Raw genomic sequence first — 134686 nt, 5'->3', positions numbered from 1 at the left:
AGCACACAAATCACTTAAAGAAAGGCTCAGGACAAACTGCACTTCAATCAGACAAGTGCAGATGATACATGGTCCTCAAACACTTGCCAAAGCTCCTGTGACCCAAATGTTCTCACCTGCCTGCCTATCACAAAAGACCTCGCTGCTTAAATGTGGGGTTGCTATGAACTGTTTGAAATGGTGGTTGTCTCACTGATGGAGTTTTTAATGAAAGAACTATGACACAGATGTGGACATAGTCAATGGGGCTAGTTGGTGCCTGGCAAAGTCTCTAGACCAACTGGGACATTCTTGGTAAGAAGACATCTTCACCTCATGCCCCTTTCACACCTCAAAGCCACATGTATGAAACTCAGTAGAGCAGACATAATACAGACCCGACTCTTTGTCCCACCGCCTAATTATCCCTTGTCACACTCCCCAAATAACAATTTCAGTGCATCAGCCGTCTCCAGACATGCCAGTTTACTGAGTATCTCCTGCCAGAGACCTCAGTAATAGCACCATCATTTCATCTGCTCAGCAAATAGCAACTGGTGCCTGTAGGGGCCATCTCTTTCTCCCTCTGTCCTCTTTAGGAAGAGGCATGTTGAGCATACATCAGCCTGTAAGAAACCTCCTGCGTGGTTAAGGGAACAAGGCTGGGAAACTTGGAGCTCAGTGTCTGCAGTACCGAAGTGACTAATGATTAATCCTGGAGCCCAGGGATGTGCTGCAGTAGATGAAGGAATTGCCTGACTATTCTGGAGAGAGGCCACCAAGCCCTGGCCAGGTGAAGGGCTGACATGAGCAACCCAGAGGCATTTGCCATCTCCAGTGCTTCTGAGTCAGGTACACAGAGAGGCACCCATTGGAGGCAGTCTCAGGCAGAGCCGTGAACTGTACTCAAATCTTCCTCCAAATTTATTACAATTACCATAAAACACACACACAAAACACAGAGAATGAACAGTACAGGGTTACGCTGGGTGGGAAAAAGGGGGAACCCCTCCCTGATGGCTGTGCCAGCTCAGACGGTGATGAGGTGAAACTGTTGCCGTGGGTGCCTTCTCCATCTCAGAGGTTTGGATCTTCAGGGTTACTGCCAAGGTCACCAAGTGTCTTCAAATCCCTGCAGAAATAAAGAGGGACACTCGATGGGAGTGAAACTCTGCTTTGAGTGTGAAGGGCAGGTGAGGCCCACAGGAACTGAGCAAGAACAACCTCATCAACCCCACTCCACGGGGGCAGCAGCTGATCCAAGGACACAGGAAGCTTTGTGGGGGAGACTCAGTCTCTAACTAGCTCAGAGGAGCACAGTGCATGAGGCTGGTGCCCATGCCACAACATTCTGGATTCCCAGGAGAAATAATGGAGTGTGTCATTACAGGCCCTGGCCCAGCCCATGGGAGAGTCCCACAGCACAAAGGGCAGCTCCACAAAGAGCAGCCCTCCTGCATCTCCACGGCCTTGTGAAAGGAGATACACTCCATTTCAAGAGATTTAGCGCAGTGGCTGCAGACACAGGGTTTTGCTGGGCGCCACTGTAGCTGCTCTCTACAGGGCAGCTGAATACAGTCCAGCAATGCGCACACGTATCCCGCTGCCCTGTCTAGCCCCTCAGCCTCCCATATGACATACAACACGAGAGTGTGCCATCACCCAAGAGCTTCAGGAGCGCCGGAAGCCTCCACTCCTGCCCCAGCAAGGGGGTGAAGCAGGATTAACTGGGCCCATCCCCTAGAGATGTAATGGCCAAACTGTGGCAGACCTGTCTGGGGAGGCCCGAAAAACGCAGGGAGAGCGAGAGAGCAAGGGGCTACCCGAGAGTCAGCACGTCCAGTATGTCAACAGTGATGTCCAGTGTCACCTGCTCCCAACATTCAATGGGTGACACTGGGGGGGTGTTACTAGCACCCCGCTTCACAGATGGGGAAACTAAGGCACAGAGAGTGACATGACTGGCCTCAGGTCACACAGTGAGTCAGTGGCAAGGGCAGAGCGAGGCCATGCCCCATCTCTTGCTTACAGGAGTATGTGTGTTTATAGTGGAAGATGCAAGGTCAGGGCTAGGTTAGCTATAGTGCTATAAGGATGGCCATGCTGGAAGAGGCCAGCCCTTACCCTTGACACAGGCATCACCGGAGATGCACCCCAGAGAGAGAAGTGACCCTCCCTACAACACACCACACTAGGCAACCCTATAATATGTGGGAGAATGTGTACCAGGGCAGGCCATACGGCATCAAATTCAATGGCAGGGTCATGGGTCGTCTCCATTTCATTCTGCCCTCCATACATCCCCCACCCCCTTAGTTCATCAAGCTTGCTGGCGAGAGCCTGGCCCCTCTCTGGCTGCAGTAACACAGCCTCCACCCCATCTCACCTGTCATGGAGCCCCAGTGGATTTCTGGATCTGCTCCTTTAGGATAAGGATGCTTTGCCTTTGCTCTGGGGGCAGCATGGCGATCTGGTCAGCAGTCAGCTGGAGAACCTGCATGATCAGGGCAGCCTGTGGAGAGAGAGGGGAAGATCTGCAACCCCATGTGCAAGGCAATTTCCCAGGAAGAAGGGGCAGCAAAGGGTTACAGAAAAGCCAGTAAAGGGGAAGTTACTCAGAGACCAGGCTGCTGGAGGGAGGGAAGGAGGAGACAGGATGAAGGAATGTGGGTAACAACAAAGAGCAGGGGCAGGCTAAACTCCCATCGACTGAAAGGACCTGGCTCGCTGGCCACAGGAAAAGTTTCAAACCCACCTTGCTGCTGCTGCTTATGAACATGCTCCTGGAAAGCTGCAGGAGTATTAACTCCTCAGCCTGTGCTGCCCAAACCCAGAAACTAAAGACACGGGAGACGCTTGCTGCGCCAGAAAGAGGAGAGTTGAGTTCGTTCCCACCACAACGGGGTATCCAGACTGCATCTCCTTCCTCCGAGTTGCCCTTTATTTACTCACCTTCTCATGATCTTGGGGGGTGACTTGGTTCTGTCCAGGGCTAAAGCCTCCTGGCTGGCCAGCTCCTTGTACCACCGCCCCTGGCATGCCTCCTCCTTGTATGCCTGCCCCTGCCATACCGCTTCCTTGTATGCCTGCCCCTGACATGTTAGGAACCTGTGGGCATCAAGAAAAATGGGATGAGATGGGCCCCTCTGCTCTTGTAGAAGAACTGTGGACAGTCTGGATTCAGCACAACGTACCTGCTAGAACACAAGGCAGGTGACAAGTCCTGGCACCACCTAGAGACTGATACCTATGCCAGGTTGGCAGCTGAGTGTGGTGCCATAAGGAACGAGGAAATAGGCCCCCCAAGTTCAACAAAACCTTAGTCCATGTAATGCCTGGCAATAACAGCAGAAGGCTGGAGGAAGGCCAGCCTTGTGGCTAAGACACTGGATTGGACTAAGGATGGTTGGGTTCAGTTCACAGCTCTGTCACCAACATCTTTTGTGACCAGGCAAGTCACTTAGGGCCAGACTTTTAAAGGTCTTTAGGTACCTAACTTCCACTGAAGTCCATAGGAGCTAAGCACCTAATACCCCTAAAAATCTGGCATTAGTCTCCCTGTGCCTCAGTTCCCTCTATGGAATGGGACTCCATTCCCCTCCCCCACAGTGGGGGCATGAGGAGAAATCTGCTAACGCCTGTGGGCGCTCGCTATTGCCTGAGGAGTGTAGGAGCGTTGGCCTGCTGCCCAGAGGCACTGCTCCCTGCAGAAACATCCTGCACCCATCACTGGCTCCCTCAAGCTAGCAAGAGCTGCAAGCATGGCCGGGGCAGAGCATGAAGAGGAAAAGGGAAAACATGGCTCCCCGCACTGGCAGAGGAGAGGGTAAGTCACAGGAAAAGGCCATGTTGGCTTATGGGGGGCAGAGATGGCCTGGGGAAACCCCCCACTTTTTCCAAACCTCACTTAAATGTATTCTGAGTCCCACACCAGAGGGGTCAGGAGAACAATGCAGGCTTTGCACATGTCATAGCCAGGATAAGAGCCAGCCGCCCCAGGTCCCTGCAGAAACCAGGCCACACTGGCAATACCCTGGTGTTAGTTGGCAGGGAATGCCCTGACCTAGGTTCCTTTGGGATGGGGAAGGTTATCAGGTCCTTGGGGTCCCCTGGCAGGCCTGGTTAGCCGGTTAGCATTACAAATAGGATGCAGGCTGTTAAAGAATTGACATAACCTGGAACCCTGGCACCAAGTGCATGTCGTTATCCACCACATTAAAAATAGAGCAGAAGATGCTGTGTGTACCTGTCTTGGTCCCTGAGGGCCACTTGCTCCCAAGTTAAGTGGCCCAGGCCCTTGAATTCCACCAGGCATTGGGCCCCTTGGGTTGGGGCCAGGACCTCTGGGCTCCATCCCTCTGGCATCCATGCCCCTGGGCTCCATTCCTCTGGCATCCATGCCCCTGGGCTCCATCCCTCTTGGCTCCATCCCTCTGGGCTCCATGCCCCTGGGCTCCATCCCTCTGGGCTCCATGCCCCTGGGCTCCATCCCTCTGGGCTCCATCCCTCTGGGCTCCATGCCCCTGGGCTCCATCCCTCTGGGCTCCATGCCCCTGGGATCTCTTCCACCTGCAGAGAAAAAACAAGCTGTAAGCAAACCACTGGAAGGAAATTCTATTTGGGAGACCGTTGCAGGCACGCATCCATTTTGAAAGTTAAGCCTCCTTCGGTTTAATGACTGGCAGAAAAACAAGAAGGGTCAGGGACGGTGTGTGAACAGCAGCTGCTTTTGGAAAATGACAAATTTGAACTTCTCTTTCCCTTGCCCTGTGTAAATGAACCCCCTCCCCCGCAGCGCCTCCAACCAGCCCTGTGTAACTCTCCCTGAATCTCACTTCACTGTTGAACTGTCCAACCTTCCCATATTTCTCACACCCGTGTAACTGGCTCCTCTCTTGGTAATTTCACATGTAATGTATGGCCATTCTCTCACCTCGAGCATCCATCAAAGGCCCTCTAGGTTCTCCCATCAGCGGCCTGGGTTCTCCCATTGGTCCTCCCCTCATTTCATGTGGGGGTGGGCCACGATTGTCATGGCCAGGCATATGGTGCATGGGCGGACCCTGGTGGGGTGGCCCAAGGTAACCTCTGCAGAGAGCGAGAGAGAGAGAGATAGGGAAACCAGAGCAGAAGGAGAAAAGTGAGAATGTGACTGAGACACCAGCTTGGCAGCGAGCAGGTACAGCATTTTGACCAAAGCACAAAGCCAGCCACACAGAAAGTAGGGGAGTTTGTCACACAGGGATGGATGCTGACGTTTCCAGCTTGCCTGGTCAGTCTGAGCAGCCACAAATACCATCCTCCCTTCCCGCTGCTCAGCTGTGTACATGGATCGCCAGCACACATCGCTCAAGCAGCCAGTTTGTGATAGTTCACCAGGCAGGCAGTGCCACTTAACCATCACTTCTACCACCTCCGACCTCAGCAAGAGGCCAGGCCACGAACAGGGAGTGACAGACTCAAGGCTCAGATTGGTACCTATTTGTCTTCTGCCCCACTCACCTGGGCTCCACTTCTCCAGTGACTGAGAGTAGGGTCCCTCCACGTGGGTCATTTGGGGCATCTCCCAGAAGGCCCCGGGGTGGCGGGCCGCTAGCAGGTAATGGCCCACGCTGCATAGGGGCCCTCGGGTCCGGCATGGGCACTGCCAGGGAGGCAAGCAAGGGAAATTACTGATATCAAGCACTGGTGAGAACGATCACACCAAAGGCCTCCTGTGAGACAGCACCACTCCTGCTGCCCCCGGCCGTGGGAAGCAACAGAATCCCCCACGCTGCTCCCTGTAGCTCACAGACACACATTGGCTTTGGACAGAGTCCATCACATTGCTGGAATTGATGCACAGCAAAGAGGAAGGAAATCTGCCCACAGACAACACCGCAGCTCACAGAAGCGGGTGCCCTCAGTGCTAAGTTCAGCCCCTCCTGTCCCCCGCAATGACTGCTGGGGCCTGAGAACAAAAGTTGAGAACCGAGACCACAATAACAACCAACAAGTCTGGTCACACCCAGCGTGCATCACAAGGTCAGGTGCAAGCCAAGACAGCCTAGATCCATGAGGTCAAATCTGGACACCCCACGTCTGTGAGGTCCAAAAGCCGAGCGTGAGTCTGGATGGCCTCCTCCTCCAGTCTGTTTTCTCATTTACTGGCTTACTTTCCTTCCAAAAGGAAAGACCCCTCTGTGCAGAACCTGTCTTGTCTCTCCTCCTACACCGGGGGCAGCTCTGTCTTTGACAAGTGCTCACTTCCACAATGGGCAAGCTACACAGAGCTGCCCCAGTCCCACAGCCCCAAGTGAAGAAAACCCTAGTGCTGAAGTCCAGGCTTTTTCCATGCATTCCACACTGAGCCCCCTGAGCAAAGGGAGCTGGCAGTTGTCATGGATACCTTGAACTCGCTCGATAGATGCAGGCCTGGCAGGTCCCACGGGCGAGAGCTGCAGGTTTCCTGGGTGAGCAGCAGGAAAAGAGGGAAAAGAGCAGACACATAAATAGCGTATGCACACACAGACTCACAGACAGGCCTGCCTACACCACAGACCCACCAGTGCCTGCACAGACTCCCTTCTCTCGGTGAAGTGAGCTTGTTCTTTGTGTGAGACTCCCGCAGAATTCGACTGCGTGTTTTAAAGAGGCTGTCAATCTTGCAGGCCTGGCTTTGTCAGACCTTTCCAGCAATGCTACTGGACAGAGACCATCCAATGCCAGTCGTGTGAGGAGGTTGGCCTCTTCCGCATGGCTTGAAAAGCCCACTCACATAGGCACTATTTTCTCTGGTCACTGGGGCAGGGACCTACACCATCAATTTCTGCTGCATTTACACGTTCATTTAAAATATACTGAACCTGTATCCCTTACAGTTGCAGAATAATCTTCTGTAAGTGGAAGGCAACATGAGGTTGTCAGGTGCTCCCAGTGAGACAGCTCCCCTGCTCCTGCTCAGAGCTTCCCCAAGCAGATGCAGAAATTAATAAAAGTCTAGTTCAGTTTCATCATTCACTAATATTCAAAACCCTGCAGACAGCAGGGAAACTGCTAAGAATCATATCTATTTCACGTGGCTGCTTCTTGACAAAGCTCTGAGCAGCAAAGGGGAGGCACTGGGGCTGTTCCTGAGGGAGGAGGACCCAAAAGTGAACTCACAACAAACCTCTTTCAGATTCAGCTGCTTTTAAGGTATGTAAAAATATGAGATCCCAAAAGGAATTTGCCATGTTTTGCTAGAAGGGCTGAGGGAGGATATTCGCTCCCCCCACATCCCACAATATGAAAGAACTGGGATCCCTTTGTTGTGGTAAACTGGGCCCAATGGACAACAAGATGCCCCCACTTCAACTGTCTAATTGCGTTAAGTCTCAATCCAAGACACTGGTCTGCAGCCTTTCGCCTGTGGAGCAAGCACATCACCATAGAAACATCACCATAGAAACTCTCTCTGCTTTGATCACCAAGCCACACACAGCCCTAGTCTGTGTAAAAGAAAAGCTACCGCTCCCTCTCCTGGACAAACAAAAGAAAGCACAGAAGACCCAACAGTTACAAAAAGCAGACAACAGGCTAGCTCCCCAGCCTCTGCACATGCGAAGTACCAGAAAGACAGTTACTGGAGAAGGCATCGCTCTTCCTGCTCACTATACACACTCAGACAGAGGGACAAGTGCACACGGCATCACAGACAGGCTGGGAAAACTTTTACACCTTTACTCAGCTTGGGAGGTCGGTTCTGCAGGGGGATTCCCTGCTCCATCAACAACTCTCCTGGCACACAGCCTTGAACATCTCAGTGTGCCAGCCTGGAAGTAGGGAGCCCTGTGACACACTGCATCAGACACAGATTAACTGACATCTGGTTTACCTTGTCCACGTTCCAAGGGCACTGGTCCACCTCCCGGCATCCCGACCTGAGGCTGCATTCCACCTGGGAGAGAAGGGCAGAGAACTCACAACCCCCCTCTCTGGTTATCTGTCCCCACAACCCTCACTACTCTGCTCTTAGGAAGACACCCAACTCTGCCACTAACAGAAAGATTTCCACCTGGCCTGACAGGCTGTAGAAACAGTGACACCACCCCTTCCCCCTGTTGGCTGACTCAAGAGTTACTCCCTAGGCTTCAAATCTTATGTAAAGGAACATGTTCAAGGAGCTCACCTCCAGGAGCCAAGGGGCCAGGGCCTGGGCCGGGTACTGTGGCTGGCATCTGTCCTGGGGCTGGCACTCCACCCTGCATAGGAGGCTGCATCAGAGGAGGAGCTCCATTTACATGCATGCCACCCTGTAGAGGAAAGAAATCACATTGAGAACTCCTTCTCGCCAACGGACACGAGCATCACCCCCTGCACCAGGGTTTCATACTGAGAACCCTTCTCAACAACACACCCATCTCTCACATGAGGACTTCACACCCTCAACCTCCAGCTCAGTAATGTGGGTTAAACAAATAAATTCTTACTATGGGCTGTGGCTGGGATGCTGGGGGATTCTGCTGGGTCATCTGTGCATTAGGACCCGGACCAGGCCCGGGCCCAGGCCCTGGAACTGGCTGTGGGTTGCCTGGAATCAGAGGCGGAACACTGGTCTGACGATGCAGAATTTTCTAAGGGGAGATGATGGAGGAGAAAGAAGTTGTGAGTGCACCAACTAGACACGGCCATTCCTGGAATCCACTTTTCCAGACAAGCATCCTCATCAATCCCAGCCTGAGAAACAGGATCATACATACCAAAGCGATCTCCGGATCGACGATCCTCATCACCACTTGGGCCTGGAGCAGGGCATATGCCAGCTGAGGATTCTGAAGCAGCATGTTCCGTGCCTCCTGTGGGCTGTTCTGCACACACAACTGCAGAAAAAAACACAGATCAGAGCTATCAAAGAGTCTCACTGCTGCTGCTTGGCATTAAAACCTTCCCGGCTAATTTTTGCTGTAATCCCATGAGGGCAGCGATGTTCCTGGAAATACAGAAATGGCAACATCTCAAAGGGCTACAAGGCAGGAGCATTTTGCTTCACATGCCTGGTACTTGACATAGTGCTGGTATGGTTAATGCAACAACCAATAATGCACCTGAGTGACTCAGGCTTTGTGTAATGGACTATCTGAAACACATGGACAGTTGTTAATGAAATCACACAGCTCAGGCTGCATCCTGTTGTCCATGATCATCTCCTCTTCTTCCCTGTCAACAGCATTAGCCAAACTACAGGAGTGCTAACAGGGCAGTAGGACACTAAACAGCCCACCACCTCACCCCAGGGCAGCTGTGATTTCCCCAGAGTCCCTGCCTGCCTTTCACTCTCCACAACAATAAGACCAGCTCTCTTCCTTCTCCAACCTGCTTATATTCTTCATGGTAGCACCCCAGATGCTAATTAAACCTCCGGACCATTCTACCCTGCAGCAGCAGCGGCACATAAGAGGCCTTAACAGGAGTGACAATGTCACAGAGCTGTGAGCAAGGAGTTGCCGCCGCCTGGTTTCTTGTGTAATGGGGGTGTGGTTATGCTGCACTTTAAGACCACAGTTGCAAGTTGGTGACATGGTTCCAGCCACATTGCTCCCACACACCTTCATCTGCTTCATCAGTTCAAACATCTGCTCAGGTGGAAGGCTGGCAACTGCCCTGCTGATGGATTCAGGGGCATCTTCAGGATTTATAGGGTCTCCATAGGGTGACTCTATGATGGGGGCACCTGTGCCCAAGCCTGGAAGGGACAGAGAGGGGCAGATGAAGAGGAAAGGTTAAACACGCAGGTGTCCTGGGAACCCTAAGCTGCTGGTTTCACATCACAGAAGCCACCAGCACAATTGCTGGTGCTTTCTCACGCTGACCCCTTTATTTGAAAGGCCAATGACTCAAGGCTGACAGACTCACAGCTGCAGCTTCACAACCAAGAGGGAAGGAAATGTACTTTTGAAACTTAGATTCAGGAGCACCATTCTGCAGCTGGAGAGTACATGGGGCACTGACAATAAGCCCAGGCTCCCAATATGCCCAGAATGCCTATTAAGTCTATTAGGAGTTGAGGGCCGTCCCACTGGTCAATCGAAAGGCTATTTCACACAGACCTGCAATACATGAGCTATGACCCTGGATGTCACAATAATGTAGCCATTCTTCATACACCTCTTTGTCACATATGAAGCTCCACTAGTCACAGATATAGAGGAGGAAGAGCAGGTAAGGACAAGGGTTTGTCTGGCCATGGAAATTACAAACCCTGAAAAACTCTACTTGCTAACTTACCTGGAGCACATCAGCTATCTGTGGGCTTTTCATTGTCAACCTCATCATGATACAGGTGAGGTACTAGACTTCGAGCCTTGGCTAGTAGATTTTTTTACAGGTTTGTGAGACTTGTTTATGCCAAACATTATGGTAGCATCAACCCCCTCAGCCCAAAGTTCAGACTCACTCTTCAGCTCCTCCTTGTTCTTCTCGCTGGCTGCGTTGTCCACGCGCAATGCCCTCCCACTGAACTCACGCCCATTCAGGTTCCGCATGGCGCTGAGCGCTGTCTCCTGATCTTGGTATTCACAAAAGCCATATCCCTTTGGTTTGCCTGTCTCCCTGTCATACACCAACCTGGATGGCAGAACCAAAAGAATTACAGCCATTAGGTGCCATATGGCACATGGGAGAGTATTACATGATAACACAGCATCTTTCAGATTGGTAACACCAGCCCCATGTCCTCTGTTGAGTCCGCAACAGGGCGAAGGACCACTTTGTTCAAAGCTGGGGTCTACCAAGTCTGCCTAAGACCCATCTGCTCACGGCTGGAGTGCTGATGAGTGCAGAATTGGCTATAGCTGAGATCACTTGTCTGTTGATGCCAAAAGGAGAAACAGTTGTCACCTGAAACTGACGACAGGTCCGACCTCTGAGAAAATGTCCTTTAGCTGCTCCTCTGTGGCTTCGTACGGGATGTTCCCCACTATGGGAGAGAGGAGCAAAGTATCAGTACAGACACTGAGTACGATGAAAAACCACAGGCATGAATCTCTCTCCACATGAAGACAGGAAAGAACAGAAATGAGCCCAGATAGCTGTGTGAACACACACACAACCAGGTTTCTGGCAATCTACTGCAGGACTACAGACTGCTGTGTATGTATCATTGCTCCTAATGCTCATGTTGGTGCAGCATCACATTGCCAGTGCAGAATCCATTATGACTCAGGTAATATGCCTCAACCCAGGTATGGGTCAGAAGAAAATTGCAGGAAAGTGGGCAGTTATAATAAAGTCAATGTTTCTGAGAATAATGGTTCCCTGTTACGGGCTGGATACCACTACTTATATTTCAGGATTTTGTGGACTGTTCCACCAGCTTAATGATGAGCCTCTAGTTTCCAGAATGCCAAAGCTGCCTGCCTCCCTTTCAGTTGTGCTGCCCTGACCCACCATAGAGCGTAGAGTGCTCACGAGAGTAGGATTTGGAGCAATCCAAGCTCCATGAGAGTTTAGGGTGTGCATTATCCAATGGGAGATAGAGGGCATTGGCTGGTACAGCTAAAGTCCAAACAGGAAGAGTTGCCTAAAAAGGGTTAACAATCACGATCTGAGAAGATCTGACCTCATTTGTCAAATGAGTGGGTCACACACTGGGTCAGTGGATCACACAACAGAAGAGCAATACTGGTTAAAGTTTCTTCTTTCTTCCCACTTTTACTACCATGCTGGCATCAATCAGTGCAGGACAAAGGTATGTACAATACAGGAACTACAGCAAGCTCCGAACACCTTCCCAGCCCTTCATTAGAGGAACGGCAGGTCTCATTTTATGTTTTTTCATGCGTCATGATTTTTCTGCTACTAATTTCCTAAATGTTTTAGTGAAAATATTGATGGGATATTTAGTTTCATCAGGTTAGGTGGTTCCTTAGCTCTATTTCCACTTGCCTGAGGAATATGAAGGGCCCATGCTGAGGAAGGTGAGGGGGACAATGCTTTGATTTTAACACAGCACACTAAGGCATCTCTGCATCCAGGACCCAACCCAAAGTCTACTGATGTCTTTGGCCCAGGTTCTTAATCAGTGCAGGATGGTCAGAAATTATGAGTATACTTTTCAACTCCACTCATCACATCAATGACCAAAGAATGAGAATGCAGAAGGGCTCTGAGGAGGATGATATGGCAGAGGTTCAGAGACTGCCTGCACCCCACAATGAGTAGACAAATTGGATTTTTCATAGAAAAGCAGATCACTGATCCATCAGCTCCAATATTACTAGCCAGTATCTGATGCTTCAGAGGAAGGCAACTCCTGAACCCCATTATAAAACAGGCTGATTGCACCTTACTCAGGGGGATAGAAGTAGGGAAACTACAAGTAGTTATCCTATGAACTGAAGTGTGTGATGTGATTATTTCATCTTAGCCTCTATAACAATCAACATGTCCTACAATTATTCAGTCCCCTTTAGAGCCCCTCTGCAATGACTCTAGACACTCTGCAGCAGCAATACCCAGAGGCTGACTACATGCAGCAGGAAGACAGTTTGTTCCAAGAGTACCTGCTATGATTCTGAGTGACCCGTTCTTTTATAATGGGAAAGACAAAGAAGGTACTGCAATTTTCACTAACCTGTTCTAGTCACTTCTAATTCTTCCTTGCCCCCAACTAATAATAAATAGCTAATAATCATAGCTTTTTGAAACTTTCCATATGCATAAACCACTTATATGATACCACCTAATCCACAACCTTGCCTTTATTTGGTCCATGAAAACTGGATACACTACACCCAAGAAAAACACACCACATTTGACCCAACACCCACAGGCACTCTGTACATACCCCACCATAGAAGATGCTCATGATGCATTACAGTGCAGATGACATGCATTAGAACAGAGCTGTCTTGAAAATGAAAATTCTGTCTCACAAAAATACTTAAGAGTTTTCAATTGTTTTTCATTCCAATTCAGAACAAAAACTCAAAATCTTGAAGTTTTTCACAAAACTTCCAAAACTGTTGAAATTCCAGAAATATTGATCTCTGGCTGCCTGGTATGTCCACCTGGCAGGATGCTAGATTGCCTGGCTCCCCTAGAGGATCCCACGCTCCCTGCCAGACACACAGCCTGGGAACCCAGTAGGAAGACTAGCATTTTTCACTGGAAAATTTTTTACCAGCTCTTCATAAGAGGTAGTACAGAGGGAATGATATAAGAAAAGAGCTTTCATACTGAAAGGAAAAAAAATTGCATATATATAGTACGCACCATAGACACTTTAGTATCTTTATGCACTAGCAACATTTTAATCACCACTTGCTCAGAGTGAGTAAAGCATCTTTAGCTTTTTAAGTCAGCTTTACAGTAAGGAACAAGTGAGATTCAGTGCCTGAGCTAGTAGACTTTCATCATGTTTGTTTTGCAAGGCTGCACTGTGTGCTTAATTTCACCTTTATCATCTGCCTTAGGTTTTTGTATGATGCCCAAGGCAATGATGTTTTCTATGCTGATCCCCCTCCCCACTGCGACATCCCCCAGGGAAAGCTTCGGGGCAGGAGAGCACATTGCTATGGGTATTATCTCTTTCCAGCCCCGTATTTGGTGAGTCACAGATAGCACAAGCAGGGTTTTGAGAAGTGTTTTATTGAGAACCCATCCTTGCTCCGAGATGTGTTATTTATTTCTGGGGGTCCATTTCTGACACCAGCATCTCCCATTTCCTACAGGCTCGTCCAATCCCCTTGAAGATGCAAGCTTCTGCTTGTGACATCACAATGATCACCGCGGCAACCTGCTGGGATGTCAGGGAGAAAGGGGAGGGGTCCCTGGTTGTGGCGAAGGGGCGGGGACGGGAATATCGAATTGCTCCGTGGGCCTGTCTCCAAGGAGGGAAAGCCACGGGGCTCGGCCTCTGTCCCAGAGAAGCGGCTCTGCCTGGGGTGGGAGGGCACCAGGGAAGGGGCCAGGCGGTTCCGGGCGCTGGGGGAGGGTCCCCCGGGCACAGCCTGGGGTTGGGTTGGGGTGGGCAGGCGGGGTGTCCCGGGCGCTGTCCCGCCCCCAGGGATGTAGCTGGGTGAGGGGTAGCTGGGGGCTCCTCCTCACCGAACACGGAGCGCAGCGAGCGATCCACCGCGGGGTCCCGCACCGCCAGCCCCGCCATCCTGGCCCCGTCGCCGCCGCCGCTTCCTCCAGTCCCAGTCCAAGTCCCCCGCGGCCGCCCCTTTCCGACACCCTCGTGCTCCGGCCGGAAACAAGCACCGCCACTTCCCCGTTCCGCTCCAGCCCCTCGCTCGCGGCTCGGCAGGAGCCAGCTCGGCCACCGTCACCGTGGCGGCACCAGTGGCGACCAGCCCACAGCAAAGATGGCGGCAGCGGGTACCGAATGGCAACAGCGACTCCGCTCCGGTGGGAAACACTGTCCCCGCGCGTCTCGTCCCGCGCACGCCTGGGCCTCCGAGCCTCCCTCGCGCCGGGGCAGGGACAGGCACAGGCACAGAGCCACGCAGGGAGGAAGGGGCGGGACCCGGAGTGAGGCCCGGAATGGGGGAGGGGAGATGCTTGACTGCCCCTGCAGCGCGGCGCCCGTCGCTCTCAGCCCAGGAGGTCAAGAGCTTCTTTGTGTGCGAGCGGGGCGGGGGCGCGTGGCAGTGGGGCGAGGCAGGGGGCGAGGGGCGCGTGGCAGTGGGGAGGGAGGCGAGGGTCGCGTGGCAGAGGTGGTAGGAGAGTAGACTGCGTTGGTGCGGGTGCACGGGACGTTGTGCAGCGGTGTCGAGCGGAGGATGGTGAATTCACTGTGACTTGAACTCAGCGGTGCGGCTGCTCCTGCCCTCACTGCCGCTCTCATTACCCCCGGGGCAGGCAGGACACGTGCCCGGAAGGTTGCAGCTCTCCTGGGATTCTGCAGATTGTCCCACTGTAACAGGCTGGCCACTCACTGGTCTGCGAAGCCCTTCCAGGGCCTTGAAGCATCCTCCCGTTGCCCTGCAAGCACGCTCCCGGGGGTGGCAGGGTCTGTCAAAGCCCAGCCAGCTGCCAAACGCGCTGTGGACTCCAGAACCGGAGGCGCTGTGGTCCTTGCAGGGAGTATTTCTCTCTGCCACTTCCCCGTTTCCAAAGGGAGACTTAAAAACATTCCAGCGTAGGTCATGTTAATAAAGCTGCGTCCACGGCATCGGTTGGGTTGCCGGAGTATGGTGCTCTGCCACTCAGCTTTGAGGTGCACACCTAGAGCATGCAGGGCTTTGGCTTTGGTGAGGAGGATATGGAGACGTCTCCCTACATAATGGTAAAAATCCAGCCCAGGTCAATATTAACCAAAAGTCACTGTGATCGGAGGGCTGTATGGTGGCCTGTGTTAAATGAGTTTGTTGCTCTTGATCTATCTCCTAATATATAAGTGTCCACATCACAGTCAGTCCTGTTGTTGGCATCCTTAGCAGAGAGATCAGGGATACAGGTTGTAGCAGTTTGCATCTTCAGTGACTCCTTTGGGAGAGAGGTTTTTGGGTGCTAAGAGACATTCAGGCTGCAGCTCCCTGGAATTGCCAACCATGGCAATTCACCTAGGCCAAGCCAGACAACAGGGTGAAGATGTTTTCTTCTCTTCCAGGTTCTGGCAAAATGGATGCAAAGAATTTGAATTCTGGTCCCATCTCTGCACTTGTTACTGTATCACGGTTTGCCCAGCGATTCAGGTGCAGTATAAAGACAGAGATGGAGGGAGAAAGCTGAGGGGCATTGTCATACCTGTATTGAGCGGAACACACAGTCATTAACATGGCAGAATTGAGTAAACAAAACCAGACCTGTCGATCTGGGCTCACTTGAGCTTATTACAAAGTGGGAGCAGAACTCGGAGTTCCAGATTAGTGCATCACTGCTAGTAATAATCTTCCGGGGGCCAAGCCTACATTTGTGGGCCCCCCGTGTAGGGCAGGAGAGGTCCTGGCGCCACACCCAGCTGCCCTGGGGAGGGAGGTGCAGGGGGCGCAAATGTAGACATGGCTCCATCGCCCCCCACTCCATGCACTTACTGGGCACCTGCCTCTCCCACTGCAGACCCGCAGCCTGGCACCTGCTCGGATGGGGGTGGCCTCACCCTCTGGCATGCGGAAGGGGGTTGGGCCAGCCCTTCACAATGTGTGGGGGAGGGAGGCGCTGAGGGGCGCCTCTCAGAGCCTCCTGCACCCCCCTCCACCTGTTGCAAAGGGCTGGCCCAGCAAAAAACCCCTCTGCCCCGCACTTACCTGCTGCTCCAGCAGCCCCACAGCCTGGTGCTGGCTCAGATGGAGGCGGCCTCAGCCCCTGGCCTGGGGAGGGGCCGCGCTGGCCCTTCACGATGTGCCGGTGGGGGGGCAGTTGTCTCTCAGCCTCCAGCCTGTTCTGCCTGTCACAAAGGGCCGGCGTTTTTCCCCCTCCCTCCACTTATCTGCTGCAGCAGCCTGGCACTGGCTTGGATGGGACGCTGGGTCAGCCCTTCATGATGGGTGGAGGGCGGGGAGCACTGGAGGCTGAGGGGTGGCTGCTCCCGCTCCGGGGGCACGTCGTGAAGGGCCTGCTCAGCCCGCCCAGGCTGGGGGGTAAGGCCGCCCCATCTGCGCCAGCACCCCTCAGAGCCTCCTGTGCCCTCCGCCCTCTGTGCATCATGAAGGGCCAACTTGGCGTGCCCCTCCCTCTCCCCCAACCACAGGTCGGCGCCTGGTCCCCCCTCCACCCTTCGGTACACCACTGGCTGCAGTGGAATTCTCACTTTCACAAGTGATGGACCATTTGGTGAATCTCAGCCCAGTCCCTAACTGGCATTGATCCACTTCCCAGAACCAGTACATCATTTGGAATGATTGCCAGTACTACCCAAAGGAAAGCCGGGGCTGGAATAGTAGGGGATGAGAGGTCAGAAATGAGATACAGAGCTTGCACAGCCAGCACTTGCCAGTACTATGCTTGGCTCAATCCAGCACTGTCATCTCAAAGCCTTTACAAAGGTGGGTGGGTATCATCCCCATTTTACAGAGGGGAAACTGAGGCACAGAGTGATGCAGTGACTTGCCTGAGGTCATGCATGCAGTGAGTCATTCACAGAGTTGGGAATAGATTCAGCTCTCCTGACACTAGACCATGCAGTTTGTTATTCATGGAGACGGTGGTCTCATCAGACCAGGACTGAACAAATGTGTATAGAGCATTGCTCTGCCCAGGCTTATATGAGCAGGTTTGCAGAAAACCTAGAGGGCATAATGTCAGGTGAACGAATACATCTTTGGACTTGCAGGGAGTATTTGGAGAGAGAGAAGATTTTGGATGTCTGTCATCGTGTGCAGAAACTGCTGGATGGCACCGTGATGTTGCCTGTGCTGGCAGAGAAACTCACTGAGCAGCACCTGCAGAAGCTGCGGGAGAGCCTTCCCCCTGAGATGACCTACACACTGACGTGGGTCCAGGTCAGCAAAGCACTGGCTTCCCCAATTGAATCAACGCAGGGATTTACCATACCAGGCTCTCATGCCCTATATCCTGTCTCTGTTAATGGCTGCTTCCTCTTGGGTCATTGGCATGCCAACCCCCCATAATGCACCTTACCCATTTGTACAATACATTTGTCCATACAAGATGGTGGAATTCTTTCCTGTCCTCTTCTGCCATCAGCTGAAGGGGGAATTAGACTGAAATTCCCTGGGACGATCTTAGCATTGCCAGGGTGTGGAAGCTAGGTAGAAGAGGAAGCAAGTTTCACTTTACAGTCCGATTCAGTTCCTGTGTGTTTTCTTTAGGGCCTGGTCCTGCCAGCTGCTGAGTGTGCTCCATTCCTGATGAAGTTAGTGAGAGATAAGGGTGTTTAGCAGCTTGCAGGAGGCACCTGGAACCTCAGGATCAGGTCCCTTTTTCCTGCAAGGTTGGGAACGTGCTCGGATCGTTTGAGTTTAACAATGATAGGGCTGCCTGAAGTCAGTCAGTTCTGCTCCTTCCTAGCAGGGTTTGATTGAATTCTTAAGTTTCAGTTGAGGGGCCCCCTGGTAGGGACCTCGTGGTTCACTGATGGAATTGCAGGGAGCAGTAAGATTCTGTTTGTCTACTCTCCCGTGCCAGTCTGCACAGGGCTTGCTAGGTGCTTCCCCACTGCTGGCTGGGAAAATGCCTGGCACCCAAAGGGCTAAATTCCTGCAGCATTAAACAAGCAGACAAACCTCCCTGCTTTAAAAGGAGGCAATTATGTCCTCCTTGCAGGGTCCCCAGGCCTATCATAATCTCCGGGAGCTGCCTGTGTGATGGGCAGCTTATTGCCTTTATTTGGAGAGTAGTGGCTACTCCAGTCTGAGGGACTTTATCTGGAGATGGGGGGATGTGCCCCACGGCTCCTGAAGCCCCTTCAGTCTGCTGTGGATTAGTGCAGCCAGTGTGATGGAAGAGTCATACCCAGTGACTTTCCAGTCCCAGGGGAGTTAAAGGGAAATGACCCAGCACAGCAGCTGTGGGAGGAGGTTTCCCCCTACACATATCCATCTCACAGCCCAGAGTGCAGGAATGGAGGGAGCCTGTCTCAGCATCAGTGTTTTTCTTCGTTTCTTTTCCAGAACCCTGTTCCCTCGAAGGCGGCACAAGTCCAGTCACCCACCCGGGAGCTCTGCCGCAAGCTGCAGCATTTAGTGTTGGGCTCTGGGGGCAGGTGGTCAGATGAGCTGGTGGACGATCTCCCTCGTTCCTGGCAGCGACATGGTGACCTCATCCTGCTGAGTGAGGACAAGTTCAGGGCTGCATTGTGGAAAGAGCTAGGTAAGAGGGACCTGTTGCTCTGTCTTCCAAGATGCACTGAACCAGCCTCCTCTAACCCACCTGCTTGGGGCTCTCTTCCAGGACCAGAGCTCTGGGAGACAGTTGCTTCTGCTCTAGGTGCCCGGCGCATAGCCAGACGGGGGCGAGTATCACCGGATGGGGTACGATCCCCGACAGTGACCCTGTTGCTGGGGCAGGATGGCTGGGTGGAGCATGTGGACAATGGAATCAGGTAGAAGGGGGGAATGGGGCAGGGGTGGAAGAAGCAGGAAGGGGCTGTCAAGCCAAGATGCCCCTAGGAAAGGGCTGCTGGCCAGCCCCATGTTGGCGACTCTCACTGGGCCATGGTGTTTTCCCAGGTACGCGTTCGATGTGACCAGGTGCATGTTCTCTCCTGGAAACATCACAGAGAAGCTGCGGGTGGCGTCACTGCCATGTGCCGGGGAAGTGCTGGTGGATCTCTATGCAGGTAACTGTCCCTGAAGCCATGGGAAAGGGCCTCTACTGCATGCCGCCCTCCTCTGGGATTTGGGAATAATGCTCCGCAAGTCTGTTCTGATGAGTTTGCTGGTGCTCTGAGAGCAGAGCCGGTAGGCCCTGCATTTCTACTCCCTACCCTCTGCTGTCTGGAACCTTCCCCATGTCACTGTACCCACCTCCAGTTACTTCTGAACACCTTGGACCACCCCTGGCCCCAGATAACATAGAGTATCAACAGATCGCAAGAATTCAGTTCATTCCCAATGTTCATAATTTGCTCAGCACTATCCATCGAGTGGCACCCTCCACCTCACCCCTGCTGTAGTATCTGTCCAGGAGCCGGTGCTTCTCTCTTCCCCGCAAGACTCTGCCAACAACTTCAATCCAGTAGTTCTCTGCTGTGGAGACTGAGGTCTTCACCCTGAGCCTGAGAACTTTGTTCCCACACTGGGGCTGCCTCAGGATTGTGCCATCAGCTGCGTCTGTCTCTTGTGCTCACAGGGATTGGTTATTTCACACTGCCATACCTGGTTCATGCCGGTGCTGCCTTTGTCCATGCCTGTGAGTGGAACCCCGATGCTGTGGAGGCCTTGAGAAAGAACCTGGAGATGAATGGCGTGCAAGACCGGTGTCAGATCCACCAAGGGGATAACAGGCAGGTGAGCAGGGAGCCACCCTTCCGCAGCTGGGGGGCCGCAATGGAGTCTTGGTGGAGGAGAATTCCAAGGGTGTGGCCCGTCCTGCTGAGCCCCTACAGAGGGTGGTGTGTCTCTGAACCCTAATCCCGGCTCTAGATGTCACAGGAATTCCTACCCAGGAAACTGCTCCTCTCCCCCCCACACCCCTTTCTGCTGTGGCAGAGCTTCTTCTCCCATGGTACCAGGGATGGGAGCAAAAGTCCAGAGAGCCTGTGTGGGGGAAGCAGGCTCTGTTATATTTGCATACTGAAGGAAATGGACCAGGTGCATTGAGCTCTGGTCAGACTGACCCCATGGTTCTAGAGCACAGATGAGAAGGACCTAATAGATCTCATCTCCTGGAGGGCTTGGAGTCTATGTTCCAGGGCATTGTGCCCGTGCACCCTTAAATGCCCCAAGCAATGGGGCTGCACACCCCTCCTTTGGGAGATCGTTCCACAGTCTAGTAGCTCTGTCTCCCTGTCAGGACTCCTTTCTGGCTAGCCAGCAGGCCCAGCTCAACCCATTCGTCTTAGAGACATCCCCATGTGCCATCCTCAATAATCTCACATGTCAAACACTTGTCCCGGATTATCAGACACAGGTACATCCTTAGTGGTTGTTCCAGCTGAGCTGTTTATATCTGGCTGAGCAAAGACAGGCCCCATGCTCATTATGTATTATTTGTTTTACCGTAGTGCCTAGCAGCCTAGGCAGGGACCAGCCGCAATGTGCTAACTGCTGTACAAACACAGCTGGTCCCTGAAACAAAGCACCTTCAGTCCAATTGCCTGGCCTTCCTCTGCCTGTCTGTAACATGATCACTTTTGAATGCTGCAGCCGATCAGTTCAGATTTCAGGGACTGTTCTAGGCCTCAGTGGGCAGAACCCTCTTGATTTTAATGAAAATTGGAAAACTGGAAGTGGGAAATGGGGGATACGCAGAGCCCTGCCATCTAGTTAGCAGACCCAGCAGCTTCAACCGTCTCTGTAATTATCTGTAGATCAAAGAACCATTTGATGGCAGCCAGTACCCTCAGCTCACCTCTCTGCATCCTCCCAATATAGCTTAAAATGTGTCAGAATGATTCCTCTCCCAGACCAAATGAAATGAGAATGGTGGGGACAAGGAGGGTATGGGGAGAATGGGAGACCTGGGCATGGGGGGTACACAGAGCCCCCTGGTATGAGGGAGGAGGTGGGGGTGAGTTGAAGGAAGTCCCTGAAATAGAGGGGAATGGGAAGGTGGCACCCAGGGAGTTTGTCGGGGGGAATGGAGGGATGCAAGGAGCGTATGCAGTGAGCTCGGCCTACAGAGGCAATGACACGTGGAACCCGCTAGTTAATGCTCAGGTGGGGTGGGATATGAAGAGGCACAAGAGCAGTGGTAGGGCTTCATGGTTCTGGAGAAAACCTTATATATTGCTCCCAACTCAGAGCAAGAGTGTGTGAGCAGTGCCTACTTGCACTCAGCCCCTTCCTATGGTAGATGGCAAGAGACCAAGCTTTATATGCTGTACCCCTGTGAGAAAGAGAACCTCCATGCCCTACAGTGCCTTGCTCAGTGTATTCTCCCCTCCCTGACACGGGGCCCTCTGTGCTGTATGTCTTTTCACAATGCCATCCTCCTTCTCCTCTTCACCTCCCCTTGTTGTTTCCAGCTGGAGCTGCGGGATGTGGCTAACAGGGTGAATCTGGGACTGCTCCCCAGCTCAGAGGAGGGCTGGCCTATCGCCTGCCAGCTTTTGCGGAAGGACACAGGAGGTATTCTCCACATTCACCAGAACGTGGAGTCCTTCCCAGCAAAGGCTCTTCATTTGCACAGTGGCCACTTGGAGGAGAAGCAGCTGCAGCAATGTCCAGAGCAAGCCCTCTCTAACGGGCGGGGGGACAGAACGGCCCAAAGGAACTGCAGGAACCCAAAGGATGCTGACATCATGAATTTTGGAAGGGAGGGCCAAGCAGCTGTGGCCAGGTGCGCGTGGCAGAGGTGGGCAGAGACCACGGGAGCACGGATCAGGGTTCTGCTTCAGCAGCTGCACGGGAATCCATGGAGGACAAACATTCTGCACATTGAACCAGTGAAATCCTATGCACCCCATGTGTATCACATAGTCCTGGATCTGGAGTGCCGCCCCCTCTCTTAGTGCATGGCATGTAACAGCTGGACCTGCCCATCATGGTGCTCCCTGCAGCTGGGGCGTTCCCTAATCTCTCTGGTCTTCACTCTATTTCCATTTCCTGCAACCAGGTACAACATTTGTTGTAAGTTTTATCTGCGTGGATCGTGTCTTGCTGTTTTTCCCAGAAGGATGGCCGAGTTATCCAGCACTCAGCTCCAAACTCCGTTCTCCCTGCTGATGCCAACAGGAGACCTGGGCATGTACATTTAGCAGAATGTCCGAGAGAAGATTCACCAGCTGAGCCATAGAGCATCTCAGCCCTGCACAGAGGCTGCCAGTGGTGCCTGGCTGTGGGCAACTTGTGGCTCCGTGTGCACTAGGGACTACGCTGAGACTCGTCAGACTGTCTGCCCTTGTGAGCTACATCAGGAAATACCCAGCACTTTGCTCATGATATTCATTTGCTGTGGACATGTGGAGAACTCCAACACATAGTGCAGTCCCTGTGAGAAACCTCTCTCCGCTGCTGTCTGGGTCTCTCCCTAATTACTGCACTAGGGCCCTGATCTTGCAGTGAGCCCCATACAGGCAGATCCCCACTGTGTAAACGGGGCTCAATGTGGAGCCAGTTATGGGATCGGGGCCTGTGTACTTTATCACAACAGATAAGAATTTCCCAGTCTCTTAGCATCTAAGGGGTCTTGTTCATCCTCTGTTCCAAACCTGGACCTGAAGTTGCTATGATGTTTGCTCACAAGTTGCTCACAAGCAGTTCCTCTGGTGTTACTTGGAATTTTTCCCTGTGTGACTTTGGCCTGCTAGGGAAGCCACACTGAGAGAGCTTAAACAGGGCAAAACTGCAATGAATGGGGCAGGTAGACACCTAAATACTGGTGGTTTTTTTTCCATAAGCTATTATTCAGAAGATAAAATACAGTTCCCTTAAAATTATCCAGCCCTTTGGCTAGCACCCAGACAGCTGAGTCAAATACGTTAGGGATTACTGAAAATCTTGTCTGTCATATGTAAAAATGTTCTACACATTACCAATCAGGTCAACTAATATTTCAGATCTTCTCCAAATAGACGCTTAAAGCCAATGCTGATTAACTAAACTCATATTTATTAAAAAAAGAAAGAAGAGCGAGAATATTGGTTAAAAAATCATTGTACATACGGAGGAGAACAAAATTCATAGGTCAGTTTCAAAATAGAGATAACTGAGTTGCAAAGTTCTTAATTTGCAAAGTCTCTGGAAATTATCCAAACACCTTGAGAATAATCAGTCCTTGTTTAGAGCTTCTTTGTTAGAAATCCAGTCCAGAGAAATGAATCAGAAAATAAAGACTAAATAGTCCATGTACAGAGTTTATTCAAATTTTCCCATGAGAATTAACAGGGCAATTCCAGGCTGGTCGCTGGGATCCCAATCTTGCAAACCAAACTTTCCCTGACAAAGCTTGGACAGATTTGAGCTAAAAAGGATCAGGCCCGAGACTTCTTTTACAGTCTTTTAGCAGGCTGTGACAGTCACTTGATAGCAGACATCACAGCAGGTAACCCTGGAGTGCATAATAGGTAATTACTTGTGACTTTGAAGTAACATCTCCAATTTTCTATGCACACCGGTAACTACCTACATTAGCATAAAGCGATCTACAACCATTCACAGGTATTTACTACTTAAACTTCAAAGAGAAATAAAAATAATAGTATTTATTACAGTCAAGTCCCATCTAAATGTTAATATCTTCCTTTGATTTTTGACTAACAGATTATAGTGACAGACAGGAATTATTTGGTTACATTGGTAATCACTAACAAGATTATAGGTAAATACAGACATATCTACTTCCAAACTCTTAACTGTGCAAGATTTAATCTCAAAGTCTTAGCTATTTACAATGAATGGCTCTAATTACCATTTTAATGCCTTTAAACATGTCTTCAAAGGTTGATTTTTGGGTTATTTCAGCCTGCTAGGCTCAGCCCTTCCTGGCCCAGTGTCCTGTCCTGGCCTGTCTCTTTAAAATAGTGAGAAATGAGTGAATGTAGCACTGCTGAAGAAAAGTGCCAGACTCAGATTCCTGGAGAACAAAGCCTGTCCCCACAGAACAGGTGCAGAATCAGTGTGAGATTTCCCCACCCAGCAATTTTGCCTCACTCCTGGCCCGGATGGAACATGGGAACTGCCAAATTGGATCATGCCCGTGGTGTGGCTAGTCTCCCATCTCCAAGAGTAGGCAGTGCAGCTGCTTCGAGGGAGAGTGCAAGAAACGTGCAGAAAGCTGCTAGGAAATATCCTGCCCACGATAATCATTTCTTCCTAATCTCTGTTTGTTAGAGGCTGGTTTGTGCCCTGAGCAGGAGGGCTTAAATACCTTCCAGACCTCTGCATTCTTTGTTCCCCTCATCATTCTCACTCAGAGTATTCTTGTGATGCCGACCCTTTCTTGACCTGGCTGAGGCCAGTAGTATCTTGTGGCAGAGTGTTCCACAGGTGAATTGTGGACTGGGTGAAAATGTATTTCATTTTGTCAATTTTTAATTCACCTTTCACTTTTATTTTGTGTCCTCTTGTTCTTCTGCAGTGAGAGAGGGTGAAGAAAAGTTCCTGATCTGCCTTCTAGTGATTAATGGTGGGAGGGCAGCTGCCCATTTAATCCGTGGTCTTGATTTTGAAACTGCCAAATAAGAAGCCATTTGCGTTGTTGGGCTTTTCAAAAGGGCCACCTGTTCACTGGCAACTGGACTGGAACCACCACATTGATTTCACATAACCCACTTCTCAGCAGCCATGCAATGGCAATGACTTCCAATTGCTACTGACCTGGGCTGCACTCAGGCCTGTGGCTGAGAGTGAGAGGTGAAAAGGCCTTCAGGATCTCTCTTCCAGTTGCCTTTCTCTTTTTATGTTGTGACAATTGCTCTTGTTCAGCCAGGGAGCAAAGGGCTCATTCTGCAGACCACTCAGGCACTTGCTGGGAGGAGCCTGTGTAGTGCTGCCATGGTGCCCCTCACCCCTACCCACCAGCACTCAAAATCTTACGGATTACAAGGAAGGATCCTGGGACTAAGCCTTAAAGCAGGGTCTTAAAAGTTTATTGAGCTTTGAGTGGGATAATGGACTGAGCTAAGCACAGTTGCTGTTCGTTAGTGCATTGTTTTAAATAACAAATACAGATATGATTCAGTGGTAGATTAGGGTGGCTTTTTCCTTGCTTAATTCATCTGAGTCGTGGCTGCCCAAATCAAAGATGGTCACTGTGTGTGCTGAGCCCTGGCACGGGGGAGAGTGGCGGTAAGAATCAGCTACCCTAGCTGCTCCAGATCAGCTCTGTGTTGTCCTCCAAACATAACTTGCTCTTCCTTTGCCAAGTCCTTATTCACAAAGAGGCTGCTCCCTCTACACCTCGGGATCCTGTTGGCCAGGCACGTGGCTTTGGGAAGGCAAGCTGATGGGGGAGCCCAATGGCATCACACGAGCTGTGTCATCAAATAGGAAGTGGACAATCAGGAGTGAAAAATATTACTAACCTGCCTTTGAGGTGAGTGAAACAATTGCTGCCCCTCTTTGTTACGTATAGGGTGATACATAGCAAGTGTGAAAAATCAGGACGGGGGAGAGGATAATAGGTGCCTATAAAAGAAAAAGCCCCGAATATCAGGACTGACCCTATAGAATCGGAACATCTGGTCACCCTAGTTACTAGTTGGTGCCCATGGAAAATGCATGGAATTGAGAGATCATACATTGGTCCCTGTTCTCATCTGCTCCTCTTCCGTTGCCTGCTACTTATTTGTGGCTGGCAGCATATCCAGATCACAGGTACTCGGCATAGATCTTGGCCCTTGCGCAGGAAGCAAAGCAGATGATTGGTGTATTTATCATAGAAGATTAGGATTGGAAGGGACCTCAAGAGGTCATCTAGTCCCACCCCTGCTCAAAGCAGGACCAACCCCAACAAAACCATCCCAGCCAGGGCTTTGTCAAGCTGCACCTTAAAAACCTCTAAGGATGGAGATTCCCACCACCTCCCTAAGTAACTCATTCCAGTGCTTCACCACCCTCCTAGTGAAAAAGTTTTTCCTAATATCCAACCTAGACCTCCCCCACTGCAACCTGAGGTCATTGCTCGCTGTTCTGTCATCTACTACCATTGAGAACAGCCTAGCTCCATCCTCCCTGGAACCCCCTTTCAGGTAGTTAAAGGCTGCTATCAAATCCCCCCTCATTCTTCTCTTCTGCAAACTAAACATACCTAGTTCCCTCAACCTCTCCTAAGTCATGTGCTCCCACCCATAATCATTTTCATTGCCCTCTGCTGGGCTCTGGACCTGAATTCTGGCCTCAAAGCATCCTTATAACCACAGTCTCGGGCCCCAAACAGTTCTGCTAACACATCTCAATCCTGAGATGCAGCAGTGCATATATTGGCAAACTGCTGCCAGCGCAAACTCAATTCTGGCCTACAGCACTTTGGGCTATTTCTGTCTTGTGAAAGCACCTTGTACTTCTGTTATTCCGTCTTAGGTCCTCCCAGATGTCGCTCAGGCTTGCTGTGCTGTCCCTGCAACTCCAGCCCACGTCCCATTCAGGCTGCTCTTACTGTACATCGGTGCTGGTGACCCTACAGCCCTCAGATTTGGTTGAGGGAGAAATAGTGTGTGTGGAAAGAAGTCTCCTGTAGTGCTTTTAACTCTGGCTCATTCCAGATGCAGCAGTGCCTTTATGTGTTTCCTGGGCTGCCTTTATCTGATCTCCGGATCCCTGAAGGACAATAGCCGAGACTGAGAACTGCCAATAGGAGTGGTTTTATGTTCACTCCTAGGACTCTCCTTTATAACACAGAGATATAGCAGAGTGACTCATGTGTATTCTATCAGCCACCTGCCCACAGCAGAGGATGTCACTGAAATAATCCTAGACTAGTGCCTTAGTGTAGCAGCTGGATCCATTTTAGGGACCTCCCCAGGGTAGGTAGGTGGGCAAGCAGCAGAGTGGGCCAGTCAGGGTGAGGGAAGGAATTTATGTGGGTGACGCAAGAGTGGTTTTTGAGGGTTCAGCCAAGAAGTTCTGTGTTTTCCTGCTGTTTCCCTCTGCAGAGGGAGAGCTTTGCAAACTAATCAGACCCCACCCAGATTAATACCTACTGTAGTAGGCTCCCTGTGTGTGCTCTCTGGGCGGAGCTGGCTTCCCCAGCTTTCATGCTGCTGGAGCCGTCATGCAGATAAACCACAAGCTCTACAGCAAAACACTTGGGAAACCAGGGCAAAATGCAGAGTGACCTGAGCAAAACCTCTGGGTCCGATTGTCCCTAGCTGTGGAGGAAAGAAGACTGGATCTGAATAGGGTCTGTAGCTGAGTTTCCCACCAACTCCCTCTCTCTCTAATGGGCTGAACCAGTATCCTGGATCCAAACAAACCCAACTATTGAGGATTCCAAAATCCAGAAATGAATTATGGTGATCAGGCCCTATTCCAGTACAAACAACCTCCAAATCTAGCACACAGGCCCCTTCCAGAAACCAGTCGTGGGAATCCAGGATAAAGGACTTATGGGGCATGTCTGAGTAGTTCAGAGAAAGGGGAAGGGGCCCAGTCAGCTCTGGTGCCAGAAGCAGATGTGTTCAGACAGGAGGGGATGGAGTCTGTGCTCTTTTCATTCCCACACTTCTAGGGCAGCCTCTGAAGAGCCTTCCTATGAGCATCTGAATACTGGGAAGCCACACAAACAACTGGGATTTTATTCTCCTCCTAAATAAGGAAAAGTGGTGATTGGTTTTTCTCAGACTGTCTCCTGTGGCACTATAGCCCGAACTGCTTTAACCAGCAGCATGGACTGTAATCACAGTGAGCATATACAGTAATAGTGACCACCACCTGTCAAAACTATATCAAGGAGTTGTATTATATCCTTAATATAGCTCACCTGTTCAAATCAATGCTTCTGCTTGCTTCATATCATGAGTTCAAAATGAGCCTGTGTGGCCAAGGCACTGTGACATGTCACTCAGAGAAGTTTGAAATAGAAGAACAGAGCCCATTTATCCTTGGATTGAAAAGCAACCTGCAAATGCAGATGATCAAAGAGGTGTTTAACGTGGTTACAGTATAGGAGGCAAAAGACCTTCTTAAAAGTTTAGCTGGGGTATTCAGTGGGCTGGGATACATTAAGGACATAATACAACTCCTGGATATAGACCTCAAAGTGCTGCCAAAAAAACAATGAGCAATGGGCATGGATAAAGTACAACCTGAAATTGGAGAGTAAAATTGGATATTACTGAGCAAATACAGATGCCAACTGACTGGGTTAACAGTATGGTCACTTGAATCATAAACAAGGATTTGTATAGCTTCCTGCCTTGATACTGGGCTGAAGTATAAGGGAGTCTTAATGTGAACATTGGATTAATAGGCTTTGCGTTTCATCCCTATATCCTAGGGGCAGATTCCATTAAGGTTTGTCTTCTGTTTTTCTTCCACTTGTGTTGCTTGATGTTTTGACCTTTATATATTGGCTGTGATCATTTTGTTGTTAAACTTTACTTAGTAAAAGCAGCTGCAGCAGAATTCATTAGCAAGGCGGGGCAGTGGCAGAGAGCCAGTTTCATCTCAGCACATTTCACTTGCACTTACCATGTGAAAATCACAAAAGCTGCCAGCCAAGAGCTAACCTGTACACTGATTGCTAATTCATTTGCACATGGAAATGTTATCTGGCTCACAGGGCTGCCACCTCTGAGCTGGACCAAATCCAACAGTGCTGTCCCTTCCCTCCCGTAAGTTTTAAGTCCAGAAGGGATCAGTATGGTCATCTAGTGTCTGACCTCCTTTACAAGCCATAGAATTTCATCCAGTAATTCCTCCATCTAGCTAAATAACTTGTGATGCAAGTAGAGAAGATCTTTTAGACAGAGAATCTACCATATCCCTTGGGTAAACTCTTCCAGTGGCTAATTATTCTCTGTGGTAAAAATATCTGCCTTGTTTCTAGACTGAATGTTTCTAACTTCAATTTTCAGCCATTAGATCTTGTTATGCCTTTGTCTGCTATGTTAAAGAGCTGTCTAGTATCGGCTATCTTCTTGTGTGAGTACTTGTAAGACCATGCTCGAATAGCCTCTCAACCTTCTCTTTGGTAAGCCAAATAAAATGAGCTTCTTAAGTCTCTCATTGAAAGGAGGGTTAGACTGTGCATTGTTTTTGTAGCTCTTTTCTAGACCCTTTCAAACTTTTCAACTTCCTTTTCAAAGAATGGTAATCAGAACTGAATGCAGTATCATTTCCCTGCTCCTACTTGATGTTCCCCCATTCAGAGATTGCATTAGCCCTCTTACACATCACATCAGTTGGGGAGCTTACATGCATTCAGTTATCTGCCATGATCTCTAAGTCCCTTTTTCACACCCCTACATTTACCAAGGGGGTGCAGAGCAGAATTCAGGTGTGTGATGTCCCAGGACTAGAATTGCAGCAGGTGCTGATTTGTGTGCATGCATGCTCACACTGGAATATCTGGGCTGCTGCTTGTTAGAATTAAGATGTGCCAGCGGAGCTGGGTGTAGGCCCAGGACTGCAACTGCAGTGAGGCTGTGAGAGCAGGATTCAAGTGCATTGTTAGCTTGCATGATCACCCCTCTTATGCTCTGTACTGTAACTGGCTGTAGTGAGTACTAGCAGCCCCTACCTTCATGAGCACTGAAAAGTTGACTATGATTTCTTTTAAAGAGAGTAAAACACGTCAGGGAGGACAGGGCAAAGCTTTAGGGCCTGGCAGTGATGTTAAGTGTGATGTGTAGGTGGCACAGAGAGAAGCATGGCCAGTGGGATGTGTACCCACAGTGAAGGAGATTGGTTAGTGCAGCCATTGTGCTACAGATAAATGAGCAGGCACCTATCTCCAAGGTGTCACCTGTTAGGCTGCAGTGGTTGGGCCCATGTAGATTTAATGGTCTGAATGCTAGACATGTCTCCTGGATTAAACCTCTGCTTGCATCAGCCACTTATTTGGTCTTGTTTATGTTGCACACTGGCTGTGCACTAACCTGAACTGCCTTTACTGAATAAACAACATGTCCTTTCCTAAAAGGGAAATTCCTAAAATTTTTAGATAGGACGTTCCTAAATAGGAACTAGAAGAGTGTAGTAAATGTACTGAGTCAGCATACTACCTTTTCACCTCCCAGGGTTAGAATTCACTATGTAGATAACCAATGCATTGAGTTGGATGGTCTCAGACTAGGATGGCAGAAGCATTTGCTCACTTCACAACATGGAAAAATGTCTCTCTGCTAGCAATATTGGCTTGTGTGTATTATATTACTTAAGAACATAAGAATGGCCATACTGGGTCAGACCAATAGTCCATCTAGCCCAGTATCCTGTCTTCCGACAGTGGCCAATGCCAGGTACTTCAGAGGGAATGAACAGAACAGGTAATCAAGTGATCCATCCAGTCGGCCATTCCCAGCCCCTGGAAAACAGCAATCCTTGCCTATCCTGGTTAATAGCCATTGATAGACCTATCCTCCATGAATGTATCTAGTTCTTTTTGAACCCCATTATAGTCTTGACCGTCACAACATCCTCTGGCAAGGAGTTCCACAGGTTGACTGTGCGTTGTGTGAAGAAATATTTCCTTTTGTGTGTTTTAAACCTGATGCCTATTAATTTCATTTGGTGACCCCTAGTTTTGTGTTATGAGACAGAGTAAATAACACTTCCTTATTTACTTTCTCCACACCAGTCATGATTTTATAAATCTCTATCATATCCCTTCTTAGTCATCTCTTTTCTAAGATGAAAAGTCCCAGTCTTATTAATTTCCTCTCATATGGAAGTTGTTCCATACTCCTAATCATTTTAGTTGTCCTTTTCTGTATCTTTTCCAATTCCAATATATCTTTTTTTGAGATTGGGCAACCAGATCTGCACACAGTATTCAAGATATGGGCGTACCATGGATTTATATAGTGGCATTATGATATTTTTGTCTTATTGTCCATCCCTTTCCTAATGATTTCCAACATTCTGTTAGCTTTTTTGACTGCCGCTGCACATTGAGTGGATATTTTCAGAGAACTATCCACAATGATGCTAAGATCTCTTTCTTGAGTGGTAACAGCTATTTTAAACATCATAATTTTATATGTATAGTTGGGATTATATTTTCCAAAGTGCATTACTTTCCATTTATCAACATTGAATTTCATCTGCCATTTTGTTGCCCAATCACCCAGTTTTGTGAGACCCCTTTGTAACGCTATGCAGTCTGCTTTGGACTTAACTATTTTCAGTAATTTTGTATCATCTGCAAATTTTGCCACCTCACTGTTTACCCCTTTTTCCAAATCTTTATGAATATGTTGAACAGCACTGGTCCCCGTTCCGACCCCTGTGGGACACCACTATGTATCTCTCTCCATTGTGAAAACTGATAATTTATTCCTACCTTTTGTTTCCTCTCGTTTAACCAGCTAGTGATTCAGAAGAGGACCTTCCCTCTTTTCCCATGACTGCTTACTTTGCTTCAGAGGGACCTTGTCAAAGGCTTTCTAAAAGTCTAAGTATACTATATTACCCAACTGTGGCTCGAGGTGGGAGCACACTGCAGGTCAGGATTAAAATGGATTGAGGGAGCTGTGGGTGGGCCCCTGTACTGGATTAGTAGTGAGATTGGAGATCAGCGATGAGGTGCATTGGCAATGCTGTGTGTGTCAGAACTGAGATGCCTTGCTGGCCTGATTCATGTCTGGCTCCTCCAGACCAAGTCCTGCCTGTCAAGCTCCTTCAACATGACAAAGTTCTACAGCTCATCAAATCCAACCTCATGCAAGGCAGCTGCATCACAGCAGGGTGGATGTTCGGGGCAAAAGGTGTGAGAGGGAAGTTCTGCTTTGTCACCTTAGCAAAGGTTTACTGAGTGGCCATATTAAGGCCTGCTCCTGAGGAGTGCTGGGCACCCCCAAATCCTATCAGTTGCAGGTGCTCTGCATCTCTCAGGATCGGGCCCTCTGCACAGTCCTTTTAATTACTGCTCGACTGAGGGCACATCCCACTCATCAGGGGCTCAAGACTCAAGTCTATCCCAGTGTGACTGATTTAGTTTCGGGTGATGCAGTGTGCTAATGGGGCAGCTATTCATCTCTGGTGACTGGAGTTCAGCTCTGGCTCAGGGCAGACAATGAAGAAAAATTAGTTGCATGGTTCTTTTCCTGTGCTTAGAAATGTATCCCTATTGCAGAAATCGCCACACACAATGCTGGGAAATACCAGACCAGGCTCAGTGTAGTCCAGTGACCTGTCACCAACAGGGGCCAGGAGCAACTGCTTCAGAGCATGGTGCAAAATGGACAGTTCTGGAATAGCAGCCTCACCAATTTCTCACCAATAAACAATGTTAATTGTTGACTTATGTCTCCAGGAATAAGAGTTTATATCCCTTAATTTATTTAATCCTTTCATCTAACTGGATACTCTCCTTTTCCACATCCTTGTCTAGTCTTTTTTAAACCCTGCTAAGCCTCTGGTCTCTACTTTCTTGTTGCAGTGAGTTCCACAGATTATTATGCATCACATGAAAACGTATTTCGTTTTGTCAGCTTTAAATTTGCTGCTTTTCAATTTCATTGACTGTCCCCGTGTTCTTGTGCAGTGAGTTGGGTAATGGGGCACCTGAATCTCTTCTGTCCAGGGAAGGGAACGCCCTGCCAAGCTGATGTCTGAGACGCCGGTGATGCCATGGCTGGAACTCTCGGGATGCTGCAGGTCATGGCTCAGATGCACTGGCAGAGCTGAGGGTGGCGAGTACTGGCAAGTACTGGCTCTTGATGGGGGGTCCTGGCCAGGGCTGGGGGGCTGCATGGCGGGGCGGTGGGGGAGCTGGGAAGGGGGCAGGCTTCCCGCGGGTCTCCGGAGCCTTCCCTTGGGGAATCCCGTCCCCGGAGCCAAGACGGGCCCGTGCACTCCCCGACGGCCGGCTCCTCCCCGCCTGGGCACAGTCCCTTTAAGGGCGGGGAGCAGGTGAGGCGGGCGCGGCCCCTTTAAGGAGCCGGCCCCGCCCCCGCGGGGTAAGTTTCAGGTCAGCCTGTGCAGCCGTCGGGGCCGGCTGGGACCGGGACGCGCCGCAGGTACCGCTCCGGGCTCCGCCCCGGCACCCCCCCCTGCTTCCCGGCCCCTCGCGGCTGCTCGGAGCGGCCGGTGCTGGCGGCGGATCCGGGCGGTGTCAGCAGCCAGGTCCGGGCGCCGGGGCCGCGGGAGGGGCCGGTCTTGGTCCTGGCTAGCCCCGGCCATGGGGGCCGCGGGACCCGGGCCGGGCCGCCCCTGCTGCTCAGCGGCCGAGGGAAAGAGGCTCCCGCTTTGGCCGTGGCCTGAGACGTCCCTGGCCCTGCCCGGGCCGGGCTTCCCAAGGCTGGCTGGGCGGGCGCCGGGCAGCGCCGAGCTGTGCCTTGGCTGGGGCGTTGGGCGGCTCCCGGCCGGCCAGCGGCGCCGGGTGGATGTTTGTCTGTCGGGGATCGGAGCCTGGCTCCTTACGGACGCGTTTGCTCCTGTCCCGCAGCGGCCCGGGCGGACAGGCGCAGATGCCGGAGAAGCAGGCGCTGGGACGGGCTGCTCTGCTGCCGTGCGCGGTGCGGACAGCGCAAACCCCGGCGTGGGGTGGTGGCTGGGCGGGTTAGCCCGGGGCTGTGCCGCATAGCAGTGCATGGCTGGGGTTTGGTGGCAGGGTCAGGCTGACTCTGTAGTACTTGGCTGCCTCAGCTGGTCAGGAGCCTGCTCCCACTCGCTATTAAACCTTCAGTCTCCAGCTCTCAGGGCAGTTGTTCTTGGGGGAAGGATTGCCGGCTGCAGCCTGTGTTGGGTGGGAGAGAGAGTTTGTTTCCAGATGTGCTGCTCAAAAGCCCTCCCTTACTTTGTACAACAGTTCGTCTTCCTGCCACAGGAAAGGACTCTGACTCTAATAGCTCACTTCCCTGCTTCATCTGCGGGGTGGGAGGATGCGTTCACTTGTGTCCATGAGGCGCACATCCTGTTGTGACGGAAGGGGGCTACTTAGAGGCTGTATTTCTCTTATACACTTGGACATTGCTTGGGATTCATGAGGAATAATAGCTGTCACTGTGTTTGTGTTACATCTTTCTCTAGTTGTTAGATCCTGCTAACCTTCATCTGTGAGTCACATTCCTAATTAAAACCTTTATCCATTTGCAAATACTTTCTCTCCCATGTGCAGAGGTGCTCCTGTGTGTGTGTGTGTAGAACAGTGGAGAAAGACGAACTTCAGACTATGTGAGATGGTGCAGTGTGGACTCATTTACAGGCACAGACGTGGGAGTGGTTGGTGTAACTTGTGTGACCAGGGGTGTAAATTAGAGAACTGGGTGGTAACTTCAGTTCACACCCTTCAGTCACTTTCCATGCTAACTCCTTTCTTCTGGCCTTTGGCATGGCAGCTTGAACTTGAGGGCCAGTCCAAAAATGGTGTGGAAGTATGGCTGGGGGGAGACGGTGGACGGAGGGAGACTGACTGTTCAGCTTAGAAAAGAGATGGGGTGGGGAGGGGAAGTGAGAGGTCTATAAAATCATGAATGAAGTGGAGAGAGTGAATAAGGAAGTGTCATTTACTCCTTCACATAATCCATGAACCAGGCATCACCCAATGAAATTAATAGGCAGCAGGTTTAAAACAAACAAAAGGAAGTACTGTGGAAGTCGATCTGTGGAACTTGTTGCCAGGGGATGTTGTGAAGGCCAAAAGTATAATTGGGCTAAAAAAAGAATTAGATGAGTTCATGGAGGATAGGGTCCACCGATGGTTATTAGCCAAGATGTTTAGGGACCCAACCACATGCTCTGGGTGGCCCTAAACTTCTGACTGCTAGAAGCTGGGACTGGATGACAAGAGATGGATCACTCGATTTTGCTCTGTTCTGTTAATTCCCTCTGAAGCATCTGGCACCATGGCCGGTGGTTTGACCCAGTATGGCCGTTCTTATGTTCTTCGGGATATAGGTTTCATGTTGGGAACTGAGAGTTTTGAGTCCAGCTAGTGTAACGTGTATGCAGAGAGTGGGTTAGAAGAAGGTGTAATCTAAAGAGGGGTGCGCTCACTCTGTATTAACCAGAGTTGGCCCAGAGCGTAGGCACTTCTTAAATACAGGTAGGTGATAGCTGGGCGAGGGAGGGTTCTGTTGGCAGCTTTCCTGTGCAGTTCCACATACAGGGAAGCCTGACAGTCCCTGACCTTTGGGTACAAGAGGGCATTGCACAGGAAAGGGAGAAGTGGTGCTGACTTCTTTGCATGTTGCTTCTGGATTAATATGTCTTGCATCTGCAAACAGCCTCCACTGTCCTGGATCCTTCCCCTGATCTTCGTGTAGAGCCTCCATTTTCAAGTGATGTCCCTTCCCTGTTCTAACCCCTGGTCCCCGTTGTGAGGTCCTCACAGTGAGTGCCAGAGATTGTACATGAATGGTTGCATTCAGGTGGGATCTACAGGAACAAAAGCACCTTATGGAGTCACTGCACTAAAGAGAGAGTTCCTCCTCAGAAGGAAAGACATTTATCCTTTTGGATGCATGGCTGGGATGTTAAACATTAGTCTGAGAAAAGGCCAGTCCAGTCCATCTCAATTTCACCTGGGAAGTACTGAGTCCAAAATGAATCCTCCTGAATACAGAACTAAAAGGGAAGATGCTGGTCCCTCTGCAAACCTGTGTTACTATGCCTAAGTATTCATTTAATTGGCAGCTTAGAAAAGCCAGTTCAAAACAAACAGAATCTCAGCAACTTCCATTCTGTTGATTTTCTTCTTCAGACCTAAAACTCTTAAGTAGCCATCAAAACAGATCCCGTCTGTGAGGAAAAGTGCTACAGTGGAGTTGAAAGGGGAGAGAATAAATGAGGACATCACTGAAGCCTGCTGACTGTGGGATAGTTGAGGATGTTTTCTCTTCCAGATGTTCACCCAACTCATAGTGAGCCCTTCTTTCCCAAAATGTTATACTACAGTAAATATGGAAATGGCCAGCACAGCTGTGAATCTAGAGAGGTAGTAGAATGTATCTGTTCAGCTCTCAAATCTGAATCCTGCTTCTTAGCTGAAACGGACTCAGTGGAATGTGTCAGGAGGGTGGCGCTCCAGTAATGGGGGATGCTAGGAATGGAAAGCTGTTGCTACTGTGGTGCTAACAGCCTAGGAATATGTTCTGGGTAGGAACATTGAGAGTCCTGTAGCACTTTAAAGACTAAAAAATTTAATTTCTGCAGGCATAAGCTTTCGTGGGCTGTAACCCACTTGGTCAGATGTAAGGAATAGAAATCGTGTGTGTGTGTGTGTGTGTGTGTGTGTGTGTGTGTGTGTGTGTGTGTGTGTGTGTGTGTGTGTGTGTGTGTGTGTGTGTGTGTGTGTGTGTGTGTGTGTGTGTGTGTGTGTGTGTGTGTGTGTGTGTGTGTGTGTGTGTGTGTGTGTGTGTACACATATCCAAGGGTAAGTAACAACAATGGGGACAGTAGATAAAGCAAAGTCTATTCATTTAGAGTAGATGAGGCCTATTCACAACCGTTGATTAGGAGGTGAGAATGTGTGAACAGTGACAATTATTTCTTGTGATGAGATAACCATTCCAAGTCCTGATTCAGACCCAGTTTGATTGTGTCAAGTTTGCAGATGATATCTAGTTCAGCAGTTTCTCGCTGAAGTCTGTTTCTGAAGTTTTTTTTGTAGAAGTATGGCAACTTTCAAGTCAGTGACAGAGTGTCCTGGGAGATTGAAGTGTTCTCTGACTGGTTTATGGATGTTATTATTTTTTATGTCTGATTTTTGTCCATTTATTCTTTTGTGTAGTGACAGTCCGGTTTGGCCAATGTACATGGCAGAGGGACATTGCTGGCACATGATGGCATATATAACATTAGTAGATGTGCAGGTGAATGAGCCCCTTATGGTGTGGCTGATGTGATGGTGATGGTGTCACTAGAGTTGATGTGTGGGCAGAGTTGGCAACGGGATTTGTTGCAGGGGTAGGTACCTGGGTTGGTCGTCTTGTAGGGTGTATGGTTGCTGGTGAGTATTTCCTTCAGGTTGGGGGGCTGTCTGTAAGCAAGGATAGGTCTGCCTCCCACAGCTTGAGCGAGTGAGGGATCATCTGCTAGGATAGGTTGTAGATCTTTAATGATGTGTTGGAGAGATTTTAACTGGGGACTGTAGGGTAGGGCTTGCTAATGGTGACTGAGTAGGAAATGAATTGGGGTACATAAGCTTATTAACCTGGTGCTGGCAGAGAGACTGCCATTACCTTGCTTGCTTCTGGATGGTTTATCTAAGTGCCAATCACTGTGGTATTCAGGCAAATCTTGTAACAAACTTACTGCAAGTCTTGAAGTAAGAAATGCAACTCAAGGTCTTCTTCCCTGATATGGGGCTGAGGGACTGTTTCTGAATAAAGTGCTGGTAGTGACTTCAATTCGCCCACTGATATTCTCCATGGCTTCTGTTCTTACTGCTACTCTCTTTTCCATTCCTTTGGAACCCACTTTCTAAAACAAGGCCATTTAAAGAACATAGTTTAAAATTCATGTTACATTTCACCTCACTTAAAAACTGCTTGCTTACAAAAATCAGACCTAAAAATACTAAAGTGTCACAGCACACTATTAGTGAAAAATGGCTTACTTTCTCATCATTAGCATATAATTATAAAATAAATCAATTGGAATAAAATATTGTACTTACATTTCAGGGTATAGTATATAGAGCAGTATAAACAGGTCATTGTATGAAATTTTAGTTTGTACTGACTTTGCTTGTGCTTTTTCTGTAGCATGTTGTAAAACTAGGCAAATATCTAGCTGAGTTGATGTATCCCCCTGAAGTCCTCTGAGTATCCCCCAGGGATATATATACACCCCTGGTTGAGAACCACTGATTTAGAAGGCAGGAAGCTCAACTGGGGGCAGCATCAGGGGAGTGTGAACTTCCTGTTGGCTCCAAGTCAAAATGCAGCACTGGAGAAAGCAGGGGCTCAAACCAGGAAATGATCTTGGAAGGATCTGGGTGAAGAATGCAGTGGAAGTGTTGCTCTTGATAGCAATGTATGTTTGCTGTCACCACCGGTGCAGGCAACAAGTGCTTCAGACCCTCCCCCTGCCCCCAGCAGCCCATTCCTGAGATGGGGGAGGGACACTTCTGAAGGCTCTTGCTGGGTGATTTCAAGCCCTGTGTCTGACCCAGATGTGCTGAGCTGGGACAGGAAGTGACCTAGATACGGGTCAAGCTTTATAGAAATACTACAAGCAACTGCTGGGAGCACCCTGCAGAGACTGCAGTTTACAGATGGGCCTGATCTTTTTGCTCTCCTTTCTCCTCTGGCCCTATGAGAGAGGGCTCTGAGGGGAGTCTAGTAGGCCAGATCCTACACTCCGTGCTTCCAGGGTCCCTGCAGTGGCCTCACTTCCATGGGGGATGGGGAAGTCTGCAGCTCATAAGGCCAATGCTGTACTTGGACGCTTGGATTGTGTCAGCAGAGGAGGGGCAACACTGTAATTCCCACTCCAGCCTGTTCTTTTCTCCGCCACTCCTTGCCCGGCTGGGTCTGTCTGCAAGTGCTGGATGTAGGCAGGAAACTCCAAGCGTGTTGGCCACTGGATGTTCCATGGAGGCTCATTAAGGCACATGCAGGGAGCTGACCCTTTGGGGTCAGGAGAATCTTTTTGGTAAAGAGCATAGAGTTTTAAATAACTTCTCTTTACTGGACCGAGTGGCTGATTGGGAGCCAGAGACTGACATGCAGTAAAGGAGGCTGTGTATATTTTGTTTTATCTTCTTGATAGCCAGTGTAGGAAATCAAAAGCATTGTTTGTGGCTGGTTGGGAAGTCTGATTTCAGTGTCACCCACCAATTGGGAGAATCTGCTCTGCTTTTACAGCCTGCCCTGCCCTTGGCATTTTCAGGTGGTTACTCTCTAAACAGCACGTGCAATGAGTGCTGGGAGGGTGGGAGAAGCAGCCTACGCCTAGGAAGGAGGCAGGGATGAAGGTAATCCTGTTTCAGTGACTAATGCATTTAGCAGCCAGCCATGCTGTGAGGTTGGACCAACAAACTGCAGTGAGGCACAGAGCAGATACAGGGGCAGTTGATGGCCACCTGGAGGATCAATGAGTTATTGCTTTATACAAATGCACAGTGGGTTAGCTTAAAGAACCCAGGTGCGTAGCGCTTGACTGTATTAATGTGCTAACTTGCCTCTAGCTCTGAGGAATCCAGCTGCATTTGGGAAGAGGCAGGCGGTTCCCAGGATAAGCCATGTCGGAGGTTGTTGACCTGTCTTTCCTGTCGGAGGCAGAGAGGGATATGATCCTGCAAGTCCTGCAGCGAGATGAAGAGCTCCGTAAGGCTGAAGAGAGAAGGATCAGGTGAGAGCCTAGGTGGGAGGGAGCTTATCTTCCTTCAGAGTCTTCCACTCCAGTCTGTACTTCCTGGATGGTCTGTAGGATTTTGCCTGTCAATGGCCGGGTGGGGATGGAGATACAGCTTGTAGTTAGATGCCCTATTAGTGTTGTGCTCTGTTGTTCCTGGATTAAATGGTGGTGGCTGTCCAGGCATCTCTCTCCTGTTCTGACTTGCTCTAAGAGGCAGCGTCAACTCTGCTTTCAGGTCTCCACAGGGGTTTTAACTGCTCATGGTTTTTGCCTCTGAACAGGCGTCTGAAGAATGAACTGCTGGAGATCCGGCGCAAAGGGGCCAAGAGGGGCAGCCAGCGCTACAGTGAGCGGACGTGTGCCCGGTGCCAGCAGAGCCTGGGCCGGGTGAGCCCCAAGGCCAACACCTGCCGTGGCTGCAATCACCTGGTGTGCCGGGACTGCCGCTCGTACAGCATCAACAGCACCTGGTGCTGCAAAGTCTGCACCAAGGAAGCGTGAGTGTTTCCCTGGGGAGAGTTCAAGCTGAGTGTCTCTCTCTGCACAGCTGCCTTCCTCATCCTTCCTGTCGCCTGGCTTGCAACCTAGATGCCATCCCGCTGCTCTCTTCCCCTACTCCCACGCACAGCAGAGCTCTTGAAAACTCCTCACAACTTCCTCTGACATCTCTTAAAACCTGTCCATCCTTCTCTGCTGCTGCTGGTTGTTGGATTGGTTATATCCTGCCTTGGCCGTTCTGCTCTCCGCCTAGCCTGGACTCCAACCTCCTTGTCTTCCCTCCTTGTCTGTTCCAAATATGGCTGCTAGGAGTTTTCCCCTCCAGCATCCCTCGCCCTGCTCTTTGTGCGCCAAGCTCACAGTGTGCAAGCTTTTGGTGGTGAAAAAACTGATCTCACTCCCCTCTCCTTCCTACCCTCTGCGTGTCTTTTTCCATCCGTTCCATCTCCCACTCGTGGCTCTGCAGCTTCTTTCCTACTGCTGCTCACGCTTGGGAGAGCCTCGTGCTGCCTGTGCACCAGGCATCCTGTGTCTGTTCCTTGCTGACCGTGTATGCAGGCCTTTTGGGGACTATGCATCCCAAGGGCTAGCCTGTCAGCTGTCTGGGGCTGGGATCTTGTCTTTCTGTGCATCTGCATCCTAAAATTGCCAGGCTCATCTACCTTGCTCCAACAGTGTGTCCTCCTGCAGGCTGGTAGAGTAAAGGAAGCAGAGAGCATTGACTTTACATAGGGTGAGAATGGCCTCACTGCCTCTTTCCCCTGCAGAGAGCTGAAGAAGACAACTGGCGACTGGTTCTATGACCAAAGAGTCAATCGCTTTGCAAACAGGATGGGGAGTGACATAGTGAGAATGTCCCTTCGGCGCAAACCTCCAGGTAGGAGCAGCCAAGCTCTGGGTGGGGAGGAGCCGTATCCCAGAAAACACACTGGGACACCACCTTGTTGGTGGTGGCCTTCGAGACAGGCCCTGTTTCACCCGCAGGCGCGCTCCAGGTGGATGGAGGCACTTGCTTCCTTGCTCACAGTGATGCCAGAGTTAGCACTTGGATGGGGAAAGAAGATGCCTGAGACGAGGGGTGGTCTTGGCAGGCTGCCCCTGCTTGGCTGCTCTCCTGCCCCTTGATGGCTTGCGCATTGGTTTTTTTTTTTCTTCCAGTCAACAAAAGGGAAACAATGGGGCAAACCCTCCTCCAGCAGGCACAGCCGAGCCATCCAAAAGACTCCTCCATGGCAGGGCAGAAGAGTCCCCAGCAGCAACCGAAGGGGCCCAGGTGAGTCTTAGATCCATCCAGCAGGTGTCCTCTGTCCGAGCCTCTGCAGAGAGAGCAAAGGGCGTTCTTAGCCCAAGAACCTTCATGTTTACTCTCCCTACTCTTCCCCTGCAGCTGGGAACTAGATCCCACTCTCTCTGCATTTACCTCGGATCTCTCAGGGAAGTAATGACCTGAAATCCACATGCACAGGGCAGAGCTGCAGGCTCTGAGAAGATGTCTCCTCTTAAGGGAAGATGGCTGGTAGTTGCAGAGGGCAGAGACTAGCAATGCAGCCACGACAGTCTCCAAAGCATGCGCAGAGATTGGGGAGGCAAAGCAGCGGCCCCTCCCTGCAGCGCCAGCTGTTGCTCCTGAAAAGCTGATACCAAGGGCAGTGAGATGCACTGCCTTGGTGTTTGCGCTGGCACTGCCAGCAGGGCTATGCGCCCTGCACTGCGTAGCCATCTCCAGGCAGTGCCTCTGGAAACATGCGGAGCCAGTGTGTGCAGTGCTGGAGGTGGCTCATGTCCGTAGAGAGGCAGCTGCAGCGTTTGGTCACTGGGGCGCTCTGCTTGGCTGGGGCACGGGGAGCCTGTGACTCTGCAGGTGGTCAGTGAGTTCCCAACATGCCTTCCCTGGGGTGGGCTCTCGTTGAAGGGCCATGGGAGGCAAGAACAGACAGGTTTGTCAGAGCAGAGCAAGAGTTTGCCAAAAAATTCGTTGAGAGCCCCTGGCATAGACTGATCCTTGCTGATGGATGCTAGAGCAGATGACACTATATCACTAGGCCTTGGCAAATAGATTATTGAAGAAGGAATCTTCCTCACTTAAAACTTGATGACTTGAGTCGCCCTCCCATCCCTGGGGCAGGAGACCGGTACGGTCTAGCTCCCAATTTCCCTTGCACTGATCTGGTCAGATACTACGCCTTTAGGGTGTGGTGTAAGAATGGCCAAGAGCTACGAACTGCAGAATGGATAAACCAGAGCTGTCACTCCTGCCCCAGTCCTTTAGCCAGAGGCCCCTAGGGTGATGCACCCCTTGTTAGTGAGATGCTTCAATGTTTGTCATTGGATCTTGACTAACTGGCTGTGCTTGTGTCCCATGGGCTTTGTGTGATATCTCCTGCCTCCGATTCATTTCATATGGTTGCCAATGTCCTCCTCCTGGCTGCAGTGTGAATGATACCAACCCTCAGTCCTGGGGCTCCGAGCTGAGCTGGAATCTGTTGTCCCAAAAGATGAACCATGGGAGATAGGTGTTAACGCAGCCTATCGTGCTTCCTGGTACCCACGTGGCTCATCTGGGTGATGGCATGAAAGTGTAAATTACGGTGGCTATCCAGTAAGGCTTATGGAGACCATGCATGTCTAAAATAGGCCAGGCTTTTTTAAAGCTCCCTCGGCTTGTTCATGCTTCCATTCCAGGCCCCTTTCTGATGCCATTCGATGGGCAGGATTGGCTGGTGTATAATCCAGCCTTCCAGGGGAGTTTTCCAGAGAACTTCAATAGGTCTCCAAGCCAGCCTAGCTGTCCCATGATCAGTGTGGGAGTCATTCTCAGGCAGGTCTAATTTGATCGAGAGCATCTCTTATTTACCTACAAACCCACCATGTGGCTCTGCTTATTTTAAACCCATCTCTTGCCCTCATAGATTAGATTGCTGCATTCAGGGGCTGGTATCGTCCTCTAGGCCCTGTGTGGTAAAACTCCAGGTGCTGCCTGTTGCCCCGAAGGCCCATGTTGCCATGATAGCATAGTGGCTGACACCCTCGGTCTCCTTCCCTCCCTGGCCCTCAGGAGGGGTTTGGGCCTCCTGTCCTGCAGTCTGGAGCTGCCCTTCCTGCCCTCGTGACTGCTCTGTTTTTTTTCCCTAGCATGCCTCCTGAAGCCTTGGACCCACGAGATGGGAAGAGTGATACAGAGTCCATGGAGAACCTGAGTCTGGATGGGTACAGACCCAATTCCACCAGCACAGGCGTCCGCTCCAGGTTAGAGAGACTCTGGTTCTTCTGCGCAGAAACAGTCAACAGGAGCAATCAGGTTCTTGGCTCTTCCTGCTCTGTCTTGCCGTCTTCTCCCTGCTTCTCCCTCTCCTCCTGCCTTAAGTAAATGGTTCGAAGGGCAGGTCGAGGGAGGGCCCTTTAAAGATTGGGTGTAGGACAAAAGGGCAAGCATAGGGATGCTTCTGAAGGTGAGCCAGGAACCTGTTGCCACATCCCTTGAACACTTAACTGAGACACCGATGGGGAGATGGCTCCTTAACCTGCTCCAGAGGCTGCCACCCTTCTCTTCCAACAAATACTGTTGTCTCCCAAACCTCAGTCCCGGCTGCTCCAATCTGTGTGCAGACCTGGCCGGTGCCCAGCTGCTGGTAAAGTGCTGATACACCTCAGCAGGCCTGGACATGAGGAGCAAAGCATTCTGGGCTGGGAGCGGTAGGTAACTCAGAACTGGCTGTGATGCAGAGGCCAGAGTGGCAAGTGTGTAACACAATGCTAGGGGAAAGAGGTTTTTTTACTGTTTTAATCTTACAGTGGGTAGGCAAGGTCCTCCACTTCTTCCCCTGCTCACCCCTTTAGCACCTGGCACTGTTGGACTGTCGCGCTCTGATCTCACTCAGAGGACCGTTTCGATGGTTGTTGAGAAAGGCAAGGTATTGGTTGATCGCTTGCCTATTTCTGGTTGCTAGGCAGTGCACCCTCCCCAGTAAAGCGCTCTCATGCTGGATGGAAACAGATCAAGTCTGACTTTTTTCTCTACTGTCTGCAGGAGAAACTCCCTGGATAAAGCTGTCTCCTTCCAAGAGGGGACGAGAAGGCCCGGTCCCATGGGCTCCAGCGTATCCACTCTGCCCATCCCCACCCATTCCAGAGATACTCCTCCCACCAACTCAGAAAGTGTATGTGTCCACAACCGCAGTGATCGGGTTCTCGTGTCCTATGGACTTGGGGGTCGGGCCCACAAAGTCTGGTTTCTCTTCTCTGAATAGTCTGCTTTTTTTTCGTAGGAGGCTCATTTGCAGAGCCGCAGTGTAGCATCTGCAGATGAGAATGAAACCGTGTTCAAGAAGAATCCCAGGAGAATCCTGAGGCCTGCAGGTGAGTCACCCTCCAGGGACCCGGCAGCTTTGCTCTGGGACTGAGTCTGGTTACCTTGGTTCTGTTCCCACCTCTGCTGCTGGCCTGTTGGGTGACCTTGGGCAAGTCACTTCACCTCTGCCTCAGTTCCTCTACCCGTAAAAGGGGAATCAGGGGACTTTTCCACCTCTGTAACATGCCTTGATCAATGAGCAGGTGAGCACTAGATACGCCAGGAACAGAGTGCTAATGGCTGGGATGGGAGGCATCTGGAACTCTGGTCTTACGGTCCTGTCTCCGACACAGACTACACCAAGTCAGTGATTGATCTGCGCCCAGAGGAGTTGGGACATGAAAGTGGCTTCTTGGGAGACAGAAGCAAGTCGGTCCCAGGTCTCAATACTGAAGTGGTGAGGTCCTATTGAGCTGCATTGAATAAACTTGTTTGCTTAACATAGGGATGCTTCTCCTTCACCCCACCTTTCTCTGGGGCCCTGGAGATCAAAGTGGGGGTTGCAGCACACCCAGTCTCCTTCCATTTCAGTTCAGCTCCAAGTGAAGCACAGCCCATGTTGCACATCTGTGGGTCTCTGGATTTCCAGTGACAGCCTCACGTCTTGTCCGAATGAGCTCTCTGTGCAGAGCTCTGCTCTTTCAGAGGCTGTGGGGGTGGAACTCAGTGTGGTCTCTGCTCTCCTCTGCTGTCCTGCCTACTTGGGGCATCTTCCCGCAGCGTGGGGCAAGTACACCCGAAGGGACTGGGTGTTGGGTAAGGAGCCTTAATATATGCCAATGCAGCAAAAAGCCCCCTGCAGCAGCGAGTCTCAGAGCCTGGGTTAGCTGACTCAGGCTTGCGCTTTGGGGCTAAAGATAGCAGTGTAGATATTAGGGCTTGCTCCGGAGCCTGGGTTCTGAGACCCTCCCCCTTTGCCATGGGTCAGAGCGCAGGTGCCAGACCAAGCCCAAACATCTATGTGGCTTTCTTGAGTCCTGCAGTGGGAGCCTGAATCAATTGACCCGGGCTCTGGGATTTGCTTCTGTGTAGGCATATACCCATAGTGGTTGGGGGTCCAGGGCTTGGTTTCCCTGCTGGTGCAGATGACCATATCCCTTGTTGCAGGATGAGGAGGAGGAAGACATTGATAACCTGGTGGAGATCCATCGCCGGAGGACAGCCAGAAGCAGCATGCGCAGCGGCACGTCATCGGTGAGTCCCCCCGGCTCTGCCGCCCCTCCCTCTTAGGGCTGCAGGAAGAAATGCTGGTGAGCGAGGATCCAGGTGAGGAAGCAGGGGGGCAGCATTGTCTCCTGGTTAGAGCGCAGGGCTAGCAGAGCCAGGTACAGTGCTGAGCTCTGCCTTGGACTTGCTGCTTGAGCTTCAGGAATTGCTGTGCCTCAGCTTCTTCCTCCGATAGCGCTCGCAAGAGGGTGTGAGGCTTTCGGGTCCTTGGATGAAAGGTGCTGATTACTTATGACAGCAAACTGATTGAGGAAGGGAACTCTAGTCCAGCTGTCAGGAGGGCAGACATACCCTAGTTCTCCTTTGCGCATGCTAGGAGCATAAATCTTTCCGGTGTAGGACCCTTCCAGCAGATGATGGGGAGGGGAGAGGGTTGCTGGTTGAAGTGGCCCTGGGCCGCACCTTAGGACAGCCGTGTCTTTCAGAGCACGCTGGGGAGCACGGTCAGCATTTACAGCGAGGCTGGTGACTTCGGCAATGTCTGTGTCACGGGAGAGATCGCCTTCTTGCTGAGCTACGAGCACAAGACTCAGGCCCTGCTCATCCAGGTGAAGGAGTGTCGCCAGCTGGCCTACGCCGATGAGGCCAAGAAGCGCTCCAACCCGTGAGTGCTGTGCAGGCTGCCTCTGACGCGTGGGAAACGGGCAGGGAGCTGGGTGAACGGGGGCTGCCTGGCACGGGTGCGACCTTACCGCAAGCATGGATGGGGGAGTGGGAGGGCTGGACTTGTCCCGTGCAGGGAAGCACCTCGCTGGGAGTCTAAGATGGGCAGCTACCATCCCGTGACGGGGGTGTGGCTGGTCGGAGAGCAGCAGTAGTGCTAGCTTTGGGGAGACCCTGCGGGACAGGTGACGCTGCCTGCTTGCCTCCTCCAGGTATGTGAAGACGTATCTCCTGCCTGATAAATCCCGGCAAGGCAAACGCAAGACAACCACCAAACGCAACACTGTCAACCCCCTGTACAATGAGCTCCTCAAGGTGAGCCCCTCGGGCGGCGGTTATTGGCTGTCTCCAATCACAAGCTCAGTCGGTGAGGCAGAGGCTCAGCCCAGATCATAAGAACCAGGGCAAGGGAGGCTTCTCCACCAGACTCCCCTCGCTTCACTGGTGGAGTGAAAAGAGCCCCTTCCTGCTGGCGCCTTGGCTGGGACTGCTGGGCGGGCAGTGTCCCTCTCCCTCCCATATAGACCAGAGTCAGAGCTCTGAAAATCCCCTGGCTGGCACAGCGCCTCCCGGAGGCTCCGAGCACTGGGACAGGGACCAGGATAACTGAAAACGTCTCTGTGCAGGGCTGTCTTGCTGACCTCGCTGCATTTTTGTAGCCCCGGTTGCTGTGGTGACTTGGCCATACAAAGCTAAAGTCCTGAACTGTGTGTTGGGATGCCATGACCTCCCTGCAGAGGTATTGTTCTCGTGCTCCTAGCATCCTGCAGGCGTTTCCCCGTTCAGGACACCCTTCCCATCTTTGAAAAGTTGCTTTCGGTGGCCCCTCCTGGCTGCGGCAATGTCACCAGAGGGCAGTGCAGTCACACAGCAGGGAGCCAGCTAAATCAGAGCAGTCTGGATGCAGCAGGAGGAATGCTGCCAGGCACATGCTTTGCTTACTGGTTTCCGCTGCGGAGTCGTGCTGCTGCTGATCTAAGTAAATGCTAGCATCAGCCCCTTTCCCCTGCTATAAAAGCAAGGAGCACAAGAGGGAGAGGATGGAAATTAAAGCTTTGGAATGCAGAAAGGGGAACCAGAAAGCTCCAGTGATTTTTGAGAGCCTCCTCTTTCAGTATCCCTCATCCCCAAATCAGTGAGAAATTCCACGCTGCCCGCCTGAGGGGAGACCTGTCTGCTAAGGGCTGCACTGAGCAGAGCTCAGCTTCCAGAGCTGTATGCTTAAAGGTGCTTCCCCACTCCCCCAGGAGGCCAGGGCTGCCCAATGTAGTGACTCCCTCGAATGGGGGTGTGCAGGCCCAGCTCCTCTGTGGGCCTTGGACTGGTCACACGGCAAGTGTACACATCTGAAGCTGCCTGGGCAAAGCAGCCAATGGGATGTCCAGCCCACTTGCATATGTGCATGTACCTTAGTCCTACACATTGGAGACTCACTGAAAATTTGAGCCTCAATATAAAAATCGTTCAAGCTCCTGGGGCTGCACTTCCTTTTCTGTGGGCAGCTTTTGGAGAACCTGCTCTGGCCTGGAGAACCTGCCCCCTCTGTGTGGCTAGATGCCTGGAGTGCAGCCAGGCAGCCACTGCCTAGCACCTTCCTCTCAGTGGGTGAAACCCTGAAGAGAAAAGGCGTAAGTGGCAATAGTCAAACATACCAGTTAGGATCTCAGGAGGAGATGGAAGGACTTCAGTCTGCCTCCCAATGACAAGGAGCATCTGCGCATGGTGAAAGCTTCAAGTATGGTCTTTGCCGCTCCTGGGAGCCACCAATGGCTCACCTGGCTCTGTGGTCCTGTCTCTTCACAGTACGAGATCAGCACATCCCTCCTGCTCACAAGGATCTTGCAGTTCTCAGTCTGGCACCACGATCGCTTTGGCCGAAACGCCTTCCTGGGGGAGGTGGAGATCCCGATGGATTCCTGGGACTTTGAGAACCAGCTGGAAGAGTGTCTCCCCCTGCATGGCAAGGTATGGACCCTGTAGTTCTTGAATCTGACCTACCCTAGAAATCCACCACGGCTGCTCCCAAGAAGGAAAGTGGCTCTGGAGCAGATGTGAATTTCCCCTGACCAGTGTTGTTCACGAGCTTGGCCATTCATTGCCTCTTGTTTGTGGAAGATGCTGTCTTTCCTTTAACATAACGAGACTGATCCCTCACTGATCCCTCACATCTGTGCTTGCACTGGGGGGAGATTCCCAACTCATGTAGGTGTACCTGTACTAGTCCTGCTTGAGCTAGCGCTCTAAAAAAGCAGTGTGGCTGGGGTGGCATGAATGGCAGCCCGAGGACCTGAGTATGTACATAGGGGTCTCAGCACTCTGGGTCTGTATGTAGAAATGAATCTTAGCAGACCATTTGCTCCCTTTAAGGCTGATGGATACCTGGTCATTTTATAAAGTAAGACACTTGCCACATAAACAAACCTTCAGAGATCTGGACTTGATGAACAAGTCCATCAGTAAATCAGAGTAATACAAAGCCCTTCTGACTGAGTTTGGCTTTCGGGGTCTGCTTAATGCCTTATGTGACAACAGTGGAGTCCATGAACATTTGTAAGGTGATGTGGGTTCCTGCCGCTGCAAGATGTCAACGCTCTGGCATCATCTCTCCTGCTGAGAAGCTCCAAGTCCGAAGTTTTCTCCCTTCTAGAATGTCAGTACAGTAGCTAAAGGCTTGAGTCAACTCGAGTTGAAGCTGATGAAAAACACTCCCATGGACTTTCTAAGACCCAGTCCAAATCCTACTGCAGGCCAGTGAGGGCCATGAGTAAGGCACTTGAACAGCCCTCATGGCAAACACATGTTTGCACAAGCAGTGGAGGTGGCTGAACTTCCAGCTGTGTGGGGTTCTGCATGAGTCCGATTCGTCTTGGTCTCTGGGATCTTTGGGAGAGCCCCGCCCCAAAAATGTCTGTCTGAGTGGCAGCACCTTCAGTGAGGCCTTGTCTACACACCAGCTTGCACTGATTGCTGATATAGGAAACGTATTTAGAGTTAAACCAAAATAAGTGTCTGTGTTGGGTTTGCACCTGCAGGGGTGTTTTACTTTGATTAAGATCAATCTGGTAAAAATCATATTGAGTCTACACACACCTAAACTGGTTTTTAAAAGAACAACCCTTTTAAATGAGCTTGTTCATGTATAAACGAGGCTGCAGTGGGAGTAATTTAAGCTTTACTAGGTAAGTGTGGCCCTGATATATCTGATTCCCCTTTTTTCAGGCCGGTGCTGACTCTGCTGGCTCCCAGCAGTACAGAGGGGAGCTGGTGGTTTCCATGAAGTACATCCCATCTTCCAAACACCCAGGGGGAGGTAATGGGAAAAAAGGTGAGTGTCTGAGCTGCTGCAGAAACTCAGTTCAGAAGGTAATGTGTAAAAACAGATACAGATGCTAACCCACGCTGACATCTAGGATAATCTCCGTCTCCAGACATCCAGAGCTCATCCAGGAATGGGAACTGCTCGTTGTGTTTTTAGAGGAAGCTAATCCATGACGGGACTGAGCAGCTGTCATATTTTAACACTCAGCTCTGAAATGTGACTTTGACCCGTGGTTATTTCAGCATCGCTACCGGCTGGGCTTTCCTTTTTATGCATATTCAGCCTGGATGGTGATAGGCTTCTATTACAGTAAAGCTTTGATGGAAGCTAGAGCAGGTTACCAGAACTTTTCTGAGCAGAAAGCTGCATTGGCAATCTACATCCAGTTTGCAGCTGGAGCAGCTCAGCTGGCCTTGTCTTAGGTTGTGGAGTTCCAGGACCCAGCACGAGTCTGGCCAGGCAATTCAGAGGCAGATAGAACGCTGCATGCTGCGATCTGTATCTCTGTTACAGATGAGGATGACTGGGCCAGCCTCTCTGACACTAGGGGAGCCAGCAGCTGTATTTATTTATATTACTTTGGTGCTTAGAAGCCCCAGTTGTGGACCAGGACCCCATTGTGCTAGGTGCTGTCCAAACAACAAAAATTGTCCCTGCCCCAAGGAGTTGACAATGTAAATATATAAGGCAAGGGACAAAAGATGGATGTAAACAGATGGAGTACCAGGAATCCGCATAATAGACTGGTCTTGGCACACCAGCAGCCTAAGCCTTGTCAAGTTCTCTGTAGGCATCGCGACAAAGGAAGAGTTTTAAGGTAGGTTTTGAAGGGCCATAATGAAGTAACTTTGCAGATGTTTACAGAGAGCACCTCCCAAGCGTGAGGGGCAGCATGGGAGAAGGCACTCAGACTTGTTTGCAAATTTAACAAGTGGGCGATGAAAGCTGGTAGCATGGCCAGCTGGCGTTGAGGATCGATGGCTCAATAGCAAGTGAGAGCTTGACCATAAAGAGTCTTGTAAACGAAGACAAGCAGCTCCTGTTCAATGCAATGAAGAAGGGGGAGCCAGTGGAGGGATGCAAAAAGGGGTCACATCCCATCATTGGAGAGAGTCTGTGGTTGAAAATGTGGCTGATTCAGACTTCGTCTCTTCCAGGCAAACGGGAGGAAGGAGGCGAACTCCAGGTCTGGATCAAAGAGGCCAAGAACCTGATAGCTGCCAAATCTGGAGGGACCTCGGACAGCTTTGTCAAGGGGTGAGTGTGTTGGAACCATGCCAGTTACAGGGGAAATGGAGGGCACCTACAAAACAGCCCTCTGCAACTGTAATGACCAGGATAATGCTTTGGAGCGGAGTGACCCAAGGCATGGGAATGAATGGGCCTCTCTGGTCCCACCCTCTCCCAGCCGCCTGGTGTTTGGACAGGGCTTGTGCTCTTGGACCTCCTCCTCCTATTGCAAAAGGTCCATACTCTCCTAAATGCTGATGGAGAAGGAGGGATGTCTGAAGCAGCTCACCCCTATGTCCTTCAGAAGTGCTGAGCATCCACAACTCCATTGAAATCTTCTGTTTGTCCCCAAGACAAGTGCAGCATGGTCAGCAAGTTTCCTCCCAGTGCCTGGCCATGGAGGGGTCCTCTGTAAGAGGCAGAGGGGAGTTCCAGCTTATAGGGCTGGATGGAAGTCACAAGCCAATAGAACCACGCCGAGACATCCCGTAGTGGAGGCGCTATTAATGGGGATTCTCTGTATCTAGTTAGAGGGAGAGGATGGACATTGATAAAGGGCAGGTAGGAACTAAAGGGAAACAGTCCCATTCAATTGTATCACATGAAGGCAGGCAACTAAAAAGGGACACATTTGATAAGTGCTTGTATATAAATGCTAGAAGTTGAAACGCTAAAGCTGGTGAACTTGAGTGCCTGGTATTAAAGGAGGCTATTGATACCGTAGGCATCACAGAAACTTGGTGGAATGATGGCAATCAATGGGACACTAATACCAGGGTACAAAATCTATAAGAATAACAGACTAGGTTGTGCTGGTGGGGGAGTGGTACTACATGTGGAGGAAAGCATAGTGTCATATATAGTAAAAATCTTAAATTAATCAAATTCTACCATAGAATGGCTATGGATAGAAATTCCAGGCTTGAATAATAAGAGTATATCAGTAGGAATATACTACCGACCAACTGACCAGGATGGTGATGGTGATTGTGAAATGCTCAGGGAGATTAGAGGCTATAAAAATAGATAACTCGATAATAATGGGGGATTTCAACTATCCCCGTATTGACAGGGTACGTGTACCTCTGGATGGGATGCAGCCGTGAAGTTTCAGATACCATTAATGGCTGCTTCTTGGAGCAGTTGGTTCTGGGTCCCATAAAGGGAGAAGCAATTCTCGATTTAGTCCTAAGAAGAGCATAGGATCTGGTCCAAGAGGTGAATATAGCTGTACTGCTCAGTAAAGGCCACCATAATTTAATTATATTTAACGTTCTTGTGGCAGGGTGGGAGCCTACCACAGTAGCATTCAACTTAAGGGGAACTACACAAAAATGAGGAAGCTAGTTAACTGGAAAATAAAAGGAACAATTGAGAGAGAAATACCTGCAAGCTGCATGAAAAGTGTTTAGGGGACATATCTCAGGAACTGTCCAACACCGAGGGGTCAGTAGAGGAGGTTTTGGAACAAATTAATTAAATGGTAAGTCACCAGGACTGGATGGTATTCACCCAAGAGTTCTGAAGGAACTGAAATATGCAGAGCTACTAAGTGTGGTATGTAACCTATCATTTAAATCAGCTTCTGTACCAGATGACTGCAGGATAGCTGATGTGACTTTAATTTTTAAAAACAGCTCCAGAGGTGACCCTGGTAATTACAGGCTGGTGAGCTTAACTTCAGTACCAGGCAATTTGGTTGAAACTATAGTAAAGAACAGAACTATTAGACATGTAGATGAACACAATTGGTTGGTAAAGAGTCAATCCCGCTTTGTTGAGGCATGATTTCCTTTTACAGAGCTATTAGCATTCTTTGAGGGGCCAACAAACGTGGACAAGGGCGATCCAGTGGATAGAGTGTACTTGGACTCTCAGGAAGCCTTTAGAATGTCCCTCACCAAAGGCTCATAAGCAAAGTCAGTTGTCATGGGATAAGAGGGAAGGTCCTTTCATGGATCAGTAACTGATTAAAAAACAGGAAACAAAGGGTAGGAATAAATGGTCCATTTTCAGAATGGAGAGAGGTAAATAGCAGCTCCTCCAGGAATCTGTATTGGTGCCAGTGCTGTTCAACATATTCATAAATAATCTGGAAAAAGGGGGTAAACCACGAGAGGGCAAAGTTTGCAGACAATACAAAATTACTCAAGATAGTTAAGTCCAAAGCAGACTCTGAAGAGTTACCAGCGAAATCTCGCAAAACTGGGCATGAAAATGGCAGGTGAAATTCAGTGTTGATAAATGCACATTGATAAATCCCAACTATACGCACAAAATGAAGGGGTTGAAACTAGCTGTTACCACTTAAGAAAGAGATCTTGGAGTTGTGGATAGTTCTCTGAAAAAATCTGCTTAATGTGCAGCAGCCGTCAAAAAAGCTAACAATATTAGGAACCTTTAGGAAAGGGATAGATAAGACAAAAAATCATAATGCCCCTATATAAATCCACAGTATACCCACACCTGGAGTACTGCATGCAGTTCTAGTCAGCCCACTTGTAAAAAGATATATTAGAAATGGAAAAGTTACAGGGAGAGGCAACAGAAATTATTAAGGGTATGGAACAGTTTCCATGTGAGGAGAGATTAAAAAGATTGGGACTGTTAAACTTGGAGAAGAAACAACCAAGGGGGATATGATAGAGGTGTATACAATCATGAATTGTGTGGAGAAAGTGAATAAGAAAATGTTATTTACTCCTTCCCATAATACAAGAACCAGGGGTCACCTGATGACAGTAATAGGCAGCAGGTTTAAAACAAACATAAGGAAGTATTTCTTCACACAACACACAGTCAACCTGTGGAACTCGTTACCAGGAGATGTTGTGAAGGCCATAACTATAACTGGGTTAAAAAAAAGAATTAGATAAGTTCATGGAGGACAGGTCCATCAATGGCTGTTGGCCAAGATGGTCAGGGATGCAACCCTATGTTCTGGGTGTCACAAGGTCTCTGACTGTGGGATGCTAGGACTGCATGCTAGCGGATAGATCACTTGATTATTACTCTGCTCTGGTCATTCCGTGTGAAGCGGAAGACAGGATACTGGGCTACATGGACCATTGATCTGACCCAGTATGGCCATTTTTATGTTCACACTCCAGAAATGACTCCCATTTGTTGGAGCTGAACTACTATTGGATACAAATTACTTGGCCAAGTACAAAGCTGAACCCTAGGAATTTACTGTAGTATGGGGTCCCAATCCTAATGGGACCAGTTGTTTGGGCCCTCAGCAGATACAGAGAACAGCCGATCTCTGCCTTGGTGGGCCTACAGGTAACAGGATAGGGGGTCTCAGACAATCTCCTGAGCCGTCACAGTCTTTCCTCTGCTCAAGGTGGGAGGGGGAGCACAGTAGGGGGAGTTACTAACTATATAAGAGCCTCTCCCACAGCTACCTGCTGCCACTCAGAAACAAGGCTACCAAGAGGAAGACTCCTGTGATGAAGAAGACCCTGAATCCTCACTACAACCACACCTTTGTCTACAATGACGTCTGCCCAGAGGAGCTGCAGCACATCTGTCTGGAGCTGACTGTCTGGGACCGCGAGCCATTGTCCAGCAATGACTTCCTGGGAGGAGTCAGGCTGGGAGTTGGGAATGGTGAGGTGCCCCCTGATCTCAGTCATTGTGTGTGGCTGCCCCTGCTCTCTGGTTGCGGTGGGTGGCAGAGTATAATGGATGCATTGGGTCCCCCCCGTTCTCTCCCCTTGCGTCGGCTTTGCCCTGGAGAGCCCCATTCCCCTTCCAAGGAAGCTGGCTGCCTAATAGGAAGATGAAATCCCTTGGGCACCATGCACCCTCACACTGGACACCAGGCTGTATGAGTGCTCCAGTCCTTGGCTTTACCTACCCTGCTGCCTTTCCCGGCACCCCCTCTGTGCAGCTGGAGGAGGCAGCCCTAGTACGGTACGGCTTGGGAATGGGGCTGTGCACAACAGTGATTTGCCTCTGTTGCCTCCCTTCCCCCAGGCAGGAGTAAGGACCAGGTGGTGGACTGGATGGACTCCACAGGAGAGGAGGTGAACCTGTGGCAGAAGATGTGCCAGTTCCCGGGCTCCTGGGCGGAAGGAACACTCCAGCTCCGCTCCACCATGGGCAAGCCGAGGCCCTAGCCGCACCTGTGGCGTTGGGCCCAAAACCAGTTTTAGCAAGGCAGCACCAGGTGGAGGCATACAAGCCAAAACCACAGCACCAGCAAGGGCCAGGCTGCAACTGGGATCTAAAGGAGCCAGGAGCAGGCTCTGGCTTCCTCCTGGGTACTACTAAAGCTAATTGTGTCTTCTGCCGGCTCAGCCTAGCAGCCTATTCTTGGCAGCGGCTTATTTTATTTCAAGGGTTTTGGTCTCATCATTTGGCTGGAATTGAATTCCCCAGGGTCTCCCACCTTGCAGGGGCTCAGTGCTTTTAAAACTTGTTTTTCAGAGTTTCTTCACCCCTCCCTCTCCCATGTATCTCGTGTGATGGCCCCTCCTGTACCCTACACTGTCCGTCCCCACCCTCTATCCTCCTGGGATGGGGCAGATAGTCAGACTACACAAACAAGAGGCTGCATGGGCAGAAGCAATAAATATTTGGTATGGCGAGCATGAGAATACCCGGTGCTGATGAGACGCTTGCTTGTCTGGGCAGCTGTTACAGTGCTGTGCTCTGATCAAGCCATGGTGTCTGTGTCAGAGGCAGGGCAGAAAGCAGCGAGGAGAGCTCTGTGTTGATCTCCGCTGGGGGAGGTGGCTTTGAAACACACATCTACATGCTGTCTCCTGGTGAGAGCAGGCATGCTATTGATCTGAGCTGGTAGCTGGGTATCAGTCGTGCCTGAGCTGTAAGAGTTCTCAGTTGGGGCTGTGCTCGGTCTCCCCTTATGCTGTGGATTTTTCAGAATGTGTGATGGGAATAACAGTCCTTACCATTGCTTTTGCTCCTCCTACCCGCCCATCCCTCCCCATTGTCTTGCAAGCCCCCCAGCTATCTTACACAGATTTATTCATTTAAAATACAAAATGTTGGGAGGGGTCAAAAGAGTTTCCAAGAAGAAGACAACAGCCCCTCTTGGAGGAAAGAGCAAATTCTAGGGCAGGAGTTAAAATCCACATCGAACAACTGTCTTTGTACTGTCTTTGTACTGGCAGATGTGTTGTGGCAGGGGCTCACCCCAAAGGGCCATTGTTTTAATAAAGGTTTTCTTGCTGCTGCTGGTGGTGTCAGGACTGTCGTCATTCAGAGGGGCTGGCAGGAGGTCCTTACCTCTGTCTCTGGGAGGAAGTTCATGGGGCTTGGCTATGCAGGGTAGGGAGCAGCACAGGGACCAGGAAAAAGTTGCTGTCACTAACTGTGATGAGAAGAGAGACTTGTGTGCCCCAGCCTGGCTGCCTTCCCCCACAGGCTGTTTCCTCAGCTTGTGTCCAGCTATCAGTCTTAGCACTGCTTTGTGGTGTGCATGTCCTGGAGCTGTGTTCGGCCCAGAGTCTTTTTCTGGGAAGAAGTAGACTCTGAAATGTGCAGCTGGGGCGGGGGGGGGGGCAATCTTTCCCCCTGGCTGAGGGGCACAGCAGGGGCAAGCACTGTCCACCCTTCATTGCTGCACTCTGCCCCATGTGTTGTCCTTGTATTTTCACCTTCCTACCCACCCGTGTTCCTTGGAGAAGGGGAATGGGAGGGAAGAGACGTGAGGGTTACGCACATGTCCCCTCTACTACTGGCCTTTCACCAGTAGGTGTTTGTTAGTGGAGCACTGTAACGAGACAGGAGAATGGACGGGCGAGCTACGACTGTTGGCCAGGCCCTACTATGCAGGGAAGTTGGGGGCTTTGGGCTGCTGGCTTTTTTGCTCTTAATAAACCGAGCCCTTTCTCATCTGTTTTTAAAATAGGAAAGAGAATTCCAGGGTGAGCAGGGCCTGCTGCCTGAGGAATGTTACAAGCAGGAGCAGCCTTCACCAGCATCGTCCCTAGGTGATCCAGGGGGCATGGTACCCTGCTCCCTGCGTGGCTTTCCTTCTACTCTGCGACTCCTACCTGCGGCCTGCTTGGGTCTAGACAAAGCAAAGCCTTTGGAACTGAGCGTGTCATTCAAGCACCTTCCGTTCCTGCCTTGCCATTTAGACAAGCCATTGTCCCCTGGAGCATCCTCTCAGGCGCGTGGTGGTGGTGGGCTGGAGTCAGCCTAAGCCCTCTCCCAGCTCTTGGGAACAAGCCTCACGCATCAGTGATTTATAGGCTGCTCTGGGCAGCTGCAGGGCTGCTGGCTGCTGTCAGCTCTTGCTGGAGCAGTGCAGCTCCACCTCTGTTGGCTATGCAAACATGATGCTAGCCGTGTTTGTCCCATGGTCTGAATGGAGTGGGCTAGCGCTGGAGCCAGGAGTCCGCTGGCAGGGGTCTAGTGCGGTGCTAGCACTGTGTGGCAAACCTGCAGGGGCAGGGCTGGCAGCACGGCTGAGAACCCCAGGGCTATTAGAGCATGCCTGTTTCTTACGAGAGAGGGGAATGAAATAACAAGGGGGGGGGGACCTCAGTCAGTCCCTGCTGATGTTCTGCTTGTGAGCTGCAGCAGCTCCTGCACTTCCAACCTGAGGCTCGTACACTGCTGGGCTAGGCCTCCCCCTGCTGCTCTGTTAGTCATGGTTTGGGTCTGAGCAGGAGCTGAGATTCGGGGGGGAGAGAAGGATAATGCCCCAAACTCATCCTTTCTCCTAACTGCAGTGACAGCGGCATGGCCTAGCTCCCCCTCCTCGGGAATGTGTCTGAGCTTTGACAGCGTTTCCTCCTTTGCGGCTGGCCCAAGACACTGTGGAAAGGGAATTTTCTGTCCTCGGAGGTTGTGGGGTTCTGAACGTGAAGGGGTGGGGGGCATCAGCGCCTGGGCTGCAGGGATCTGCCCCTGCCCCCAGCAGTCACTCATTCACACACATCCCGGCTCTGCGCTCGCTGCGTGACCTCCTGACTGCTCAGCAGGTAGGTGTCGATGAAGGTGAAGAGCTCCTCGGGGGTGACCGGCCGAATGTAGCGCTCGCGGTCCACGCCCTGCTTGTCAATCAGCACCATGTTAAAATTGGAGCGGGTGACGTGCAGGAATTGCCTGTGGAAGCAATGAGGAGGGGGAGAGGAGAGCTTGCTATGCCCTGTGAGACGGGCAGCGGCTGGGCACAGCTCCCTGCACTCACCTTTCCACGCCCCGTCACACCCACTCCTGCACTGGTTGCCTCTGATTCACGTCTGAATGTGGCTCACACAGGGCCCAGGCTGAGTGAGCAGCTCTGGGAAGAGGGGACGGGCCACTCTTGTGCACTACAACGCAAGCTGCCCTTTCCTTTACATGCGGGGTGCGGCCTAGTTGCTGCAGAAGTCACAAGCACCAGCCTGCCCCTTCCGGTGCTCCAATCCCTGAGAGCTGGGTTACTGACTGCAGGAGCTTGAGACCCTCTGGCTTTTCCACAGGCCTGTGCAGGGCAACTTAGGGGCCCCAGTTGATTCTGGGTGGCTCTGTGCATGGCGGCAGCATGGACACGACCCTGCTGTGCTGTGAGTAGGGCTCAGTGTCTCTGTCCCGGAGGCTACGCAGGTGGGGGGGCAGGGCTGCAGTTCACTCTCCCAGCTCCCAGGGCAGGCAGGCTGGTCGTCCACCCTGGTGCCAGGATTCAAGCTGCCAGCGCTCAGCTGGAGGGGTGCCTGTCCCGTGAAAGCAGGTGTCTAATGACGCTGTAGCAGTGCTCCACCGTAGTCCCTAGAGGGGTGTGGGGCTGGGACAGCCCTGAAAGTGCAAGCTGTCCCCTACTTGCCCTAAAGGAGTAGCTACAGGATCTCACAGGAGCAGGCTTTTTTTCTGGCGGGGAGCTGCTACTGGAGAGAGGCACGACCACCCCCCTCAGCCAGTGTATTGCACCCTCCAGTGGAGGTGGGGGTCAGTGATCCCTCTTGTGCGGCGCTATTGCAGCTGTCCCCCAGCCCCACTACCTGAGCTCCTCGATGATGCCAGCCACCAGCTGGTGTTCACGGATGCGACCCACCTCGTGGGGGGGCTGCCCCACCAGCTCGATGATGGTGACGTGCCGCAGGTCCAGCCCGCAGGTGGTTTGCTGCAGAGAGAAGAGCCAGTCACAAGCTGTTGGCTGGGAGTAGGGCCGAAGGATGTGCGGGGGGGGGGGGGGTAGGATGGATCACCTGCAGCATGGAGATTTGCATCTTGTAGTAGGGAGTGGCGGGGTCGGGAGCAGAGACAATCAGGAGCCGGCGTTTCTCGTAGAACTGGTCCAGGAGGCTAGCGGCCGAGTTCACGTCCACGTTGATCTGCATGGCTGGGGCGGGAAGGTGGATGCATGAGCACAGAGGGAAGTGGCTGGCAGGGGCTTCTCGGCCCTGATCTGTCTCTGTCTGCAGGATGCTAGATGGGCCTTCCCTGCCTCTCACCTTCCCCCAGCAAGCTGATATGTCTCTCCTGGGTTGGGGCCCTCTGTTCTCCATCAGCAGGAACCATTTCACCAGCTTCTCCAGCTGAGGGCAGAAAATATGCCAGGGGACCCGCACCCCAGTGGTACATTAACCAGGGTGCCTGAGCCTCACCTAACCAAGCACCACAGCAGCCAGGAGCCCATGACTGGCACTTCATTGGCCTGAGAGAGACAGACCAAGAAGGACCCAGTGTCTCTCCAGGCCACACGTCCATCTCAGCGCTGAATGGGTTGGGGACTTCACGGTGACCAGCATTAGTGCTCTGGGAGTGGCCAGCAGGAGCTGGTGACTAAACAGGGATTTAAACTGGGGCTGGTGTTTGTGACCATTTGAACTAATGGCTGCAAGCGGCAAGGCTTTGAGTCTCTTTCCTCTTACATCTTAGGCGTGGGAAATTCCAGTGACTTGGGTCACGGTGGAGCTCCCCCTCATTTGCTCTGTGGTGAGAGGAGCAGCAAATCTTTGTCTTTGTAAACAAGGGCAGCTGCAAGATGGAGAGGGTGCTGCAGGGGAGCCTTTCCCTAGCCCAGCCTAGGGAGGGCAGCGAGTTCAGACATTCCTGTATCATACCTTGGGCCCTCTGGGTTTTTAAAGGGTACGTATGAAGAGACGAGGGAGATTTGCTCTAGGCAGTGCAGGTGCTGGGATTCCAGTGCAGTCAGCCATGGGCCTATGCCACAAGGCTCTGAGCTGGATCCAACCCTCCCTGCAGGCAGAGGTGTTCAGATGCAGAGTGTGGCACGTTGCTCAGAGAGGGGCTAGCTGCAAAGGCAGGATCTGAAATCTGACCTCCCCAACGCTCAAAGGGGTTGGAAGGAGGAGTTTGGTTCAGGCCCATGTGTGTAACTGAGACCGGGACAGTAAGGATATCATAATCCCCAGCTCCGCCACCCGGCAATCTCCCTGAGAGCCAGAGACGGGGCTGGGTGATATTAACTCTGAGAGTGAGTTCAAGGGGAGGGATGGCTGGGCAAATCAGGCTCTGATGGAAGAGGCGTGGGGGCTGCTATAGCCATCTGCACTGTACTTCTTCCTTTCCCTTATCTAATCCAGCTGAACATCCATCCAGTCCCTGAAGGCAGCTTATGCTTCACGTGGGGCTTCTGTGTGGCTATTTTCCAAACAGGTGATGCACAGACAGCATAATAGCCTTGGGGACATCCCCTCCACCTTCCTGCCAAGTGCTGTAGACCGACCAAAGAAGAGGTCATAGCCAGCCCAGCTATGACAGCAGGCCCTGGGCAGGCTGGGCCAGGGCGCAGGGAGTTTGCTGAGATTCAGGCACTGTCCAAATGGGAGAGGCAAGCTGCCACCTTGAACGACACCTGGGGACTTGAACGGGGCACCTCCAGAGCGAAAAGCATAAGCAGCTGCAGCTTAAGCTCTAGTGCTGAGGCAATCACCGCCTCATCCCTTCCGTGGATCAGGCCCACAGCAGGGCGCAGAGACCCACGGGGACTGGCGTGGGATGCCGTCCCTATCTGCCAATGGCTCCCAAGACTTGGCACTGCCGTTCCTTGTTTCCCCTGTGATTTTTTTCACCACAGAAGGGAGGGGGCTCACCCCTCCCCCCCCCCGAATGGATGGGGATGTCCCTCCCCATGAAGTCCAGGCCAGGAGGCTGGCTGGGCAGGGATGCTGCCAGGAAAGCCCTATGCTCACCAGTGAATATCAGGGCCCTGATTGAACGAGCTCCTGGGAACTGGAGACACAGCAGAGCTGGTTCAGCACAAGGGGGAGCTGCCTGATTCATAAAGCCCTGTGCAGATATCCTGATAGAAGCAGTTCTGTCACGTCCCGTTAGAGCAGCAGTCTGCCGGCACACAACCCGGCCAGCGACAATCCCTGTAACACTTACGCACGCAAATGGGCTCGGAGCCTGACCAGTGGCGGCTGGACTGGCAGACGCGCGAGGGGGTCCCTTGGCGTTCGTAGCCCCCATCACATAAGTACTCGCACGTGGCACCGTAGTTATTGCCCTCAGAGGTGCAGCTGAGGTAGCCGTGCTGTGGCGGCTTCAGAACAGGGCAGCGCATCACTGCAAAAGGGAGAGTGGAGGTCAAGGACAAGGGATGGAGCACTGGGGGATGGGTAGCCAAGGTGCCAGGAGGCCCTAGGGTGAGTCAGGAGCCAGGGAGGCGGCACCTTGCTTCCTAGTACGGCCAGAGGTCACACGATGGCTAGGGCAAGCAGGAGAAAGTGCCAGGGGGTCTGGGCTTAGCAGGGTTCTGGTGGTGTCAGGAGCACAGGACCTGCCGGTGACACCTGCTCACATGGAGGTAACGGGTGGGGAACGAATACTTGTTCCCACACATCTTGGCCTGAACATGGGCTCCTGAGCCCACCCGGGCAGAAGAATCAGCACCTCTAGCCCAGAGGCGAGAGAGCTGGGATCCCAGGTGCAGCCAGTGACATGACCCTTACCTTGGACTCTGACGATGAATTTGCAGCTGGCTCGGTTGTAGGCCTGGTCGTAGGCGATATAGCGGATAATGTGCTCCCCCTCTGGAAACTCAGACCCAGGTTCCGGGCCCCGCAGTGTCACTCTGGACCCAAAAGACATAGAGTTGCTTCAGGATGTGGTGCATGTCTCCCCAGCCAGGGCTTTGGTTTGATACCTACGCAAAGACTTCAGGGCAACAAAGCCACCAGACCCCATTTGGGATAGGGGACGTGCAGCGCCCTACACTCACCGTTTGATAATGCCATCAGCAGAATCCTTCACGTGGGGTGGGTCCCAGTACACGGTGGCTGTCAGCTTCTCTGGCTCTGCCATCCTCTCGCGTGTCTCCGGACATCGCATCTTGGGGGGCTCAATATCTGCCCAAGCAAGGCAGAAATAAACTGCAGCGGAACCACACAGGGCCACGGCACAGGGAGGGGGAGGTTCAGAGCTAGACACTGGGAGGAGACACTAAAACCCATTGGGGCATGGAACTAGGAGAAAGCACAAGGACAGGTGTCGTACCTTCTGTGGGCCAAGAACCCACCCTAAACCAGGGGGATCACAATGCTCCTGGGGGAGGTAAGCAGGATAAACCATGGGAAATGACCTTGGCATAGCAGTCTCCAGGATTAGCTGGGGTTCGTAATCCCCAAGAGTGGGGGGATCAGGGATAAACTACAAAGGCAGTAAATTCCTCGCCGAGCAGGCACTGAGGATAAACTCCGGGCAATCATAGTGGCTAGGGCACGTGTTCAGGATGAGCCAGGCTGGCAGGAAGGACGGCAGGGTGGGAATTTACCTACACAGACTGGCTCGCTGCCGCTCCACCGCCCATCCTCCATGCACATCCGGCTGCGGTCGCCCTCCAGGTAGTACCCGGGGAGGCAGGCGTAATCACAGTGAGAGTCCAGCAGAGCCCCAGATGAACACTGGTAGGAGCCGCTCATCACTGCCGGTAATGCATGGCACCGGACCTCTGCAACAGAATGAGCAGATCCACTCAGCAGACACAGGCGTGCAGGAATCCCTCTGGGGGCAGCACATGCGTTGGGGCTGCAGCTCTGGGGCTGGGGCGGGAAAGGTTGGAATGATGCAGGACCAGCCAGCACAAGAGTGAGCTCAGTTGCTCTGGGCCAGGGGTGGCTTGGCTTGGCTTATAGGGAGCCTGTGTCTTTCATTCAGCCCTCATGCAGCTTTGGTAAGGTGGGGCAGTAAATCCCAAGGGAAAGCTGCAGGAGGGGGTGTGGGACGTGGAAACAAAGGCCTTCCCTCCAGCCACTCTGACATTAACGATGGGGGCTGTAGGATTTAGGTAGGCTGATCTTGAAGGAGCCTGTAATGGGGGGCGTCTATCCCCTCACTGGCCAAGAAAGAGTTAACTGGAGCCAGAGAGCAATTAGTGCTCCAGATGCTCCTGGTCCAGCTGAGATGCGCTTTCTGGGTGAAGAATAAAGGGCAGCAGTGGGGAGGTAGGAGACTCATGGAAAGAGCAGGACTTGGGATCCTGTCTGAAGAGGGGAGCCCAGCCAAGGGTCAGGCGAGCCAGTGGGAAGCCGCAGGAGAGGAGCCAGTTTCTGGAGTCATCCTGTGGGGAACCCCTCAAGCCCAGCTAGGAAGGGGGTTATAGGAACCTCCTGATTCTGGTATGTACCTTCTGGTCATGATCAGGCACAGACCATGACTGTGAGGGATATAAGCAGAAGGCCAAGAAGATTTCCTCCCCAGCGATCCTGCACTCAGGAAGTAATATGTGGTGTGATGACCTTCATGAAAACAGGATCCCAACCAAAGTTGGCAGAAAGGCTGCAAAGAACATTCAGGACGAGGTAACACACTAGCCTCCTGTCTAAAGTTTAGTTTAAGTTAAGTTTAGGCTCTAGAAAACAAGATTTTGTTTTCTATGCAACCCTTTTGTTTCCCCTATCCTCACTCACTATCTCTTGGCTCATGAATCGCTGATGGTAAACTTGTTGTTTGCACTGTCAATATATCTCAGTGGCGTGGTATTGCTCAAGGAGCTGATCCTGACGTGAATTGTTCAATCTGGTGCCTGCACTGTTTCCTTGGGGCAGCAGGCCTGGTATTTCTGTGAGTGTTTGGTGGAGGAAGGGCTGGACATGACAAGGCAATGCTTTGAATGGGTTCAGGGACCGGGTGCACCTATTGTTAAGCTGAAAAGCAAAGGCCTCGCCCGGAGGAGGGTGCTTGGTGGCTGACAGGATGGTGGCAACAGGGAGCCCACACCTAGTTAAACACAAGCAAGTCTCCCTCCCTCTGCAGGTGGGGGAGTTACAAGTTGACTCCAGACCTGGGTATCGTGAGAACCATCATGGATCTGAGGCGGTAGGAGCTGGGTTCAGGTTTCTGGTGGAAAGAGATGTGGACATAGAGAGTGTGGGGAGAGGCAGATGGGAGCTGGGGCTCCAAGGAGAAAGAACTCAGCAGTCCACAGCTGGGGAAGGAGCTGGGGAAAGGACCCAGAGCCAGGGCAAAGTAGAAAGTGGGTCAGGGAGGCAGCAAGGACACTGAGGAAACGGAGCTTAGCTGCTAGCTGCAGGGCCATCTGTCAGTCTCCAATGCGGAATTGCCACCCCAAGCATTCAGAAACGAGTCTGGCCTCAAGAAATCATGAGATTGGCTTAGAAATCATGAGCTTTTAAAAAATGTTGGGGTCTTTCGTCTACTGGTTCCTGGGCCTTCAGATTTGCCTGGGTAACACTCTGCTGCTTCTCTCCCTAGCCAGGGGGGCTGGGATGCTGTGTTTTTAATGAAAGCTGGAGTCTCCAATCACATGAATCCTGGAGCTGCAGCTTTAAGACAAACATCAAGTCTCACAAGACGTGTGATAAAATCATGAGAGTCAGCAACACCGTCACTGCTATTTCCTGTTAAGGACGCTCAGTCAGGGCTGCCAGGTTTGGGCTTGACCTACGCAATTAAAGTGCTTCCCCAGCCTGCCCCCTGTGTAGATGCTTCATGCCTCTCTTCTGCAGGCTCTCCCTTTGATGTCAAATGAAAGGTGATTGCAACTGAGGCAACACCAGAGCTGCGGAGATGGGGGGGGGGGGGGGCAGCAAATAAGCCAGAGGCAGGGACCAAGCAGTAGGGGAGACTAGAGCCCCATCGGCTGCAGGCAGTGAGTGGAGATCAGGCCCAATGGATGTTCTGGGCTGCACCCTGCACAAACCCCGAACAGCCCCTCCCCTTGTGTTACAGCAGGCTCCTTTTGCTTTCCTCCCCATTGCTTTCCCTCATGTAGCTCAGCACGTTGATCGCCATCAGGACTGGGGACAGCATGCTCACACGCACTGGGGCGTGCACACGCAGGACTCACGTCTGCAGTAGGCAGTGCCAGACCAGCGCCGGCTTGGCAAGCACTGCACCGACCTCCTCCCTATTAGCTGGAAGCCTCGATCACATGACAGCTCACAGCGGGTCCCCAGGCTGCTGCGGTAATTCCCTCCCCGGGGGGAGTAACAGGTCGCCTCTCCATGCTGGACGTTTAATGGATAGCACCACTGGGGAACTGAGGAGAGACAGAGAGAGGAGGGGTGGTGTCCGGAGTCCAGCTGAGCAAACAATATGCTTCATTCAAGGGTCTTGGGGCAGCATGAGGCCCAGGTGAGGGAGAGGCAGCCCAGCATCAGTCCTGGTCAGGGTGCCCAGGTGGCCGGGGAGCCCTGGGGCAGGCTCAGTGTTACCTCGATAGTCCAGGGCAGGAGCTGGGGGAGCCTCTTCCACGTACACTTCATTGTTGTACCTCTCAGCAGTGTCGTAGCCAGAACCTAGTGAGAGGAGGAGAGAATGGAGAGGTGGAGTCTCACCCTGAGTGCCATGCTTCAGCATCCCACCCCACACTCCCTCACAGTAACGAGCGCCACCGTGCGTACGGGGTGCTGGGGAGTCAGCCAAGAAACAGCTCTGACACTGGGCTCTAGGGAATTATCCCTCTCAGGAGCTCCTGGAAAGAGAGCTGCTCCCTGGGCAACATCTGCTTCCTACAGCAACACCCCTCAGTACGGGGCCTCCCTGAGAGGGAACTGTCTAGGGCCCCGGCTTCCCACTCCGCTTTCGCAGCCCTTGTCACATCCCCCTGGCAACCTGGAATGCCCCTCTCTGTCTTTCAGGCTCCTTGGTACCCAGGAACGTTCTGCTGAGGCAGATGCTAGAGTGGAAATGAGTGGGGGGAGGCCTACAGTGCTACAGCCCAGGGGAGAGGGGTAACACACGACCCTTCAGAGCTGGTAGCACTTCTCACCCATTCCACACTAGTGTGAATGACTGCCTGAGGCACAGGGCCGGGGGGTAGCGGGGCTGAGGGGTGTGCCGGGGGTGTCGGATGCTATCAGATAAGAGTGCTCACTTATGACCGCCACTGTGCATGGTAAACAGCTGCTCAAGCAGATCCCGAGTCCTGCAGGGAATGGCTGCTGGAGCAGTTTGGGGTTTGTGCTCCCCTTTCTCACTGACAGCTGATTCTCTCGCTCCATCCCAGCTCCTCCACAGGCAGAGCTTCAGCCAAGCACATCTATGCAGAAGGCTCTGCCCTCACCCCCTCAGCTGGCGAGGATGCGGTTTGTGTGGCTAGCACTGTCCAGCAGACTAAACAGCCTGCTGCGCCAGGCTCATTAATAACAGGAAATGGATGTCGGAGCTCAGCTGGACAGGGGACAGCTCAGTCCTTTCATGAGCAAGTTTCCAGGAAGTCCCGTCCGATCTCTCCACTCTCACGCCCTCTGCCACGGAGTTACGGGGTGAGTGGTGGGAACAGGATTGGGCCCCCAAACCACCACCCTGTGTGACTCAGAAAAGGAAGCCCTCCCCTCTCAAGCCAGGAGCAGGGGAAGGGCTAGTGGGGCACAGTGTAGGGAACCCCATGAGTGAAATCCCCCCTCTCGCTTTAGGAAGGGATGGAGCCTGATGGCCAAGGATGGAGACAGTAGGTCAGGCCTGAATTTGCCTCTCCACACAGGGCGACCCCTCCTGGGCAGGGATGGTGTCCATGGGTGGTGGTGTCTCAGGGAAACCCAGCCCCGAAAGGACTCTGAGTCCAAATTCCTCTCACCCAGGGGAAAGGATTGGGGGTCCTTGCTGGGGCAGGACTAGGAAGTTTGGGACTGAATTAATACAGACCCTGAATCCTTCCTTACCCAGGGAAGCAGGGCCCTTGAGAGGCCAGTTTGGGGTCTAGTGATGGAGCAGTGTGAAAGCCCAGGGCTGAATGAACGTGGAGACCGAATTTCCCTTAGTCCTGGCCAGTGGATGCTTTTGAGTCTCAATGAATGAAATGGGCTGACGGGTGGCATTGCTGAGCTGTGAGCTCACCTTTCTGCTGGATTTCCTCATTCCAGACCCCTTCTTTTCTTTCCCTCTCCATTCCACTGACTGCCTGTGAGTGTGCTCGATTTTGCTCCTATTTTTAGTGCCTCTGCCCCCCGCAGCATTTCTGTATTAGCCTTGAAACAAAATGTCTGTGCTAAGCAGGATCCCAGATGTCTCTCTACACCAGCTCGGCACGCAGGCTCCTGTGAGGAAGGAGTGGGGAAAGGAAACTTTGGCCTCCAGGACCAGAGGATACAGGTTCTAGGGGAGCGGGGTAAGTCTCACTGAGATCTGCTGACTCCACACTCAGCCCAGAGACTTGCCTTCTCTTCTGCTCTCCCTTCTCTGCTGTGGTGCTGAGGGCTGGGATGTAAAAGGAGAGGGTTTGGCCCCTGAGCACACTCCATCCACCAGCCCCTCTGAAGAGCCTCCACCACGTTGGGGGAAACTTTATGAACCATAATAATAGAACTCCTCCCACCGCTTTCTGACACCCAATTAAACTGCTCGGTTCCCCTGACCCACTAATTTCTACAGAGCCTTTCACCCCAGAGCCTTTCCCGTACTTCATGCACGCAGCACCCCTGAGATGCAGCTACACCGAATCTCCAAAGGGGAAGCGTGAGAACATCCAGGCAACCCCCCGACTTTGCTGCAAAGTGCCGCGAGATCTTTGACACCCACGCTAAGAAGACAGCACCTCAGTTTTTAAGGCTCACCCGCAGCAAAGCACATGGAACTCAATGTTTCTCTCTCCTAGGAAGGATGGGCTGACTCAGCCCTGCTGGGAACCAAATGTGTGGTTGCAAGGAGTCTAGTTATAAACCTGATACTGAGGCCACAGAGCCATCCCCTCCAGGAGAGAGTGATGCATACACAGAAACGGGCATTTTCCTCCTCCGTCTGTATTTATTCAGTGATATCACGGCTCAGTGTGAATCAGACCGAGAGCAGAGACTGAGACAAGCAGGGAGGATCTATCGGCACAAGGATCTCTTGGAAATAGGCACGGACGAGGCCGGTGGGCTGGGAACTGAGACCGGTCTAATGCATTTGGGGTCAAAGCTCTCCAGGGGGCTGCAGAGGCCTTTACAGTGTTTGGCGAGGACGGGGGTGGTGGTTTCTCCCTACAGCCCCTCCTGTGTTAACCAGGCAGTGGTTTGTAGCTGGGATGCTGTGGGGGAGAGTTGGGTTTCTACAGCAAACAAGCTGAGGGGTTGTAAGTGGGTGGGTTAGCCAAGCATAGCAAGAGGGGGTTTTGCTCTGAGTGCTGTGTGCGGCTGTTCCAGGAAAAGGTTTCAGACGGAGCTGAGGGCATGTGGAAAGGGTTAGCTCCTGCCACTGTGGTTGTGATGGAGGAAGTTTGTTTACTCCTCTCTGGATGTGTCCCTAACTCTACCAATGGGTCTGTTTCCTCCCTCTTCCCTTCCCCACCCCCAGCAGAGCGACACACCACAGTTTTCTGAGCAGTCATGTCAGACTGGCCCCAACCGCCCAGGGGATAGGTTTGTCTTTGGTTATCCAGCTCCTCCATAGTCTCCTAACCCAAACCTGCTCCTCTGACACTCACCAAACCACTGCCCTCAGGACGGGTCTGCTTTAATTATATTGTACTTGATTCCCCCTAGTGTCACCGCAACAAGGGGAGAGAGAGAGCACCTTGCTGAGGTTCCTCTGACCTCCATCACCAGACCTTTAACCTGTTCCAAACTGGATCACCTTTCCCAGGGCACTTCCCAGGAAAAGGGGTGCTGGGGTTTGACTGCAAGGCTGAACTCAATCTTTATTTCCAGTAAACTCAGATCTCCCCACCATGTTTTCTGTCCCCTCCTCCTTCACCAAACTCCCTCTAGTGTTCCCAGCTATGAACTGCACCTGCTCACCACTTTTCTACTAATTTACTCTTAGACACCACAAAGAAGAAAAGCAGCTTCTCCTGTGCCCTGAGAGAGGCCTGCTAGTCCTTGTCTATTCCTCACTCCCTTGTAGCACCGGTTGCTGTTGACCAACTCTCCTGCACTGGGTGGACACTTACCTTCGTACCATGTTGATGATACCAGCCTGGTGAGGAAAAGCAGCAAGAGTGGTGCTTCTCTTTGTGTCATTCTAGGATGTAGGGTGGGCCTGTGCTGCGGGTGCTAGAATCTTGCCTGGTCGTGCACTGTGATGTTAGCCGGCAGGCTGCAGCCCAGAGAGACACTGCAGTGTATACAGCACCTAGAGTAAAGGGACGTGGGTTTAAAATAGAACAACCCCTTGCTATAGGTGTGGTGTTGACACACATCCTTATATTGTCCTCCAATTTGCTCTTCAGTCCATGCTGGTAAGATCCAAATTTTTCCCTAGTATTGTCCACCCCAAACATTTAAAAATCATGAGTCAGATCCCCTGGAATCATGGGTGGCTTAAAAATCATGAGATTTTGAAAAATAACAAATTTTGGGTTTATTTTATTTGCCTCTTGGTTTGTTTTTGAGTCTCCAGGGGGTCAAGTTCTCAAGCTTTTCTCTGCAACCATGAGGGCTAGAAACTTCCTTTCTTTAAAAAAAAAAAAGAAAGGGGAAGTTCTCACTGGATCTCCTGAGCTTTCAGAACCCCTCCAAACCCTCCCCCCCGCCTCCCCCCCCCCAAAAATCACGAGTCTCATGATAAAAATCATGAGAGTTGGCAACACTATTTTCCATTGGATCAAAGACTGGTTAACATGGAGGCAATTTGTGTTGACATTAGAAAGGAGTAAAACTTGCTGCTAACTCTAAAGTGGGTGGTTTGAGACCAGGCCCTGTAGGGTATGGGAAGAGAAGAGGCCAGCTAAATGCACTAATTAGTAACACATCTGTCCAGAGCAAGAAAGAACAGGTTTTCTGGAGAAGGGCCTTGCTCCAGACAGCACAGGGAGAGTTTCTTTGTGACTGGCTCTCCAGGTTTGTTTGCTGTCTGGGTTAGAGCTTCACTCTCCTCTTGTGGGATTCAGTCAGTACAGAGCCTGGAAGCAGATCTACTGAGTGAGCAGTGAAGGCAGGTGTTAGGGCCCAGGCAAGGGGGCAAACATTATTTACAGACAGCTCGAGTGGAACAGACGTGGAAAAAAACCGTGTTCGCTATTTACTGTGGCTTCAGGTCACTGCAACAGAGTGAGTTCAAGGAAAACACAATAGGGAGGAGGAAATGGGGTATGGGACAGAGAGAGGGGAAGGAGGGCAGAGAATGAGATAGACTGACTGGGTACCAGGAAATCTTTACTAAGAAATGGGGGGTTGGCTGGGTGAGGAACCTCTAACACACACACAGGGAGGTAGCCAGACAGACTGAACAGTTTGACACACAGCTTTTGAAAAGAAAAACAAGATAGAAATTCCTGCTTCTTCCATGTGATGCTGATCTGTATATTTAAAGACAGCCCCCCACACCCACATTTCTATTGTTCCAAGTCCTCCCACTAACTCATATTGCTCTAGGGTTTTATACCATGCTCTTCACCATCATGCCGGAGTCCCTCTGGGGCCTTCTCTATACAGAGGAGCCTGTAGTGCCACCTCACTGGCAACAGTTCAGTGTCCCTTAAGTCTTTCCCTGCTATCTTAGCAAGAGTCTTATAACCAATGGCTGGGATCCTTCCCCTGACTCTGCTAGAGGAAGGTGCCTGGAGGCTTGTCATACAGCATGCGGGAACATCTGGCTACATCCTCAGCTCCAGGTGAGGCCTGTTAGGCAGCGTAGCTTTGTTCAAAAGCTTTCTGCATCCACACTCCCCTTTTCCCTTGCAGATGGAAGTCAAACGGCTGGTTAAAGCAGATCTTACCTGCCTCACTGCTGCTCCCTCTCCTCACCCTCTCTCTCCTCTCCGCCTGTGCAGGAAACTTGTGCTTTAACTTTTCTCAAAGTGAGTGGTTTGTTCCTGCATCCTCTGAGACTCTGCTAACGCTGCCCAGATGTCTGCATCTGCCAAATGTTTCCTTAAAGCTGTACTGTCCCTCAGAGAGGAGGAGGAGAAAAGAGAGGCTAGGGAGGAGGCCCCCAACTGTGGCTGAAGGGCTGTCACCCTCACAGGGATCTAAACAGTTAATCTACGCACTGAAGGCCAAATGTGGGCAGGACAGTGCCTCTCTCCTTGGCTGCAGGCCATAGTTAGAGCAATAGCTGCTGTAGCTGAGCCTGAGTCCAGGATGTGGAATACTGAGGGCTGCAGATTTCATGACTCAGCACAAGCAGGTTCTGCAGACCAAGGTACAGCAGAACAATATTTCATAGACTCCACAGAGGGTAAGCCACGTGGAAGCCAGTTTACCACTTTCCCTCTGGCTGCAACCTTCTAAAATCCATGCCCAAGGCCAAGGATCAGGGTGGAAGGAGCATAGGCTCCCAAAGCATGCAGTAGCTGACACTGGGTTGGGTGATCTGGCCCATTTCATGTAACAATTTGGGCTGCGGCTTCTCTTTTGTACACTAGGGACCAAATTCTTTGCTGGTGCAAATTGGTGTCAGTTTACACCCGCAGAAAAGCTGGCCCTAGGATTTTTTCCAGTGGAGCAATTTAAAGACTTAGCATCTTCAAAACACTTTCCACACACCCTTCCAAGGTAGGTGACTTTGATTGTCTTCATCCCCATCATACAGACAGAGAAACCACAGAGAGTTGCCCAAAGCCACGGAGGATGTGAGCCTCAGTGGAATTCAGAAGCTCTCAGCTATCCTGTGCTTAGATCACCGGACTGTGCTGAATGCATTCAGCACAACTGGTTCTGATATATCCAGGGTATAGGGCAGATGGTCTGATAGGACAATACAAATGTCTGCTGGCCAACACCATTAGATGATGGCTCCTGAACTATTCTCTCAGAGGCACCTTAGTTTACCAATGACCTCCTGCAAAAGAAGAGAGAGAAGAGGAGAATAAAGGGCTGCTGGCAGAGGTCCAGAAATGAATCTAGTCATCTGCAGCATAAGTAGTTTCTATACCATTATTTCATGGCCATGGCGGGCAGTAAGATGTTCTTCTCCTCTGCAAACCTTAACTGATTGCCACCTGGAGGAGTTCCAGCTGCTGACCAACTCAGAGCGCCTCCTGCTGGCTCTGGGGGTGACAGTTTCTAGCTGTGAGTACTTTGCAATCTTCACAGAGTAGGTTAATTGGTTTTGGAGGGTGACCCAATCAAAGTGGAAGTGCTACATACTTTGCATTTCAAACAATGTACCAGTCAGCTGTTCTTGTGGTGCTGCAAGTGGTATGCAATCAGACCCTGTGCCCATCCCATGTGGTGAAAGGAGACAGGAAATGCATGGGCATGTTATTGAAAGTACTCATTAATGTCCCTCTCAGAGAAAGCAAGCTGCCAGCAATATTCAGAACAACATTCATACAGTTTAGTTGTGCACTAGAAAAAACCTGTGAATACTAATGTCCTAAACAGTTATCATCCCATCTCTAACCTTCTCTTCCTGGGAAATTTCTCTGGGAAGGCTGCACCAGGCCAACTGAAATAACATTTGAAATCCCAGGATCCTTGGAGTCCATCCAATTCAGTTTAGGACTGGGCCACAGACCAGAAATGGTGCTCAGATTCCACCACAATGAGTGTGGTATAAACAAACACCTAGACAGAAAAGGGAGAATTGCTGTGGTTGATCTCAGGACAATGGTCAAAAGCCAGATCTTTTATGACATGGCTTGATTTTTTCAATGCTCTTTGATCATGGGGGTATTGCTAACATGGCTGCATGATCTGACAGTGCGGAAAGAATCCCTGCAGGGTGGTTCCACTCAGTGCTTTTCAAAGAATCCCAGAGGGGAAGTGATGGGTGACCGCTTCTCCTCTCTGAAGGCTCTCAAGTGTGGAGACCCACAGGTTACAAACCTGTCACTTCTCCTTTCCAACATCTACATGAAGCTAGTGGTTGGGACTGTGAGTTGGTGTCAGTGGGGGGCATGGATCAGCGTTCACGTCGCACTCCCCATCAGTACCTAGCCCAAGCCAGGGAAGCTAATGATCCAACCAGAGGACCAAATTTGGTGATGAATCCTGGTCATGTGCCCCTAGAGGCAGGAGGCACATTGTGCATATGCTAAGAAGAAGTTGGTGCCAGTGTCATCATATGCTGACAATTCTCACTTCTAGTCTCCTTTTCAGAATGTAGACTTGACCATTGACAGACTCATCCAATGCCTGATTGAAACTGGGATGTGCAGAAAAGCCAGCTGGCTGCAGCTTAAACCAGACAAGACACAGCTGATGCTGATCAGTAAGGGCAAGTATTTAGAGGACCCAGGAAAGCCTATAGCCACACCAATACCTGGAATGGTCTGCAGTGTGAGGGTGTTGCTAAAGCCGTCATGGCTCTGAGCCTCTCCATGAGTGCACTGGTCACCAGAACAAGAGTCTCATTTATAGCCAGCAAAGAGACTGTGCCCCTTTCTCTCAAATGCAGATCTCACCTCAGTCACCCATGCCATTGTGTGCTTTCTCAGCTGAACTATAGCAACAGACTTACACGTGAAAGCCACCTGGAAATGTCAACCAGTCCAAAGGCAGCTGCCCACCATCTGAATGCAATAGGCTGGTGTGTGTGCATTTTACCTGTGCTCTGTGTGTCACACTGGCTGCCATGTGATTAGCACAGATTAACACGGCTACCCCTCTGAAGCTCTATACAGAGAGCTTTAAATGAACTAGGTCAGGTTAATAATGACCTCTTCATCTCCAACTCACCATGAGACACTGGAATTCCCTGTCCTACCGGTGATGCTTATGGAAGCTGGAGAATGGGCATTCTCAGTCGCAGGCATTAATATTGTGACCCAGGAACCTCTTGGTGCCAACTGGCAGAGGGCAGCGGGGGTGCATAGAGTTTTACATCCCCTGGGTCGAATATCTGCATAATAATTCACTAGAGAGTAGCATGTGAAGTGTCTGCCAAATGATCATTGTAATCACTGTGAAATGGATTAAGGAAGAGTTGTGTGTCTGTATGGAAAATCATATTCTGATGGCAGGTAACCAGGGGGGCACAAGTCTTGGACACGTTCCTTTTAGGCAGGAGATAACAGACACTTATTGCTCAGTCTGATCACGTGCATACTGGGCATTGTATGTCTCACAGTGGATGCCTGTTTGCATTCGGAGTCAAATGCTGAGAGATTGTGAAATCTTCAAGAGAGGAAATTTACTGGAAGAAATAAACAGCAGGAGAGGATCCTGTTTACAAGTAAAACAACGGCTGGTTGGGATATATCTGGGTGTACAGAGGACCTAGATTCAAGCTAACAGTGTGTTTGTCTTATGGCTGGAGGGTCACGGCAAAGTTTGGCTATAAGGATATGATTACACTGCATTGAAAAACCCGCGGCTGGCCAGTGCCAGGGGACTCAGGCTCACAGGGCTCAGGCAAAGGGGCTGTTTAATGGCAGTGTAGACGTCTGGATTTGTGCTGCAACCCAGGCTCTAGGACCCTGCAAGATTCCCAGGGCTCGTGCGGGGCTACAGCATGGGGCAGAATGTCTCTACCCCATAATTAAGCAGCCCCTTAGCTTGAGCCCCCAAACCCAAGTTGAACCCACTGGGCGCAGGTCTGCATTTAGCCCGCATTCACTCAGAGTTGAGGGGCCGTCAGCCTCCTCTCCCTGCCTCTGCGGTGCGTGTGATAGCAGGCCTGGGGCCAGTTCGCTGCGGGGGTGCAAAGCAGCGACCGGGGCCCCCGGGGACTAACCCCGGCAGGCACGCGGCGGGGCTCGTGCAGCAGAGCGGCCGGGAGGGCGGCGCGCGCGGGTTTGACGGGCGGGAGCGGGACTCGGTGCCTCCAGCACTGCGGAGCAATAGCGTGGGAGAGAAGGAGGGGGGGGGGGGGGCTCGGCTCGGCGGCGCCGGGTGAGGGAGTGTGAGGGCGGGGCTGGTCTCGGGGCGGGGCGAGGCGAGGGCTCAGCCCTCGGCAGTTCTCGGCCGTTTCCGGCGTCGCTCGGGCCGTGCCGGTGGTTTCCGGATTGGCTCGGGCGGGCGGGGACTCGGGGACCGGGGGGCCGGCGCTGCTCGCTGGCGGAGGGAGGGTCCAGCGTGGGACCGTCCGGCGAGTCCTGCTGTTGGCGGAGAGCGGAGGGAGCGTGGCCCGGCCGCCATGGCGTCCCCGTCCCGCAGGCTGCAGACCAAGCCGGTGATCACCTGCCTGAAGAGCGTCCTGCTCACCTACAGCTTCGTGTTCTGGGTGAGGGGCCGGGGGACGGTGGGGGGCGGGGAGGCCCAGAGAGAAGTGGGGGCGCTGGTGCGTGATGGGGGCCCCCAGGGAGGCGGGACGGGGGCCTGGAGAGGAGTGTGGGGGGGTCCCTGGCGTGTAGTGCAGGGTGCCGGGGGGGCCCAGAGAGTAGTGGGGGGGGGCCTCTGGTAGATAATGGGAGCCCGGGGTAGTGGGGCCCAGGCGCGGGGCCCTGGGGGATAGCAGGGGTTGGGAGGCTGGGAGGCCCCTCCTGGGGTGGGTGCAGGGGCACGCCCTCGGATGGGCTTTCTGTTGCCTGTCCAGTCTATAGGGAACCCCTGGCCAGGTGCCCCTGATGGGTGCCAAGGTCCGTGCCCTCCCCGGGCAGTCTGTGCCGGTCGCTGGGCCATGTCATGTCCCTGCACGTAGCACGTCCACACGCGTGTGACAGGAGGGGCACCTGTGTGGCTGGTGCTGTGCCTGTCCTTGGTGCCTGGCCATGCCTGGTATTGGCATGCCAGCCCTGGGGGAACAGCTGTGCCATGTCCAGTGCGCCCTGTAACCTTGTCCCTTTCCTTTCACTGCATCCCCAGGCTCCTCCAGCAGGTGAGTGTGTCCCTTCCATTAGCACTGTGCCCATCTGCCCTGCCATTGACTTCTTTGTGTGTATGTGTGCGTGCGCGCGCATGTGCATGAGGGGCCAGGGATATAGCACCTGTGGGCATGTTTGTAACAGAGCAAATTGTTTCCAGGTGGGGAAAGTTAATTCCCAAAGGCAGATTCATCTGCGCTTCTGTTTATACAGTGCCTGAGGGACTGAAGTTCAGAGATAAAATGCTCTGGTTATGCAAGTGATTCCTGGACTCCCAGCTCTGCCCTTCTGATAAATGATTTCACATAAACAATTTGAATGCCCATTTTTAAGGCCTTCTGCCAGGCGATCTTTCGTGGAATCCCTCTGCCCATGCTGCCCTTCCACCCCCAGTTTATCTGTCCTTAGCCTCCCATTTCTCTACTGTGGGATCCCTGTCTTACACACTTCTAGTATCTTGTGTTGTGTCTCTTAGGCTCCCAGTGTGTGGGTATAAGTGACTATGGCTAAGTAAAGTGATGTGAAGTGGCAAGTGGAGCCAGGATGATTGACTCTCAATTCTGATTTTTCCAGATCTCTGGCATTATCCTCCTGGCAGTTGGTATCTGGGGCAAGGTGGGCCTAGAGGTGTATTTCTCCCTGTTAAATGAGAAGGCCACCAATGTCCCCTACGTACTCATTGGCACAGGCACTGTTGTCATCCTCCTGGGCACTTTTGGCTGTTTCGCCACCTGCCGTGGAAGCACATGGATGTTAAAACTGGTAAGTTGTTGTTGGCTACCAGAAGGCTCAAAAATCCAGTACCTGCTGCTACACCCCAGGACTTCACCGGCTGTCTGCGTCTGCTCCCCCTTTGTGCTGTGCTGTGTGTTTCTGCCTGGAGAAACCCTCTCTCTATCCCCTTTGTACAGTGCTAAATATTGAACCAATTGTTCTTCGACTTTCTCACATAGCAGCAAATGCCAGCACCTCAGCTCTGCCAAAGAGGTTGAGTCCAGGATGTGTCCTATGTAGATTCTCTCCCTGCAACTGCCTTTTCTGTGTACCTATGTTAGCCCTGGAATGTATTTTTCTTGCACTGACTCTCTTCTTTTCTGTCCACAGTATGCCATGTTCTTGTCCCTCATCTTCTTGATTGTGCTGGTGGCTGCTGTTGTAGGATTTGTCTTCAGACATGAGGTGAGTCCAGGTGTGACCTCTCTCTCTGGTGCTTTAACCTCTTCCTGAAATAGCTTGAGGCCAGGGCTTGGATGGAGCCCCTGCACAGGAGAGAGTTAACACTTATATTTTGTTTCCTCTTGCTTTTGGGTAATCCCCGGTTATTGCATACTGTGAGCCAAATTCTGCTTCTTTTTATTCATGTATAAATCTGGGGTAATCCCTTTGACTTCAGTGGACTACTCTGGATTTACAATATTGTTTCTGAGAACAGAATTTGGCTCAGTTTCTGATTCCAAATGTTCAATATGTACAAAGAAGCTGAATAAGAAAAAATTTTCAATTGTATAAAGATGTGAAAACTGCTATTAAAAAAAAAAATTTACATCAGAAAAGTTTAACTAGTTAAACAGGCAAGGCAAATGAGAAATTTAGGGTCATCATGGGAGACCCTGATGTAGGGTCTTTAAATTGGGAATGGGACTAAATCTTAATTGTTTTCTTTTGGTTACAACCTTTAAATACCTAGCTTTATTCCCTTTGCCACTATGTTTATATTTTTTACAAATCTCATACCATAACCAAATCAGCTGGCCTCTTGCTAACTTTTTTATACACATGTCATGTTTGGGATGGACCTTTTTTGATTAACAAGAATTTAATCATCAGCAGTGCAAATACAATTTATCAAAATATCACCTAAGATAAAATTAAAGCTAGACTTGAGCTCACTATTTATGAAATACAATTGTAACACTATCTACCAAGTTAACTAGTATTTAACATCAACAGGGATTTAGAGAAAATGTATGTGGATCACCTAGAAATAAACACAATGGGTGCAAATATTAATCACTTAGTTGGTTTCCTTAAAGTTCCTTAAATATTGTAGAAATAACCTGACTTTAATGAGGTGGGAGAGATGTTCAAAGGCATAAATGGCTCTTAGGCACCTAACTCCCTTTTGTGCCTTTGTACATCTCCCCCAAGGACTGTAACATGCAAACCAAGAACATTCCCTAGTTCACATACATGCATGTTTTTATAAAAAAAACAGTTTAATTTGTGAGTTTGAGCCTTCATCTGAAATGTGCCAGTCAGAATGTTCCTGCAAGTGTCTTTGGCCATAAATAAGGCCAACACAAACCAGGATTTTATTGTGATGTCACAGTGATTAGGTCTGCCCCTGAATGCCGGAATTAAGTTGCCATGTTTGGTGCAGTTGGGGCAATGCTCCTCTCTTCACCCCCAGTTCATCTTTATAGCCATTCTCACATCTAGATAGTAACTAATGTGGCTTTAAGACATTCCTGGTTCTTTGTTTCTGATAGATTTGTGTTTTTAAGGTGAAAAAGTTCCTGTGGTAAGGAACTCTTTGGGACCTACAGCCTTCGGAGGCTTAGGTTATGAAAATCTTTCTCTTCTCTGCAGATTAAGAACAACTTTGAGGAAAACTACAGTCTTGCTGTGAGGAACTACAATGCAACAGTGGATGCTCACAGTGAAGCGGTGGATACCATCCAGAGAAATGTGAGTGCTCATATTTGGTTCCTTCCAAAGTAACTGGTGTGGAAGCCTGTATCCTCCAGATGCATGGCCCAGGATACCCTGATGCGTGTGTCGTGCCAGCAGCTGAGGCTGGGGCCCCTGTGTATGGGCAAAGTGCGGCACAAGGAAGGCCCTGGTTTACCAGGAGGCATTAAACATTAGATGCCATCTCTGTTACTGCCACAGCTGTTCTTCAGAAGGAGGGTGTGCTGCAGCCTCTCCGACCTTGCTACACCCGTGATTGGCTCAGAATACTGGGGAGCAGTATTGTCTTAATGGTCCCAGTTCTGAAGCATATGAGGGACAGCCATTATAATGGACAGCACAGAGGGCGGCTGTGTGCACACAGGCGGCCTTGCAGGGTATATGCTACGCAGATCTTATTTGAGTGCCTAGAGTGTGCTTGTCTCTGTACAAAACTGGCAGATGCTGTCCTTGGCCTGCATATATACGTATTCCTGAGACTGTCACAAAGTATTTGCTGTTGAAGAAAAATAGCTGCTATGCATTGTTCAAAGCAGCTAATAGGTAAAGGGCAGGATGTGGGAGAAGGTGTCTACACAGGGCTGTTGAGTGGCAATGGGGAAGCATTTGGGGTGTCTGCAGTGATTGGTGTAGCATTGGGAGTGTGGTGCTTTGAGGTTCATGCACTACTCCTTACTGTTCTAAAATTTGATTTCCCTAGTTGCATTGCTGTGGAGTCCAGAGCTATTTAAACTGGGTGAACACTACCTATTTTGCACTGAAGGGAATCCCTGAGAGCTGCTGCAAGTTCCAAAACTGCACAACGGCTGAACTGAAGGACCTGAATAAAGCCAAGGCAAAGGTGTATGATAATGTAAGTGAATCTCAGAGACGTGTCCTTCTCTGTGTCTTGGAAGCAGTTATGGGGATGGTAGAGCTGTGATTATTTGATCTTCTTTCCCTGGTAGAGAATCAAGTTCTGTAGGTGGGAGCGAATTTCGTTCCGGAAAGAACATTATTGGGCTACAGGAAACTTGTATCCAGTAATGGGGGTGAAGGCCGTGTTGCGTGCTGTGACCTTCAGTGAATCACTTTGCCTTTCTGTGCCTGTACATCCCCGTCTATAAAACAAGGCTAACGTTCACCTTGGCAAAGTGCCCTGGGTGAAAGTACAGAGATTTAAATGACTTGCCCAGAGTCAAACAGCAAGTCAGGTGGCTGAATTCAGAACAGGTCCCAGGAAGTCCTGACTCATCCCCTTATGTGGATTCCTTCCTGAGCTTGTTCACCACTCTAGCTGCTGGGCAGTGTCTGTGGGTTGGAAGGATGTGTCCGGTGGCCAGGAATTGTCCATGCTATGCTCACATGCACACTCTTTTTTTCCACAGGGTTGTTTCAGTCTGGTAACAACGGTTATGGAGTCCAAAATGGGCATTGTAGCTGGCATCTCCTTTGGCATTGCATGCTTCCAGGTAAAATCTCCCTTGCTGTTCTTATATGATCCTTGTGGAGTTCTGAGTCTAGTCTTTGTGTTATTCATTATATTTAATTTCTTTTAATATTTTCTTATGTATGCAAAAGGAACAGCATATTTCAGAGAGGAGGAAATGGTCGACTGTTCTGCAGATTCCCCTGCATTTTACCTAATTGCCACATAGTCACTCATCTCCAAAACTGGGGATGAAAATTCCAGTTTCCTCCAGGAAACCTGTGTATGACTTGAGAATAGTTCACTTCAGAAACAATCAACTTCTAAGAGATCCTAAAGCAACCAAACCCTCTCCTGTTCTGACACAGTGTTAGCTGTCTGAATTACTGCTCCCGGCGCACAAACTGTCACCTCTGCTTCCAATGCCCCATTACCCTTTCAGGATGATAGTTAAACTAAATGAAAGTGCTTGTAGGTGACCTAAACCATCCTGAAATGCCTCTCACAAACTCAGTCCTATTTAATAAAATGACACTGTCTTCGGTTAGCCACGCTGAAGAACAGTGGGCATAATACTGCAGACTCCCTCTTCTCCCCCTGCTATTGCTTTCTCGCCGTCTGATTCTTCATCCCAAGGTTTTATCCTTGTGGTGAACGAACCATCGTGCCGCAAGCAGCAATGGAACTAATGTCTTCTGGTCTGACCAACCTTGTCTCAGCAGGAAGTCTTCCTGAAATTCACATAGTCTCAGATCTCTGTATCAATTCCAAATGGCAAACTCCTTAATTTCTACCAAGCTTTTGAGTACAGAGTATGAAGAAACAGCAATTTGAGTTTGATGCAAAGGAGTATGCAGACCCAGAAACCAGGGAAGAGACTGACAGAATGAGATTGTGTATTGATTGCTTGGTTTATTTTATCTTTAATTTACTGTTCATTGAAGGAAATTGCCAGAAAGCGCTCTGTAAAGTATGCAGACACCGTCCAGTCTGAGTCAAGGTTTAACATGTAATAGAAGGGCACAGTGAGAAGAATCTCGGCCAGCCTGTTTTATTCTGATAGTAGTTTGCCACTGTGCCCTGTAACAGACAGACAAAGTAAGGATTGGGAGGGGTTGGAGAACAGACCTTTATCTTGTAGCTTGTACACTTGCAAACTGTCTTCATTGCATTTTGATGTCAGAGTTCTAGTGCAGGAGCCGGTCTGTGTCTTTCAGCTGCTATCCATTTTCTTCCTCCTTCCTGAGATGTGCATATCACACGCTGCTCATCCCAAATCTATACTCCATATAAGGCAGCTGGACTCTGACTGTTGAATAAGTGAGTGAGCCCATGTGCTTTCATCAGTTCTGAGAGTGTAACCGCATTGCAGCGGTTGCAGTTATTGAGGAATGTGTCGTTGTTTGAGACTTAGTCATATAAACGTTTCATGATTTATTCTCAAGTGACCTGTGTTGTGTCACACAAATGAAAGGCTCAGTTCTGCAACTTTGCCTCCTGTGAGTAAAGTTACAAGCATGAGTGTTTTCAGGATCAAGTCCTAAATGTTTTCAGTACAGAAAACAGCTGCCTGGAGCCCACATGACCGTAATAATTGATGTGTGTCCTTTAGTTCAGATGTCAGTATTTTCATATCAGAAACACACCAACCTTGATGTCATCATTGTCCTTGCAGTGGGAGAGGCAGCTGATATTTTTTCTGGTTGTGTAATGGGCTGTGACGCTCCTGATAGCCATATAATCTCTGTGAAATTACCTTGAAACAGTAGATGGTTCATAAAGCAGATTCTAACAAGAAGTAACATTGATTCTCTCTCCCAGGGAGCTCCCTTCCCATATTGATAGCTACCAGGATCCTCTGACTCTGAGCTTTAGCCACCCTAAAGCAAAGCAGCCCATATTTTGGTTTTGCAAAACCTCATCATCCAGATTTCGCTTTTACAAAACCAAAGCAAAGAACAGAGTGTTTCTGATCTCAGTTGCATTGTATCCAAATCATTGCAGTTCGGAGGTGAGTGGAACTTAGACAATGTCCAGTTTTGGCCCCTCTATACTTAATTTATTTTTTCACATTTCAGTTGGTTGGGATCTTTCTCGCCTGCTGCCTTTCCCGGTACATCACAAACAATCAATACGAGATGGTGTAACAAGGTATGTCCGTCCTGCAGTGCTAGCTGTGTGTATTCATGTACCTGTTCACTGAATTGTGTGCCTGTCTGCAGCTCTGGGGAAGAGGGAGATCTTTTGTAGGCTTGTGCTTTCATAGGGCTGTGTGCATACAAAGGTCTGGGCAGGGTAGCATGCGCTCCCATGTGCAGGTCCATCCACTCAGGGGTGTGCAGGGGTCTGCTCAAATCTGTGTTTCTTCTATAGGCATCTAGCAGAGAGAAGAAACCACATTTTGTAGTAAGCAGTTCTTTGACTCTTAAACTTTAAAGTGAAATAGAAACTTTCATGGATCTACCTGTGTACATGGACAGAGCAAACAGGTGCTGTGGCGTCTCCTACACGTGTGTTGATGTACCTTGATTAGTTACCTGGACCTCCTTCCCATCACCCTACCTGTGCCAGTGCGATGTATTCCTCACCTGCACCACTCCCTGCTCCTACCAAACTAGTTTTGCTTCTTCGCAGCTCCTTTAGTGTGCCACTGTTCTAGCTTGCGGTGCCCTCTGTTATTCTAGCGCTGACTGTCGTCCTCTTGCCCATCACCTTTTCTCTGCTTCTGCACCTCAGTCTAACCCGCAGCTCCCCAGCTGATCCCATATTGGGCCTTTCAGAGGTAATGGTGTTGAATGATGGTGCATTTTGCAGTGAGGACCAGTATCTGCTGTGGAGTAGCATGAGACCCACAAACTTACTTGCACTGTGTGACTTAAGCTCTGTGGGAATCCAGATCTCTAGACCTGGGAGACCTGATCGTTAACCCTTCTTTGTTTTCTGAATTTTAGGAAATTTCCTCTGATTTCCCTCCTCTGAAGAGCACTTCATGACCTCCAGTTTTCACCTGGTCCCAGCCTGCTGAAATTGTTTGAACTGACTGATCCTCTTCAGAATCAGCTCACAGAATTGAGTGTAACAGCTGTTCTGTTGCAGTTGGGGAGTTGTCAAAACACTATTCTTTTGTAACACTGAATGGGGTAATTAGTGTAGCTGAGATTGTTAAAATAACTACATTCCTCCAGGCCCCCATCACTCCACCTCCTCTCTTGGGCACAGAGAGTTTGATTGCACAACGAAGTAGCATGGTATGACACTACTCTCATGTCATTCTTATACTTTCTGCTAGTTATTTAGGAAGGTGGTCTCTGATAACTGGAATTCACCGTTAGTCTTGGAGGTGCGTAGTATGCTTTGGGAACATAGCACTCATTGCTTTCTCTCTTCTGCTGTTGGCCATTTAAATCTTACTGTGCAATTCAGACTCTGTCACTGATCCATTGAAACACCTACTGTTGCAACGGACAAAGGATGGGAGTGGCTTTGATCCTATCATGCTATTCAGATACACTGCCTTGTCTCTGTAGCTCTGTGTTCAACAGTGTCTGTTTCCAGGCTCTCTCTCCCCCATTCAAGGGCTTTATATCACATTTTTTTATAATTGTTTTTTTTTTTAAAGGGCCTCGTTCCTCTCTCCTGATCAGGCTGTAGTGATTTTTGTAAGTTGTAGTTTGAGGTTCAGAGGGGTAGCTGTCTGTGCTGTTAGCTTTTTAGGTATGCCTCCATTGAGTTGGGTGTGACTTCATCATCAGTATTATGTGCTGCTTCAAGTTGTTTTTGTATTAAATAGAAATCCTCTTGTCTTGAAACACAAATATTAAATATTTTACTCTAAAATATTAAGTTGGTTGGATTTTGTCTCCAGGAAATTCCACCGTGATTTCAGTGCAGGAATCTACCGGAGGCATAGATTTCTTTGCCACTCCTAATGCATCCATCCCAGTCTGGCCCATGACATTGGTAGCCTAGCGGCACATATTCTCTCTAATGCATCACTGTGTTGGCACAGTTTCAACTAGCGAAGTTATTTGTATTCTCTTCCTAAAAACTTGTGTAACATTGTTGATGGAGAATGGCCAACTCCTGGCATGGAATGCTGCAGGCAAAGTTCTGCTGAGTAAACAGGAAAAAGTTTGGCCCGCATGTAAGCAGTTACACCTCCTGCTATCTTGGTTGCTTAGGCTATTGTTGAATTTGGCCCATTCTGTAAAATGCTTCGGGATCCTTCAGAGGAAAGGGTGCTATGTAACTGTAAGAAGGGGGATTTGCTCTTCCTGGCTTTCTTTAGACAATTCCATCGACAGGACCCAACCTTTCTGCAGTAAGAGAGCATAGTATAGTGAGCCCCTCCCTAGTCCTGAAGGCAATGATTACAGCAAGTTCCTCCTTCACCTGATCTTGGTGCACTGTTGGGTTTGTCAGACTAATCCTGTGTGTTGGATTTTGAATTCATGCTTCAGGAAGTCTGGGAGAAAGGGATGAGGTACAGTCTGGCAGGTGGTGGTATAGTAATCACTGTAATTAACAAAAACAATGAGAGTCCTGGAGCACCTTAAAGACTAACACATTTCTGCAGTCATAAGCTTTTGTGGGCTGCAACCCACTTCGTCAGATGCATGAAATGGAAATCACAGATAGGAGGTATATATTTCCATTTCATGCATCTGACGAAGTGGGCTGCAGCCCACAAAAGCTTATGCCTGCAGAAATGTGTTAGTCTTTAAGGTGCTACAGGACTCTCGTTTTTTGCTGTGTGCAGACACGGCTACCCTTCTGGAACTGTAATTAACATCGGCATGAAAGGAGGAGGGATTAGGAAGGGCCAGCTGAGCTACTGGACAATAACAAAGGGTCTCCACCCTGATGGAGAGAATGCTTTTCACACCATTAACCTGCCCTTCCTGTCACCAAAGCCAGTGCTGCTGAGAGGTCCCTAAAAGCCTGAATGGAGGAGCAGAACCAGATCAGTGTTCCCTCAGAAACTAATTGCCCTATTCTGTATGCTCCCCCTGAAGCTTTGGTATGGGCCACTGTCAGAGACAGGATACTGGGCAAGATGGACCATGGTCTGACCAATGTTCTTGTGTAATCTGTTAGCGGTGGCTGCATTAAACTGGCTTCACTTCTGACTGCAAAACTTAATATCCTGTTTAGCTTCAGAGCATAAATCAAACTTTTATATATCAATTCCAAGCTGGCTTTGATAAAAAGCTTCCAGGGTTTTCAAGGCAAGGCAAAGTGCATTAGCACTTTTGACCATTAACCTAACAATATAGACATTGGCCAATAACAGTTAACCGGACAGAGCCTGGATAAAAATAAATGATAATGCAGGACCACATTCAACTGAAGCTGTGTTCATTGGAAGGCCTGTGCAAAGACAAATGAGCCTGGACAGACTCCTTTTCAGCTGGCTTGTGCTGCGCCTTATAGGCCAATAAGTGCAGCCCTAATTTAATTTGGTTCTAAATCATCAGGGTTTATCTAGATGAACAGTTACACCCCAGCTTCCCGTGTGATAAATCTGCAGCGCATTAGTCTGTTGCACACTAACTCGCCGTGGACCCTGCCATTGTGCATAAAACATTTCCTAGTGTGCTTTGATCTACTTCCGTTTCAAAGCAGAGTGGATCAGAATGTACCAGGAAAACGTTAGTGTGCGGTAGCAGGGTCCACAGGGGCTAGTTAGCACAGGGCAGATTCACACTCCAGCTTGCTGCATGCTAACTGTTCTTCTAGACAAGCCCTCAAGTGGTGATCATGCAAGATATTTTCATTTGGTCCCTTTCTGGGCTGTATTTAAAGCCCCACATGCTGCCACACATTCGTTGGACCCTATTTGGTGCTAATCACCTTATGCTATCCTTTGCCTTAAAATCTTTGCTGATTGACATTCACTGCGATCTGATGGCTGGTTTGTGGCTTACCTCAAATGAGCATGTGGTTAGATTTACTTAGGCCAAGTGGCCACACGATTAAACCACTGCCGTTGGCACTAATTGTCACTCTAGCTGGCAGTCTTAGCAGAGACACTTAGAATTGCGTGAGTGTGGAATGTAACCTGCTCATAGGTTGAGAGGCCATTTCCTAAGGCCGGTGTTATGGCATATCTTTACGTCCTACCTGAGCCAGTGGTGCTTAATTCTGATGCTTTCCCCAAACACATTTAAAAAAAAGAAAAAGAAAAAAAAAGGCCTTTTTGAAGTTACTCCCCTGAGACCTTTGATGAGACCTTCCAAACTTCTTTCCTTTGGTGACAGGATAGACGTGATTTGCCCCTCTTTCCCGGCTCCGCTGCTATGTTCCCATTGGGAGAGCATACTCTGGAGCAGGCTCTTTGGCCCCATCAGAACTGATCCTGCCATGTTGGACTCTGCTTCTCCTGCTGTCAGGATGCTGCTGGTGACTTGTCCTCTTAAATCAGCTGATGTGCAGAGGCTGTCAGCAGTCTCAGAAATCCCAGCAATGAGTTTACAGTGCCTAGAAATGTGCACTGACAGGTAAGTTGTGGCAGCTGTGACTAGATGGACTGCTGTGCATTCCTGCCTGTTCTAAAACCTTCTGTAGTGGGGTCTAAAGCAGGCAGCAGCAGGAGTTGAGTAGGAATCAAGGGCCGCTAGTGAGAAGCTGCTGTAACAGCTGTTGAAGGTGAAAGTATATGCTAACACTTCTTAGGTGAGTTTAAAAAATGAACCAGCCCCTCATCTCTCTCCAAGGTGGATTTTACATGTTGTTCTATTGTCCTGACTGTAGCTGCAATAAATAAGTTCCCCTGACATTGCCACCTTCTCTCATTCCATGCTCCTTTGCCTTTTGGCAGCGGCTCTGATTACAACTCCAGAGTAAGTGCAAATCACAGGGCTAGTCTTCTGCGCTCCTACCCCAGCAGGCTTCTAACTAGCAAGCTTTCCTTTGCTGTCCTGTTATGGGGTGTATTTGACTGGGATGTAGGATCTGGATAAGCTGCAGTGTTTTTTCCATATAATATTTATACCACCAGGGCCCGAGCATACTTTTTTGGGGCCCAGTACAAACTTGTAACATGGGCCCCTTCCCCCACACATACCACAATCCCTCATCCCATACCTACAATCTCATGAGCCATGAAAAATGTTTTCCTCATGGTAATGGGGGTTGCAGCCTGGACTGGGCCCCCCAGGGCCTATGGGCCCCTGCAAAGTGTACCTTCTCCCCGCGCCCCTCCTTCCCCCTCCCCTCCCGTGGGGGCCCTGTGTACCACATGAAAGAGGTGAGTGCAGGAATTGTTTCTGAAATGGCTGCAGCTCCATCCCTTGGCCAGCAGAGAGCAGCACAGAGCACATTGATTTCGGAGCCTGCATGCATAGGAGGAAACTCAGACACGTTCCTTTCTGAATTCTCTCCAGAGAGGGAAATCCCATTCAGCCCCCCCCCCATTTTGTGGGTTTGCTAATGAGGCATACTGTGCTCAGATACTGGGCCGACAAGTGTGCTTTCAATACCTAGACTGATCATTAAAATGTGTAATACAAACATAGCACATGAGAGCAGGATGGCTGACTTCAGTGGGACCATTATTATTTATTTGTATTGTTAGAGCACCTAGGAACTCCAGTTGTGGAGTAGGACCCCATCATGCTAGGTGCTGTACAAACACGCAAGAAAAGGCCGTCCCTGTCTCAAGGATCTTAACAATCTAAGCAGAGGACGATGTCACTCAGGTACTCAAAATGTGTTGAAGAAAGGCAATTTGTGCAACAGCAGAAATACTTTATTTTTGAACAGGTGTCGCTAGCACACTAGATTTATGTGATGGGGGAAAAACGCAGGTACTTCACGCACCTGAATAATAAGGAATACATTGTATTCCGTTCCTCTGAGGATCTCCAGGCACTTTGCAAAGGTGGTGATGATCCCATTTTACAGTTGAGGGAAAAGAGCTAGAGAAGGAGTAAGTCACTTCGCCAGGGTCACATAGTGAGCATGTAGCAGAGTTTCACGCTGGAAGCTAGGTCTTAGCAATGAGAGTTGGCTCAGAAGTGCAGCCTTTGGGAGGTTTAAATGAGGCGTGTTCTCTTTGCTCTCCCTACTCCCCATCAGTTTTTTATTATCCTGTCGATATCCCTCAATACATCTGTAAGCCTCATGAATTTTCACCTCAGGTCTTTTCCCTTCCCCCTTACAGCTTTTTGTAGGTGGCTAAAAATGAGTTGTGTATAATCTACAACTGAGCTCTGGCTTGGCTTGGCAGATCTGTTCAGGAATCCGTCAGACTCGGAGTTGCTCTTTCATAAATAAATGATTAGTGGGAAGATCCACACTCTTCCTCTGGCTGCTTTGTGCTGAATGGGATGGGACAGTGGAGATTCCTCATTGCCATAATAGCCCCTTGGGGAGCCCATTACAAGTAGACATAAATTATAGCACCCTTTATGCTGCTCTAATTTGTGCTGGGGGCCTGATTGGCTTCGGCTACCTCCAGGATTGTGGGGGGCTAGAAGATGGCTCAGAGTCACCTTTGTCTCCGGCACCTGCGCTATGTCAGTAACCCACTAAGTTTTAATAGGATTCATGCCTTACTTAAAATCATGTTGGGAAGTGAGTGAGGGATTGCACTGGATTATTAATGTAAGTGCTCCAGCGAGGCCGATTATTGTTGCTTGTCCCTCTTTGATGTGTGGCACCGGTGATGTTGTTAACTAGCTGCTCTCTGGGTTTAACTCTGATGTTACTTTCCTTGGGATTTTGAGCAGTGAGCTGTATGCGCTGGGTTTCCTTTGATGGAAGCATTTGTCTGACGGCACCACACAGCCTCATAAATAGAATTGAAAGAAAGGAATAAAGAAATTCTGCTTCAGGGTATAGAAGGATCCACATGGTCCCTGACATTAACAATGTAACTGGAACAAAGACCACCCAGCTACCCCTCATTAAGATTTGAGCTTCAGATGGTAGGAGCTGAAGTGGCAATTCTGTATCCATCGAGACCCTGGGCCTGACACAACACTCTGGGATTCATTTTCTTTCGGGAGTTGCATAAACCAGTGCAAAATAGCTCTGAGCAGCCCAGACAGAGAACAACTTATTCTTTGAAATTTAGAATTTAGATTCTTGCAAGTGGGTTGTGATTCTACAATGAGGATGATACAATGAAAGGTCTTTTTATTGATTTATTTCATGCAAGGCGGTGGTGAAAAACCCAAGAGAGATGTGCAGTCTGTCATGGGAGTGCAAGAAGGAATCACTCTGATGACCGAGCTCCATAACTTTGTTCACCTTGACATCTGTTATCTGAAAAAATGCCTCCAAGTGAGGTCTAGGGATGGGTGAACTGGCTAGAAGTAATATAAACTGATTTAACCTTCTTCCAAACTTGAATTGAAACTTTTTTGAGACTAGGAAAAGTGTAGTGATTGTTTCCCTTTTGTTTGCATGTGCCTCTCCACTTCTGGTCCCTGACTTAATTAAGAAGCATAAACACTGAAAGAGCCCTGGCTATACTATTTTTAATTTTTTTTTTAAAATACAGGAACTATACACTGTAAGTTCCTGGGGGGTAGGCCATCTTTTTGTTGTGTTTGTACAGGGCCTACCACAATAGTTCATTACTAGGTTACTATTGCGGTATAAATGATAATAATAGACACTCGTTCAGCTCCCCTGAGGCTAGTAATGTTGGGAGCCCTCAAGTGGAAGAGCTTCTGGCAGCTGCCAGTATTTTAAGTACACTTGATTAGATGTGCTGTGAACAAGGTTAGAGGACTCAATGCATAAAATGCCTGCTGCGTGGCTATTCTAGGACTTCCAACCTTTTTACTGCTGATGGAGCTGCAGTATTCAAGCAATGGTGTAAAATATTTTTGTAAATGTCCCTCATCTAGGCCAAGTCCATGATAGAGGCCAATCTCATGGAGTTTCCAGTCCATCTGGGAGCAGGAATTAGATGCTTGGATGGCATGGTAAACTCTAGATAGATAGAAATCTCTTGACACCTCAGCCCACTTTCTTGGCCAAAAAGATTTAGAGAAGCAGATCTGGTTATTTGCAGGCTCATTTGAACAGACCCTCTACCTTTCTAAGGCTGCTCAGCAATAAGTGAGACTTACGTTGTAGCAAATTCAGTAGCTGTTGTGAAAAAGAACAGTGGTAATGTAGCTTCTGGGTTTTATATCAAGAAGATCAAGCATGGGAGAGTGTATGTTAGGGTCTTCTACTTTATAAGGGTGTATTTGCCGTATCCCCGTTTCCTATCCTGGGGTCAATACACTCCTCCTTTACTAAAACAAATGCTGTAAAGAGTGAAATAAAAAATCAAATCATGACAAAAAGTAAGGGCTGTTGCCGTTAGTCCCTACTACTGCTACTTGCTGAATGGATTTCTTGTACGTGATTAGTCCTGACAGCTTAAAAAATATAATCTATTTCTTTGAAGTCAAGAGGGGAGGAAAATGGTGGCCAAGGTACTTGGTTTTGTAGCTGTAGGCCCTTGTTCTTTTGAAGGCTGTAGAGGGGACATCTAAGTTGCTACGCAATCCGTGTAGGGGACGGCTGATCCTAAAAAAGCAGTATGATCCAGTGGATTGGGCCCTGGACTGGAGCTCAGGAGACCAAGTTCTCTTCCTAGCTCTTCCACCAACCAGCTGTGTGACCTTTAGCAAGTCACATCACCTCTCTGTGCCTCAGTTTCCCCATCTGTAAAATGGAGATAATGACACTGATCTCCTTTGTAAAATACTTTGTGATCACTGGGGCTATTACAGAGCCAGGTAGTATTATTGTGAATAAAGCGCTGGGGTGGGCAATATGTCCCTGCCTCCCAGGGTTGGGAACGTGAATTCCTTGATTGTAGAGGCGATGAACTCCTTGATGGGGACACTGTGTAGTACAGAGTATTATTCTTTGGTGACCTCTCTTTACATGGACAATGGGGCCTATGCATTGGTTTACCATGCCCTCATTTAGTGAGCGCTTCCTTGAGCTCCGTGCAGTAGCTATGGTCCATCTTGCTGCAGCTTCAGATGTGTTGAAGTTTGTCTGCCTCTTCCATGATCCTCCATCTAAAGTATGCTCAGGGCGGGACAGCAGTTTCAAGAGTTTTTTCTTCACCTCTCGGCACTCAGGTTACACCTCTTTGCAGTTGCGTTGGCTGCCAGTTCTGCGGATTTGAACTCCCGCTGATTGTGTTTAAAGCACTTAGTTGCTTGTGTCTGACTTCCCTGTGCAATTTAATTCCTGCTTGTGGTTTGTGCCCTGGACATGGCTACTGTGCGACTCTTTCTAGACACAAGCCTCACAGACACCTGTGGTGTGGAGGGAGATGGGCGGTCATTCTGCACCAGCAATGCTGCACAGCAGGTTTTAATAAACTAAGATCGTAGGAATTTTCATCCTCGGTCAGATCAATGGTTCATCTAGCCTCCTGACCTGTGGCCGGCAGCAGATGCTTTAGAGGAAAGTGAAAAACCCCTGGAGTGAATAAATATGCAGTAGTAATCTGCATGTGGGGGCAGTTTTTCCTTAGGAATGGAAGTGAAGAATATTGTGTCCAACTGGAAAGGCAGGGGGAATGTGTGCAGGCAGAAAGTAATTACTCACGTAGGAAAGTGGCTGAAGGACTTAACCTCTCTTCTCTTATGAGAAGCGTCATGGGATATTTTAATGGCCACCAATGGGACAAGTATGTGCTCTTGTATCTCAGCCAGATGCTGAGGGAATGGCCAGGATAAGGGTAGTCAATCTGTATGCTGGGAAAGGATTTGTTTATCTAAACAGGTCGATCTGGCACAACAGAGATACAGATCCTGTGCTACGTGTGTTAGCTGGCACAGGAAGCTCACTTGTCAAATCCACTAAGCCGCACAGACTGAGACTAAATGACTTTCTCTTTTCTTTGCAATTGCTCATAGAAAACATTTATTGTTTGGCTCGTCTCTTAGGGCTCAGCACAGATACAATCCGGACCATTCATCCTTTGTTTGCTGTCCACGAATATCTCACTGCAAGCAGGGGGCCGTTAGGTGGCACCTGCTGTGCCCAGATATTGCAGTGATGAGCGCGGTGTCAAACCAGAATAGAATAGAATAGAATAGAACAGCAGCACGGGTAGTACAATCAGCCAGGTGTGGCTGGAGAATGCAGCAGGCATCAGGGAGCTAACAGCCTGCATTTTAAGCCTTGTAACACAGGGAGGTTAGCAGAATGGCAGCGTACAAGAGGGTCCCTCTATACAGCGAGGGCATATATTGGTTATGGCTCTATGGCTTTAGCCCTACACTCTCCCTAACATGCGTGCCACCCACCAGTTGCATGGCATGATGAACCTGCAAATGACCCTTCCTCCCTGGTAGCAGTAGGGATACGGGTAGTAGCCCAGCAGAGGCTCGCACACCCGCTGGCAGTATCGGTTGGCACGGCGACACTGAGCACAGCAATAGCCTCGTTCATCCCACAATGGGTGGAACTCGAGTCCATTCTCCGTCTGGAAGAGAAAACAGCCAGGAGAGCGTGTGAGGGGGGCAGAGCACAAACCGCATGTGCAGTTCAGGGGAGCTCCCGCTGTGTTTCAGGGGTGCTAACTCCCACAAAGACGTGGGGGACAGTTATGCTGCTGTCATCAATGAATCCCTGCACCTACACCCCAGCCCAGCAGAGCACAGCCTCCTGCGGGAGAAAGCCAGGTACCAGGAGCAGCAGGGCTGGAGAGGCCAGGCTAGGTCTTCCCCAGCTCAGAGCTTCTCAGCCCCTGGACACCCAGGATGGCATCTGAGTGACGTTGGCCATTTGAACTGTGGACCTCACTTTCTGCCTGCTGGCAGGTTGTTCACTCTGGCCTCTTCCCATCCCTTTCCTTCCCGGTCCTCCTGCTGCCAGCTTTACGCTCCCTGTCCTCCATGAACTTATCCTTCGGTAGTGCTAAAATGCAGGGGAGGGGCTCTGAATATTGGGAGATGCCTGAGACCTGACAGCATTTCTGAGCAGTCTCCTGGCAAGCAGTGGAACTAGGGTTGGGTCACAGATTCAGGGCAGCACCCTGATGTTCGGATGCTGTATCTGAGCTAACCAAACCCCTTTGGTCTAAAGCATTCATGGTATTTCCAGTGCCCGAAGCAGGGAGGGAAATGCAGCAGGAACAGCCTTTTCCCTGGTACTCTGGGACCCTGAGACACACAGGTGGGTGTGACAATGAAATCAAGGTTTTCTGAAGGCTCTTTTTGCGTGTGGTTCCAGGTTTGGATAGAGGTTCTTATTGCTTTTGGTTTGCCTTGGCCCAAGAAGGAACAGGACCAAAGAGGTCCAGTTTGTCTTAGAAATGCCACTGCCTCATAGTCTGAGCACAGCGATTTCTGAGCCGCAATCCTGTCTCTGACTCACTGAGCAAACCGTTTAACTACCCCGTGCCTCAGTTTCCCCAGCTGCAAAATGTGACTAATAATATTTCCCTCACTCATGGGGTTGCAGTGAGCATTAATTAATATGTGTACAGCACTTTGATGCTATGCATTGCTATATTTTGTTGTTGTCCTCACAAGACCCAGTGAGAATCTAGTAAAGCCATCCAGTGGTTATCTGAGTTCTTCACCAGAACTGAGTAATTCTTGGAAAGAGAAGCAGGTGGCAAATGCAACTCCCTGGGAGATAGTCGTAGCTTGGCTCCATAGAGGAAGGTATGAACACAGCACACAATTAACAGAATCAATAAGAACATTTGGACTCTCCTGGAATTTGAGAGGCCCCCCAAGTCTTTGCATTGGTTAAAATTGCCGTTTGGACTGCACCATTTTCTGTCGAGTTTGGTACTTTCACAGCCCTCATCACTGTAGTATCTGAGCACAGCTCAGTCACAAATGGATTTTAGCCTCCCGGCATCCTTGGGAAGTAAGGAAGCATTATCCTCATTTTAGAGCTGGGGAACTGAGGCACAAGTTGGCTACTGAACTCCCTGAAGGTCACACAAGGAGTCTGTGGCTGAGCCAGGTCTTCTGAGTCCCAGGCCAGTGCCCTGCCCACTTGACCATCCTATCTGCCCTAGTCCTCTATAGTCAGGTCAAAGGTGACATTACAACCAAAGAACCGTGGCCTTTCCTACTATGAAGAAGAATTGCAGTCGTTATGCTGTGCTATGAGTTAACCATGCTCTGGGGATGCTATGGGCATTAGCTCAAAACAAATCCCCCCTCCTAACTGGCATGAACTTTCCACACCATTCTAATTTCACCCTCATTTATTGGGACTCTTGTTTTATTGCAGTGCTTAATACCTTCTCAGGTGACTGAGAGTCATATGACAGGCAGACAGAGGTCAGAAAAAGATGATCACATTAGGCCAAATGTTATAGTTTGAGAGAGTTTCTGCTTTTGAACTTCACCCTGAGAGTGAGACATTGACAATTGCTCAAAAATTATTCCCAGGGACTCACATAATCATTTACGGGAAGATCCTCTTCAGCTAGCTGCCGGGCCTGGCGTTTGGTTCCTGGCCTGGCATCCTTACCCCCATGGTGCTCATTCTGTCTTTCAGCCCAGTCTCGTTTGTTCACAAGAAACTGGGCAGCATTTTCCCCTCCATCTTCAAAGTCACGCAGCTCAGGAGCTAAGAGTAACAGCACAAACAATCATTACAAACATCAACCGCCCTGGAGAGATTATAGGGACAAAAGTTGCGGGTGGGGTGTCCACCTCTAGCATAATATGGCACAGTGCCCCACTAAACCCAAAACAGCAGTAAACCATGCCCAACATCATGAGAACATTGGGTCAGACGAATGGTCCATCGAGCCCAGCATCCTGTCTTCCAACAGTGGCCAACGCCAGGTGCTTCAGAGGGAGTGAACAGAACAGGGCAATTTATCGAGTGATCCATCCCCTGTTGTCTAGTTTCAGCTTCTGGCAGTCAGAGATTTAGGGTCACCCAGAGCACAGGGTTGTGTCCCTGACCATCTTGGCCAATAGCCACTGATGGACCTATCCTCCATGAACTTATCTAATTCTTTTTTGGACCTAGTTATACTTTTGGCCTTCACAACATCCTGTGGCAACGAGTTCCACAGGTTGACTGTGCGTTGGGTGACGAAATACTTCCTTGTGTACATCCTGCTCTCTGTGCACAACCTATGGATAGCTCCACATTATACAAACTGGAAAGCAAGCAAAACATGCCTGCAGTGTTGCTGTGACAAGGAGCTGGGGGAGAACTTTGTTCCCAGTGAACCAGGGTTTAATTTCAGCTCCTCTTGCCCCTTCCCTTGCACAGGTGCTTGGAAGAAGGGCTGTAAATTGGAAACAGAGAGAGGAGAATGCTAGGGATGAGAAGGCGCCATACATGGGCTCACAGAACTTGCTGACTGCACCTGGGTGTTAGAGGATCTGGTCTGCCAGCCCTTACAAAGTGGTACCTAAAGCCTGTCAAGGGAGACCCAGCCCATGGACAGGTTCTATTAAGCACAACTGCAGATCTCTCTGATTTGATGCATTTCCTTCACAGTCCCAGAATGGCACCAGCCTATGTTGTGGGTGACACCCACAAAAGGCTTAATTGCACAGCCTGCCACCCTTGGGGGATGTTCAGCCAATCAGAATTGGTTGTGATGATGTAATGCAATGCTTTTAAGTTGGCACTCTGCAGGTTGCAGGCAGCTGGCATGTGGGCAGAGGCAGCAGAAGCTGCTTTGAATGGGGTGGAGGAAGGGGCACAGTGAAACCTAACCACACTAAGCCTGGGGAGTGGGAGAGTCAGGGGCAGCGGGAGGACATCATGCTCACTGGGAGCAGAGGGAGGCGGGGCAACAGGGCAAAGGAGGGACAGTCAGGATGGCAGGGGTAAGAAGAGAGTGGGGTGGGTGCTCTGTGTGAGGGAGGGTCAGTTGGGGTGTCAGGAGGGGAGCAGTGTGGGTGCTGTGTGTGGAGGAGGGGCAGTCAGGGTGTCAGGGATAGGAAGGCAGCGGGGTGGGGTGGATGCTCTGTGTGGGGGGAGTTATTAAGGCTCAGCCTGATCACTCTGGTTGCAACCTGCTCCCCGATGCCATGACCGCCACTCCAGCCCCTTGGTTCGCGCCCTTGCCTCCATGCCCAGCTGCTCGCGGAGCCCAGCCTCACCTGAGCATGCCAAACAACTTGCTTATTGCGGAGGCAGAAACATAAACCATCCCCCCCTCAATGTTTCCATTGCAGAGGTCTACCCCCTGCCACCGCCCCCCAGGCCCACCTTGGTTCCATCGCCCCTGTCGGATGGTGGAACCAGGAGACTACAGCTACCCTGATCCTGCACTTTAACTGAGCTTCTCAACGGAGCAGTTGCCTTTCTGGCTGACCTCCACACTCTTGGCAGTTATTACTCCAAACACAGCAGTCACATTTCTCTTTTTCAATAATAGAACAGTATTTGCCATTACTCTAGTACCTCTCTCATCCAAGGCTCTCAAAGTGCTTTCGAAAGGTAAGTGTTGTTATCACCACTTTATAGATGGGGAAAGAGACAACAAGCAGCTAAGTGACTTGCCTGAGGTCACGCAGTGAGTCAGTCACAGAATTTAGTTGTCCTGGTTTCCATTCATCTGTTCTAACCTCTAGACATTGTTGGCTTCCTTGCAGGTGCCAAAGAAATGTTTCTCTTTGTTCCTGTGATAGAGGGCAGGCTAATTGAGGGCTGATAATGAAGGACAGATTGGCTTTTTGCAGAGAAAAGGCCTGACTAGTTATATTACACTGGTTATTTTCTCATGGTAGTAGTAAAGCATCTGTCCACATTCATTTCTCTGATTTATAACTCCACTTTGGAAACTTGTTCTATGCCAGTTCACATCATGCAAGATTTCTGAAAGAAAGATGGGACCTGTTCATTTGACTGCAAAGCTGTTCCTGGAGATACGGGTCAGTTAACAGGTTACATCTCTTGTGGGAGCCTGCAGCGGTGAGGGAAAAGCCTATTTTACCTGTGATCAGAGTTGGGTGGATCCAGTGTATGGTCACATTTTTGCAGATGTCAAAAATTTTGGAGCTCTTTAGGAATTCTTTGTTGTCAATAGGTTTTTCCTCTGGAATCCAGACCATGGATTGCTCATAGTAAGTTATCATCCCTTCATCTCCCTGAAAGAAGATTGAGGTGTCACCTTGGTATGCCGGCACAAACCCCACCATCTCCCGTGGCTTCTACCCCTCCTCGGATTCCTTTGGTCAAGACATGACTTGTTAAAACAGTGCATAACATACACTCCCTGTTTTTAAAGCTGCATGGATTTTGCCTCACAAGTCTAAGGCCCCAGTAATGACCTCTAGGCCTGGTGTACACTTAAAGTTATGACAAACCTAGCTGAGTTGCTCGGGGATGTGAAAAATCCACACCTCTGAGTGCCATAGTTAAAGTGACCTTAACCCTCAGTGTAGACACTGGAAAAATTTTCCCATCAACCTACCAACCGCCACTTGGGCAGTTGGATTACCTACATTGCTGGAAAAACCTCTTCCATCAATGAAGGAAGCATCCATGCTGCAGTTGCATAGCTGTAGCATGTGTAGTGTAGACATAGCTCCATGGAGTAAGCCCCATTGATTTTAATGGACGTACTCCTAATTTACACCTGAGGAAGTGACAGCAGAATAGTCAGGGACCTTGTTTCTTTCTTTGCCTCTTGCAGTTCTTTTGCTTATCTAAGGGCTTGTCCACACTACACATGCTTTGCCAGCATAGCTCTGTTGGCTAGGGGATGGGATTTTTTTCACACTCTTAGCCAACAGAACTATGCTGGCAAAACCTTGTAGTGTAGACTCAGCCTAACACCAGCCCTCCTTTCTCTCCCTTCGCATAGTCTATGCTGTATGTCTATGCTGCAGTCAGAGGTGAGAATAGCTGCTTCAGTCCATGCCCAGAGTCCCAGATGGTCTTGTACAACCCATGCTGCCGCTTGTGCTGCTGCGGATTCACTGCTATCATTATTAGAATGGGGTAGATCAAAGCTCGTTTGGGGATGTCTGCATTTGATGCAGTCACATCACACCTCTGACTGCAGTGTAGACATACTCAGTCTTGCTTCCAGAGCCTTCTCCTCTGCAACTACTGCCATTTGGAACATCCTTCTGTATTCCCTGATTCCTCAATTCTCCAACTCATTTCAAATCTCAGATTAAAACATCTCCTTTCTCCCTTGCTCATTCCTCTTATATTCTTTGTCTTTATGTTGCTGATTTTGTGACCGAGCACTTTCATTACTTCCTCACAAGATGCCTTTGCACCACTGGTTTCTGTAATTTATACCAGATGTCTCTCATATATTCTGCAGTGTATTTTGGCATACAGGCTGTACAAAAGATGGCTGGATTGGATTACACCAGACTATTTACTATGTGTATGCAGAATGCTGGCTTGCTCTTTACTATGTGGCGATAATATCCATGGGATAAATTATGGAACTATGTAGAGCTTGTTGGAACATTTAGTTTTCCCTACAAAAAATTCTATGAAATTTTCAATTTTCGTAGAAATTTCCTTCAATTTTTTGCTTTTTTGGGGCATGGGGGGTGTTGTAAAAAGCCCCTGAAAACTAATGAATTTTTTTTTTTTGGTCAAAAAATAAAAAATAGTCAGATTTAGACAGGCAGACAAATATTCATAGACCTGCTGGGGTTGTGAACTCCTTTCAGACGCATTGCTTCTCTTATCTCCATTCTCTTCCTCTTGCTAAGCCCAGTCCCCAGAATCTGATGCAACACCCCATTGCTAAATTACACCAAAGCCCATCACAGCAACTCTCAGAGCTGCTGAGCTCCCCTTCATGTTCTGATCTGCTTTAATCACCATTTATTATTGGGATTTTTGCTTCATCCACTGACAGAGTTATGCAGCAAATCTGCGGTGGAGGAAAGGAATGACTGCTAATCAGAGAATCCAACTGTGTGTTTTTCTTGATTTCTCAAAAACCATGCACAGGAAGAAATGACTAGATCTTAAATTGTAGTTTATCACACTGGGTTTTCCCCTTCAATTCTCTAGTCTAGGAAATACTGTTTTGGTAAAGATTAAAAAATCATAGTTATTTGATGACCCAAAAGCTCTATTAGATTCTTATGAAATAACCAACAAATCTGTGTCTAAAAACTCACAGGGAGAATCCCCCTCAGAATTTAGGCCCTGATTCAGGAAAGCCTTCCACACATGTAACTTTGTCATGATTAAATTCTATTAGCGACAATGGGATTTAAGCAAACGCTTAAGTGCTTTCCTGAATCAGGGCCTTACTGATTCACTACTGCCTAAATGTAGTTGCTCTTGTTATTTCACGTTCTTTGCATAATTCTCTGACAGAGCACTAGGCAGATCTTTCTTGGAGAACTCATTAGATTTGACTTCTGGCGTCAGCTAATCCTGAGCTGGCATGTGGCCTTTTAACGACAACAGGATTATTGTTCTTGATTCTTGGTGTAGTACTGATGGGGATTTTGTCTGCCTTCTGTCTGATCCCATTTCTTTGAATTGTGGTTTTTACCAACAATCCTCTGAAATGGGATAATTTTATGAAACCATCGCAACTCTCATTCTTTCATAGAAGCAAACTGTCAGTGAAGGATGGAGCAGATGGAATTCTAATGACAACATGCTCTGATTCCTAGATAAACCTATCAAAGTCAATTTCACATGGGTGGTTTATGCAGATTTTTATTTTATTTTATTTACATACCTCAAGTTCCTGGATCTCAGCCTCTGTAGTTTCAGGTATTTCTTTAGTCTGAGTTTTGATGAAGCATTTTTGAAGTCCCCCCAAAAAGATGCCAGTAATTCCCTAAAAGCAACAACAACCAAGCAAGTGAAATGTGAAAGTTTAAATAACAGCAACACAAGGAGAATCTCATTGGATCATAGTTTAGTTATGTTTTTTGTTAGTTTCTGTGCAAACTCTCTTCAGTAGTGTTGCTAAAATGTACTGAAAAGATCTCCTAAGGGATATTGCGATATATGGTTTTGGAGAATGGTGCTATTTACAAATAGCTAAAGAAAGGGATTAAAAAAATGCAGTCCTGATACCCATTTCTTTATAACCATCACATGCTGTAGTCACCACAAATAAATGTATACCGAGTGTAATCTGGACATTCTGAATCTATGAACCAGCAGCTTTCAACTCTTGCTAGATTAGCAGATGAAGATTTCAGGGCATGTCGCTGACCAGAGTATTTCCCTAGGAATTATAATTAGATTTGAAATAGATCTTGCGATCTTGTCATTAGGATTTAATGCTCTCCAGAGTAGACAAACACACCATTTTTTGTAGATTTCCTACAGTGACATTCATTTGCAAGGATAAATCCAATGACTTGATCTTGGTTTCAAAACAGATTTTCATGGATCATAACGATCCTCAAGGTGAAGAGCTCCAGTATTAAATGCCACTAAGCTTATGGGAGAATAGTCCCTTTCCTTCTGAAGGATTTCCAAAGCACGCTGTGGAGTGGCATCACTCGCCCACCCAATGAAATGCAGCCACCTTGGGGCTTACTCAAGCAACACTACACAACAGCTCTTGCGGCTGGATCCCACTGAGCACTCCTTGCCCTAATAATCCAACAAAGAGCTTAAGCACATGCTTACCTTTAAGCATATTATTAGCTCCAGTGAAGTGAAGCTACTATAGGTTAATTGAAGACTAACTCTGCAATGGAACTGAAGAGAGAATTCAAAAGGGTGGAACAACAGGATTAAGAATTTGGATAGGGAGTGATAGTTAATATATCAGAGAGTATGATCTAGTAGTTAAAGTACAGGCAGACATGGGAACCAGAAGATCTGGATTCTATTTCTGGCTTTGCCACTGACCTGCTGGGGAGTGTTGGGCAAGTCATTTAACCTATCTATGCCTCAGTTTTCCTATATGTATAATGGTCGCAATGGTAGCTACCTCTGAGGGCTATTGTTCAGTTATTGCAACATACCTGGAGATCCTCAGCAAAAGTTCCCTAGATCCCTACTCTTATTTGTGGAGGTCTCCTATCCAACTATTTGTCCAGCCTTATCCTTGCTTAGCAGCTGAGATCTGATCAGAGAAAGAAATACCCAGTGCGAAGTGGCTTCATCGGAGTGGCAAGTTTTCCCCCTCCACACGTGGTGTCTCTGCTGTGACTGTGAACAATGGTGCCATTTATGATCGTGACACTTTCCTACAAGAAGCTGGACTGAGACTGCAGGCTCCTGAAAACACATCTGATGGTAATAATGACCCAGCCCCCCAAGCTATGCTGCACTCAGACTGGGTGGACCTACAGATAAAACCATGGCTGTGTCATGACCATCTGGTTGCCTTGTTGTAGAAGTTTTAGAAAAACTGGCATACTTACGTTTTTAAAGTCATGTATTTCTAAAATTTCCTCACTGCCATTTCCAGATCTGAATGTCTCTGTTCTGGTTAGAGGATCTATCTCCATCAAAATCTTCTTTTTCTCCCCATGGCTAAAGAACGTGTACCTCATATCATATATCTGGGAGGGCAAGAAATATAAGCAGAGACAGTTGGGTACATCCCAATGTTTGAATTTTTGTTGATTTAGCATTTTAAAAAAACCCTCTGTTGTCTTACATTGTTTTGGTACCATAGTTTCTGCAGCTGGTTATAAAAGTTCCTAAGCACCAATGCCAAGGGGCCAGTGCTTTGGAGCAGATTATCTTTGCTTTCTAATATCTGCTGATTGCTTTTACAGCTGCTTTCCTCACCTTGGACCCAATCTTACATTCCACTCAGGCAAAATGCCCTGAATCTCCATGCTTGCATACCATGGTGACAGGTGTTATAGAAAAACCACGGATAGATGGATTGACTTTAGTGGGAGTCTTGCCTGAGTTGGGAGGTCAGGCGCAGACTCTCAGTCCATACACGTATTAGTGATGGGTGTGCTTCACAAGTAATTGACCCACAAAGTGTTGACTTGGATTTTGAACATCCCAAAACCTGAGATTTCAGTATGGACCAAACACAGCTAAGGGTCACTTGCAAAAACTGAATTTAGATCCAGGTTTGGATTTCAAGATCTCCAAAGTTATAAGGAACTGCCAGACTGGGATTAGACTGGTCTGTCTAATCCAGTGTCCTGTCTCTGATATAGGCCAGTACCAGCTGCTTTGGAGGAAGGTGCAAATGGACAATTTAGAATAACCTATCCAGAGGGAAAGTTTCTCATTAATCTCTTTAGTTAGCAGTTGGATCATGTCTGAAGGGTTTATGTGTCTTATTTTGTAAATTCTATCTCATGTAACAGTGGATGTTTTCATTCTTCATATCAATATATAATTGTATTTTTTAACCCTGTTAAGCTCTTGGCCTCTGTAGGATCTTGTGGCAGAGAGTTCCACAGGTCAAATCTGCACTGCGTGAGAGAGAATTTTTGTGTAGGAGTGTGACCCATCCGTGCCTAGGGTAGCCCACCTGAAAATGCCAAGGTCAGAGTAGGCTGCAAAAGGAGAGCAGGTTCTCCAAAAACTGGTGGTTAACGCTAAAGTTAGTTCACCAGTCAGCCAAACAGTATACCTGATTCCCCACAGTGGTTATTAAAAAGTTAAAATAAGAAGTTACACAGCCCCCTTTACTGCATTTCAGTTTCTGGCTCCCAATCAGCAACTATGTCCAGTAAAGTGAAGAGTTATTTAAAAACTCTGTTCCCTTTACCAAAATGTTCTCCTGATCCCCAAAGGATCACATTACCTGATCAATATTGGTTTGGATCTTACCCAAAATATCACGCTGCCAGCCAATCCTTTAGTATCTAAAACTAAAGGTTTATTATAAGAGGAAAGAACAAGATGAGAGATATTAAATGATCAAAGCAATCAGATACATACAAATGACTTGAAATTCCATATATATCAGGTTCTTAGCAAAACTGTGGAGTTTGCAGTCTTGTACAGTTCCTCTGGTGTACATCCAGTACCTGGATGGGTCTCAGTCCTTTGTTTCATACTTCAGATGTAGAGTTGGTGGTGATCCAGAGGTAGGAAGAAGAGGAAAGAAGGCAAAACGGACATGCAAAATGGAAAAAAGCAGCCTTTTATAGTTTCTGCCATGTGGCTTGTCTCAAATACAGCTCACAGCACATGGGCAGGGAAAAGCACTTGCAGTCCCCCTGACCACAGGCGTGTCCCTACATGTCCTGATGACTCATAGGCATGGCACTTGTCTTACTGTATAGTTGATGGCCCTTGACTGGCCCTCAATCAGGCTGGACAGTGCTGGTGCTAATCTGTCAGGGGTGTCACCCACTAACACAGCACAAGTTTTAGATATAGAAATATCACACAAATTCATAGTTTACAATACAAAGATGATATACACATATAGATGAGCTTATCACATTCAGTAAGTCATAACTTTTCCAATGATATCTTACATGGCATATTTTGCAAGATTTGTTATATTTCTGCAATATTGATATCAATAATATTATACATGGTCACTCCTATACCAGACAGCGGCACAAGTAGTTTTAAATCTGCAGCCTTTTAATTTGATTGAATGTTCCCCTGTTCTTGAATAATGAGAGAGGTGAAACAGGAGCTCAGGATGTAGTCTTTTCATTTTGTCAGGCACCTGCAGTCAGAGACATCTGGCTCTAGAACTTACCTTGTTCCAACACAGCTGGAATCAGGTGACCTACAGGCACCTGGCAAGGTCTAGTTATTTTCCAGGGTTTCTGAGAAGATGAGTGTGTTATAGCCAGGTACATAAGTGAAGGGGAGGGGAATGATGAATGTTAATGGGCTGGGCAGATGAGGAAGGACTTGGTTCTGTTTGCTCAGGCTGCATATATATTTTATATAACATTGTGGGGCAGGCAGATTTTATCTACAATTAAAGTAACTCCAGTATAACCCCACTGGCTCCTTACGTAATGCTAGAATGATTAATTATTTGCTCCAGTACCCACTAGGGGACTCTCTAAGCTCTCTAGAATTCTGTCTCCACTAGAGCAGGCCTGGTCTACACTAGAAAATTGTCAGCTTAACTATATTGCTTTGAAAAATCCATACCCCTGAGTGGCATAATTAAGCTGACCTAACGCTCAGTGCAGAAAGCACAGGTGGACGGACGAATTCTTCTGTTGACCTAGCTACTGCCTCTCAGGGAGGTGGATTACCTATGCCAATGGGGAACCCCTCCCATCGGTGTAGGTAGTGTCTATACTGAAGCGCTGCAGCTGTTCCATTGTAGCATTTCGAATGTAGACAAGCCCAGATTCTTTACCTAATGTTGACTGCGCAAGTGCTAGTGTTGATAAGATTAACCTGTTCTCAACGTTATGCCAGGACAGTCCACTCCTGTCTGCCAAAGGGTGTGCTCATGTAGACAGGGTTTAGGAGCCTAGATAAAACCTCCCTCCCACACACATTTCCACTTCAGTCCTCTCCCTCTCAAGGCAGTGGTGTGTTAAGGGACAATTTAGAAAATTGGCCAGTCCCGACCCTGTGCTCCTAAGGGGACTTCGTCCTCCTGACACAGCTGTGGTTGCACACAGAGAGGACCAGTGGATTACCCATGCCTCAAGGTCCTGCATCTTGCAGATGGAATAAGACTTGTGACAGCTCCCTCCAGGGCCTGTTGACACCAATGCTGTGTCAGCCATAGGGGAGGGGGGGGGGGAGGCACTGCCAAGCAAGCAGAGATGCTCCTAACCCACCCTTGGGCTCAGCTCTCTGCTAGAAGGTTCCCTCTGATGTGGGCACAAAAGCAGGAGTCTGATAGCCTGCCCCCCACTATGCTGTTAAAGCAAAGCCCTTCCATTGCAGCAGCAGACTGTTAAATAGCAGCAAATGCCTTGCAATGGGCCATGCCGACCCCTGTCAAGAGGTAGGCAGGGAAGGGGTTAACCCTTTCCCTCTGGCTGGTGGCAGGCCCACAGCTGCATGCCCTGAGTGTAGGGATTTGCAGAGCAGCAGGGCTGGGTCAGAAATATGGGATTATTTCATCCCTGAGAACAATGGGAGGTGCAGTCTTGTATATGAAGGACATGCTGGGGTGGGGCTGAGTTTGGGGGAGGGGGTCAGGGAAAGATCTCTAGGAAGAAGGCCAGAGCTGAGACTCCTTCCTTTTTTTCAGAAGTTGCCTGCAGCTGGCTATGCCTCTTTCGCCCTTTGCTGTGGACATGCCTGTTGCCAGTCCCACCGTGACCCCTTACTTTGCCTGAGGGAAGCCCTGCTCCATTTGTTTTTGGCCTTTACATGGACGGGGTATCCAGGTTTTTCATTTTGTTCCTCTTTAAAAGGTGTGTAAACTCCATCCAAGCCTGCAGAGTCCTTGCCTGCTCCTGTTGTGTCTGTCTGTCCTCTGTCCAGCCACAGGCAAGACGAGGAAACACTGGCACTGCAGGACAGGAATTCTACGTGGAGGGGTCACGGTGGCAATCCCGTAGCTAAGGGTGTGCGCTAGCTAAGGGGATAAATAGGGGCCAATGACATGTGTGAGGCCTGGTGGAATGGTCATTGTACTGTTGCCCCTTTGGTCTAAGCAGTGAGCCACTAATGTGGGCCCTGTTTGTTTGTTTCCATCAGAAGGAGAAATGGATGATATGTGTCAGGTCTGTTCTGTGGTGCAATCCTGTGTATTTACAGAGAACATGCTCTCAGACCTGTGGCCCTGAACATGTCAGGAGCAAACAGCAGCAGGGCGTTTCCTTTCTCACAATCTCCAAGCCTGTCCTGTGCCCCAAGAAACTTTGTCTCTGCTGAGCCATGCTCACCACTGCTTCTCGTGCTCTGCTGTGTCTGCTGGCTTCCTACCCACATAAACCAGTTTGCCAAGCAATCTTCTAGTCCCCGTGTTTGCAGTCAGTCCATGGAAACCCCTCAGACAACTCGACTTAGCCTGCTCAGACTTTGCATTGCCTTGGGCAGTCACTTCTATTGTCTCCAGCTATCGCTCCATATAAAGGAGCTTAGCTGCTTTCCATTTAGTCTGAAAGAAGGGTGCTTAAAGTACACAGCTTTAACAGGGTCTGTGATGGTCTACAGAAGGCAGCCATTAGCACTTTCCAGCATAATAGTGTGTTACATCTCTTGTACCCTCCCTGTGCTAAACAGAGAGTTAATAGTGTATCAGATACAATCTCTATTCCTCTTCATGGGTACCTGCTGTTGCCAGCCTGGGATGGTGCTAGGCAGCTCCCTAGTCTCTGTTGATGCCTGACTCTTAAAGGTTGAACAGTAGCAGATGCTATGTGAAGCATACAAAGGATCCTTCTGGAGCAGTTAAAAACTGATGAGTTGTCTTGGAGATTCTCTTTCAAGGATAAAACAGTGTCTTGCTAAAGAGAAGCTTCAAGCAAAGAGCACAGAAAATCCTGAAGAGCCAAGAGGGAAAAGGCTGTACTCCAGGTGCCTGGATGAAATATGTTAACTAAGGCCTGGTCTACATTACAGATTTTTGTCGACCAAAGTCAGCTTTTGGCGCCAAAACAGTGGCAGTGTACACACTGCACTCCTTGCCCCCACCGACCCAACTACCCTGATTTTGCGACAGAATAAAACCACCTTGACGAGAGGTTTAGAGCTTTTTGCACCAACCTTTGGCGACAAAGTGTCAGTGTAGACATCACATTTGGTACGGTTGCGGTAAATGGCCTCCAGGAGGTGTCCCACAATGTCCATCCTGACTGCTCTGGCCATCAGTTTGAACTCTGCTGGCTTGCAGCCATCTGCCCCTTCCCCTTTAAAGTCCTGGAAAGTTTTGAAATTCCACTTCCTTCTTGGTCAGTGCGGAGAGCTCACATCTCATCTTCCCAGCTGACCATGGCGGCTCCATGCACCAAACGCTCTCCCACTTGGAGCACACCAGAGCTTCTGGATCTGATCGGCATTTGGGGAGAGCAGGCTGTGCAGTCCCAGCTCTGCTCCAGCCAAAGAAATTATGATACCTATAGTCAAATTTCTTGTTTAATGGTAGAGAAGGGCTATGAGTGGGATACGCTGCAGTCATCCAGTCCTCTAAGGCGGAAAAAGAAAAAAGGGCATGGAGATACATTGCCTGAAAATCAAAAAATTGATAGGCAGGAGAGGAGGGAAAACCAGGAGTGAGTGATAGCAGGTCACGAGCACATGATAAAAGCCACGGAGGAGCAAACGGAGCTGCTAAAGTCACTCATAATGCTGCAGACTGAATTCATGTGTGCTCGTGCCCCTCCCTTTTCCAGTCAATACAGAACTGTTTTCCATGCCCTCCCCAAACTGCACCCATACATTCCTACCAATCATCTTTGTACCCTGATAACTCCATTCCTTCAGACAGCTTCCGGAATGATAGCTGGACTTACACCCAGCTGTCCTAGCTCACACTGCCCCTTACTGCTTTCTCCTCTCCAGCCTAGCTTTTCGTGTGTGTTGTGAATAATTGTTATTTAATGAAGACATACTCTGAGAAGAATAAGCAATCTTTATTTGTCTCTTGCACATGGTGGTTGCAGCTCACATTGATACACAGTGCAGGCTGGACACAGTCATAGCATGGCACAGTGCTGTTTACAAAGACACTTATTGTTGCTCATTGTCAAAATCGCTTCTCAAAGCCTCCCTGATTTGAATGACTCCCCGTTGTGCCCCTCTAATAGCCCTGACATCCGGTTGTTTATAGTCAGTCGCAAGGCAATCCACATCTGCCTTCCACCCAGGGGAAAACTTTTCACTGTTAGCTTCACAAATATTGTGGAGCACACAGCGGATGGCTATAACCATGGGGAATATTTTCCTCATTGAGGTCTAACCTGCCTCAAAGGCACCGTCAGCGAGCTTTTAATCTGCCAAATGCACATTCAACAGTCATTCATCACCTGCTCAACCTATTACTGAAGGGCTCCTTGCAGCTATCCAGGTTGCCTGTATAAGACTTCATGAGCCATGGCAGTAAGGTGAAGACTGCATCTCCCAGGATCACTATGGGCATTTCAACATCCCGCACTGGAATCTTTTGGTCTGGAAAGAGAGTCCCTGCTTGCAGCTTTCTGTACAGGCCAGTGTTCCTGAAGATGCATGTGCCATGCACCTTCCCTGACCAACCCATGTTGATGTCAGTGAAATGCCCATGGTGATCCACAACCGCCTGCAGTTCCATAGAGAGGTACCCGGTTCTATTGATATACTCTGTTGCAAGATGGTCCAGGGCCAAAATTGAGATATGCATGCCATCTATCGCCCTGCTACAGTTAGGGAATCCCATCGCTGTGAAGCCGTCCACTATTTCACGAACATTTCCAAGACTCACAGTCCTTTGTAGCAGAATGCAATTAATGTACTTGCACACTTGCAATAACACAGTGCCAATGGTGGTCTTCCCAACTCCAGACTGATTAGTGACTGACCGGTAGCAGTCTGGAGTTGCCAGCTTCCACACAGCAATTACCACATGCTTCTTCACCGAGTGGGTGGCTCTCATTCTGGTGTCCTTGTGCCTCAGGGCAGGGGCGAGCTACACACAGAGTTCCATGAAGGTGGCTTTGCACATCCAAAAGTTCTGCAGCCACTGATCATCATCCCAGAACTGTATAATGATACGATCCCCCCACTCAGTGCTTGTTCCATGTGCCCAAAAGCGGCAATGTATTGTATGTGGCTGCTCCATGAATGCAAACTAATGCGGTGTTGTTTGTTTGTGTGGCACACAGCAGGTCAAGCGCCTTGGATTCCTGTTCAGATTGAGCCTATGATATACTGCGTGAGCAGCTGTGATGTGTTCAGAACACTGACAACAACAGTGGAGAGCAGTGTAGGATCCAGCCTTTCAGAGAGAGATGGCAGGCACTCAAGAAACTGGAGCCTTTGAAAAATGCCACAAAACACAGTCAGAAACCCATGGAATGACGGGACAGAAATCACTGCATCATGGGACATTGAGCCCACACCCATGATGCACTATCATTTTCTCCGCCTTCCCACAACGCCTAGTCACTAGACGTGGCACAAGGTGGTGAGTTGCACAGTGGGATATCTGCCCACATTGCACTGCTTTCACTGTCAATGCTAGAGCGCCACCTGTGGATGTGCTTCGGCGACATGAGTGCTGCGTGGACTGGCACAAGCGTTGTAATTACAGCGCTTTTTGATCATCTCTGTAACTTGCGCTGACAACACTTTCTAGTGAGACAAGGCCTAATTCAGCAGTGAGGCCAAGGGATGCATGGTTCGGGGAGGCAGAACGCCATTCTCATCCCTGCAGGAAGCCCCTCTAGGGCAGGTCGGTGGCACATTGGGGGAGCGGCATCTGAGGAGCTTTCACTGCTGCCTCTGCTGAACCTTCTCTCAGGATAAAAATGGCACACGTGACTCCAAGGCAATTGTTCAGGTGCCTTTCTGGAGCGCTCTCTATCCTTTCTTGTGAATGAGAGAGAGCTGGCTCAGGGGTCCAGCAGGGGGCTGCACAACTCTTCCCCCACAGACTGACAACCTGCAGCCTGGTGACAGAGTCTTCACCAACCGGTGGCTGGCCAGCGGCCTGTGTGAAGTGAGACTGGAGGATCTCCATCCAGTTCCCAATAGACACATGTCCATGCCACAGCTGGCAGGATCTGCCATCCTTTTGGCACTCTCAGAAGAGGCCAAGGACTGGGTGGTAATGGGGGGAGCTTGCACTGTGCAGCTGGGTTGTTCTCATTCTGTGGATAAGCAGAGACTTATGTCTCCAGAGCTATGAAGGCACCAGTCCTCATGGATCCAAATTCTAAGCCTGGGCAGCCTGGCTGCATGCATAGAGGCAGAGGGAGAGCGCAGCAGGATGTCACTGGGAGCAGAAAGCAGGAGGAATCCTTCCCTGCACCTTCCCCCACCAGCCCTAATGAGGCTCCAACTCACCACTGCTGTGCTGCATGGTGCACAGGAGGTGGGGATTGTCTAGATCCTGCCCCAAGCTCTCTGCAGCAGAGTCACACCAGGTCTGCTGTGCCCTGGCGGTGGCAGAAGTTCCGAGCGCTGACTTCACACCTTGGATTTTAAATGGGAAGAATATTAAGCTCAGAGCGTCAGCGCCATTTTCAGGTAGGTCTAATGCCTGCTGCCTGGCTATTCACTTCTGGCTCTAAACACATCTCTGAATTCAAGTCTGCATAAGAGGACAGATTCTTCAAGCGATGGCAACAGAGAGAGAGAGAAGCCACTAGTTCAGATCTGGCTCTGTAGGAGGTGGGCTTTCATTAATAAGAACGCCTAGCTCTTATATTGTGCCTTTCATTTGTAGGGACAAAGCCCTTTACAAAGTTGGTTAGTGTCATTATTGCCATTTTATATATGAAGAAACCAAGGCACAAGAGTGACCTGCCCAGGGTCTCCCAGGAATGGCAAAGCTGGTAATAGAAGCCAGCTATCCTCAGTCCCTATTGAGTGCTCTACCCACTAGCCCACACTGCCTCTCACTTTAAAAATTAAAATGCATTAATAATGTTCAGTGTCTCCCTGGCAATCATGAGCATCTCTCGGTAGCCAGATTCAGATTTTTTTTAAAAAAAATATACACATTGGTTTTACTGTATGGAAAAATTAGGCTAAAGGCGAGAAAATGTTGGAATGCTGCCGGCTGAGAGAGACAAAGTACAGGCTGTGCTTTAAATCATTCATGAAAGAATTTGAAACCATATTGTACACTTATTTTAGAATCCCCTTCTGTTTAAAGGGAATGATTTTTCCTGTGAGTTTGGCCAAGTAACCTATTTGGAGGCTTGGCTCAACTGCATATTATTGGAGAGTTGTGACATTTTTAATCGGTAAATTGATCCTGAGATAGTTTTGAGAGTCATCTCAGAATTTGACAGTTGCAAGAGGAAATAGCTGTCCACATTGTGATAAGCACTTTCGTTTGTTAACTTGTCAGCTTTGTTTTGTCAGTGTAATGTTACTACATGGCAGATTCAGGTTATTTCAGTGTTAACATATGAAGGTGGAGTGCATGGCTCTAAAGGCAAACTGCAACGGGGAAAAAATTGGTTTGTTGCTACTTTTTGCTTCAGAAAGTCATGTGAAAAGAACCAGAAGGGCTTTTTTTTTTTTTTTTTTTTTTATAAAAAAAAAGGATTTTGTTACTCTTGCTTTATTTCTTTTTTTTTTTTTTAACATTAGAAATTCAAACCTTGCCTACCCTGATTTTCCTGGAAGCCTCTGTGGTCTGCTGGAGAAAGAGTTGTCTTATGAAGTTACCAGAAACTGGAATCGGAGCGGGTGAGAGGAGACAGGATGTTTGGTCAAGCTGTTTAAATGGTTTTTGTTTTTTGTTCACACACGCTACTCAAACATCTAACAAATTACTGGGAAAAAAAATCTTCCTTTAGGAAAGATTAAAAGAACTCGTGCCCCTTCAACTGAGGGCTGTTCTCGAGTCCTCCTGCAAAACCAAAAGTCAAGACCTGATATTTCTAACAAACAAACAAACAAACAAACAAGAAGGAAACTCCCCCAAAACCTTTCAGGCTTTCATTTTATGTTACAATGAAACACAAACGCAACTTTCCTTTTCTTTTCTGGCCACTTTTATTTTAATAATTAGAAGATCAGAGTCTTCTGTCTTTCCTTCTAGAAAAGTTTTCTTTTTGATGTTTGTAAGTTATATTTCTATCCCTGCCAGCTTGACCCTTTATGCATTTGGGTAATATTGTGTGCTTGCTTTTGCTTTACCCCTTTGCCCTGTGTTTCTTCAGCAGTATGAGCCAACATGGCTCAGTTACGCTGCCTCTCTGTGCTGCGGTAGCAGTGAGATGAGGTAGTGATGTTTATATTGTGGAGTCTGACCCCCTTAAACATTCATTTAAGTATGGTGAAGATGGGGGCAAATGGACGTGAGAAGGCAAGGACCAGGCACCACTTGGCTAGTTGGTGCCAAGGTCAGTGTTCTTGCTTTGGGTGTGCAGTGAGGAGTTTACAGCCCCAGCCAGGTGCTTAAGTTGGTTGGGACAACAAGTGGAGTCTTTTCGGCATCGGAGGTCAGGGCTTGTGTGTGGCAGAGAAATCCCACTCAGTGAGACACATGGCACCCGTCTGCTTGTTGGTCCAAGTATGAGTCTGGCTTTCTGTGTGAGGGACCCTGGGTTGCAGTCATGCAAGCTATGGCACCATCCAGTTTTGAGAGAATGCCTAATATAGAAACTCCTCCCCACAAGGGGGCAAGGATAAAGCACAAACAGCTTGATGGCCTGGAGATTAGCAATCTTGCTTAAGATGTGAGAGGTCTGAATCAGGGCCATAGACTGGCTTGAATAAAAAGGACTTCCCCTTTACTGTAAATCTTAATGTCCATCAAATAAGTTGCAATTCCTCTTCAAAGAGGTGTCTAAAGCAAACATATAATAACATTCCTGCCTCCATATTTATCTTGTATTTTGCATATTGTAAAATTATTACAAGTATTATTAAAAAATTATAAGATATTCAGTCTTTGTGCTTCAGGGTATAAACTGGTCAGCAGCTGGCATCAGGCAGAAACCTTTCTGCATGATACAGTATGCTTTGGAATAGGTGCTAGAGTAGAGATGGGTGTTTTAGGCCTTCATCTAAAGCATCTGGCATTGGCATGTTGTAGACAGAATAGTGGACTCAACGGACCACAGAGACCTGAGATGGAGCGTTGGATCTTATGCTCCTAATTGGTGGGGTAGAAAGATGGTGCAGGGGGAGGATCAGGTTTGGTGGGGAAGGTAGCCAGCCTATCCCATGTAAACTGGCTCCAAAATACATGCCTTTCTAATTGCTGCTATTTGAACACCTCATCAAACAGAAAATGTGTGTCCAAGGATAATGATCCTATAAAAGTGGGATTACCCTGAGGAACCAAGAAATATTGGGCCAGTGGAGTCAGGAGAGTTACACCAGGGATTACTTTGGCCCTTGATGGGGGTTATACTTCAATCTACCTTGTGCTACGCTAGATGTGCGCAATAGGGATAAGAAGGCTATAGGCTTAGGAAACTGAAAATAAATTAACACAATCCAGTCAGCAGTAACTCCTCTGAAAGCAAGTCTGTTTCATTGTTTCTTAACATTGCAAATGCATTAAAGTAAGAAATATAAATCATGACAATCAATCATTCAGGATTCTGGCTTCCTCTTCTCTTTATGTAGTGGCATAATGACTTTTCCACCAGTTTATGGTAAGATAATTGAAACAAAATGGAAAATATTTTCGTACTTGTCATAAAATTTGCTGCTGGTGAAATATAGTAACTTTAACTCTTTATGGCAGAGATCCCATCTGGTGCAAGTATTAATTATGAAAAGATTGCACTAAAGAAACCTAAAGGCTAGATGTGAATAATGCAAAAACAAAAAAGGTCAGCATGAATATTCTGTAGTGTAAGAAAATGCTTATCGCAATCTTGTATGGATTTTTAGAGTGAGTAGTTAGCAGTATTGATAGATATAATATTGTAGAGAGATCGCTTGATCTCACTGGGTAGAACTGATACTCTAAAATACTGGATCAGCGAATATTTACTTACTTTTTTAGGTGACGGGTTCCAGAAATATTTGACACCAAAAAATATCAGAATAAGAAAAATCACCAGTACACAGAAGAGCAATCCACAGATCTTGTATCTTTTGCAGATCTTCTTTCTTGTTTTAGCTGCTTCTGCCTAATTAATTACAAAACAGCAATATCCAGTGGTCTGCTTATCATTCCAAGGAGTGCTGAATACACATATATATCAGACAGTTATTATGCTCCAGGTAATAAACATCACATAGGAAATTCTGCAATGGTAAAGAAAATCTTTAACTTACATCTAGAAAGTGACAGACCTTGGGGCTCTCCTGAGAATTCTTTTCCATGGTCTCTGAGTAAAATTTCCTTCTGTGTGTGTGTATGTGGAGAGATCGGAGAAACCACTGCTGAGGTGGAGTTAGAGTTACAAATGATCAGGATTGCACGTGCCAGCGAGGAGAAACTCTCTGCTACAATGACTCCAATATGTCATGCTGAAGCCTGCTTTACCACAGGAGTCTAGAATGCACCAGTTAAAATATGTATGTGTGTGTGGGTGCCTATTGCATTGAGGGACATGGGGCAAGCGATTGCCGTGTGGGTTGGGAAGGTGACTGAGGGTGAGATATGATACAACAGCTTTCACTCTACACCTACAACTGCAGTGAATAAGCTTTTTATACGCTTACTAAAACGGGAGAGCAGAAGAGCTCTTCTGCCCTTTCCCTCCCTCCCTCCCCCCTTTGCATCCTCCATCTTTCCCATCTGGTCTAACCTTTCCAGCTGTGCCTCCCATCAGCTTTTTCAGTAAATGCTTTAATGTTGCCCATCTCCCTTTCTAAGGCCTGGTCTACACTGGCGATTTAGGTTGACTTAAACTCCCTTAATTCGATTTAATTACACCCGCATCTACACTGGTGCCACTGTTAAGGTGCCTGTAAAATCGACTTAATAAGACTACCTCTGCAAGTGGCGTAGTGCCTAATTCGAATTTGTTAAATCGATTTAGCATCAGTGTAGACAAAACAGGACTGAAATCGAATTAATTGACCTCTGGAATGTATCCCACAATGCCCCATTTTGACCACTCTGGACAGTCGCGCTGTGCTGCTCTGTGGTCATGCTAGCAGGAAAATCCCTTCCCCTCAAGCCCTGGGAAGATTTGAATTTTCATTTCCTGTGCTTGCTGCCAGCATGGAGAGAGTTTTGCCACTGTTCTCTGCATGGCTACTGCAAAGCCCAAACGTGCTCCAGCATGGAGTCAACCAGAGGTCTTAGATCTCATTGGGCTGTGGGGCGAGGAGTCCCGTTCTGGCTCAGCTTAGAGCCAGCAAAAGGAATCTGGACATTTATGGGAAGATATCTCAGGGCATGCTGGAGAAGGGACACCAGAGGGACGCTCAGCAGTGCCAAGTGAAGATCAAGGAGCTGCGCCAATCCTATCAGAAAACCAGGGAAGCTAACAGCCACTCTGGCTCCTCTTCCAAAACATTCAGGTTCTATGAGGAGCTGCATGCAATTCTCGGTGGTGATTGCACCACGGTTCCTCCCCACAGCATCGATACCTCCACTAGTTCACAGTCCATGATCAATGAGGGGGACTCCGTGGACGAGGAGGAGGAGGAGGAAGCTGTGGAGAGCAGGGTGCAGGAGAGCGTGCTGTCCATTCTCCCTGAAAGTCAGAACATATTCCTGACTCCAGAGCAGTCCAGCATCACACAGGACAGCACTAATGATCCTTTGGAAGGCATATCTGGTGAGTTTTCTTGCTTATTATAATTTCTGTCCTTGTACATTGGGGGGGGGGCACAAAGGGGATCTCAGGTATTTCGTTGACTGTACTGGGTGGTTACCTAGGGATCCTGTTTTTTTATGTGATGAGAAATGCTACATTTATCATCAGTTGATATCATGTGGAAATTTTATTGTATGTAGTCTGTTATCCCTTGAAAAATTTTTCCGGGGAGGGCTGCCTTGTTCCTCCCTCCACGGTAGGATTCTTCTCTGCAATCAAGGTAGCCAGCATCATGGCTTCATGTGTTTTAAGCATATCCTCCCCCTCCCCCCCAGGGTATCCGCAGTTCCTCTCTGTCTTGGTTTAAAATACAAGCAGAGATTCCCGCACGTGCAGTCCGCAGTTCCTCTCTGTAAGGGTTTGAAATACAAGCAGAGAGAGGAAATCCTTTGCTACATTGTATCATGGGATCATTATCTAAATTGTTACATTTGTATCATGTTCTTCACTATGCTAACTGTGGCTACCTTGTTATTTTTCTTTCATTCTGTAGACACCTGGGCAGTGGACCCACCCTTAAAAAGTGCTGTGGACAGATTGTCTCAGATTAGAAAAAGGAAAGAAAAAAGCAGAGATGACATGTTTGCGGAGCTCATGAACACCTCAGCAGCCGCAGAGACAGAGCAAAGAGCATGGTGGCTGAGCTTGTCCCAGAACATGGGACAAATGCAGGACCCTGATCACAGCACCACACAAGAGATGCTGCGACTCCTGCGGGACCAGGCAGACATGCTCCGGCGTCTTGTGAACCTTTATGAAGAGCGGAGGCAGGACAGTGTCCCGCTGCAGCCCCTCCATAATGCTTCTCAACCGAGGGCTATGCCGCCCTCCCCCTCCTCTACCCCCAAGATGTCTAGGAGGAGATTGGCCAGGATGCAGTACATGCTCTCCTCCACCCCGGTGGAGGTGAGCAGAAAGCTGTGACGGCCATGCTAACAGCTGGCCAGCAAGCTACCACCCTACCCTGGAGACAGTGAATGAACCCTCCCCTCCTTCCCCCATGACTTCAATGTTAAAAAATAAATTCCAAAACGTTTTTTTATTAAATCATATCTTGTTCAGGAGGGATTTGTCAGGCACAGATATCGAAAGGGGGTGGCAGGGTGGGGGGATCATCAAAGGCAAGCAACATACAGAAACAGAAATCAGAAATCAGTCCTGCATCTCATTGCAGAACCTGGTTTTCAAAGCTTCCCTAATGCAAAGCGCTCCGTGGTTAGCTCTTAGCATAGTGCTGGCATCTGGCCGCTCATAATTGGCGGCCAGTCTTTCTGCCTCCAAAGCCCAACCCTGGGGGAACCTCTCACCCTTCGCTTCACACACATTATGAAGAACACAGCAAGCAGATATCACAGAAGGAAGGTTCTTCTCAGTCATGGCCAGCCTAGTGAGGAGACTCCTCCATCTACCCTTTAAATGCCCAAAGTCACATTCTACAACCAATGTGCAACCGCTCAACCTCTTATTAAAACACTCCTTGTCACTGTCAAGGTGACTGGTGTACGGCTTCATTAGCCAAGGGAGCAAGGGGTAAGCAGGATTCCCCAGGATCACTATGGGCATTTCCACATGTGAATTTTTTGGTTAGGGAAAAAAATGTCTGCCTGCATCTTAGAGTACAGCCCTGAGTTACGAAATACACGAGCATCATGCACCTTCCCAGACCACCCCACATAGATGTCTGTGAAATGACCCCTGTGATCCACAAGCCCCTGCAGGACCATGTAAAAGTACCCCTTGTGGTTTATGTACTCGGTCGCCAGGTGTGCAGGCGCTAAGATGGGGATGTGTGTCCCATCAATGGCCTCCCCGCAGTTTGGGAAGCCCATCGTGGCAAACCCCTCCACCATGTCCTGCACATTTCCCAAAGTCACTAGCCTTCGTAGCAGAAGTCTGTTTATGGCACTGCACACTTGATTCACGGCAGTGCCCACAGTAGATTTACCGACTCCAAAGTGATTCCCAACTGAGCGGTAACAGTTGAGAGTTGCCAGCTTCCACAGAGCGATGGCGACTCTCTTCTCCACCGTCATAGCTTGTCTCAAGCAAGTGTTCACGCGCTTTAGGGACGGAGCCAGGTCTGAGCACAATTCGAGGAAAGTTGCCTTTCGCATCCGAAAGTTTTGCAGCCACTGATCGTCATCCCACAGCTGCATATCGATGCGCTCCCACCAGGCTGTGCTTGATTCCCTGCATCAGAACCTGCGCTTCACAGAATGCAGCTGACCCGTTACAGCCTGCAGTAACCAGGAATTGTGCTCCTCGATGGCTTGTAGCAGGGCAGCCTCGGTGGCATAGATGTAGTATCTGCTTTGCCTTCTTGCTCTATTTCTAAAGTACTCCATGATAAGCCACGATGTGTTTGTCATGCTCACAATAATAGTGCAGAGTTGAGCTGGCTCCATGTCTCTGCAGCAAAGGCGAGCGCAGGAGTAAAAAAACAGCACAAAAATCCTTTTCCTGTTTGTTGGGGGAGGGGAGGGAAGCAGCGTTGCATCCTGGGACGATGACACTCATCCCAACAGCCACTGTGGCTAGTTGCACTGTGGGATAGCTACCCACATTGCACTGCTTTCTAATTCAAATTAAGGCTGGCCAGTGTGAATGCAAGAGACCAGCGCAAACAGCGTGGTGCGTACACTCTGCTGCGATTTCTAAAAATCGGCTGCTGCAAGTCAAATTAAACAAAGTCGAATTCCCGCAGCATAGCCTAAGTCACTCATTCCTGACACCTGCGTCTTCTGTGCGCTGCTTAACTAGACCAGTCGGTGTCAGCCTAAGAGGCTCGGGATCAGAGCACTGTAGCTCTGTGGTGCTTGCTAGCTGAGTATGTGTTAATTAAGGGTACTCTGCTGTGGCTGGGGAGCTGAGAGATGAAATGGGGGTGCTCTCATTGATGGCTGGCTGCTGGCTGCTTTGGAGCCCCCTAGTGGAACGTGCACTACTGCATCTAGGGCACTAGAGTAGCTGCCCCTCCTGGATCCTTTGTCTGGAAGCAGTGGCGTACCGAGTGGGGGGGCCAGGCCACTTGGCGCCAGCCTACGGGGGGGGCGCTGGCCTGGTCCTCCACGACACGCAGGAGGCAGGGGGCACAGGAGGCTCTGAGGGGGTGCCCTTCAGTGCCCCCTGCCCCTTGTGCGTTGTGAAGGGCCGGCCCAGCCCTCCTCCCCAGGCTGGGGTGTGTGGCCGCCTTGTCTGAGCCAGTGCCAGGCTGCGGGGCTGCAACGGGAGAGGCGAGCTCCGCACAGCGGATAGGTGCAGGGTATGGGGGTGGTGGAGCTAAGCTTGCATTTGCATCCCACAAGCCTCACATGCCCCCCTCCCTGCAGGTACAGACTCCCCCTCTCTGGGACAGCTGCAGGATGGCACCGGGACCCTGCCTGCCCTGCGTGGTGGGGGGGGGGGGGGATGAGGCCTGGAGGGGTGCAAATGTAGGCTTGGCCCTCGAGCGCCGGAGCTGCTCGGTACGCCACTGTCGGGAAGCACTAGGTCAAATTCAACTCTGGTGTAAACAAGCAGCACTCCATTGACTTGAGAGGGCACCTGCTTAGACCAAGCACTTAATGCTGAACTGCAGCACAAACATGAACCTGGAGGGAAGCCCAGCAATATGCCCCAAATGGTCCAGCTCCCCAGGCTTCGGCGCATTCAGCATAGAAATGGGGTTTAACTAATTTTTAATGAAGTCTTGTCTACCTCCGTGAAATGTTCTTGCCACTTCCTGGGCCCCAGACGATAGCCCAGCATGCGACCTCAGCCAGCCCAGCAGACTCACCAACCCCATGATAGGTGTGATCTCACAGCAGGATGCACTCTGGGATATCGTCAGTGAAGGAGAGAGGTACCAAGACGCTACCGCAGGGAAGGAATAGTTATTAAAAGTTTATTAAAGCACATACATCCACTGTGCCTTCACCTCGTTGCAGCTTTGTTGTTCACCTGTGCAGATGGGGTGAGCAGCTAACAATGCCTGACTGCAGCGGCTGGAAGGAGATCAATAGTGGAGACCACACCAGAGCTCCTGCAACGTCTCCCTTTATTCAGCAGCTACTTTGCAATTTTCCAGTGTAAAGGTCAGAGTACAAAGCCCTCAAGGTACAAACAAACTAGTCTTCCATACATTACAATGCATACATAATCTTCAGCAGGGATGGAGCCCAGGATTTTCAGCCCCCGATGCAGGTTTGTCTGTCACTTGCACTGTAGGAAATTCTTTTACCTATGAATAGGCAGTGAGCTGTTCTAGTTTCTGGAACTGGCCACTAGGAGGAGACATGCTTGTTACAGAACTGGCACAAAGGTCAATTAATTTTACTTTGACTTTATTTACCCATTATGCTGAATGGGACAATGCCCCAGTCGGGGAGCTGCTATTGCTTATGAGCCCTGCAGGATCCTTTGTGTATTAGCTACAGCTCCTTTGGTATCAAATCTGCTCTCTGTGTGCTATCTACCATAGATACTTATCTGGCCCCATCTGAGCGCCTCACATTCTTTAATGTATTTATCCTCACAACACCCCTGTGCGGTAGGGCAGTGCTGTTGTCTGCACTGTACAGGTGGGGAAGTGAGGCAGAGAGAGACGGTGACCTGACCAAGGTTATCCAAGTAGTCTTTGGCGGAGACGGGAATTGAACCAGGATCTCCCAAGTCCTTGGCTACCGCTCTAACCATTGGACACGCCCTTATAGAAAAGTGGGTCAATTTCAAGATCTCTGTCGCTGTAGCCAAAGCTGTTATTGCTCTGGGTTCTGGGGCCGTTCACGCCTTGTGCCAGGACCAAGACTGCTTTGACAGCTCCTTTATTTTGGCTCAACGTGCAGAGACAGAGCCTTCCCAAGGCTGTGCCCTGGTGCTGTGCAGCTCTCTCCTCCAGAACCACCTCCAGCCCCTCCATTTTCTGTTCCAAAAGCACTTTTCCAACCTGCTTTTGCTAATAAAAGCCCACAGGCATCATGCATTAATTAAAATTACCTTATAAAATCCACATGCAGTCTGAGCACAGCAGAGCGAAGAGGAGAAAGAACTGCAGGTGATGGGTCAGGTAAGGGTCAGGAGAAGTAGGACCCATGTCTGCAGGGCTCCAGCTGACTGATACTTCCATGCCACCATATGGCAACCATGACAGAGCTGCATTCCATGCGCTATAAATCCTAGGGCACTGAGCACCACCCACAGGCAACACCCCCTACTGGCAACACCTCCATGACTTCAGAATGGTCCGGGTGCACTAGTCAAGCATGGCGGGCCTTTCAGGATGCTGTGTGTGTAATCTGGCAGTACCCTGGCTGTTGCTACAACAGACCCTATGATTGGTCACTGCTTTGGACTCCAGCTCTGATCCCTGACTAGATTCCTGAATCTGGCTCTGACCTTAGGGGCCTGATTCTGGCTCTGACTCCTGCTTCACCCACCAGACCCTACTCTTGCTCTGACCATTAGGCATGACTCCTGGTCCTACCTGATAGGCCAGACTGCCCACGTCCTAGTCAAGACAGGCTGCCTGGCTTAATGCACTGCTGGAAGGCAATCAGAATTCTTTCCTGGCTGGATTCAGAGCTTTTAAAACTCCTTTATGCTGCCCCAATGTCTTTATTTGATGTAAAGGGCCTGGAGGGGGGCTGAGAATCTCCATTTAGTTTAGTAGCTTAATTCAGGTAATGTCAACATGGATTCACCAAGGGCAAGTCATGCCTGACCAACTTGATTGCCTTCTATGAAGAGGTGACTGGCTCTGTGGATGTGGGGAAAGTGGTGGACGTGATATACCTTGACTTTCGCAAAGCTTTTGATACTGTCTCTCACAGTATTCTTATCAGCAAGTTAAAGAAGTATGGGTTCGATGAATGGACTATAAAATGGATAGAGAACTGGCTAGAGCATAGGGCTCAACGACTAGTGATCAATGGCTCCATGTCTAGCTGGCAGCCGGTCACAAGCGGAGTGCCCCAGGGGTCGGTCCTGGGGCCGGTTTTGTTCAACATCTTCATTAATGATCTGGAGGATGGGGTAGATTGCACCCTCAGCAAGTTTGCAGATGACACTAAGCTAGGGGCAGTGGTAGATACCCTGGAAGGTAGGGATAGGATACAGAGTGCCTAGACCAATTGGAGGATTGGGCCAAAATAAATCTGATGAGGTTCAACAAGGACAAGTGAAGAGTCCTGCACTTAGGACGGAAGAATCCCATACACAGCTACAGTCTGGGGACTGACGAGCTAGGCAGCAGTTCTGCAGAAAAGGACCTGGGGGTTACAGTGGATAAGAAGCTGGATATGAGTCAGCAGTGTCCCCTGGTCACCAAGAAGGCTAATAGCATATTGGGCTGCATTAGTAGAAACATTGCCAGCAGATCGAGGGAAGTGATTATTCCCCTCTATTCAGCATTGGTGTGGCCGCATTTGGAGTATTGTGTCCAGTTTTGGGCCTCCCACTACAAAAAGGATGTGGACAAGTTGGAGAGAGCCCAGTGGAGGAAAACAAAAATGGTTAGGGGACTGGAGCACAAGACTTATGAGGAGAGGCTGAGAGAACTAGGCTTGTTTAGTCTGCAGAAGAGAGAAATGAGGGGGGATTTGATAGCAGCCTTTAACTACCTGAAAGGGGGGGATTCCACAGAGGATGGAACTAGGCTGTTCTCAGTGGTGGCAGATGACAGAACAAGGAGCAAAGGTCTCAAGTTGCAGTGGGGGAGGTCTAGGTTGGACATTAGGAAAAAGTTTTTCACTAGAAGGGTGGTGAAGCACTGGAATGGGTTACCTAGGGAGGTGGTGGACTCTCCATCTTCAGAGGTTTTAAATGTGCAGCTTGACAAAGCCCTGGCTGGGATGATTTAGCTGAGGTTAGTCCTGCTTTGAGCAGGGGTAGGACTAGTGACCTCCTGCGGTCCCTTCCAACCCTAATCTTCTATGATTCTATAGTGGGTGCCATTAACTAAGCCGTCATTGCTTTACTCTGATTAATGTACAGCCAATGGCATCCATAAAGGGAATTAAACATTATTATGTTATTATGGTTACAAGGTAAATGTCATTTGTTTTCATCGCAACAACTGTAACTCCAGCATAAACTGGGCATGTGAACTAGCACCAAGAGGTGAGGGACTCGCAAGGATGGGGGTTAATGAAGCATAATAAACGGACTTAGTTTCTGTCAGTTCTTGATGAGGTTTAGGGCATGGCACTAGCCCCTGGGTACAAGCTGGGTGGTGATCAGAAGGTCAGGGGAGGTGGAAGGCTGGCAGCATCTGAGTCAGGGTGATGGGACCCAGCTCATTGCACCAAGTGCAAAATGTGCGCACGTAGGAATGGGCAAGCAGCAGGAGTCTCATGCAGCCTACTATAGCACTCCAGTGACTAAGAGGCAGGGCCAGATCCTCAGGTAAATCAGCAGAGCCCCACTGAATTAAATGGAGCAGTGCTGATTTACACCAGCCAAGGATCTGGCCCACAGGTCAGTGACGTAGCTGAGCAAGGCCCCTTCAGAACTGGTTGCCTCAATCTTCTAGGTGAGGAGGCACCAGGGTGGAGGAAGAGGGACTGGGGGATGCGTCGATAGGCTGTTCCCTGTGAAAATCTGCACTACTGCTGCACCTTTTCTGGCGGTGGAGCCAGGAGATCAGATGCCAGGCGTGTCAACCTTTCACCAGGCCTAAAGGTACTACGACTGTAGAAAATACTGTGTTTTCAGAGGCTCCTCATTTTTACCATTGAAATGGCGGTGTCCAAAAACATCTTTTGGAAAGAAATCTGTCTGACTGTTGGTTTAATACTGATCTTCTTCTGAACCCAAACACCAGATTTATGAGAGTCAAAGCAGCTCTCAGGCAGGATGTCTTGTGTCTTATTTATGCTGGCTGAGAAACAAATGCTGAGCTTGTGGATGTCAGGAACAATTCCTAACCCCCCGCAAGCCCAGCTAAAGACTTTGAACTCCCCCGACTAAAGAACACTTGCTGTTTGGAACAAACGGTCTATTTTGAAACCCAGAACTCAGAGATAGCCAGGAAAGTGACTCCCTCTAGTACGAGACTTCCTGAGCAAACAGCAAGTTGGAGGTTTTTTAATAGCCAGTCCTGCACTATGAGTTTCTGTGAACAAAAAACCACATGTGACCAAACATTGTATTAATGTCAACAGCTGTGTGCATGGGAAGAGTGCCACATGTCAATCAGAAAATTCACACAGAGAAAGATAGACACATGGGGTCAGGGAAGGAGGCAGAAATCCTAAAAAATGGAGATGGCCAGAAAATGTTTTATTTTCTTGTGGAAAATTTCAATTTTTTGATGAAAATTGAAATACCAGGAAATGTTGGCTGAAAAACAAACAAGGGCTGTGAAATGTTGTCATCTGTTGCCTCATGGGAATTGTCGTTTGGGCACCTAATGCTTCCATTCTCTACTACAGGCAGGTTCTCTAGTTGGACATGATGCCTGGTGGTCTCCCCTCTTGAAGATGGGAGAAGGTACATCATGGGGATCCCTGGCTGGGGTGCACCATGGGAGATGTAGTCTAATTGCAGAACCTAGCTCACAGAGAAGAATGGGGACATGAGGCAAATGAACTGCAGTTCCCATGTGGCACTGCCATTGCATCTTCAAATTGAAATATTTCAGTTTTCAACATTTAAGTTTTTGACAGAACAACTGAAATATTCTGCAAAAAGCTGATAGTTTTCATGACAAAATGTGTTCTGTGGAAAATTCAATTTTCCATCAAAAAACATTTCAACCAGCCCCACTAAAGAAACAAAAGCCACCGGAAATAGAAAATTAGTGAAATTATCCTCGAAGCCCATGAGGCTGGCTTGAACCCATGTAACAGAGGAGAATTTAGTTTGGTATGAACTAAAGAAAAGAAGCAACTGTGAGATGAATGTGTGACTAATCCGTATCTGGAAGAACATCACATGTGGTCAAAGGGCTTTTGATTTTCATATAGAACAAACAATAAGAGACTCAGCTTATTGGCATTGGTTGGTGCTTCCTTAGCTTTTCTGTGCCTCTTGCACCATAAATAGATAGGCTCTGATCTTCCCTGGAAAATCTATCACATCCATAATCTAGACAGCTGCTGTGACCTATTCTCTGAGTCCAGTAATAAATGTGACAGCTGTGTAAAATCTGTGTGTCTGGAAACTTTACACCAAGAAATTCCTTCCAGGCCCTCACTAGGTTCTGGCTAAAAGGCAGCTCGCCCAAAGCAGTAGGGTCTGGGCAGCAGCCTACAGCTGAAAGGAAGTCATGATGAACACGTTGCTCCTGGTTCTAACGAAAAACCTGTTAAGATCAACGGCAGCATCTCTGAGCAGCCTGAAATTGGAACGATGGAGGCAGTAAAGTTAAAGATGAGCTGCAATGTTAATGCGGATAGTACATGAATTGGGTGCTTGCTTCCACAGACGGTAAGTAAATCACCCTGCTTACCATGGCATGCAGCATCCTGTTGACTTTTATCATGGGCTTTACAATCTAGTGAACGGGCCCCCATTTGGAGCCTTTGCTCTGTAACAAGAGAGGCAGAAGCCAATGCAAAGCAATAGGAGACTGGCAACTAAGGGCCCAGTTGTGGTGTCCTCACTCAGGCAAACTCCCACTGTCTTCAGGCTCCCAGAATCAGAGCAGGAGCAGGGGTCAGTAAGGTGAGGGCAGTGGATCTGGGTGACTGACTGTAGTATGATGAATGTCCCTGGAGGAGGATGAGGTTCAGGAGGGACCCAGTTCAGCGTGGCACCAAGGGCTCAGCCAGGCAAGCCGGGTGCAGGCTGCTGGCAGGTAACACTGGCCACCCTGCATGCTCAGTACAGATTTCGCCTCTACAACTCTGCCTCCCTGCTCCATCACCTATGGCTAATGAACCCATGATAGAACATCCTTGCAGCATGGGATTGGGTGCCAGTGCCTTGCGGGGAGTGCAGTCAGCTCTCTGACTTGGCGTAGCAGCAGCAGATTATGGCCTGACTGAATGGATCAGGGTTCCAGGTAGGGCTGGGCTCCAGGTAGGGTCTTTGGTGCCCCACCAATATTTCCAAACAGCCTTTTCTTCCTTTGTGAGATCGGTCTGGGCTGCGCCTGGCCTTGCCCCATGCCTGGTGACAGTAGATAGGAAGCAGCTCCGGGTATTATGCTTCTCCTGTAGACTTTTCTGGCCTCTTCAGTCTGGTGGATTCTGCAGCCATTCTAAGCCATTCTCAGAGTTAATCAGGCAGGACATCTGCTTGATCCTCATTCTCAAGTGAACTTCTCACTACCCAGCCATTAATTTCTGCTTAGAGATCGGCCTGACCTATGAGATTTGGATCTAGATCCAAGCTTTCCCAAAGGCTTGGGGTGCTGGCTCTGGAGTTTCCCCTCAGATTCATCGCTAGTTTCACTAAATTAAAGCTACAGAGATCAACCTCTCCCCCACCCCCCATGTGCTTCTGTTTACGCCATGGTGACTCTTGGTTATTCAGATAGCATGCTGGCCTCTTTTTGAGGCTGGCATAGCCAAGGAGGGGGTGATATTTTTGAGTGCAGACAAGCGTGGTCTGAACACACACCAGGGAGACAAGAACTCTGCGTGATATAATTCCAGCTCTGGCACTGACTCCCTCCATGGCTTAGCGCAAATCGCTTCACCTCTCTGCCTCGTTTTCCCCATGTGTAAATGGGAGTAACAATCTCTTCTGTTCTCCATCTCCCAGAGTGCGGTGAGGATTAATTCGTAAAGTGCCTTGAAGTTGGAAAGTGCCAAGGATTGTTGTTATTCCTGCCCCACCCCCATGCGGAGGTTCAGAGGTTGTTTCATGCCTTTCTCTGTGTTGCCCTACATAAGAAAAGGCTGTGACTTAGTGATTTCACTGTGATAGACTTAGCTTCTGAGCTGTCCTTTTCATTATGTTTAGCAGAACCATGATGTGGTCTAAATCTGCCCCCCTACTGCAGTGGGAGAAAGAAGGACCCGAACAGGTGCAATGCTGCCATCTAGTGGCCTCTGGTGAAACACATACAAGTGTAATAATGTGTTGGGTTCTTGGGAATATCCTAAGAAGGGACTGGAGAACTTGGAGATTTTTGTGGGGTTTCATGAACCCTTTTGAACTTTTAGAAAAACAAAAGATATTTAAAAACACACACAGAATGTATCTCTGTCTCTGTTCCAATTTGCACAAGATGTTGGAAAGCTCTGGTAGATTGTAAGCTCATTGGCCTAAATTTTCAGAAGTGTCCATTTATTTAGGGTGCCTCCATTTTTGGATGCTCAATGGGCGACCTCCAGAGCTTGATTCCTCTGAGATACTGAACACTGTTACTCCAGCTGATCTTCCCAGCAGCTACTGTTGCTCAGTACCTCTGAAAACCAGGCCCAAGGGGTCTCAGCTTGAGCACCCCAAAATGGGGACGCCCCACATTAACAAATCCATTAAGAAAAATGAAGGCCATTGTGTTGTGGGCTCTCCCAATTCCAGTCAGGTGGGAAGGCAAGGTTAACATGGGTCTTACCGTGTCACTGATGTCAACCCCACCTCTTACTTGGGTGTTGCTCCTAAACCCTTGTGATGGGGTGTACAAACCCTGGGCGCTAGGGTTACCAGATAGCAAGTGTGAAAAACTGGGACGGGGTGGGGGTTAATAGGCACCTATATAAGAAAAAGCCCCAAATAGCAGGACTGTCCCTATAAAATCAGAACATCTGGTCACCCTACTGGGCCACACGGGGTTAAGGACCTACTCTGGGTCCAGCCAGCCACACCTATAGGAAATGCTCCAGCTGGAGGAGTTAAAAGGCTGGGGAAACAGCTCACTGTATGGCAGGCCGGGGAAGAGAGAAGACCTGTTACCTGCAGCCCCACCAGAGGAGAGATGAGGGAAGAAAGAATCTCTCCCAAGACAACTACTGCCCAAAGATCTCTGGACTTTGGTAATCCCCTTTATTATTTGTTTGGACTACCCCAGCAAGGGCAAGCCCTAGGACTGTGCTGACCTGGAGAGTGGGCCATCCTGCAACAGGAGGCAGTTGCTGCCTGAGAAAGAGAGTTACCATGCTGCACACTGCCACCAGAAGGTGCCTTGAACACAAGGCTTTGCTTGTTTATGACCAGTCTCATTACTGTGATGGAGGCTGATGTGTGTGTGGTTGAAGCTTTTCCTGCAAAGCTTCAACAGAGAGTGGCAGAACCTCCCAACTTCCACCCCAGGCACATGTGATCCAAGATAGACTCCAAATGGGGGAGAGGGGGAAATGTTAAAAATTTCTTGGGATTGTTAATTTGGCCAAGCAATGACTGCAAATGAATGGACATGGGCAAAATATTATTGTCTGTCTGTCTGTCTATCATCTATCTAATCACACGGGCATTAGCATTGGAGTGTTTTTAGAAGTAGTCTAGACATTAAGTGTCTCACGTGACTGGAAATAAGGTGAAGAACAAAGTGGGTGAGGTAATATCTTTTTTTTTTTTTTTTTCTGGGCCAACTTGTGTTGGCGAGAGAGACCAGCTGTTGAGCTTACACAGAGCTCTTCTTCCAGTCTGGGAAAGATACTGTGCGTGGCGCAGCTAAATACAAGGTGGAGCAGATTGTTAACTCGTATTTCGAGGGACCATTCAAGGTGAAGTGGCCTGTTAACATCTCTCCCTTCATGAAGGGAGGGAAAACAGGGGTGGTGGTGGTGGGGGCGGGGAGTTTGTGAGTTATGACTTATTGTAATAAGCCATAAATCCAGTATCTTTGTTCAGTCCATGATTTTTAGTGTCCAGCAAAGTTATGAACTTCAGCTCCCAGGCTTGCCTTTCAAAAGGCAACCACTTTATAGCTGACCTCTGGCCTCACCCTCAACGGAAACCTGCACAACACATTTTGTGGGTGGAGTGGGGGTGTTGCAAAGGCAAATCTGGATGGGTTCTGTGCTCCCACATCCTTGTTCAGTGTCTTGTTTATGTTGACCTGAATTCCAGTCCCTTCCTGAGTAATGATGCAGAGGAACATCTCTTGCAGCGGGAACTCTAAACAGTCTGTCAGGTTTCTCGGCAGAGCAACTCCTCCTCCCCCTTCATCCTCTTTGTGTAACTCACTAGTCCCTTCTAGTCATTAATCTGCCTATCAGTCACCAGCTCCATGGCACAGCTGGATAGTTTTCTAGTAGAGGCCCGGAGTAGCTGTTATCTCCCCCGCTCTGAGATCTTAAGCAAGTCCCCGTTTTCCAATGCCACCGCAGCCTGGAATAATGCCAAGACCACCACGAGGAAAAGGTCCCTGACCTGTCCTTTCCACACACTCAAGCCCACAAAAGCCAATTTTTAATAATAAATATAAAACACTCCCCAATGTCTTGGTGTGGAGAAATGGGCACGTGGCTGGAGCACAGCAGACAGAGCAACAATTGCGTGGAACATAGGCCAGGGAGAGAGAAGGTGCAATTTTTCTCTTTCTTGAAGCAGAAAATCAAAGAAGAAATTTTACATTGTTCCCCCCCTGGACAGAAATATAAGTTTCATTCATCTACCCAGTGGAGAGAAGGTAACTAACTATTAGCCAGAGGGTCTGAGCCTCTGGGGGAGAAGGTGGCCAGGGCTGGCCTGTTGTAAGACATGCAGAAGAGCTTTGCTAGCAGGTCAGACTGGCTCCTGGAACTGTTGAGGGAGATATTGGAGCAGGACCACCAGACCTAGCCTGCAGCCCAGGCCATACTAAAGATGGAGAAAAGGATGGTGGTGGACTGCAACATGCACAACTGGGTGAGGCAGCTGCAATGTGAAGAATGGCAGCAGCAAAAAGAGCTGTTCAAATAGCTGTCTGACATAATGGCCAACAGAACATGCCAGCCCAGCTCCGAGTCCTGGTCCAGCTTGCTGTAGTGGCTTCCCCTCCACACCACCAGGTTCTGCAGCAGACATGAGCAGATGTACCCAATGCACTTCACCCTGTGCATCCCCAGGGGAAGGAGAACAAGTGCACTGGCTCAGTGCAATTCTATTCCATGGCATGTTGCACAGATTGGCTTCGTATCTTGCCTTATTTTCTTTGCACTTTAGTTGTGCCTGCACTTTCTTGAGTTTCAGACACCTGGACTGCTTGTGTTGTTGACTTTTTTTTTAATAAGTTACTTTGCTGTCCGCCCCCTGGGTGTCTCAGAGCTTGGGAAACAAGGACAAGAGGCAGAAAGTTCAAAGCAAAACTTTTAGTAGTTTCAGGTTAATGCATTAAATTCGTTCTTTCTCACCAATAAATTGATACAGTGCACTCATGGGGTACTCACATTATATGCCATCAGTTACATTATCACATTTCCCCTTTGAAGCAAGGATGTGGGCATACCCGGCACCCCTTATTTCCCTTGTTCTTCTGAACCCTGCCCCAGCTATCAGAGCCATGCTGCCTGTTACGAGCCTGTAAACCAACACACGCATCAACCTACTTCTTGCCCTGATATGCCCCTTCCCTTCACTTATGTTGTGCAGATTGCAGTTCACCCCAGTCACATCAATGAGTAGCATTATACATGCTGCAGTCCCAATGGGTTTGTAGGCAGCACCATCGTGCCTTCAGTCTGCCTAATGCACATTCTGCCCTTGCTCAGTGTGTTCTTCAACCTTTTCTGCCAGATGTTCTCACACCAGGATTGAGCTTCATGAACTAGGGCAGCAGAGGATAGGTGGGTCTCCCAAAATAACACCCCATTAACATATCACTGGGTGGGAAGAAAGTCCCAGCTTGGCCAAATTTGAAATGGCTGGATCTCTGGAATGTCCTACTCTTGTGCATCCCATGTTGGTGTCATGAATCTCTCTCTGAAGGAGATCAAGGCTTGCAGCACAAGGGAGTCCGATGTGGTTGATATGTTCATGTGCACCTTGTGGAGGAGGGGGTGGGCAGACCATGGGCATGTGTGCCATCAGTGGCACCAGCTCAGCTTGGGAGCCCCTTTCTCACAAGGCCTGCAATCATTTTGGGGACAATGGTAACCTGCTTCTGGCCTGGTATGGAATCCCTCATCTGAGTGTCCTGGTGCTGAAGGACCTGGACTAGCTCCTCACACAGCTCCAGGAAAGTGGCTTTCCTCGTGTGGAAGTTCTGGACCCTCTGCTGGTCATCCCAGTTCTGCATGACTATGGGGTCCCATCTATCCCCAGAACCGTCGGTCAGATTCCACAGCCTTGTCTGCTATCTCCATGTCTGCATGCAGCCAGCATGATCCCCTCCGCTAGGCCTCCTGCTCAACTCAGAGCAACAAGCTGCTGCTGAATTGCCCTCCACCATGTCTCATGCCCTCTGTCTGACACACGCTGTGGAAATGGGCATCACATTAATGCCAACTGCTGGAACAGGTCATTGTCTTGAGCTGGATCCATGCCTTTAAATGGAGGCCACAGACAGAAGTATAGAGTATGCCAAGCTGGAAGTGGTTTAGTTTGCTGAGTTGTGGGGCTATGAGCACAGAGGTCCAGGAAAGATGGACAGGTCTCCCACCATGCACTGTGAAAGAATTCATAGCGTGGTACAGCTTAGTGCTGGGCTAAGAACTGTGGGATATTCGCCCAGAGGTCCTTACCACATAGGTAGGTGCTGCATCAGTGTGGATGCAGCAACTTGAGTGTGGCTGCTAACACCTGGGCTAGGCTAACCTGGCTCCTCCGAGTCAGGTGCTGATCATCCAGACTAACTCTGCAGTGAAGACACACTAGAACAGGGGTGGCCAACCAGTCAGGGACGAAGAGCCGCAAAGAGCCACATTTACCTTACCCTCCTCCAAAAATTAGCTCTGATCCCTCAATTTTGTGGGCAGTTTGTCAATTTCGAAGAGCAAAGAGCCGCAAAGAGCACAGAGCTGCGAGCCGCATGCAAAGAGCCACAAGCCGCAGATTGGCCACCCCTGCACTAGAAGAAACATTGCATCTGGACCCATTGAGTGTGGCAAGTACAGATGGCTGTTTGTACCTTTGAGTTCAGCTTCTCCTGAGACGGCTGTTGTTTTGGGGCCATGAGGGTAATTCTGAATGGTCCTCCACCAGCACAGAGAAAGAGATGGGGATCTTGTATGACAATACAATGTGGGTCCTTTGGTTTAGGTGTTACCCCATGAATGACTTCCTATCATAGAAGAAGATGATTAGGGTTGGCAGGGACCTCAGGAGGTCATCTAGTCCAAGACCCTGCTCAAAGCAGGACCAACCTCAGCTAAATCATCCCAGCCAGGGCTTTGTCAAGCTGGGCCTTAAAAACCTCTAAGGATGGAGAGTCCACCACCTCCCTAGGTAACCCATTCCAGTGCTTCACCACCCTCCTAGTGAAAAACTTTTTCCTAATGTCCAATCTAGACCTCCCCCACTGCAACTTGAGACCATTGCTCCTTGTTCTGTCATCTACTACCACTGAGAACAGCCTAGTTCCATCCTCTGTGGAATCCCCCCCTTCAGGTAGTTGAAGGGTGCTATCAACCCCTCCCACCATTTTACTTTTCTCTTCTGCAGGCCAAACAAGCCCAGTTCCCTCAGCCTCTCCTCATAGGTCATGTGCCCCAGCCCCCTAATCATTTTCATTGCCCTCTGCTGGACTCTCTCAATTTGTCCACATTCTTTCTGTAGTGGGAGGCCCAAAACTGGACACAATACTCCAAATGCGGCCACACCAATGCTGAATAGAGGGGAATAATCACTTCCCTCGATCTGCTGGCAATGTTTCTACTAATGCAGCCCAATATTCCATTAGCCTTCTTGGCAATCAGGGCACACTGCTGACTCATATCCAGCTTCTATCCTATCACTATGTCTTCACTGCAGAGTTAGTCTGGGTGATCTGGGTCTGAGCACCTGGGTTAGCCTAACCCACGTGCAAGCATTGCCCCTGAAAAGCTTTCCTGGAGTTACTGTGTCCTCACTGTTTCTGCACTTGCTCATGCCTGTCTGGCAGCACAGCCTGTGGTTCTTAGTATTAAGATGCTCTAGGATCTTCTCCCAGTCAATTGCAGGAGAACTCGTCTGTCCTTTGGGGGAATTGTGGGAAGGCATTGAAGGACTGTAAGCTCCTGAGTATTTAGCCTAGGTCCTCATTGCAAAGTGGATGGGTTCCAGCCTGAGTTAAAGCAGAGCGTAGGCTCTAGAGCCTGTAACCTCACCAGGTCAGCAGGCTGGTTTAAAGCCCCTCCAAACTCGGGTCTGGGGTTTTTGTGTGTGGATGGGAGGGGGTTTGGGCTAAATTGCAGGCCGGAGCCTGGGTTAACGGTGGGGTGAAGACATCCCCTGAGGAGTTCTTTAATGGGGTTCCCTTGTGGGCCACACTGCTAGGCTGGACCCAGCATGTAGGCTGAGTCACTCTGATTCCTTGTCTTCCACATGTCGGGCGGGATTGCTGCTCATCTCTTCTGCTTTGACTCGGTGAGTCTTTGCCTTTCGCATTGTGTTTATACACTTCCACCATGTGTCACTCTGCCCCAGCCCATCTGCCTTCACCTCCTCTCCCGAGCTGTCTGCCAAGTGGGATATTTATCCGCTGCTTCCCCCTATGAGCCACATCTCCGTGCTCAACTGGATTTCATCCCCTTGCTGAAGTGGGGATTGAGCAGCTTTCAAAACCACTCAGTTCACTGCAGAGCAAAGGAAACCGCCACAGCTCCGTGGAGAGCCCAGCTTGGGTCCGTTTGGATTCCCTGGGAGACTTGAAATGACATAATTTAACCCCCTGTATGCTGAGTGTGAGCCTCCTGCGGAGAGCTGCGCTGGAGAGCTGAAGAGAACCTGTAAAGGAATCAATCCCTGTCCTTGGGTTTGTTACCAGGGCTTTGGACAACCTCTCCGAGGGACGTTTGTGTGGCGGCAGTGACTGGAGAGTTGCACTGGATACAGGGAGGCGATCATGTGACGTTTGGCCCCACCAGTTGGCCTCCTGTGGTGAAAAAATAGAAGCACAGACCCCGTGATTTTTGGCCTTATTCAGGTTCTTCTGTACTCCAGCTCCTCCATCCTCCTCCTTGCAAGAGCCATGTCTTCCTCCTCCTCCTCCCCTAGATGGCCCCCCACTTCGGCCCCCACCCCGGCTGTAGGACACCCTGCTCTTCTTGCAATGTTGAATAGGAGCTCAGCTCCGCACGCTTATTAATGGCACGAGCACTCGGCTCAGCCTGAATCTACTCAGGCTTCTGGAAGGCAGAAGCACCTAATTCAGACTGAGCATGCTCAGAGGTGTAAGCCAGGAACTAGCGTAGTCCCTCCTGTGCTAGTAACCTGATACCTATCCTCATGTGTTCAAATTTGCTCACTTCCCTCCCTGCATGGAGCTGCTCTAAGTCCTGAGCTGGTTTTACCTCAAGCTGCCTGAGCTCCCAGTGTGACTCACCAGCCTAAAGAAGGAATTGCAACGGGGAAGCAGCTCACATGTGGGAGGGATGAGGCAGGGCTCCAAGTGTGTGTGTGGGGGTTGGGAGGAGGAGGGTTGTGACTTGCTCCGTCCTAGGGCCTGTTTTTTACCTGTCAGTGGAGAGAAACCCTGCCCCCTAGTGGTCACAGTTGGCGTGCTGAGGCAGTGATCCCAAATATTCCTGGCTCAGAGGTTCTTAAGGGTAAATGTGTAGAGCCCTGCGTGGATACAAAATTTGTATCTGCATTTGATCTGCCATCTGCAACCATGCTCCACGGATATAAAGTGGATATCTGCAGATTTGCAGGGCTCTAGATAAAAAATTTGATCCGCATTCATCCGTGATCCACAAACATGGCCGGTGGATTTGCAGGGCTCTATAAATGTGATGTGTGTTGTCTCCTCCACTGTATGTCTCTCAGAAGCAGTCTGATCAACCCAAAACCCTCGTTCCAAACCTGACGCGCATCTCATTCTGGCATTGAGATGTTGGGATAAAAGGTGCTATTTGAGTGCAGGGGCTTTTCTTTTTATCATCTCCCCATGGCCTCCTTTTTTCATTAGCAGAGATTAACTTGATGATGATGTTTGCCAGGCCCAATCTGTGTTTCTTTTTGTCCTTTCTGGCAAATGCCTATGTTGCTTATGCAGCCTTTGGCCCAAATAAATGAGAGGAGGCTAGTCAGAAAGCATTGGCATTAGCTCATCTATTGATACCTTGTACTGTGTAATTCAGACTTCTCACTTGTAGAGGATTTAGGACGCACTGTAAGATCCTCTCAAAGATGCCCCATGAGAAGGTCTCTGATCAAATTCATTCTCCATTCATTGCAGCTGTTCACAGGCTGCAAGTGTGACCAGCCGGGCCAGCACACCAGCGATTGTCTTCACCTGATCCACCGGAGCAACACTCAGCAAGAGAGGGGGACATGGAACATGCACTGACCAGGGGGTTACATGAATATACAGGATTTCTTCCTCCTTTGTATATTTGACAGAACGAGAAGGGAATTAAAATTGTGCAGGGCCAGTGGGGTGATGGTGAGATTCAGAGGTAGCCTGAAAAAAGGACTGGATATAGGGCTAACTCGCAGGAGCTTGGCTCTGCCATTGACTTGCTGTTTAGTTATGGGAAAGTCACTTAATCTCTTTCTTTGTCTCTGTTTCTCCATCTGTAAAATGGGGACAATGATACTCACACACCAGACTGGCACTAAGTACCAAATACTAATTAAAGAGACTAAGGTCAATCAGTTGTTGGTCCCATGATACCATCTAGTGGGATTTTGTTAAAGCTCTCACCCTGTACAGAACTGGCAGAGAGATGTACCCTTTACTGTGGCATGCGAGTCACTCCAAGATGATGCTTTGC

General features: G+C 49.4%; 7 protein-coding genes and 1 long non-coding RNA gene across 10 annotated transcripts; 5 read left to right on the top strand and 3 right to left on the bottom strand.

Annotated features, from left to right (window-relative positions):
* Positions 1-880: 880 nt before the first annotated feature.
* Positions 881-14239, bottom strand: CSTF2 (cleavage stimulation factor subunit 2). Of its 3 annotated transcripts, XM_067548401.1 has the most exons (15): positions 14047-14239; positions 10837-10915; positions 10394-10563; positions 9546-9682; positions 8700-8819; positions 8430-8573; positions 8129-8252; positions 7835-7897; positions 6368-6427; positions 5482-5623; positions 4913-5067; positions 4226-4548; positions 2932-3087; positions 2366-2491; positions 881-1111 (listed from the first exon to the last, which is right to left on the bottom strand). In XM_067548401.1, exons 1-14 carry the CDS (start codon positions 14102-14104, stop codon positions 2369-2371), a joined length of 1854 nt encoding a protein of 617 aa, XP_067404502.1. In that variant the 5' UTR covers positions 14105-14239; the 3' UTR covers positions 881-1111; positions 2366-2368. The 3 variants fall into 3 exon arrangements, with proteins under 3 accessions (XP_067404502.1, XP_067404500.1, XP_067404501.1); XM_067548399.1 differs by lacking the exon at positions 6368-6427 and having other exon boundaries at positions 14047-14140; XM_067548400.1 differs by lacking the exons at positions 4913-5067; positions 5482-5623; positions 6368-6427 and having other exon boundaries at positions 14047-14140.
* Positions 14240-15534: 1295 nt separating this feature from the next.
* Positions 15535-24541, top strand: TRMT12 (tRNA methyltransferase 12 homolog). Its single transcript, XM_067548402.1, has 7 exons — positions 15535-15638; positions 17216-17384; positions 18516-18714; positions 18796-18946; positions 19074-19183; positions 19696-19853; positions 21533-24541. Exons 1-7 carry the CDS (start codon positions 15535-15537, stop codon positions 22016-22018), a joined length of 1377 nt encoding a protein of 458 aa, XP_067404503.1. The 3' UTR covers positions 22019-24541.
* An 8495-nt stretch (positions 24542-33036) lies between these two features.
* Positions 33037-55905, top strand: SYTL4 (synaptotagmin like 4). The gene is made up of 17 exons (XM_067548397.1): positions 33037-33130; positions 39247-39410; positions 39698-39913; positions 40682-40791; positions 41073-41187; positions 43047-43160; positions 43942-44071; positions 44180-44270; positions 44556-44659; positions 45370-45456; positions 45915-46093; positions 46365-46467; positions 47956-48117; positions 49372-49477; positions 50629-50728; positions 54105-54313; positions 54683-55905. Exons 2-17 carry the CDS (start codon positions 39301-39303, stop codon positions 54823-54825), a joined length of 2079 nt encoding a protein of 692 aa, XP_067404498.1. The 5' UTR covers positions 33037-33130; positions 39247-39300; the 3' UTR covers positions 54826-55905.
* Positions 55906-56316: 411 nt separating this feature from the next.
* Positions 56317-69036, bottom strand: SRPX2 (sushi repeat containing protein X-linked 2). The gene is made up of 10 exons (XM_067548398.1): positions 68961-69036; positions 65305-65388; positions 64938-65129; positions 62403-62579; positions 61851-61977; positions 61582-61703; positions 61016-61195; positions 58870-59003; positions 58663-58784; positions 56317-57787 (listed from the first exon to the last, which is right to left on the bottom strand). Exons 1-10 carry the CDS (start codon positions 69028-69030, stop codon positions 57607-57609), a joined length of 1389 nt encoding a protein of 462 aa, XP_067404499.1. The 5' UTR covers positions 69031-69036; the 3' UTR covers positions 56317-57606.
* Positions 69037-74903: 5867 nt separating this feature from the next.
* TSPAN6 (tetraspanin 6) lies at positions 74904-83636 on the top strand. The gene is made up of 8 exons (XM_067548396.1): positions 74904-75118; positions 76272-76460; positions 76803-76877; positions 78288-78386; positions 79090-79242; positions 79757-79840; positions 81876-81948; positions 82749-83636. Exons 1-7 carry the CDS (start codon positions 75032-75034, stop codon positions 81942-81944), a joined length of 756 nt encoding a protein of 251 aa, XP_067404497.1. The 5' UTR covers positions 74904-75031; the 3' UTR covers positions 81945-81948; positions 82749-83636.
* An 8061-nt stretch (positions 83637-91697) lies between these two features.
* On the bottom strand, positions 91698-113614 carry TNMD (tenomodulin). Its single transcript, XM_067548395.1, has 7 exons — positions 113485-113614; positions 113202-113336; positions 101094-101234; positions 99443-99544; positions 96704-96857; positions 94193-94365; positions 91698-92254 (listed from the first exon to the last, which is right to left on the bottom strand). Exons 1-7 carry the CDS (start codon positions 113530-113532, stop codon positions 92045-92047), a joined length of 963 nt encoding a protein of 320 aa, XP_067404496.1. The 5' UTR covers positions 113533-113614; the 3' UTR covers positions 91698-92044.
* Positions 113615-114354: 740 nt separating this feature from the next.
* Positions 114355-115904, top strand: LOC137153873 (uncharacterized). Its single transcript, XM_067549689.1, has 2 exons — positions 114355-114941; positions 115474-115904. Exons 1-2 carry the CDS (start codon positions 114557-114559, stop codon positions 115902-115904), a joined length of 816 nt encoding a protein of 271 aa, XP_067405790.1. The 5' UTR covers positions 114355-114556.
* Positions 115905-126780: 10876 nt separating this feature from the next.
* Positions 126781-134459, top strand: LOC137154000 (uncharacterized). The gene is made up of 2 exons (XR_010920017.1): positions 126781-126883; positions 134149-134459. It is a non-coding gene; the product is annotated as an uncharacterized lncRNA (long non-coding RNA).
* The last annotated feature ends 227 nt before the right edge of the window (positions 134460-134686 follow it).

Source organism: Emydura macquarii, unplaced genomic scaffold, assembly GCF_026122565.2.
Source record: "Emydura macquarii macquarii isolate MOO-44397 ecotype Brisbane River unplaced genomic scaffold, CSIRO-AGI_Emac_v2 contig_1253, whole genome shotgun sequence".
NCBI lineage: Eukaryota > Metazoa > Chordata > Testudines > Chelidae > Emydura > Emydura macquarii.
This window is presented reverse-complemented; position numbering and strand designations above follow the sequence as displayed.

What these genes read in the sequence shown, in the direction of transcription:
- CSTF2 (XM_067548401.1), bottom strand. Translation starts at nt 14,104, where the DNA reads ATGGCGGGGCTGGCGGTGCGGGACCCCGCGGTGGATCGCTCGCTGCGC. An exon ending in AACTGATGAAGCAGATGAAG is followed by an intron (nt 8,820 to 9,545) that starts GTGTGTGGGAGC and finishes TTTTTTCTGCAG; the next exon opens with TTGTGTGTGCAGAACAGCCC. An exon ending in GCCTTTGATGGATGCTCGAG is followed by an intron (nt 4,549 to 4,912) that starts GTGAGAGAATGG and finishes TTTTCTCTGCAG; the next exon opens with GTGGAAGAGATCCCAGGGGC.
- TSPAN6 (XM_067548396.1), top strand. Translation starts at nt 75,032, where the DNA reads ATGGCGTCCCCGTCCCGCAGGCTGCAGACCAAGCCGGTGATCACCTGC. An exon ending in CCTACAGCTTCGTGTTCTGG is followed by an intron (nt 75,119 to 76,271) that starts GTGAGGGGCCGG and finishes TGATTTTTCCAG; the next exon opens with ATCTCTGGCATTATCCTCCT. An exon ending in AGGCAAAGGTGTATGATAAT is followed by an intron (nt 79,243 to 79,756) that starts GTAAGTGAATCT and finishes TTTTTTCCACAG; the next exon opens with GGTTGTTTCAGTCTGGTAAC.
- TNMD (XM_067548395.1), bottom strand. Translation starts at nt 113,532, where the DNA reads ATGGAAAAGAATTCTCAGGAGAGCCCCAAGGTCTGTCACTTTCTAGAT. An exon ending in GGAACCCGTCACCTAAAAAA is followed by an intron (nt 101,235 to 113,201) that starts GTAAGTAAATAT and finishes TTGCCCTCCCAG; the next exon opens with ATATATGATATGAGGTACAC. An exon ending in CTGAGATCCAGGAACTTGAG is followed by an intron (nt 96,858 to 99,442) that starts GTATGTAAATAA and finishes ATCTTCTTTCAG; the next exon opens with GGAGATGAAGGGATGATAAC.
- TRMT12 (XM_067548402.1), top strand. Translation starts at nt 15,535, where the DNA reads ATGTTTTCTTCTCTTCCAGGTTCTGGCAAAATGGATGCAAAGAATTTG. An exon ending in TGCATTGTGGAAAGAGCTAG is followed by an intron (nt 18,715 to 18,795) that starts GTAAGAGGGACC and finishes GCTCTCTTCCAG; the next exon opens with GACCAGAGCTCTGGGAGACA. An exon ending in GCTGGTGGATCTCTATGCAG is followed by an intron (nt 19,184 to 19,695) that starts GTAACTGTCCCT and finishes TTGTGCTCACAG; the next exon opens with GGATTGGTTATTTCACACTG.
- SYTL4 (XM_067548397.1), top strand. Translation starts at nt 39,301, where the DNA reads ATGTCGGAGGTTGTTGACCTGTCTTTCCTGTCGGAGGCAGAGAGGGAT. An exon ending in CAGCAACCGAAGGGGCCCAG is followed by an intron (nt 41,188 to 43,046) that starts GTGAGTCTTAGA and finishes TTTTTTCCCTAG; the next exon opens with CATGCCTCCTGAAGCCTTGG. An exon ending in GAGAATCCTGAGGCCTGCAG is followed by an intron (nt 44,271 to 44,555) that starts GTGAGTCACCCT and finishes TCTCCGACACAG; the next exon opens with ACTACACCAAGTCAGTGATT.
- SRPX2 (XM_067548398.1), bottom strand. Translation starts at nt 69,030, where the DNA reads ATGACACAAAGAGAAGCACCACTCTTGCTGCTTTTCCTCACCAGGCTG. An exon ending in TGGCACTGCCTACTGCAGAC is followed by an intron (nt 62,580 to 64,937) that starts GTGAGTCCTGCG and finishes ATTCTGTTGCAG; the next exon opens with AGGTCCGGTGCCATGCATTA. An exon ending in GCTGATGGCATTATCAAACG is followed by an intron (nt 61,704 to 61,850) that starts GTGAGTGTAGGG and finishes TTTTGGGTCCAG; the next exon opens with AGTGACACTGCGGGGCCCGG.
- LOC137153873 (XM_067549689.1), top strand. Translation starts at nt 114,557, where the DNA reads ATGCTGGAGAAGGGACACCAGAGGGACGCTCAGCAGTGCCAAGTGAAG. An exon ending in TCCTTTGGAAGGCATATCTG is followed by an intron (nt 114,942 to 115,473) that starts GTGAGTTTTCTT and finishes TTCATTCTGTAG; the next exon opens with ACACCTGGGCAGTGGACCCA.